The sequence below is a fragment of the Crassostrea angulata genome, chromosome 4, assembly GCF_025612915.1.
Source record: "Crassostrea angulata isolate pt1a10 chromosome 4, ASM2561291v2, whole genome shotgun sequence".
Lineage (NCBI taxonomy): Eukaryota > Metazoa > Mollusca > Bivalvia > Ostreida > Ostreidae > Magallana > Magallana angulata.
The window spans coordinates 46,261,693-46,405,038 of NC_069114.1; the positions used below are offsets into that span (position 1 = coordinate 46,261,693).

At 33.4% G+C, this 143,346-nt stretch overlaps 12 protein-coding genes and 1 pseudogene across 12 annotated transcripts; 8 read left to right on the top strand and 5 right to left on the bottom strand.

The window, feature by feature from the left end:
- Nucleotides 1-1,823: 1,823 nt before the first annotated feature.
- Nucleotides 1,824-6,493, bottom strand: LOC128179340 (protein O-mannose kinase-like). Its single transcript, XM_052846741.1, has 2 exons — nucleotides 6,185-6,493; nucleotides 1,824-2,700 (listed from the first exon to the last, which is right to left on the bottom strand). Exons 1-2 carry the CDS (start codon nucleotides 6,491-6,493, stop codon nucleotides 1,918-1,920), a joined length of 1,092 nt encoding a protein of 363 aa, XP_052702701.1. The 3' UTR covers nucleotides 1,824-1,917.
- A 7,527-nt stretch (nucleotides 6,494-14,020) lies between these two features.
- LOC128181778 (protein O-mannose kinase-like) lies at nucleotides 14,021-19,857 on the bottom strand. The gene is made up of 2 exons (XM_052850299.1): nucleotides 19,475-19,857; nucleotides 14,021-14,897 (listed from the first exon to the last, which is right to left on the bottom strand). Exons 1-2 carry the CDS (start codon nucleotides 19,817-19,819, stop codon nucleotides 14,115-14,117), a joined length of 1,128 nt encoding a protein of 375 aa, XP_052706259.1. The 5' UTR covers nucleotides 19,820-19,857; the 3' UTR covers nucleotides 14,021-14,114.
- Nucleotides 19,858-29,621: 9,764 nt separating this feature from the next.
- On the bottom strand, nucleotides 29,622-51,474 carry LOC128180953 (centromere protein I-like). The gene is made up of 18 exons (XM_052849166.1): nucleotides 51,341-51,474; nucleotides 45,849-45,983; nucleotides 45,506-45,624; nucleotides 44,778-44,885; nucleotides 44,500-44,595; nucleotides 44,189-44,278; nucleotides 43,017-43,169; nucleotides 42,530-42,697; nucleotides 42,176-42,296; nucleotides 41,733-41,821; nucleotides 41,522-41,639; nucleotides 41,219-41,283; nucleotides 37,322-37,416; nucleotides 35,775-35,928; nucleotides 35,275-35,396; nucleotides 31,885-32,155; nucleotides 30,408-30,449; nucleotides 29,622-30,187 (listed from the first exon to the last, which is right to left on the bottom strand). Exons 1-18 carry the CDS (start codon nucleotides 51,396-51,398, stop codon nucleotides 30,065-30,067), a joined length of 2,127 nt encoding a protein of 708 aa, XP_052705126.1. The 5' UTR covers nucleotides 51,399-51,474; the 3' UTR covers nucleotides 29,622-30,064.
- Nucleotides 51,475-55,223: 3,749 nt separating this feature from the next.
- Nucleotides 55,224-58,458, top strand: LOC128181216 (cytochrome P450 2B19-like; annotated as a pseudogene).
- Nucleotides 58,459-59,466: 1,008 nt separating this feature from the next.
- LOC128179352 (cytochrome P450 2C39-like) lies at nucleotides 59,467-62,876 on the top strand. Its single transcript, XM_052846760.1, has 4 exons — nucleotides 59,467-60,029; nucleotides 60,625-61,137; nucleotides 61,738-62,181; nucleotides 62,344-62,876. Exons 1-4 carry the CDS (start codon nucleotides 59,711-59,713, stop codon nucleotides 62,520-62,522), a joined length of 1,455 nt encoding a protein of 484 aa, XP_052702720.1. The 5' UTR covers nucleotides 59,467-59,710; the 3' UTR covers nucleotides 62,523-62,876.
- Nucleotides 62,877-66,142: 3,266 nt separating this feature from the next.
- LOC128179353 (cytochrome P450 2C3-like) lies at nucleotides 66,143-75,935 on the top strand. The gene is made up of 5 exons (XM_052846761.1): nucleotides 66,143-66,909; nucleotides 67,502-68,005; nucleotides 68,241-68,684; nucleotides 68,790-68,818; nucleotides 75,692-75,935. The coding sequence occupies exons 1-5, from the start codon at nucleotides 66,585-66,587 to the stop codon at nucleotides 75,839-75,841; spliced, it is 1,452 nt and encodes a 483-aa protein (XP_052702721.1). The 5' UTR covers nucleotides 66,143-66,584; the 3' UTR covers nucleotides 75,842-75,935.
- A 5,946-nt stretch (nucleotides 75,936-81,881) lies between these two features.
- LOC128179354 (cytochrome P450 2C44-like) lies at nucleotides 81,882-85,333 on the top strand. Its single transcript, XM_052846762.1, has 4 exons — nucleotides 81,882-82,332; nucleotides 82,693-83,196; nucleotides 83,417-83,860; nucleotides 83,985-85,333. Exons 1-4 carry the CDS (start codon nucleotides 82,014-82,016, stop codon nucleotides 84,161-84,163), a joined length of 1,446 nt encoding a protein of 481 aa, XP_052702722.1. The 5' UTR covers nucleotides 81,882-82,013; the 3' UTR covers nucleotides 84,164-85,333.
- Nucleotides 85,334-86,762: 1,429 nt separating this feature from the next.
- On the top strand, nucleotides 86,763-93,933 carry LOC128179355 (cytochrome P450 2C15-like). The gene is made up of 5 exons (XM_052846764.1): nucleotides 86,763-87,206; nucleotides 87,281-87,307; nucleotides 91,194-91,700; nucleotides 91,864-92,307; nucleotides 92,393-93,933. Exons 1-5 carry the CDS (start codon nucleotides 86,891-86,893, stop codon nucleotides 92,569-92,571), a joined length of 1,473 nt encoding a protein of 490 aa, XP_052702724.1. The 5' UTR covers nucleotides 86,763-86,890; the 3' UTR covers nucleotides 92,572-93,933.
- A 7,915-nt stretch (nucleotides 93,934-101,848) lies between these two features.
- LOC128179356 (cytochrome P450 2C14-like) lies at nucleotides 101,849-107,606 on the top strand. The gene is made up of 4 exons (XM_052846765.1): nucleotides 101,849-102,306; nucleotides 105,358-105,864; nucleotides 106,060-106,503; nucleotides 106,598-107,606. The coding sequence occupies exons 1-4, from the start codon at nucleotides 101,988-101,990 to the stop codon at nucleotides 106,774-106,776; spliced, it is 1,449 nt and encodes a 482-aa protein (XP_052702725.1). The 5' UTR covers nucleotides 101,849-101,987; the 3' UTR covers nucleotides 106,777-107,606.
- Nucleotides 107,607-111,408: 3,802 nt separating this feature from the next.
- Nucleotides 111,409-115,896, top strand: LOC128179357 (cytochrome P450 2C50-like). The gene is made up of 4 exons (XM_052846766.1): nucleotides 111,409-111,836; nucleotides 112,295-112,801; nucleotides 114,069-114,512; nucleotides 114,601-115,896. Exons 1-4 carry the CDS (start codon nucleotides 111,518-111,520, stop codon nucleotides 114,777-114,779), a joined length of 1,449 nt encoding a protein of 482 aa, XP_052702726.1. The 5' UTR covers nucleotides 111,409-111,517; the 3' UTR covers nucleotides 114,780-115,896.
- Nucleotides 115,897-117,925: 2,029 nt separating this feature from the next.
- Nucleotides 117,926-123,758, top strand: LOC128179358 (cytochrome P450 2C14-like). Its single transcript, XM_052846767.1, has 4 exons — nucleotides 117,926-118,329; nucleotides 118,686-119,192; nucleotides 122,466-122,906; nucleotides 122,996-123,758. The coding sequence occupies exons 1-4, from the start codon at nucleotides 118,011-118,013 to the stop codon at nucleotides 123,172-123,174; spliced, it is 1,446 nt and encodes a 481-aa protein (XP_052702727.1). The 5' UTR covers nucleotides 117,926-118,010; the 3' UTR covers nucleotides 123,175-123,758.
- Nucleotides 123,759-125,694: 1,936 nt separating this feature from the next.
- LOC128180893 (eukaryotic translation initiation factor 2A-like) lies at nucleotides 125,695-135,049 on the bottom strand. The gene is made up of 17 exons (XM_052849076.1): nucleotides 134,993-135,049; nucleotides 133,674-133,743; nucleotides 133,373-133,447; nucleotides 132,961-133,079; nucleotides 131,329-131,428; nucleotides 130,421-130,503; nucleotides 130,152-130,252; nucleotides 129,445-129,673; nucleotides 129,238-129,306; nucleotides 128,516-128,617; nucleotides 128,232-128,406; nucleotides 127,526-127,698; nucleotides 127,184-127,288; nucleotides 126,952-127,025; nucleotides 126,498-126,605; nucleotides 126,337-126,402; nucleotides 125,695-126,076 (listed from the first exon to the last, which is right to left on the bottom strand). Exons 1-17 carry the CDS (start codon nucleotides 135,009-135,011, stop codon nucleotides 126,014-126,016), a joined length of 1,731 nt encoding a protein of 576 aa, XP_052705036.1. The 5' UTR covers nucleotides 135,012-135,049; the 3' UTR covers nucleotides 125,695-126,013.
- A 2,790-nt stretch (nucleotides 135,050-137,839) lies between these two features.
- Nucleotides 137,840-141,285, bottom strand: LOC128180894 (mitochondrial import inner membrane translocase subunit TIM14-like). The gene is made up of 6 exons (XM_052849077.1): nucleotides 141,128-141,285; nucleotides 139,998-140,049; nucleotides 139,748-139,824; nucleotides 139,564-139,640; nucleotides 139,125-139,195; nucleotides 137,840-138,049 (listed from the first exon to the last, which is right to left on the bottom strand). Exons 1-6 carry the CDS (start codon nucleotides 141,128-141,130, stop codon nucleotides 137,970-137,972), a joined length of 360 nt encoding a protein of 119 aa, XP_052705037.1. The 5' UTR covers nucleotides 141,131-141,285; the 3' UTR covers nucleotides 137,840-137,969.
- Nucleotides 141,286-143,346: the final 2,061 nt, after the last annotated feature.

The following is a 143,346-nucleotide window of genomic DNA, read 5'->3' on the forward strand; positions in this document are numbered from 1 at the left end:
TTAGAGTTGCTACAGAGAGAGAGAGAGAGAGAGAGAGAGAGAGAGAGAGAGAGAGAGAGAGAGAGAGAGAGAGAGAGTTATTTGCATCCAAATCCATTATTCAATTTTTGGGGGAAAATATCCCAAAAAGCAAGTAAACCAGTAAGAACTTATATCCGACTTTGAATTTCAATTGCTATGGAAAACAATTCAATCGTTAAATTATATTAACTTTAATTGTTCGTCATATTTTATACAACATACATGGTTAATCTCTTTAATGAATTCAATTTATCAAAAATATTAAACAGAAATTAGTATCGATACATTCTGATTATATCTACATTGTGACTGCTTTCGAGATGGGATGGATGTATGGTTGATTGATAAAAAAAATATTAACATTTTCGTGTCTTTGCTTGTAATAACACTACGTATCGACTTCGTACTATATAATCCATAACTTCAAATGACGCCAAATTGAGGCGCCAGCGGGGTTCGTTTATTCATATTTAATTATTTAATCGTACGATGGCTTTAACTATACACATGTAAATATAAGTAATAAGAAATCATTCTTTAAATATTATGAGGTGATATTTTCGGTCGGGGCGTGATCAAATCTATTATAGAGCCCTTCGGGCTTTATTGGATTTGATCATGCCCCGACCAAAATTATCACCTCATAGTACTAAAAAAAATGATTCCTTATTCCTCAAAAAAAATGAAAACGATTGCCAGATACAAAAAAAAAATACTGTTTGATAAAAATTGAGGAGGAAGGGAAAGCTTGTCTTTACCACAATGCATTGAATAACAGGTACAATATATTTAAATGATTTCGAGTTCTGCGCCAAATTTTACAAAAATATATAAAAATATGATGCTTTTATTATTAATGTTCATTCAAAAATATTTACATTTTCCAGTGTCTTCGTAAGTGATAACACTACGAGCCAAATTTGTACCTTATTCCTGAATTTAATTCGGGCAGTACAATTAACATTGATATTTACAATTACAAAATAAAGGTCTAAAAAGTCTAGAGCGGGCAGTTAAACCCATGCATGATCTAGTGTTCAGTAGTTCATTGTAGAAAGATATGCAATCAAATTAAAATTAGATGTTAGATCCGCTCGCTTACTCGCTGTGTTTTAATTAGATTGAAAGATACGTTCCCTGTAATAATTTCAATTTAGTTATAAATATTACTGGGTCTTTTGATTAATTGTTTATAGCACATGAACTTTAATATTAATTTTATCTTACTGGCCTTTGGGATACCTATCACAAGTTTATTTTCTACTTACTAAATGTATTATCAAAATATCAGTGTGACAGGGTGTTTTTAACAAAATGATAGATTACTAAGTACATACATACGTAATTACATAAACAGGCTTATCTTTCTAAGATTGCCGTAATGCGACTGAATAAGTAATTTTCATATCGATAAATCAACTGAATCACCCTCCCTTCCACCCCCACCCCCAAACAACAAAATGAAAATCTTGACTGTTCATCTTGCACAGTCAAGTTAAAAACTAATTGATTTGCAAGCAAAGCGTATTTAGTTTATACTTTGACGATTTTGCATTTATTTTTGAATTATTTATTATGGCAGTTGCAACACTACAAAGGCAGTTATAAATCAGGTGGGATCCAAATTTAGATTATTGATTTAGATCGACCTCATATATTTGAATACGTGTTACATTGAGCAATACACTCCCACATTAGAACTAGGAAAGATTAGTCAGCTAAAATGTATATCAAATATACATAACAGTATTACTAATGTTGAAACATCAGAACTTGAAACATTTATATCTAGTATTAACTTGAAGAATTATGAAGACTGTCTTATTGTTTTGAAGAAAATGTGTACAAAATGCAAATAACCGTTTATCATGTAACATTAATAGTTTCTATACAATTTTACACTGTTTCCTTGAAGCCAGAGAAGTTACTTTTAATCGTATCTTTATAAATTGTCAGGTATGTCTTGTACACTTGTTCAGCGGTTGGTCGTTTCCTTGGGTTGCGGTTCTTGCACTGTTTGTGGATGTCCTTAAGAGAACGTTTAAGTTGACGTGTAGAAACATCATCACCTAGAAAGTACAGACACATGTCTGGAATCTTCCAGATCTCGATTTTTTCGTCGTATAGCGGCAATATGGAAGCATCGTATCCCCCTTTGTAAGGCCACAATTCTTCGGGGGCAGGAAATCTTCCTGTAACTTCACCCCAGACAGTGCATTTAATTAACCTCTTATTCGTCCCGTTCACCAAAATGGTTTCCATGGAGTCGACGTCACTAAGAACCAATCGGAAATCTTCAGTAAAAAGAAATTGTCCCGCTAATTTTTGGATATGGTTTGCGTCACACTGGACGTATATTTTTCCATCGTGTCCAGAATGCAGGGTTCTTAGTATATCTACATAGCTCACACATAACTGCATCCTGGTTTGTAAAGTGTTATAGAGGGGATATTCCTTAAATCGAATCTCCAAATCCCTTGCATCAAGCAGTCTGTGAACCTCTGTGACAATGGTATCATTGCAATGGCCCACAAGCTGTAGTAGGACAGAGGGCCTATAGAAGTTTTTCATCAGATTTATTCCCTGGAGATAACCAGGGCCTGCAATTTTTCCCGCCCAATCAAATTTCCTTAATTTCTTTACTACAACCGGAAACTTCTGCCAATAAGAATGCCACACCTTAAAACAGGATGAAAGATATTGTTTGAACAATTCATTATAAAAAAAAAACTTTTAAAAAAAATATATACATAATTTTTTTAATCAAAAGATAAACTTGTAGGTAGGAAAAATATTTATTTGTCTTTGCTACCAACATGCCTACTTAAGGTGGACTGACGCCAATCATGCGTGACCTCTTTGAGTGATTGTGTAATTGGTGATAATTTGACCTTAACCTAAATCAAAAACCCTCAGTGAGAGTTACGATAAGTTCGCGGGGTTGTGGAATACGGATAGCATAGGATCCGGAAAGGGCCATGTAGTTCATTATCGCATCATTGCACCATCGACGTAGTGCGATAAATCAATAATGATATAACGATTGTGTGATGACGATGAAGGGTTGGTGCATTTGCGCGATAAAGATGATGCGATGGCGCGACAATGCAAGGGCGATATAGTGCGATAGCGATAAAGTGATGTTCTATCGTGTCTTCGCTACTTCACTATCGCGTCAATGCTTCATCGCACCATCGTTCTATCGACTGTTTTGCGCATGTGCCATTAAAGAAATCGTTTCAGGAATGGATTTCATACAAGAAATTGACCTTACTTGGTTGATAAACTTAACTCTCTAATAATAATTAGGTGTTATACAAATTAGACATGTCCTTCTTACTTGACATAAACATATTTAAAAGGGCTAAATTATAGTTATATAAACGAAGATTATTGGTTTTTAAACGTTGTCGTGCGATTGCATCATCGTCCTCCCGCTATCGTACCATCGCACTATCTACGTAAACGTTGATGGTGTGCTGGTGCGATTGTGAACTACATGGCCCTGTCAGGGTTCCATAGCTTGATGACGAAACGATGCTAAAATATTTCTTGAATGGATACGATAATAACTAAATTGTAAAAATGTTATTATAGATAAGATTTGATTGTCTAATGAAGAAAAACTTATTTTATTATTTTCAGTAATAATCAATGCGATAGTGAACTACATGGCCCTGTCAGGGTTCCATAGCTTAATGACAAAAAGATGCTTAAATATTTCTTGAATAGATACGATATTAAAATGTTATTATAGATAAGATTTGATTGTCTAATGATGAAAAACTTATTTTATTATTTTCAGTAATAATCAATGCGATAGTGAACTACATGGCCCTGTCAGGGTTCCATAGCTTAATGACAAAAAGATGCTTAAATATTTCTTGAATAGATACGATATTAAAATGTTATTATAGATAAGATTTGATTGTCCATTGAAGAAAAACTCATTTCATGTATAATCAGTAATAATCATACTTAGGAAACAGGCGGTAGGTTAGAAAAAGACTTTGTGACAGGTTTTACTTGTATTCACAATAAATAGCGTCCGTTAAGGGTTCGTACAGTGAATAAGTAAATCTATTACGGACAAAGTGATGCACATATGTACGTGCTTTGGGACATTTATACATGATCCCTGCTAATATATCATAAGCAAAAACAGTATGTTATTATCTTGTACGTATTATCCATCTAAATTGAACAAGTATAATTTTATAGCAACATCTTAATTAACAATTACCTGCATTATGTACATAAATCATTTAAAAAGAAACAATACTTAATATAATTACAGTGAATAAAGAATACATACTTCTAACTTCATCGCCATATAAATAAGTACTGGTTTATATCATATCAGACACATTATTTATCAAAAAAGTAGTTCATCGTCCTACGAGAATAAGCTAGCTTTTCCTTTACTCAATTTTCCTTTACTCAATATATGAAGCATTATATATTTTCTTAAAAGTGAATCATGCCCTTCCAAGTATAAAAATCACAACTCGATCATGCGGTTTTCTTTCATTGTATTGTTATCTTTATACATTAAACTATGGTTTAGCTCTTCTAAATCTGTCTGGCAAGAAGGACTAATATGTAATACCTTATTGATCAAGAGAGTAAAGTCGATTTCTTATATAAAAGCGTTCATTTATTCACTGTCTGACGCCATTTCTTTTTCAATGACGCATGTGCAAAACAGTCGATAGTGCAATGTTGCGATAAAGCAATGACGATGGAGCGATAGAGAAAAATGATACGACAGAGCATCGCAACATCTCTGTCGCATTATCGCATCATCGCTATCGTTCTATCGCGTCATCGCGCTATCGGTTCTTTTTGCCATCGCACCATCGTCATTACATTGTCGCGCCATCGCATCATAATTTCATCGTCATCGCTTCATTGTTATCGTTATGTGATATGGCCCTATTCGGATTCCATACGGGATCATTTCGTGAATCAATTTGCATTATGTTTCTTCTTTAAGAGACTGAGTCCAAATAAAAACAAAAGGAATGACAGAAAAACTTGATAATATACTCCGAAACTCTGCTTTGTTAAGGTGTGTTATACAAAGCAATGTGATTAGACCAAAGCATGTTTTTATTGATGAAGATTTATTTTCGGTCTGACCTTTTGAAAAATATATGATGATCTTATATAATGAATTTTACATTTCCACACGTCCATTGTTATAAGAACAATAAATAAAACTCGTCATCATCAGTAAAATTTTCTTTAAAATCCTCAGAAGCTTTACAAAAGATGTAGCTCTAAAGCTCCTAATTTTTAATGGAGGCGCTTTCTTTCATTTTAATCTTGTGAGGAGAGTGGAATGTTTGCTGGTGATTTTGGCGGCTTTCATTGAGTGTTTGTTTCTTTGTCTGATATCCTATTAAATGAATATAATCTTTTCGCATTTATCGAAAGATTAAAAACCATCCAAAAGAAAGACATCTACATTTCAATTCATTCAAAAAGAAATCATGTTTTAAAAAGTTTATTGTTCTTGTCTGTTTGTTATGGGTTTGATTATTCTTAATTGGATTGGATTATAGATGGTATAATTTGCGACAACAGAAATACAGTAGACTATGGTTCGGCAAAAAATGACTTAGTTTCGTAAAACCCATTTATAACCTAAGAGTTAGGGTTAAGTTAACAAATTTTCCAAATGATTGTAATGGTATCAAATACTTAAGTATAATCCCTATAAAAATAATTATTTTAACAGTTATATAATTTATTACAATTTGCAATGATGGTTTAAGGTCAAGGGTGTAATTTAAAAAAATTGCACTATCAGTTCACACTTTTTGCAACCACCATTTAACGTGATTTGGAATTCATATGTAATACACAGGTTTTATAATGGACCTCTGAAAATGAACCTCATAGCTTCGCGATAGTTCAAACAACTTTTGAATTGAGACATTTTTTTCTCACAAAACATTTTATTTTCTTTTTCTTTCGGGAAAACGAAGTTACGACTGCTGGTTAAATCCAATGTAATCACAAATATTATATATAATACAATACGTACCAACATGGTTTCAATCTATCGGAATAGTGTGTTCTTTTATTTACATACTACTAAACAAAATGAAGTTATAATACTAAATTATTTATTGTATGTATACAGTTTAATTCTTGCCTCTTTCACATATCCTGAGTTTCCTATGTTCCCTTCTAATTTGAGTTGTTCAATATCCTCACAAGTGAGGAAGGGGTGACATTTTTCCATTCCGTAAAGTGCAAAGAAGCCATGATTACACACCGGTTTACATATCTCGCGGTTTTCCACGACACTCCAGATGCAAGTGAAGTTTTGTTCAGGAGAAATAGTGTGCTTTTTCTGTGTCCCAAATATATTTTCTGGTAAGAGATGATCTCTTAATATACATAACAAGGAGAGATACATAAATATGCAAACGAGTAGACTTCGCCTCCATTTTGATTTCATGTTATTTCTCTTTTTTGGCCACTGGATTAACACATCCCTAACTTTTAATGACACGCACCATGACGAGAAAAATATATCGTACAACTAGAAATGAAATTATATAGATTACAATCTTTGTTTTGATTTTTTGCATTAAATGCATATTTGTTCCTAATGGTACATTCAGATTTTTTTAACAAGACAGATTGCATCTATTGCTCTGTCGATTTTAAATACATGCATTATCGATCCGTTCACTCAAATATTTAATGTCTGTTCGGAGAGAAGTTATTCTTCTGAAAAAGCAAAGTTTCAGTCATGAGTTGCAGTTACTTAAACAATTAAATGCTTTCTTTGGTGATTCATGCGGGATATGCAGTTAGCGATATTGCAGAAATAATACTTTGTCCGCATTATCGCGTTATCGGGTTTTGTAATTTTTTTCTGCAATGATTGCTACCTTTATTACCCACAAGAACCAACAAAGAAAGCATTTAATTGTTCATATTATTACATCTTTTTTAAAAAAAATGATTGTTAAAAGTAAATGAAATTAACTAAATTACTGTTAAGGTACATCAGTAGAGCTAAAAGAAACAGCCAAATAATCTCCTATGGAAATCTGAGTATGACATCATCATATTTTTTTAAGCTTTCTCAGGTAGTGCAGATTTAAAGTTGTGAAAATCATGACCCCGGGGACAGGGTAAGGACACAGTTTACATAGAGGGAGAGGGTGGGGCCATAATCGGGGTCGAATTTACATTAGAATACTTAGAGAAAAATCTTTTAAAATCTTCCTCTGAAAAACCAATTCGCCAGAAAACCTCGTGTGGAAGAATCCTTAGATAGTGTAGATTCAAGTTTGTACAAATCATGATCCCCGGGGGTTGGCTCTAACGCAAGAACCAAAGGTTTAACTTTCCTTCAGAGCGTGTATCTCCTGTCTATTTAATTTATTTATAAACAGAACATATGCTTTTATTAAAATTGGAATCACGTTAAGGGTACCCTGTTCTGTCAATTCCAGAACATTTTCTGGTGATTTCTATCCATCGAATCAAAGAATGCCTCGTATCACTATTCGCATGTCCAGTCTTTTTATTCATTCGAGACAAAAGGCATTACGTAGATATCCGAAATGAATGGTAACGTTTCCTACTTTTTTTAAAACAGTTAGAAAAAGTCTATATTGTTTCAAAATATTGTGTTGTTTGGGTTTTATTCAAATTTTGAAGCATGTAATTTTTACATAAATAGACGTAAATTCATGACTCGGCGATATATATCATGGTATGAACATCAATATCTTGTTATATTAAAAGGATTTTATCGACGACTACAAGTAACTTACTTCATAGACGAGTGGATAAAGCGTTGGGCTTGTGATCCGTACATCCCGAGTTCAAATCCCTCAGGGGCTGTTGTTGCTACTTACTGCATTGAATTTTTAGATATTCATTTTTTAACCCCAAACTGCAAATTTTTCGCTTGTTTGACATATGTACAGTTTATTTATCATGATATATTTCATAATCAAATAATTTTCTGTTGATTTGAGTGACTTTTTCCAGGTGTGTTCAACCGTAAATTAAAATTTAGCTAAGGAAAATTTTGATGTATCATTTTATACAATACAGCGCCAATGTAAAACGCGGTGCATAGTGTGACATTACTTTTGGATCAACAATTGTACATGGTTTTACTAAAATGCAAGCATCTTGATATATCATTGATTTACAATTGCTTAGAACCTGGACAATTTTTGTGGCCCACCAGAGGCTCAAAGTTTGACGTATGGTTTTATAGACATTTTCTTAAGATCTTCTTGAAAACAGTAATACACATTATGTGATATGATTTTGAAATCATCCTGTTCAAAATTGGCTCAATGTTCAACATAATAATATCTGAAGAAAAATTTGAAAGTCTTTTTATATCTTTATTCTACTACTTTGTCCAGATATTTGTATATATGACTCCATAAATCTGACATCATTACATGGCTCAAAGTCACACTTACTATTTAGTCGCTAAATGGTGACCAAAATTTATTTCTGATGACCATTTCAAAAATTTTGGTCTCCATCACGAGGAATGAACTCGTGTATACCTTCTGTATTTATATCATTATTATGAAGAAAGACCTTATCATGTTTTGCTTGGTGATCAGAAATTGTCTCGCACTATGACAAACCCTTAATCTTCTTGTGCATTATGACAATTTCATGTTCGTGAGAAGTACATCAAGTTGTAGCAAAACCCCACATGTTTACCAAAGATGCAAGTGGATAATACAAAAACCTCATAAAGTAAAAAAAAAATGGTCTCCTCTATGTAGGTTAACTACAAAATTCCTAATGCCATATAAATACTGGGGGTCTGTATTTATTCAAATAAATGACTTTTCTTACTCTTCTCTTTTATCTTTTTTAGTGCTGTCAACAGTATCTCCTTTCTTCGTCTATCCAAATTGCAATAAATTAAGTTTTCCTCTTTCCGCCACGCTGTCACTGTTCAATCTAAATCCTAATGACTACTACCTGAGTAAATTTTTTCAAATGTTACGTTAACCGAGATTTTGGTAAAAAATTTGGCAAATAGCCGTTTTAGTCGCAACTTGGAGCACTGCATTATTGCTATTGTTGCTCAGGTGAGCGATGTGACCCATGGGACTCCTGTTTTAGGTAATCGGGGCATGTAGATTTCAGTTATGTCAGTTTCTATGGGGCTATGAATTTCCAATAACTGTCCGTAAGAAATGGAAGGAATCATACTCAATTGATGTAAATATAGTATTTTAACAAATGTTTTGAACATCCGTGTATATGTGTTTAAAGAACATGAGCGAAGAGTAGGCGGGGTAATTGCTGTTAGAAGGACACTTAGCTAGGTAACTGAAAAAATAAATATAAAAAAAACTATCAACTATGTATATTTATCAATATAATTATTCATTTGTTGTCTTGTAAAACGTTTAAAACATGCCGATGTTGAAATGAATCCTCAAATTAGCGCAGCTAACTTAAAGGGGCATGGTCACGATTTTGGTCAAAAATTATTTGTCCGATTTTAATGTTTACAATGCTTCAGTAAGACATTTTTAACAGGCAACTAAAATTTGAGTACCATCCGTTTATTTATAATCGAGTTACAGGGCTTAGAACTCTTTGCTATGTAAACAAACGTTTTGATAACATTTTGAATGTTGAAATGAAAATTCAAGTTTAGACCTAGAATGATTGTGTTAAACGTTAGGAACTGTTTAATTATGCTTAAAATGGAAAAGAAGATAGGCAAATCAGCTTGAAAAAGATTTTTGACTGGTTTATTGAACCTACGTAAACAAAAACAGGGCATGAGCCTTGTTTACGTGACAACGAATTGCGAGTCTTGGATCTGGCTCAAAACTCTACGCCTGACTCTCATTTCACATGATTATTAGAAATAGATTCCTAAAGCATTGTAAATAATAAAAACAGTAAAATTGAATTTGACCAAAATCATGTCCATGCCCCTTTAAATGCTCCATGTGTTTTCAATGTTATCATATTAAGTAATTAAAAACAGCTATTAAATTGAATCAACAAAAGTTTGAAGCGAATCCGATTATCCACGTTATTGAGAGAGAGAAAGAGAGAGAGAGAGAGAAAGAGAGAGAGAGAGAGTATGCATACCTGATCGCACGGGTTTCCGTGTAAAGAAGATCTTTTACGTTCATGGCTTCATGCCATAATGCGATGTAATATGCTGCGTATCTCAATTCAGGAAGAACCTGGGTAGCCTAAGGGTAAAATCTTACATCTAACTATTGGCAAATATGATTTGCCGTATAAAGCAAACTTATATGTCTGAATATCGGTTAATCGGTTACTTGATTAATATTTGAGTAACTATAAATTATTAACATTTTACATTGCTATTTATATTTTATTTCATTTAAATTTTCCAGTGCTTTTGCCTATGCAATAAAACTTCGTCAAGTTTTGATTTTGATTTTTCAATCATTTCATCAATGTCTTAAATAGGCAATGCAGTTGCTTTGCATTGCATTGTTAACACTGTGTAGCGGCACACAGTGGGTTTGCACGATCACAATATAGTGTCAAAATATCAGTAATTCTAATAATTGTACAACCAATATATAATTTTGAAATGATGCAAATATAAGCAACTCTCGTGTGGTTTGAAAACTCACTCAGCGAATGGTTCGTAAATCATCGACGGAATCACCCAAAGATAGGGTTTTTTATATTTTTGGAAGTTTAAACGTTAGTTCGTGAACCCCGTGCATTTATGACGTCATTAAAACTACAGTTTCGACCGATCACGTAATAGAAATAATTTTTGCACAGAAAGCAGAACTATGTAACATAGCATAACATAACTTAGTGTTAATATTCGAAAAAAATGTTGTTACTTTTTGAACCAAACATAAAAAATGTTGTGATAAATTTTATTGCCTTTTTTGGTATATTTTCATATTTTCCATAAAAAATGTCTTTTATGTCCGTTTATTGGCAAAAAATTGGCTAGAAACGTGTAATGAAAGATGGGTATACGTATGGAGTATATTTTGAAACACACACACAAAGACCCCAAGTACATAAAACATGACTTTTTGAATTTTTTAATTACATTAAGTGTCAAACCTATAATTTAAAGCTTTACACGCTATAATTTACGTCAATTTTGAATGACAGTGAAAACACATTTGTTCGTCTACTTATAAAAGTTATCCTTAATCTGTATATTACAATGATGAATTCCATCTCGTTACAAAGATACAGATTTTTAATTGTTTATTTTCCTGCCTGGAAAATATACCTTTTCATGAATATTGATGAAGGAAGAGCAAACCGACCTCATTGCGCATGTCCGCGGAGAACTAGGTGGTCGTTATTGTTTGCCTAATTAAATATCCACTTGATTTTTAATATGCTTAACAGTTGTTAATTTGAAATACATACATGTATAATGAGTAAAATACGTTTTTCATTCACGATACCCTTACTTCTGTATTAATACTTATAGGATCTATAAATAGCACATAGGTGAAAAACACAGGTCTACGTCATTTTTTTAAAGGAAGTATTCATATCTACTTACAGGCTTGTATTTTTTCTTTTGTTGTACTCGTATATCGGACAAATTTATCCTTTACTGAAAATATCCTTTCCTTTGTGAAACTATCACAATTGTGAAGATGTTGACCCTTCACCAGTTTTGGTATGATAGACTAAATTTAGCTGTCGATATCACGTGATAGATTGATATTCACGAGGAGGCATTACTTTCCTGGCAGGAAAATAAATATTTTTTATTGTTTAATATTTGATATATTTGTTACGTGATCGAATTGAGCATTATAATTAATAGCATAAAGGTAACTTTTATTAGTAATCAAACACATACATTTTCCCCTTTATTCAAAATTGACGCAAATTATAGCGTGTATAGCTTTAAATCAAAAAAAATATTTAAATCAAACATTTGCTGAGAAGGGACTTATCTTGATAGATCTTGATTCAGCTTTGTCTGTAGAAAATGAAAACAACCAGAATGTTAATGGGAAAAGGAAGATGTGAAAAATTGACAAATCGTTACTATCAGTGCGTGATTTATTTAGGTAAGAGATACTTTCTTATAAGTTAATTTGCAAAGAATGTTTGGCGACAGCAAAATGATTGATTCGAATAAAAAAAACAATTTTTAGAGTTGCTACAGAGAGAGAGAGAGAGAGAGAGAGAGAGAGAGAGAGAGAGAGAGAGAGAGAGAGAGAGAGAGAGAGAGAGAGTGAGTTATTTGCATCCAAATCCATTATTCAATTTTTGGGGGAAAATATCCCAAAAAGCAAGTAAACCAGTAAGAACTTATATCCGACTTTGAATTTCAATTGCTATGGAAAACAATTCAATCGTTAAATTATATTAACTTTAATTGTTCGTCATATTTTATACAACATACATGGTTAATCTCTTTAATGAATTCAATTTATCAAAAATATTAAACAGAAATTAGTATCGATACATTCTGATTATATCTACATTGTGACTGCTTTCGAGATGGGATGGATGTATGGTTGATTGATAAAAAAAATATTAACATTTTCGTGTCTTTGCTTGTAATAACACTACGTATCGACTTCGTACTATATAATCCATAACTTCAAATGACGCCAAATTGAGGCGCCAGCGGGGTTCGTTTATTCATATTTAATTATTTAATCGTACGATGGCTTTAACTATACACATGTAAATATAAGTAATAAGAAATCATTCTTTAAATATTATGAGGTGATATTTTCGGTCGGGGCGTGATCAAATCTATTATAAAGCCCTTCGGGCTTTATTGGATTTGATCATGCCCCGACCAAAATTATCACCTCATAGTACTCAAAAAAATGATTCCTTATTCCTCAAAAAAAATGAAAACGATTGCCAGATACAAAAAAAAAAATACTGTTTGATAAAAATTGAGGAGGAAGGGAAAGCTTGTCTTTATCACAATGCATTGAATAACAGGTACAATATATTTAAATGATTTCGAGTTCTGCGCCAAATTTTACAAAAATATATAAAAATATGATGCTTTTATTATTAATGTTCATTCAAAAATATTTACATTTTCCAGTGTCTTCGTAAGTGATAACACTACGAGCCAAATTTGTACCTTATTCCTGAATTTAATTCGGGCAGTACAATTAACATTGATATTTACAATTACAAAATAAAGGTCTAAAAAGTCTAGAGCGGGCAGTTAAACCCATGCATGATCTAGTGTTCAGTAGTTCATTGTAGAAAGATATGCAATCAAATTAAAATTAGATGTTAGATCCGCTCGCTTACTCGCTGTGTTTTAATTAGATTGAAAGATACGTTCCCTGTAATAATTTCAATTTAGTTATAAATATTACTGGGTCTTTTGATTAATTGTTTATAGCACATGAACTTTAATATTAATTTTATCTTACTGGCCTTTGGGATACCTATCACAAGTTTATTTTCTACTTACTAAATGTATTATCAAAATATCAGTGTGACAGGGTGTTTTTAACAAAATGATAGATTACTAAGTACATACATACGTAATTACATAAACAGGCTTATCTTTCTAAGATTGCCGTAATGCGACTGAATAAGTAATTTTCATATCGATAAATCAACTGAATCACCCTCCCTTCCACCCCCACCCCCAAACAACAAAATGAAAATCTTGACTGTTCATCTTGCACAGTCAAGTTAAAAACTAATTGATTTGCAAGCAAAGCGTATTTAGTTTATAATTTGACGATTTTGCATTTATTTTTGAATTATTTATTGTGGCAGTTGCAACACTACAAAGGCAGTTATAAATCAGGTGGGATCCAGATTTAGATTATTGATTTAGATCGACTTCATATATTTGAATACGTGTTACATTGAGCAATACACTCCCACATTAGAACTAGGAAAGATTAGTCAGCTAAAATGTATATCAAATATACATAACAGTATTACTAATGTTGAAACATCAGAACTTGAAACATTTATATCTAGTATTAACTTGAAGAATTATGAAGACTGTCTTATTGTTTTGAAGAAAATGTGTACAAAATGCAAATAACCGTTTATCATGTAACATTAATAGTTTCTATACAATTTTACACTGTTTCCTTGAAGCCAGAGAAGTTACTTTTAATCGTATCTTTATAAATTGTCAGGTATGTCTTGTACACTTGTTCAGCGGTTGGTCGTTTCCTTGGGTTGCGGTTCTTGCACTGTTTGTGGATGTCCTTAAGAGAACGTTTAAGTTGACGTGTAGAAACATCATCACCTAGAAAGTACAGACACATGTCTGGAATCTTCCAGATCTCGATTTTTTCGTCGTATAGCGGCAATATGGAAGCATCGTATCCCCCTTTGTAAGGCCACAATTCTTCGGGGGCAGGAAATCTTCCTGTAACTTCACCCCAGACAGTGCATTTAATTAACCTCTTATTCGTCCCGTTCACCAAAATGGTTTCCATGGAGTCGACGTCACTAAGAACCAATCGGAAATCTTCAGTAAAAAGAAATTGTCCCGCTAATTTTTGGATATGGTTTGCGTCACACTGGACGTATATTTTTCCATCGTGTCCAGAATGCAGGGTTCTTAGTATATCTACATAGCTCACACATAACTGCATCCTGGTTTGTAAAGTGTTATAGAGGGGATATTCCTTAAATCGAATCTCCAAATCCCTTGCATCAAGCAGTCTGTGAACCTCTGTGACAATGGTATCATTGCAATGGCCCACTAGCTGTAGTAGGACAGAGGGCCTATAGAAGTTTTTCATCAGATTTATTCCCTGGAGATAACCAGGGCCTGCAATTTTTCCCGCCCAATCAAATTTCCTTAATTTCTTTACTACAACCGGAAACTTCTGCCAATAAGAATGCCACACCTTAAAACAGGATGAAAGATATTGTTTGAACAATTCATTATAAAAAAAACTTTAAAAAAAAATATATACATAATTTTTTTAATCAAAAGATAAACTTGTAGGTAGGAAAAATATTTATTTATTTGTCTTTGCTACCAACATGGCTACTTAAGGTGGACTGACGCCAATCATGCGTGACCTCTTTGAGTGATTGTGTAATTGGTGATAATTTGACCTTGACCTAAATCAAAAACCCTCAGTCAGAGTTACGATAAGTTCGCGGGGTTGTGGAATACGGATAGCATAGGATCCGGAAAGGGCCATGTAGTTCATTATCGCATCATTGCACCATCGACGTAGTGCGATAAATCAATAATGATATAACGATTGTGTGATGACGATGAAGGGTTGGTGCATTTGCGCGATAAAGATGATGCGATGGTGCGACAATGCAAGGGCGATATAGTGCGATAGCGATAAAGTGATGTTCTATCGTGTCTTCGCTACTTCACTATCGCGTCAATGCTTCATCGCACCATCGTTCTATCGACTGTTTTGCGCATGTGCCATTAAAGAAATCGTTTCAGGAATAGATTTCATACAAGAAATTGACCTTACTTGGTTGATAAACTTAACTCTCTAATAATAATTAGGTGTTATACAAATTAGACATGTCCTTCTTACTTGACATAAACATATTTAAAAGGGCTAAATTATAGTTTTATAAACGAAGATTATTGGTTTTTAAACGTTGTCGTGCGATTGCATCATCGTCCTCCCGCTATCGTACCATCGCACTATCTACGCAAACGTTGATGGTGTGCTGGTGCGATTGTGAACCACATGGCCCTGTCAGGGTTGCATAGCTTGATGACGAAACGATGCTAAAATATTTCTTGAATGGATACGATAATAACTAAATTGTAAAAATGTTATTATAGATAAGATTTGATTGTCTAATGAAGAAAAATTTATTTTATTATTTTCAGTAATAATCAATGCGATAGTGAACTACATGGCCCTGTCAGGGTTCCATAGCTTAATGACAAAAAGATGCTTAAATATTTCTTGAAAAGATACGATATTAAAATGTTATTATAGATAAGATTTGATTGTCCAATGAAGAAACACTCATTTCATGTCAGTAATAATCATACTTAGGAAACAGGCGGAAGGTTAGAAAAAGACTTTGTGACAGGTTTTACTTGTATTCACAATAAATAGCGTCCGTTAAGGGTTCGTACAGTGAATAAGTAAATCTATTACGGACAAAGTGATGCACATATGTACGTGCTTTGGGACATTTATACATGATCCCTGCTAATATATCATAAGCAAAAACAGTATGTTATTATCTTGTACGTAATATCCATCTAAATTGAACTTAAGTATAATTTTATAGCAACATCTTAATTAACAATTACCTGTATTATGTACATAAATCATTTAAAAAGAAACAATACTTAATATAATTACAGTGAATAAAGAATACATATAAATAAGTACTGGTTTATATCATATCAGACACATTATTTATCAAAAAAGTAGTTCATCGTCCTACGAGAATAAGCTAGCTTTTCCTTTACTCAATTTTCCTTTACTCAATATATGAAGCATTATATATTTTCTTAAAAGTGAATCATGCCCTTCCACGTATAAATATCACAACTCGATCATGCAGTTTTCTTTCATTGTATTGTTATCTTTATACATTAAACTATGGTTTAGCTCTTCTAAATCTGTCTGGCAAGAAGGACTAATATGTAATAGCGAGCGCAGCGAGGCGGCGCGAAGCGCCGCTCGCGTAGCGAGCTCCATAGACAACGTGTACGAACTGAGAAAATTCGAGTTGAAATCTGCACATTGTTCAAAGAAATTTTAATGAGGCCACGTGAAAACGTTCTACTATCCCAGTGATCCTTTGCGGTGCATAGCAACATGGTGGAACAGGAAGCGTTTCTAAGGAAAATTCTTACCTGTAAATCGCATACATCATTTGCATTTAACAATAAAAAATCCTTTTAAAAACATTAAAGTAAACAACACATATGCTTACGTAAAAAACTGTACCTATGACGTCATTTCCTTCCCCGAATTATTCCGCAAATTTACGAAAACTGTCGAGCGCAAAAAGTTAAGTATGACGTCACAGTGATCTCGCGTTTTATATTCCCGCGATACATTTAGGTGGATCAAGCATCTGTACTGAATGTAACGTGTAGGAAGTACTCAGTAGGGAGTCACCAATACTGATACTTCTCTCGCTATTAACGGTGACTCTTTGGCTGATTAGTTTTGTTTTGATGATTTTTTTTTCTCAGTAAATACACATGCAAGTTCCATGCTAAATTTATTGTCATATTGATCCAATCATTGTATACGTTAGGTAGGTGACAAAAAATTATTAAAAAAGAAAAGTCTAATCGTTATTAGATCTACATGTAGCCACGTCATTTTGAAATGAATAAATAAAAGAAAAAAAATTAAACTGTTAAAATATCTACATGTATTTGTTATAGTTGCATATGTGGTCAAACCTTTCAATAATATTGGATATCACACACTAAAAAGAGGGGGAGGGCACATATGTCTACAACGCTTATATAGCGTACAAAAATTAAAAAGATTAAAAACAAAATTGATGTCACAGAGGAAATAAATTAAAACACCGGTAACAACAAGGAACAAAATGAGAAATAACACAGACACACAATTTATTGATTTTAATGATCATTATTAAAAGGTAAAGAAAAGATAATTTTTTAAAAAAAAACCGGCTTTGTGTTTATCAAAATATTTTAATAAGTCTGTTTAACATTTTATTAATGCTCAGTGGTAGTTTTTTGTTTAAGTGTATAAGCCTAGGAAGGGACCAATGGAATAAAAGTTTGATATCTTCCGGTTCCTTGCGGTGGTAAAAGTTTTCGAGACAAAGCCAAAGTTTTTTGGTTTGGTTAAGTCCACGGGTTGCATTTAACAATGATGACAGATGTATGGCTCCTTCTGCGCTCGCCCCAACGGTCACACCGTAAAACATATTACCTTATTGATCAAGAGAGTAAAGTCGATTTCTTATATAAAAGCGTTCATTTATTCACTGTCTGACGCCATTTCTTTTTCAATGACGCATGTGCAAAACAGTTGATAGTGCGATGTTGCGATAAAGCAATGACGATGGAGCGATAGAGAAAAATGATACGACAAAGCATCGCAACATCTCTGTCGCATTATCGCATCATCGCTATCGTTCTATCGCGTCATCGCGCTATCGGTTCTATTTGCCATCGGACCATCGTCATTACATTGTCGCGCCATCGCATCATAATTTCATCGTCATCGCTTCATTGTTATCGTTATGTGATATGGCCCTATTCGGATTCCATACGGGATCATTTCGTGAATCAATTTGCATAATGTTTCTTCTTTAAGAGACTGAGTCCAAATAAAAACAAAAGGAATGACAGAAAAACTTGATAATATACTCCGAAACTCTGCTCTGTTAAGGTGTGTTATACAAAGCAATGTGATTAGACCAAAGCATGTTTTTATTGATGAAGATTTATTTTCGGTCTGACCTTTTGAAAAATATATGATGATCTTATATAATGAATTTTACATTTCCACACGTCCATTGTTATAAGAACAATAAATAAAACTCGTCATCATCAGTAAAATTTTCTTTAAAATCCTCAGAAGCTTTACAAAAGATGTAGCTCTAAAGCTCCTAAGATTTTTAATGGAGGCGCTTTCTTTCATTTTAATCTTGTGAGGAGAGTGGAATATTTGCTGGTGATTTTGGCGGCTTTCATTGAGTGTTTGTTTCTTTGTCTGATATCCTATCAAATGAATATAATCTTTTCGCATTTATCGAAAGAATAAAAACCATCCAAAAGTAAGACATCTACATTTCAATTCATTCAAGAAATCATGTTTTAAAAAGTTTATTGTTCTTGTCTGTTTGTTATGGGTTTGATTATTCTTAATTGGATTGGATTATAGATGGAATAATTTGCGACAACAGAAATACAGTAGACTATGGTTCGGCAAAAAATGACTTAGTTTCGTAAAACCGATTTATAACCTAAGAGTTAGGGTTAAGTTAACAAATTTTCCAAATGATTGTAATGGTATCAAATACTTAAGTATAATCCCTATAAAAATAATTATTTTAACAGTTATATAATTTATTACAATTTGCAATGATGGTTTTTAAAGGTCAAGGGTGTAATTTAAAAAAATTACACTATCAGTTCACACTTTTTGCAACCACCATTTAACGTGATTTGGAATTCATATGTAATACACAGGTTTTATAATGGACCTCTGAAAATGAACCTCATAGCTTCACGATAGTTCAAACAACTTTTGAATTGAGACATTTATTTCTCACAAAACATTTTATTTTCTTTTTCTTTCGGGAAAACGAAGTTACGACTGCTGGTTAAATCCAATGTAATCACAAATATTATATATAATACACTACGTACCAACATGGTTTCAATCTATCGGAATAGTGTGTTCTTTTCTTTACATACTACTAAACAAAATGAAGTTATAATACTAAATTATTTATTGTATGTATACAGTTTAATTCTTGCCTCTTTCACATATCCTGAGTTTCCTATGTTCCCTTCTAATTTGAGTTGTTCAATATCCTCACAAGTGAGTAAGGGGTGACATTTTTTCATTCCATAAAGTCCAAAGTAACCGTGGTTACACACTGGTTTACATATTTCTCGGTTCTCCACAACACTCCAGGTGCACGTGAAGTTTTGTGGTGATGAAAAAGCTCGTGGTTTATGTTTCAAAATGGGATTTCCTGGTATAAGATGGTCTTTTAATAAATATAAAGAAGAGAAATACACAAACATGCAACAACAGAGCAAAGTTTGCCTCCAATTTGACTTCATTTGACATAGGTATTGCAAGTTTTTGGGAAACATCGCGGAGTCAGTGCAGTAATAGACTGATGGTAAATGTAGTGTCGTAACAATAACAGAGAAAGACTGTCAGTGGCTGGGATTGGGAAGAGTTTTATATTCAATGCTGTGTAAACATAGATTACTTGGTGAATTTATTTTTCGTATAAATTAATGCTCTCGCTGATGTCAGTCACGTGGGTTCATGAAAACATCTTGCAGTCTATCGCTATCTTTCATGATCAAACCAACAGTCAACCTCTCCTATTGGGTCAATTCTTTTGATGTACAGCCTACGTTGAAATCAATGATGTCCTTGATCTATTTGCTTAATTAAATTATTGGACGGAGACCCGAAAAGATAAATAGAGGTACAGGGGTTCATCCAAAAGTGATGTCACACAGCGCTTTATCATAGAAAATGATATTCCACAGAACAGGAGCGTATAAGGCATTGTAAACCCCCACTCGGACCAACGAAGACGAAACAATTTAAGTTAAAATTTAAGTTTAAAATTTAATAAAAGAAGACTATTTTTTTGTCTGTATGCATTGTTTTTAGTACAAATTTCACGATGGAAGTCAATACTGTGCTGTTATTCTATAAACACGGCAGTTATAGGTTTTCAATTAAGCTGCACATCGTTTTTTGCCTAAATCTTGGGTCATTCACTGTTCTAAATTGCAAAATTTAGGTATGAATGGGTCCTGACTCCATCCTATAAGTACTTTTATTTAAAGAATAAGTTTTTATTGATTTTTATTATTGATTTATTAATATGGAGTATAGACCCATAATGGTCAAATTCGAGATTTTCACCAAAAACGTTTCATTTTATTAATTTTTGTCAAACAGTTAAATTTATTCACTTGTACTTCATTGTGTCAACGTAGTGCACTGTGATAGGCGGGGGCTCGTAGTACTTACTTCTCGTTTGAGAGGGTGTTCGAATCATAAAGACGGCATTTTATTTTAAAATCATTTTCTTTAAAGTAAAACATCTTTTGCTTTTTTTATTGGATTATTATGAAAAAAATAATACCAATTATTATAATGACAACAATTACGTAATGTTTATTTTCTGTACACGCAATGTCGGATAAAAATAGCGCTAGCACAGATATAAGATTACATGTATGATGTAATGTTTAGAAAGTGAATAAAGGAGATAAGTACCAAGTATATGCATTTGTGTATATTATTTATTTGTCAGAAAATGCAGTTCTGTATTATACATTTACATGTACACTTCATGCGTAAAGATTTTTTATATTTGATATGCCGTTTCAAATGTTTCACGGCAAGCCTTGTACGCTCTTGTCCTTTACACAACCATAATTTGGACAACTTGAACATTTTAATTTTTTTTTGGAACAATTTAAATAAATTTAGATAAATATTAAAGGGTATAAATTTACTCACAAATATTTTTAGCAACGCGTGTTCATAATTTAAAATATACCTGGATGCTAGCCAGTTTATATAACATTTATTATTTAGATCTGAACGCACAATAATTTAGACAGTCTAGTTTGTCAGATCCATTTTGATCACGTAAACTTCATCAAGTTTTCGTTAATCTTGAAAATGACCCACGGCATTTAAAAAATATATACCCCACAATCGATTACGTCATAAACAATTTTACATCAAAGTGCTTACCTATAGTCTCGGCATATGCTTTGAGAATCTGCAGCAACATCAAGTGGCAGTCCGTACAACTTCAAACGAGTTGTCATTTTAATTCGGCGCGACGTCTATACGGCATCCCGGATACCATGTAGAGAGTGTCATTCATGGTTGTTCACCTTGGGAACCAGGCAGTATTAGGGCAGCTACTATTTTGAACATTAATGACTATTAAAGAACCAGCAGTACTCACAATGTGGTATATGAAACGTACATTTTTCATATAAAATTGTAACGTAATTTTTATATAAGGAGAGATTAGCAAATCAATTCGATATTTTTTTTAATCATATTTTACTGAATTGAACAAATACACGTCCATTTTAGGTTAATAGTTATTGTAAATAATTTTTTTCAAAACAAATATTAGCTATTGTCCAAGTCTAACGAGATATATACAAATTTTAAGGACACACGAGACGTTCCTAAATTTGATATAATTTTCCTTGATATTTTATTTATTAAAGTAATAAATGTACATGCAATATATCCAAATGTTAAGTAATAAATGTACATGTAATATATCCGAAGCCAATGTTCAGTGAAAATGTTGTTTAATTCAGGTTGTGTTACATAAAGAACTCAAAAGTTTATTACAGCAACAAAAATATGCACCTTTAAAAAACTGATCCGCGAGTGCTTAACACGCCTTATAGAGAGACAATTAACGTTTTAAATATGAGAGAGAGAGAGAGAGAGAGAGAGAGAGAGAGAGAGAGAGAGAGAGAGAGAGAGAGAGAGAGAGAGAGTATCAAAGTGAATCAAACACAAACAAAACGCCGGAAAAGAACAACAATCTTTTCATACACCCACCAGACACCAATATTAATTTTATTTACATATATAAGAAAATATAAAAAATATATGAAAATTTATCTATTTATGATATGGAGAAAATCTAAATGTTGGCATTATTTTTTCTTTAGAACTCCTTTGTTCTGACACAGCGATAAACATACGACACCAACAGCTGGTTCATTGAGATTCATTCAGGACTGCTTTCCGCTCCCGCAAGTGCGTTCCATTATTAATCTATGAATCTCATAATTTTGATAATATATTACAGCTTTTGAGAGTGTACAACAAAAGTTGAATCAAAGTAGGGGTGGTAACCGATTGTCAATCACACAACTCGTTCCGATCGATTCTCCAGTTACTGGTATTAGTGTAAGTAAGTCAAATTGGTGTCATAATATAAACTGGTTTATTTATTTAACATCATGAGTACCACAGAAAGCAAGTTAGGAATGTTCGGAAAATGCGTGAAACAGAATTTAATGTTAATTTTATTTATCAACAGTTAAAAATTATTCAACAAAATAAATAAAACAACGAGCAAACAGTAGTGGAAAAATGACAATACACGCTAACAAGGCATTTATAGGCTCATCTGTATTAGGCGCTGTTTTAGTATTTAGTGTCATTTAGTGATATCACCTATTCGATAGTGTGATATCACCTATTCAGCGGTTAAATTGGAGACATTTCCTATTTGAATCGGTGATAACACCTTTTTTTAATTAGTGATAGCATTCATTCAAAATTGATATCAACAATTCGAAAATATTCAGATTGGTGATATCACCTTTTTGAATTGTGATAACACTCATTCAAATTGAATAAGTGATATCACCAATTTGTAAAGGTGATATTACAAATTCGAATAGGTGATATCACCCATTCCAACTAAATCTGGAAAAATTACTGCTACCTCCAATGATGAGTTGTCACACATTAATATCTATCATCTAGACATTTGAATTGTATATTTACAGTATATTCTTCAACTTGTTAGTTTTTTTTTTTTAATGATTATGGGTTTTTTTTAAATATCTTTTTTGAAATCAATATTACATGGACACACAAAGTTATGTAGCATCATTTATCTGTTACGTGGGTTAGAAGCGAGAAGTTAATGATGGCAGCAAAGTACCTCTTGATTTATTAATGCTGAAATTGCATTGCATTGTACATATAGTGAAGAGAGTTTTTAAACGAATTCAGAGTTCGAAATCTATGTTTCAAACTTTGTAACATTGTCTGGCAATCAACATCATGTCATTACCGAAGCACCGCAAAGATAACTTTTAAAATCGTTCCTTGACTGTTTTTTTAAAAGACATCCTTTGCCTCGGCGGCCGCTATATTTGTTTATAAAGTGGTATGGGACACCTGTCGATATTAATGTGAATAAGAGTACATTATAATCAAAATACTTTTACTGGTTTAAATTTTTTTTATCAATTTTACAATATTTGACCAAAAGATTACATTTTTTGTAAAGGTAAATATTTTAAAAGCCCCAGGAGGATTCGGACACATGACTTGCAGATTCGTAGTTAACGCTCTATACTATTGCGCTACGCAGTAAGGCAACAATATTAGTTATGAAATTATTCTTGATTTTATTGTTTGATTTCAATAGGAAGTACGTCACAATATGGAAGTGTCCCATACCACCTTAATTTTAGATTAAAAGAAATGATATCACTAAATGACAATAAAACCTGAAAATTGCCTCATACATCTGCTTTTCTTTTTACTACTCCAATAGCTATTTTATGGCAAAGTTGATGTTCTGAGTGACTTATCTTCTCGCCAGATGTTTCCTTGTTCGTGTCTGTCGTTATGGTTAAATAAGCCCAAATTTATTCGAAGGCTTTTGTTGCTAAAATCATCGTTATCAATCTAATCTGATGCCATTTATCGTCGTTAACGAGGCTGGGTGGCAAAAACAACCCGCTAGATCTAGCATAAAGTTTAAGGCATTATATAGTTTGTTTTGCTCTAAATTATCATATAGTAAAACATAGATGTGTCGTAACGACAAGAATGCCCCCCCCCCCCCCGCCCAGGCAGTTAAAATTTCAAATGTCATATTTTGTTTTACATTTGATTGCACAGAAGATTATTTCGAAGTTCAAGGGACATAACTCTGTAAAAAAAATCATAGGACCTGAACCAAATTCGAACTGGACCTGCGTATGTGTGAAATTGTTGCCGATGTTCATAAACGGAAAGTTAATGGTAACGGACTGATGGAAGGACGGAACTGGGAAATACTATATATGCCACGGCCATTTTATGGAGAGGCATAACAAAATCTTCATGCTTTTGCTTATAAGTTTACACATTTTCCTTTATCTTTATAAAGGGCTCTCCTTCGCCCTGTTACTTGTCATTGGCAATAAAATATACCCTAGAACTAGTCTTATAACATGTAATCGACAACAAAGTAAACCTATAACTTGTAGTTTACACTAAAGTATACCCTTTACTTGTAGTCTACACAAAAGTATATATACCCTGTAACTTGTAGTAGACACTTAAGTGTACCCTGTAACTTGTTGTCGACAATAAACTATACCCTATAACTTGTAGTCGACAATAAAGTATATCCTATAACATGTAGTCGACAACAAAGTATACGCTATAACTTGTAGTCGACAACAAAGTATATCCTATAACATGTAGTCGACAATAAAGTACACGTTATAACTTGTAGTCGACAATTCAATAAGCCCTATAACTTGTAGTCGACAATAAAGTATACGCTATAACATGAAATCGACAATAAAGTATATCCTATAACATGTAGTCGACAATAAAGTATATTCTATAACTTGTAGTCGACAATAAAGTATATCCTATAACATGAAGTCGACAATAAAGTATATCCTATAACATGTAGTCGACAATAAAGTATACCCGTATAACATGTACTCGACAATAAAGTATACCCTATAACATGAACTCGACAATAAAGTATACCCTATAACATGAACTCGACAACATAGTATACGCTATAACTTGTAGGCGACAATAAACTATACCCTATAACTTGTAGTCGACAATAAAGTATACGCTATAAGTTGTAGTGGACGATAAAGTATACCCTATAACTTGTAGTCGACAATAAAGTATAATCTATTACATGTAGTCGACAAAAAGGTATACCCGTATAACTTGTAGTCGACAAAAAAGTATACCCTTAAACTTGTAATCAGTCATGATCTTTTACATATGTTCGGTCATGTGGCTAAGGTTATCATCAAATTGTAAACTTATATGAATTAACGATTTTGTGTGACAATTTTTTAAATTCATAATCATTTCTTTTATAAAAGACATGACGTTTTCATTTAAATGATTCAAATCTTAAAAAATGCTGTTTACTGTTTATTTTTTCTGCAAATTAATCATTTGAATCCAATATCGATTCATCATTTACTTATCTCCGACTCGAAATAAGTATATATAATATTTACATGAATGACTGCTAAATCTATTTTTGCATGCAATAACAATAGGGACGACATGTTGAGATATTCAGAATGATAAAATGCAAGGATATCTATTGGATTTGATGTAAATAAAAATACTTCTTAAGAGCAAGGAAGACAGCTAATAATTATAAAAAAAACACAAGATGTTAAAACAGATATGTACGCGTATATATATGCTGTTTCTTCCCATGCCCATGCGCAATTTTGTTAGGAACGTCCTATTTTCAAGCAGCTGTGAAAAAAATTTATGTGATTGATAGTTTTGTCAGAAGGCATTTATATACGTGTCCATAATCGTTTTGATGCACATATTCGTATTTGCAATTTTAAAAAAAATCATATAGGTTTCAGTCCAGATACGCAATATGCCTGTATGCTTTAGCATCGGAGAATTTTATATGGTGTTCCGATGGGGCCACTTCGACCTTCGCCGTTAGGTCGAGGTGCGAGATTGCGAAGTTGCGAAGGCGAAAGTGCGAAGGTGCGACGGCGAAGGAGCGAAAGTGCGAAGATGCGACGGCGAAAGTGAGAAGTTGCAAAGGCGGAGAAGTGATACTACCATCGCTCCTTCGCCAACGCAACTTCGCACTCTCGCCTTCGCCTTTTTATCATTGTGAAGCTCTCTATCGTTTAAAGACAATTTAAGTTGTATAAAAGGACATCTGAGGCAGACGATGAACTTTTTAGAATTTATTTTCAACAACCTGCGCAGATCCATACCTTTTTCTAAGGGGGTGGGTCGATGGATAACTATATTTGTTGGGGGGGGGGGGGGGGTCCGAGACATAATTTGGAGATTTTATTATATATAATTAATAAAATTAAATTTTTCGGGGGGTGGGTGGGATCTGGTCCCTCTCTCCCCAATAAAATTTAATTTCATTAATTATATATAATAAAATTTCCAAAATATGTCTCAGAACCCCCCCCCCCCCCGACAAATATAATTATCCATCGACCCCCCCCCCCCCCCCCCCCCCCGCCAAAGAAAAAGTTGTGGATCTGCGCAGGCTGTTGAAAATGAATTCTAAAAAGTTCATTGTCTGCCTCAGATGTCCTTTTATACAGCTATAATTGTCTTTAGATGATAGAGAGCTCCACAATTATAAAAAGGCGAAGGCGAAAGTGCGAAGTTGCGATGGCGAAGGTGCGATTGTAGTATCGCTTCTTCCCCTACGCACTTTCGCTCCATCGCCGTCGCAACTTCGCACCTCGACCTAAAGGCGAAAGTGCGAAGGTCGAAGATGCCCCATCGGAACACCATAATTTTATCCTGTTGCAAGGGATTTTGTCTCTAGGTTACTTGTCATAAACAGGTTTTATTTTCACTTATATAGACAATGCCACAGAGTTTGTGTATGCTGAATGCATTACGATCATCAAGCCTCCTGCATATTTTTGACATACGAAGGCTATCGATATGTATTACATATTGTAGCGCGATAACGCTTTTGTACGATTTGGTGGATGATAATACTCTTGAATAGCTCTACAAGTATTCAATACCGTTCAATAATAATAACTAACCTTCAGCTCCAGATAGTGTTTAAACTTTTAGTCATTTCAGTGGAGCCAGTCGTTGACCACTGTTGTAAAGCTGGTTCGCAAACGGGTTAAGAAATATTTTATTCAAAAATTTACATATAAGTACATAAGATAACCCAGGTAAAATTTGTTATTGGGACTGTAAACATACTTCGACATAAGCGGGGTATTCGAGATAACCGTATTCGAGATATCAGTAGTTTTTTAAATCATATATATAGGGAAAACGGCCGGGACCGGCGGCCGACTTCGACATAATCAGGGTATTCGAGATATCCCATGTTCGAGATACCGATATTTTCCTGTATATATCAGTCAATCTGGATTGAACATCAGGCAAAAATAGTCTATATTAGTTCTCTCCGGGTCGGGTTGAACGTTGAAGTAACTAGAACTGTCCTGATGGGACTAATACCCCCAGAAGGCTAATTTCAAATTGGACAAATGATTGAATTGAATAATAAAGGTTTGGAACACATACAAATAAAAAAATTCTAGAATTGTAAAAAAAAAATTTTAACCAAGAAAAAATTAAAATCAAATTTGTCAGAATTTCACTGTAAATACATATGTGTAACAGTAATACATTTACAAATTTATGCATCTGATGATATTATTTTTTCATTCAATTGTTTTAAATAAAAACCAACAAAATGACACCCCACTTTCTCCTGTGAAACAATGGAACTCCATATCAGAAAATTGATCCCATAGGACTATGATTTTCTTTGATGAGCTTGTTAAATTTAATAAACTCCCAAAACATTACCATAATTACCATACTATGTAAAAATATGTAAAAAAGAAAATTTAATATTTCAAACAATTAAAATTGCCAAAACACTACAATCATATCAGTAATTTTGAATTTAATTTAAATTAATGCCCAATAGGGTCACTTCATCAAATTACTTGACAAATAAATTTAAACAACCTCTAAAAATAGTTTAACTTCTTTATTAATAATTATATTATTTATTTCCTTATTATGATAGACCTTTTGGTTTACATGAAACAGTTTTAAAATAGCCCCAAAACCATCACCCATTTTACAGATTATCAATTTCCCCTAAACACATGCTCCATCTGAACCATGGCTCAGATAATGGCTCCCTTGGGACAAATGAATTCAGCCACACTTGTCTTTGATGTTCTCATTAGCTCCTAAGAATTTATCATTGACAACAAAAACTTTGAATTGTCAGTTGATAGAATACTTATAAAAAATAATTTTTTTTTATTAATTAAGACATAAAGACAAAACACTCCATCTGGATGTATTTATATAAATATATTTTAGAGTGTTTTCTATTAATAAATTAATAAAATCTGTATTACCTCCCTTACTTTTCAACATTAGGTACAATATATAGAATAAGGAAAATGAACACTGTCATAAAATCATTAAATCTTGTCTGATCTTAAAAAAAATTGCAGGTGCACATCTTCAGATGGTGTTCAACATATGTACAAATTTTCAAATTGTTCCATGCAGTAATAAAAAATTCTATAGGGGGACAAAGTTGCGTCTACAGACAGACGGACAGGGTGAAACCAATATACCCCCCCTAAACTTCGTTTGCGGTGGTATAATAATAAAAACACGAAAACAGAATTTGACCAAAATTCGTGACCATGCCCCTTTAACCTTTAATAAGAAAATTCAAAATGCGTGATGATGTTTATATTTGTGCCCATGCGCCGTGAAAAAGGTAAGTGTGTTTACAGGCAGTTGGACGTCACACATTTCCAATGCAAACATAAGGTGAAATATACACTGAATGTAAATATTGAATAGTTGATAGTATCAAACTGGGTTTTCTCACAATTTGTTCTTTATCTTATTTAATTTTCAAAAGTCAGAAAAGTCTAGAAAAAATTACTCAACATAAATGCTACAGCTTGAAATAAAAAAAAATAACAAGCATCTATCACCCCTCATTATTCCATTAAATATTATTTTATTTGAAAAATACAAGTTGTGATATACACAATGATTGTAAATGGAAAATTATGGTTCATTGCAAATTGTACTATAATGTGTGAAACTCAGAACTGTCATTTTAATGTGAATCATAATTTATTTAAGTTATCTTCTCAGCTGTCTCATTAGATACTAACATGCTTGATTCACTTATCAATTAAGAAAAAGTCAACCTTGTGTGTTTTATCACAAAAACCAAATGGGAATACAGAATTTGGCAAATTAAAATCACATAGAAAGCATAATATTCCGTAGATACTTTTAAAAGCAATACTTGAATTGTTCTTAACCCATACAATTGGAGGTGTACGATAGTTTAAAAAAAACCCCAAAAAACGAGTGAAATGGGATTCACTGTACATTTATTAAAATGAGATTCAAAGAATAAATAGGCACATGATCAAAAGCACCTGAAAATTTATATCAATAGTGTTTCTTTCAGGTAGTGTAACAATATGAAAAAAAAGGTAAAACTTGATGTAATACAATGGACAACAAGCATTTGATTTTTGTCTACCCATTACAAGATCAGGTTAGCACAAAGATTTTCTTAGCTTGTGTGGCAACAACAAGGCATTATCATAAACCGACCAACTAAAAAATAAACTAATAAATATTGACTGGAAATATTATGATAATATCTTAATATCTAAACTCTCATTCATCGTTAAGCTATTTGTTCACAATTTTTAAAGAATTGTCCCCAGACGGTTATGATGTTTCCACCTCCAAGAAACGAATTTAGTGATGAATGGTGAGGTTAGCTAGACTTTGTTCTTGGTGTCCGAAGTTGAGTTCCTGTATCGTGTAATTGTGTTTAAAATAAAATCCTTTATTTCACCAATGTTTTCCCTTTGCAAAAACTCCATAAACATGTCCCGAACATTCTATGTAAGAGAAATAAACTTCATTAAAACATTCAGATGTGATTTTAAGATTTTAAGATGTGAAAATTGTGATGATAAGAACTCTGCAATTATTTCATTAATAAACATATATTCTTAACTGAGTGCTGCAATAATATAATTGGCTGCATGCATCTAGATCTTGAAAAGTCTTTAGGAAATTAAAAAAAAAAATAAAGGTACTTTTAATTTAGTCTCTTACTTTGATTCCTTTTGGATGACCAATATCTTCTTTTGGCTGTGTCTGAAATACAAAGGATATGATGAATATTAGATCCACACCTAAACTTACACTGAATCAAATACATCAGACAATAATCACACAATAATTACCATTTAAGAAAAAAACTTCTACAAAATGAATAGTACGTTACCTTATAGGTCATTGAGTGTAACCATGTTAAGACAGTTTACAGTTAATTGTGAAAAAAAATTTAATACATGAAGTTTCAATTCAAGTATAGTAGTACTGTCTAACTCCTCCCCTTTTTTCACAACTGTCTCTAATTTAATTTAGCTTGATACAAAGCTTCTAAGGCTCAATGTCGCTCCCTACACTAAAATTTTTGTTCAGAAAAATTATGACATGAAAAAAAATTATTTAAATAAACATCATATGAGTATGAATTGATATAAATTCTGCTTCTCTTGGAATCAGATGAGAGACCACTGCTTGTTTAACACACATACTGTGTCACAGATGATTTAATTTTCTGGATAAAAAATCTGACGCAACGAATTTTGCCACACACAGATTAATTGATCTTATTTAGGTAAACTTTGTCTTCAATCCAGGAGAACAGACTAATGCTAAATATTTGTTGACTATAGGTCTGTTTAAAATCAATTCTGTCTGAAACATGTGTCATTACTCCTGTTGTGCCAATGAAATGTTAAGAATAGTTTTAAAAATTCTCCAAGTGCTGATGAACCTTGTAGTGATCAATAAAGATGTAAATACACCATGTTCATTCATCTTAGGTGGCAATTTTTTTCTACAAATCATAAATAAATGTTGTTCTTCTTTTAATTGATACCCAGTAACATTAACAATATTCTCATTTTTTTTAAAAAAGAATTTATTATTTTATGCTGTGGATTTATTATTCTAGTAAGTGCACAGGTCCATACCAATTCTGGTGCAAGTGATTGAATAGTGGAGCTGATTTAAAAATCACCTTAGGCCACATAAAATTAATATTTAGATTTTCATCCTGATTTGCAAAAAATATGGGGTGGGTGGGCGGATTTTATTTATTTTCCTAAAGACACCTTTTTCCTAGTTCATGTTCTAGAAACAACAACTGCTCTAAACACCTAAATTGTTATTGCTAATATGAGTACAAAAGCCCATCTTAATTCCATTTTATTTCATCTTAGCTGTTAATGCATAAAGACATTTGTATCCTTATGATAACTAACATGACTGGAATCGATAATCCACATGCTTAGGCAGTCAATAAAATGTTTTGAATTTTTTATATACTAAGCCCGATTTTTTCCCCTCAATTTTTTTCCCCACACAACTTTTTTTCTTCAAAATTTCAAAATAAAATAAAATGCATCGGGGCGGGCAATTTTCAGAGGGGCGGGCGGGGATGAAAATCGAAAATTAATTTCATGTGGCCTTACAAACAGAATACAGATATAAGAGCAACATTACTGGTTAAAGAGCTCACCTCCTTCAGAAATAACAAAGCGAAAGGCAGGAAGGCCTGATGCAGGTACAGAGAGAGTCCATCACTGGCTTCTGTGGCCAGATGCTCCAGGTCAAAGTTCAGATAGGAGTCATTTCTGCCGTGACTGAAGGCCTTCCTTCTCCACAGAGAATCACAGAGGTCCAGGATGAGGATGTTGAGGCTATGAATCGTCTCCTTCTTCTGGTATCCTGGGATTTCTATCTCATTATTGGTCGCGTCATCCTTCAACATCTGACAGTTACTCTTATAGCTAATAAATAGAACATACCCAGTTACAAGGGTTGACCAAATGGAAACAATCACATTTAGTGATATGAGGAAAGCAGAACACCGCCCTCCCTTCTACAGGAAAAACTGTAGAAATGATATAAATGAAAGATAGAATATCCCCTTAAAATTTATATTAATGGTATAATGCATTTCTCTCTTTGGAAAGGTTGTCTTGAAAACATGTTCATTTAAGTAAAAAACAAAATCTCTAACTTGTGACACAAATAAAATTCCATATATCAAAATCAAGCTCAATGCTTGCAAGCACAGTAAAAAAACTGCTATGATGGCAGGGCAGAAGAAGGGAGCACAAGGGAGAAGAGACAGAAAGTGTTAACACTATATCCCCTGCCATCAATAAGGGGGCATTATCTCCACTGACTGAAACAGTCACCCTACCTGTTAATAACTCCACACTGACTGATACAGTCACCCTACCTGTTAATAACTCCACACTGACTGATACAGTCATCCTACTTGTTTATAACTCCACATTGACTGATACAGTCATCCTACCTGTTTATAACTCCACACAGACTGATACAGTCATCCTACCTGTTTATAACTCCACATTGACTAATACAGTCATCCTACCTGTTCATAACTCCTCACTGACTGATACAGTCACCCTATCTGTTAATAACTCCACACAGTCTGATACAGTCATCCTACCTGTTTATAACTCCCAATGACTGATACAGTCACCCTACCTGTTCATAACTCCACACTGACTGATACAGTCACCCTACCTGTTAAAAACTCCACACAGTCTGATACAGTCACCCTACCTGTTAATAACTCCCCACAGACTGATACAGTCACCCTACCTGTTAATAACTCCCCAAAGACTGATACAGTCACCCTACCTGTTTATAACTCCACACAGTCTGATACAGTCACCCTACCTGTTTATAACTCCCCACAGACTGATACAGTCATCCTACCTGTTTATAACTCCACATTGACTGATACAGTCATCCTACCTGTTCATAACTCCACACTGACTGATACAGTCACCCTACCTGTTAAAAACTCCACACAGTCTGATACAGTCACCCTACCTGTTAATAACTCCCCACAGACTGATACAGTCACCCTACCTGTTAATAACTCCCCAAAGACTGATACAGTCACCCTACCTGTTTATAACTCCACACAGTCTGATACAGTCATCCTACCTGTTTATAACTCCCCACAGACTGATACAGTCATCCTACCTGTTTATAACTCCACACTGACTGATACAGTCACCCTACCTGTTAAAAACTCCCCACAGACTGATACAGTCACCCTACCTGTTAATAACTCCCCACAGACTGATACAGTCACCCTACCTGTTAATAACTCCCCAAAGACTGATACAGTCACCCTACCTGTTTATAACTCCACACAGTCTGATACAGTCACCCTACCTGTTTATAACTCCCCACAGACTGATACAGTCATCCTACCTGTTTATAACTCCACATTGACTGATACAGTCATCCTACCTGTTCATAACTCCACACTGACTGATACAGTCACCCTACCTGTTAAAAACTCCACACAGTCTGATACAGTCACCCTACCTGTTAATAACTCCCCACAGACTGATACAGTCACCCTACCTGTTAATAACTCCCCAAAGACTGATACAGTCACCCTACCTGTTTATAACTCCACACAGTCTGATACAGTCATCCTACCTGTTTATAACTCCCCACAGACTGATACAGTCATCCTACCTGTTTATAACTCCACACAGTCTGATACAGTCATCCTACCTGTTTATAACTCCCCACAGACTGATACAGTCATCCTACCTGTTAATAACTCCCCAAAGACTGATACAGTCACCCTACCTGTTTATAACTCCACATTTACTGATACAGTCACCCTACCTGTTAATACCTCCACACAGACTGATACAGTCATCCTACCTGTTTATAACTCCACATTGACTGATACAGTCATCCTACCTGTTCATAACTCCCCACAGACTGATACAGTCATCCTACCTGCTTATAACTCCACATTGACTGATACAGTCTTCCTACCTGTTAATAACTCCACACAGTCTGATTCAGTCACCCTACCTGTTAATAACTCCACAGAGTCTGATACAGTCACCCTACCTGTTAATAACTCCCTACAGACTGATACAGTCATCCTACCTGTTTATAACTCCACACAGACTGATACAGTCACCCTACCTGTTAATAACTCCACACTGACTGATACAGTCACCCTACCTGTTAATAACTCCACACAGTCTGATACAGTCACCCTACTTGTTTATAACTCCACACAGACTGATACAGTCACCCTACCTGTTAATAACTCCACACAGTCTGATACAGTCATCCTACCTGTTTATAACTCCACACAGACTGATACAGTCATCCTACCTGTTAATAACTCCACATTGACTGATACAGTCATCCTACCTGTTAATAACTCCACACAGTCTGATACAGTCACCCTACCTGTTAATAACTCCACACAGTCTGATACAGTCACCCTACCTGTTTATAACTCCACACAGTCTGATACAATCATCCTACCTGTTTATAACTCCACATTGACTGATACAGTCATCCTACCTGTTTATAACTCCACACAGACTGATACTGACTGATACAGTCACCCTACCTGTTAATTACTCCACACAGTCTGATACAGTCAATCTACTTGTTTATAACTCCACACAGACTGATACAGTCACCCTACCTGTTAATAACTCCACACAGTCTGATACAGTCATCCTACCTGTTTATAACTCCACACAGACTGATACAGTCATCCTACCTGTTTATAACTCCACATTGACTGATACAGTCACCCTACCTGTTTATAACTCCACACAGACTGATACAGTCACCCTACCTGTTAACAACTCCACACAGACTGATACAGTCATCCTACCTGTTAACAACTCCACACAGTCTGATACAGTCACCCTACCCGTATATAACTCCACACAGTCTGATACAGTCGGCCTACCTGTTTATAACTCCACACAGACTGATACAGTCATCCTACCTGTTTATAACTCCACACAGACTAATACAGTCATCCTACCTGTTTATAACTCCACATTGACTGATACAGTCATCCTACCTGTTAATAACTCCACACAGTCTAGCAGGACCCGTGGCGTTGTCACACAGAAGAGCTCTGATCATGTGTCGACTGGGCAAATACACAAACGGAAGGCCATATCTGGCATGCAGCGTGGACACCTGGAGTAAAATGTGGCAGTCAAGATTTCAATAAGGCTTATTGTACACTTCATGATAAAAACCATTCAAGATACTCTCCCCCCCCCCCAAAAAAAAAAACAACCAGAAAAAAAAACAAACAAACAACCAACGAAAAAAAAAAAACCAAACCAAAAAACGCATTATTATAGAGATCATGACTTTCACCACAAGTTTGACATGGATCCAAAATACTAAGGCAATTTGCATGATAAAATTATTACAATAAACTTGACAAGCATTGCATGTTTTGTGAGCATGATATCTTAACATGATAAAGACCATGAAAAGATAAGATATGTCTTTACATGGTATAGATAATGACAAAGATAAACAGGTGAGTGCATGAGTGACATTTACCAACTCGTAGAAGCTGAGTGTGAAGTGGAGAAGGATGTTGTGATCGTTTTCCAGCGCCAGTCCCACACTGGCCAGTCTATCCACATAGCCAATCAGCTCTATCACTGAGGTCAGGGGGTCAAACATACCAATGTCGTCCTCAAACACCGAGATTCTGTCAAAATCAAATATAAATCATCATTCCCCCCTTCAGTTAGCTGTCATGTAACTACAATGGAATTAAAAACCCCTATAATACATGGTACTGTCAATTCATTCAACCTAATGGGGATCATTATAATTTTGTAACAAGAGTGTTTGAAACGTACAAGAAAAAATCCCACCATATCTATACAATCACACATATTTTTAAATTCATTTTATTTGGTGTTAATATAACTTAAAGCATGGACTATAATTTTGTAACAAAAATGAGAAAATATCTCACTTTTTATGCTATTAAATTTTTCATCTTCTAGGTCAATGTAATTTACTGCATGGACTATAAACATACTGACAAAATTTTGGAGTTTAACTTGTAAGTAAAGGCAGTCCATGAATAAATTATATACCAGTAGTCTCCATGGATTATGATGCATGTACAGGTTATTGCCTTAGTGTGAAGATAACTTCAACTTCTGGAAACATCATTTTATTGGCATAACATCACTTTTTCATTTTTTTACCCTATTGAATATGTAAATACTTACATTTTTAAAATGTGTGAATGATTATGAATATAAAAGGACAAAGATACAATATGAGCTCAAATTTTATTTAAAATCAATTTTTCCATTTTTGATATCTAGAATAATTATCTTCTTGAATTTTCTTTTTAATAACATTTTGATATGACCCTAAAAACTAATTGTGTTCATTTGTAATATGAATACCACTTTATTCTAAAAGGACCTCAATTGAGAGGAGTACTGAAATATCTGTAGAGCATAATGCATTTGGATACTGAAACATCTGTGAAGCATAAAGCATTTCATTTCAAATGTTTTTTAGTTTATATTGGTTCAAATGCTCTTATTTACAAATGCCTACTTAAGAAATTACCATATGGCTCACACAAAACCTTTGAAGTTTTTAATGTCTTCAAAGTTAATTAGGATCCTTTAAATATGATAATTGCCTGATTTGCATTTCTGTACAGCCAATTTAACTACAAAATGTAAAATTATTAAAACCTTTTGCATGTTGGGAGCACATTATTGTTCCCAATACAGTATATATTTGGTGCGGTTAATGCCTCTATTTATTTTATCACACCAAGATGACACCAGTATTGTCATTAAGTAGATATAAACACAGACTTCTCAAGGGCAATGCATTCTTGTCATTGATTCAAGACTCTAATCTTAAAATGTGTTAATGAATTGAACAGTTCCTGTATACTCAAAACTGTCAGTTATGCTAAAAGCATGGGACTATAATGATTATCTTCTTTAATAGAAATGTCCACACAAACATATGTAAATATTACATAACCACTGATTTATTTGACAGAAATCTTGGGCTTGAATGAAGTGAATATAAAGGGCCATCCTCAGATCAATACTCACCCTGGCTTAGCCTCCGGATATTTCTGATTGTATCTTGGGATTTCCACCATCGCATAGTTCTGTAAAAGCTGGGTCAAACACAGCATCACCTGGCACTTCACAAAAAAAAGGGGGAGTTAATGCAAACAAGAAGCCAACAGGCCTTGATGGTCACCTGAGTACCATAGCCCTTAGACTGATCTGGTAGAGGGTCTCACTTTTGCATTTTTAAAAGCTTCATTTTGGAGTTTAAACCCTAATCCGAATTTGATGTTTAAAAAACATTTATCTATAAAAGAGGGGGCGGGGCAAGAGTCAGAGAAGTCTCAGATTATTTATATTCTAGCTCCAGGTGCCAAAATTCATAAACTTTTAGTAAAAAGGGACCTGCAGGCCTTTAATAATTGGCAATCTTTAATAATATACACTTTTATTAATAATAGCTTTTAATGCACACAACTTGCATACATTTTATTTCTACAAGCATATAATGCACAGAAAATTAAAGTAGACTTCCTTAAATATAGCAGCATAAGGTTACCTTAGTGACTCAAGTGACTTAAAAATTATTACATGTTCACTATATGGCCACATTTGCCCCCCCCCCCAAAAAAAAAAATAAAAAAGCTTCAACTCCTGTGGGCAGTGAATTTCACAATATAAGAACAGTTCACTATGAACATATTAACAATGCATTTAATTTATCCCCAATATTACTATGAAAGTACAGAAGAAGCTATTATAAAATTCAATACCTTTTCATTATATAGCCATGATATTTGCCCTACCCAAGGGTCCTAAACCCCTAACCAACAAGTCACAATTTAGGTAGAGGGTTTCATGAATATCATAACCATGCATTCAGTTTATCTCCCCCTTTTGTGGATGAAGAGAGGAAGATTCTCTAAGATTAAATACGTTTTCATTATATGGCCATATTGGCCCCGCTTAGGGCCTGAACCACAGAAACAAGCCATGATTTCACAATTTTTGTGGAGGGATTCCCCTACTGTGGATAAAGATTAGGAAATTTTCTCCATACTGACCCTGCCCTAGGGCCTGAACTCCTGACCCAGGGGCTATGAATTTCACAATTTTGGTAGAAGGCTTCATGGACATCATAATCATGCATTTATTTAACTTTTCTCAAATATAAATGGGAGTATAGAACATTTTATGTCCCCATTGGCCCCGCTCTGGGGCCTGAACTCTGACTACTTTACAGAAAAAAATAATTGGTAACCTTCAACCAATCTCATTTAGGATTCTTGGATCATATAGGACACTGGCTTTGTGTTTCCAAAGATGAAAGAAAAATAAAAAGTAGATTAGCAGTGACACAGTAAACCCAGTCAGCTTATTTAGTAAATAGATAAATAATCAAGACTGGTAATTTTGTGTAGCTAGACCTGTGGACTGACTTATCTGGAAGTTTCCTAACCTGCTGGCAATGCAACAATTTGTGAAAACCCAACTTTCCACATTCATTCAAAATGAATTTTGTTACTATCCAGGGCTGCATTTTACAAAAGAACTTACGACAAAGTCGTAAATATTTATTGTCTCGTAAGATGATCTTTAGACAATCTGATTAAAATCAGATCCTCGATGCTCCCGTTTTAATGATGTGTCGCCTCGTAGCAACACATCATTAAAACGGGAGCATCGAGGATCTGATTTTAATCAGATTGACCTTTAGAGAACAAAATTGACATAAAACCATTATATTGTCCAACCATAAGAATAAATCATTGATTACTAGGTGACTAATTAGCATTCAGTAATTTGGTCGTAAGTCGTAAGTTCTTCTGTAAAACACAGCCCTGTTCTTTCAAAGGGACAAAGAATGCCTAAGTCTGCCTTGCCAATTTTGAAATAAATAAAAGCAAAAGCATTAAGATTGCTGAAAATTGCTGGAGATAGGCAAGTCCTTCTATTATGCTGAAGGAAAATGCTTTGAAAATTTTAAATGAAATAGTATATCAAATTTCATTCCTAAACATTTATAGTCCTGATAATCTGACATGACAAAAGACATTGTTTCTATTGCAAATCCTGAATATGTACCCTGTAGAAGCATAAACAAAAGTAAATAAAAAAATTTTTAAAGAATGGTACAATTTGTTGCCTCTGGAGTGAATAATAAATTAATTTGGACAATTGATAAAGTGAAAAGAATTCATATCCCATTGATCTCAAGCAAATATAGCAGACTCTGATGTGAGAGAAGGACTTTACATCTGGTGTCACTTTGCCAATTTAACTGTAGTGTATTTCACAAGAATAACACAATTTAGAACAATTTACAAAAACAGTTTTTGCATTATCCATTTTTTGTCCAAAAGTTTTGTAATTTCCTTCAGTACTCGGTGATTTGCTTTTTAGTTAAGTGGGAGAGGCATTGAAACATCTGGTAAGTGTATGAGTGATATCAATGGCTGCAATTAAGGGTTTTATGTATAATAAGACTATCACACACTTGTTAAAATCAGGGTTGTCTCTAAGACCCGGAAGGCGGGGAAATCCCCTGCCTATAATGCCTGAATTACCCGGCTATTTTTGCATTTCAACACAATGTAGCTATAAGCAAGACCCCCAAACCCCCTTCTACTTTTTTATTTCTTCCTTCAACTTCAATTTTTAAAGACAAGCCTGTAAAATGTTACTTTTTATACCTCACGCCAATAAAAGTACAAATATTTCCAAAGCACAAAATAAACAAGGTATGCTATATTTTTGATGTGGGCTGGGCCTGTATAAGGACTATCAAGAAGACCCAATGGTCTTGGCCATCTCTAGGCTATATTGATCTCTATATAAAGATAGCAGAAAATGTTCTAATTTTAAGGCCAAAATATAATTGTACTGTATATGGAATTAACATATAAAAGTTTATAGCTTAAAACATCATTTCTAAAAATTTAAAGTTGATCTGATGGTTAATCCGTTAACCACCCAGCCCCCTTAAAGGGACATGGTCACGATTTTGGTAAAAAAAAATTTTTCTGTTTTTATTATTTACAATGCTTTAGAAATGTATTTTTGATGATCAAATGAACTTTCGGTGCCAGTCAATGAGTTTTAAGCAAGATACAGGGCTCGTAATTCTTCTTCATGTAAACAAGGCTCGTGCTCTGTTTTTGTTTACATAGGTTCAATATACCAGTAAAATTCTTTTTCAAGCTGATTTGTCTATCTTCTTATTCATTTTAAGCATAAATAAACAGTTCCTAATGAATAACGCATGCATTTAAAGTCTAAAACTGGAATTTTTACTTCAACATTCAAAATGTAAACAAAAGCTTTGTTTACACAGCGAAGAAATTTAAGCTCTGTATTTCGTTTATAACTCAACAAATGACACTCAAATTTTGGTTGCTTGTTAAAAATGCCTTACTGAAGCATTGTAAACATTAAAATCGAGAAAATAATTTTTTACCAAAATCGTGACCATGCCCCTTTAAGAACTGAAAGATTCCAAGTTTAGTTATAAAACCCTGCTAACATGTGTGGCAGATAAAACTTAACCATCAGACAATTCATGTTTCAGCAACAGCCAGAAAACAAGTGGACCTGTTCAGTGTAGCTAAGCTTGAATCTCTGTTATATCTGGATGCTTACATAGTTATAACATAAACATTCATACTTTTAAAATGATTTTCCCGTTAAATTTAAATTTATAATTTTTACGTTTCTATTCTTAACATGTAAATTTGGATTATATTGTTCAGCGGTTTGTTATTTAAGACATTCACCATACATTCATTGTTTAATTCTTCATTTCATTTTAAATCCATTTTACCTCAGGATAGGGAACTTTGTGACAAGTTTAGATGACATTTTTTCGATAAACACCTTATTTCTATTCAATTTTAGTTCTATTTCACTGTAATGTGATTTTTTGAAATGTAAACTGACCTTAATGAACACTGATGTTCTGACAAACAGCTTCCTTAGAGGCTCTAAAATGTTCTCATTCAACACTGAAAAATAAGTCATGTATGCAGAATTCAAGGAAAGGGCAGAGTATGTTTGTTTTAGTAAGATTATTGACAAAATTAGTACATGAAGATCTAGAGAAAAAAGTAGAGCTACATATAGTTTTTATAAGTGAAATAGATTAGGAAACCTCTGTACCAATGAATTGAACTAATATTCTCCTACTGAAGTGTGTAATTTAAAATTATCTTCAATGAATACAAATCAAGAAAAGCTACAAACCTGAAAAAGGATAGAGTCTACACCTAGACACAAGTCTGAAGATTTCTTGTCTGAAATCAAGTCCGTTCCAGATCTGAAGATATCGAAACAAGACCTTATCTACCACTGGTATGCCTTCCTGTTAAAAGAAAAAGAAGACAATTGCAAACATTATTTTAGGAATCTCTTGACTGTGTAAAATTACATGTGTGTTTTTGAAATCTACATGTACCTGAATAAATTCAGTGAACTGTATCAATTTCTTCAGTATGGACTCAATTTCTGGGAAGCAGGCTGGAGTTTGAGTGCTATATAGTAATTCTACAAAGAGTCAAAGAGGGATATTTTTAATGGTGTTTGTTACAATTAGTAATAAAAATACACATATTATGCATACATTTTATAAGATAAACAAACATGTTTAAAAACTAAACAAAGACTCATGGGCCAAAATCATCACCTGAGTAGTGATGCATCTTTTAAATAATTTTCTTGGTCCAAAGAATGACTGCACAGAAAATTTTGTATACTTGTACAATGCACATATAAGGTACATTTGTTTGTAATCTGGCATACATGTAGCTATGTCTAGTAAAATTAAATGTCTAAAAAATCAGAATGCAACACATATTGAGAGAGAGAGAGAGAGAGAGAGAGAGAGAGAGAGAGACTTACTCTCACACAGAGTGTCCTGGATCCAGTAAGAGAATCGACTCGTCATGAGAGGGTCAGCATTGTAAGACATGAAGCATTGCAGTAAGGGACTCCGGAGAGCAGCTCCCATCTGACTCGGCAACTAGAAACAGCACAAAGCTCTCATAAAGTCTTATGCATTTGTTAATATTTTTACAAATATCTCGATTAGCACCAGACTTTGTTCCATTTGCCTCTACTGAGTCAAGAAATTTCATCAAGTGTTCATGTAAAGTATTTCTACAAATAGTGTAAAACATAATTCTTCTTAGTATGACAGTCCAGACTGTACATGTTACAACCTTCTGACAAACAAAAAGACTTCCGGCTAGATACCTCTACTCTGTCTGGATTCTTTAACAAGGTTTCAATGTTTTGTATTTGGATGAAGGGCAGCGGTTTCTCCTCCAGCATAGCCATCAGTCGACTGGACAGCTTGACGGTCAGTTTGGAACTGCTTGAGTGCACCACTGGAATTGGATCCACCTTTCTTCTCTTTGCAGGCTGCAAACAATATACAGCTGTTGACTGTGTATACAAGAATCATATAATTACTTGGATTCAGGAACTACCAAAGCAAAAGGGGCATACCCATTTTAAAATCACTAATATAAAAGTTCCTTATTACATTTTAACTCTGTTTCACAAGGAGTTTTATCTAAAAATTCATTATTCATGCAATAAACATACTTTGATAAATCTTACATTTTTTTGTGATGGACTTCTAATAATAATGACCAACTAAGTTACAGTGACAATCAGGAATTGTTACAAACATTACGTAAGTACATGTGTTCTGCTAGTTTTGAACTACTTTCCTGACCGGTATTCCATGAAGCATGGAGAGTTCAGCAGCCTGTAGCTTCTCCGATAATTCCAGGGACGACTTCATGTGAGCTGTGTCGGCAGCTTGGTTCCTTTCCTGTACTTCCTTGATCACAGCGTACCACTGTCGATCTCTGGTCGGAAAAAATTGCTGAAAGGAACAACAAATCTTTAATAATTGTAAAAGAATTTGCTCTGTGAATAGAGTTGTGATAAGGGGAGTAACTCATAATATGAACTGGAGGAAAATAACTGAACATTAGAAATAAACTTCTGTTTCAGTTTCAAATACATAAATCTCAATGACTAGTTTTCAAATCATGTGTGACATGCTTGGTACCTATAAGAGATATATCAGTTACAATCAAAATTCAAAAGTAAAATACCTTTAGTTTCAATAATAATCTGGGCATCTGTTTACATACACCTTTTAAAAATGCAATTTGGAGGATACTTAAGTTTGTGGACAATGTTCTACCACTATACATGTATATTGTTGAATTGTTTCTGAAGATACTTTAAACATTCGGGGAATAATGAAGGTCCTGATCACTACTGGTCCACAGTACCTTTTATTCTCTTAAAATATGTGAAAAGTCTGCTTTGTAGGATTGATAAATTTCTAAAGTGAACAAATTATCAAAATTGTAATTTTCAAGATTATTGTTACTTCATATTTTGTTCTAATTCCTATAGTAAACAAAATATCAAAATTGTAATTTCCAAGATTATTGTTACTTCATATTTTGTTCATAGAGTAATTCTTGACATTGAAAATAACTTACAGAAACTATTAGAATGCAGGATTTTGCTCCTTTTGTTTCTTTTTATTTCTAAAGAGATTATGCATGTTGCTAATGATTTCCCTTTCATACATCAATAGGGTAGTAGAAAATAACAGCAAGAAAATCAGTACATTGTACTAAATCCCTTATGTTTGATTTTGTGGGTCTACTTAAAGCTGAAGCTGAAATACTTTGAACTGTTTAAAGGTCTGTGCCTAATATAGAGGTTGTAGGGACAGCAGTAATGAAAGAGAAATATGCCAGACAGTACCTATTTACGAGAGGTGAGAAGCTTTTAAAAAAAACAAATTCATAAAACAATGCATAACAAAACAATGATGAAACCTTGCTAATGACAGTCAAACACAAATAAAAGTATTCAAACCTTTCTAGTATTAGGAATGACTATAGACACCAAATTTGGAAAGTACAGTTTGTATATTGACAACAAACCAATCAGGTAGGGTTGTGGGCCCTGCAAAAAAAACAACAAATAGCGGAAAATCAGATATGTAAACATTCATTAAAAAAATCAAATTCTCGAAGAATTTACTAATAGTTATAGTAAAAGAAAAATATATTGTTTACATTGGTTGTCATGCTTGTTTGTCAAGCTGATTGAAACATGAAAATAATGAAAGTCTTTTTCATTCATTTGCATTGAAATTGTACTCAGTCAATGATAAGAATTTTTACAAGTTTAGTTTGTAGCTCCAACAGCTTTCGGACCCTATAAAGTCGAACATCTTCTTTCCTTGTTAACAGGTACAGCAGATGACAGACGTATGGTGTCTGAAAAATAGTAAAGATATAACACACAAGAAACTTCTCTGCATATACAGTAAAAGAAACAAAAATGTAAAACAGTTCAAAATTGTGACTCAAAGTACATGAATATTTGCTTACTTTTATGGTATATGCCAGTGACCATTACAACCCTAACACGAACTTCTACAAAAACATTGATAGCTTACCAGGACAGTATTCTCAATGAAATAAAACAACAGGTAGCCTAGTTTTTGGACAGTCTCCTTTTCATCTATGTAGTCATACACTGCTATTAGCAACCTCAGAAGTGTAGCCTACAATATACATCCAATACAAAACACTGATCAAAAATATTTCAAAGAAGAAATTGCTTATAGAACCATTTTAACAAGACCTTGGACTTTCAGTAGGATGTAACTATATATCTTGCATCAAAACAAGTTAAAATGACACTGGTTTCGAGTGAAATAAGCATAGATTGGTAGTCTCGGCTAAAAACCAGACAAATCTTGTTGATTACAAAGAGCCACGACTAAGTGACCAGCAAAGAAGTAGACAGGCCTACGTCACATTGCTGTTTGACACAACTTCCTAAAGTCCAAGCTCTTGTTAAAATGCTATTTAAATGGGCTTTAATGGTCAATTGAAATTTTATTATCAGTGGCCAGGTTTCAGTCAGGATATAATGCTGACATTTTTTTAATAAACAAGGCTCTGACATGTCAGTTATTTTGATTACATATAAATTGCTAAAGAAAATAAATACCATATCTAAAACAAAATGACATGGGACACAAACATCAGAAACTTATCACATGTGGGTTATTGTTAATTAACTTACAAATTAAACGAATATTAATTGTAAAATTTCAGACAGCTCAAATAATGATTATACTTCTTAAAATGTCAATTGGTAAAAGTGTGGTAAACATGCCTGTACTTTGTTGGATGGTTTACTTGTACACATGAAGGACAAAGCCAACTCCACAGCTCGCACAGGAAACTGTGAGGCCGGAACCAGGCATTTAATCAGCTTGCAACTTATAACATCACCTGAAATTTGAACAAGTGTCGTTTATATTAGAAGGAAAGAAGTACATTTAAAAAAAACCAAACATGTATTTTACATTGATAAGGCTTTTAAAATAATGATAACACATATACCAGGTATTCAAACAAGAAAATTGAACATTTTCCAAAGAATGCTTGTTTTCAACAAATTTAACCATTTATATTTTACCCTTTTTAAAATAACTTTTAAGGTTAAAATAGATTACCATGATAACCACTGGCAGCAACCTTGATCAAGCTGATGATGTCCTCAGGAGATAAGCCTTTACTTTTGGAAACATCTTCCAGAGTCTTCAGGGCAAGGGACAGTTCAACATTGCCTCTTTTCTTTATTTTCCCCCCTATCAAAAAAGTTTTATAACTAGAGCAGAGCTCGTGGCAAAGCCCCGAGTAGGTCTTCCGTTGTTGCTGCGAGTTGAAAATATATGTTACGATTATAATGACTATACTTTCAGTTCTGCTTTTGTTATAAAAACGTGTTGTGATTGAAAGTCTGTATATAAAACGTGTTTTGAAAAAAGAAAGGAAGAAAATATTTTAGGAAAACTATTTGTCGAGCAGAGTTTATGTAATCGTTTCAAACATTGTTTAAAAAATGAGATGTTTAATGGCGAGTTAAATTTTCAAAGGGTAGCAAGCATTGTTATAAACATTAAACAGTATATACTCATGATTCATGTCAGGAATTGTATTTCTTTTTTAAACTGAACTCGCCTACAAAACACGTAAACTTTTCTCAAAGATAACTTCTATATTAAAATATTTCTAAATTTTAGAAGACTATGTGCAAGTTTAGAATTGCGTGCTGACAAAATTTACAGACCCTAAAACGTACTTCTACACCAAAAAAGCGTGCGGCCAACGTGCGAGAAACGTTTCGTGTAAACCTTTTAGAGTTTCATGTAAACCGTTTAGCGTTTCGGGCAAAGCGTGTAAATCGTTTCGAGCAAAGCGTGCGAGAACCGTTTGAAACGTTCATCAGATTTCATTCGGAACTCTCTGACAAGTTAATTGTTTCAAAATGGCGCCCGTGTTTTACATTACTTTAACAAAATTGAACGAATTTTTAACAAACAAAAGAAAGGTATATGTATTAAAAGACGACTAGTTACAGAGTACACGTATATTTAACGTTTTCATGCGATGTTTCAGTACTGAAACAATATTAAAATTCGCTATACATAAAAAATATTAAATACAGTTAGCGAAACATGATTTCTATTGGAACAAATTTAAATCAACTTTAACTTGCACGATCATGTTTTGATAAGCATGTATTTTTATTATCTATTTACATCGATAACTCTTACTGAGACCATTCGGCTGTGTACAAGCAGCACACATAACCTCGGACATCGGGCGAGACCTGCACCTGGCTGAACATGTCAATCAAACTCTGTGTATTTGTTTTCATTGGATGGTCAGGCGTCTCTCTTTTGTCAAAAGCCAATGGAAAATTAATGACTTCAAGGTAATCGGAATCAGAATTTGATGAAGCACACAATTTAAATGATAGAAAATTTATTAATTATTTGAACAAAATTAAATGTAAACATTGAAAGGAAATAAAAAAAATAATTATTATGGGAATCTATACGCATGGTACTCAATTCAAATAGATTATATTATGATTTTATTATTTTATGTAGTAAAATCACCCTTCCAACTGTTACTCAATTACATAACCATTGATGACCTGGGGCTATAAATGTTCTGAGCTGTGTGCGCTAAAGCGGCACAAGATTCTCGGTCGCATGCGGCAATTGAATTAACACAGACTGGCCGAATAAACAAAGGGGTGGGAAAGTGAAACAAAATGTTACACATAAGAAGAAACCACCAAAAATGATTTTCGACAGATCTTGCTATCTTTTCTCCAATTAAAAAAAAAACCCAGTGCGAGCACCTGTTAGCGGGGCGGGAGGAGTGGGGGGGGGGGGGCAGCAATGAGTTCGCTTCCACAATGAAACTACAGAAGTGATTAATATGTGACCGATAGAATCTAATCTAAAGTTGTTTTAACTCATGTGAATATTTTCTAAAATAATCATCGAATGCCTCAATTCAGGGCATTCCTTTATCGTGCTAGCACCTACCGCAAACATGTATAATGGAACTTTGATTATAATTTGATTTGATTTTTAAACTACCTTGTACGCTATCGTATAAATCAATGCTTAATCAACTATACAAGTAAAATAACTTTATCTTAAACCAATATAATAGTTGAAAACATAATAAAATAAAGTTGTGTCCGTGCAAAATATGAAACATAAACGCGTCATAAGGTACATGTAGAAGAACACGAACCGACCGCGGATCACTTAACCACTCGCACCGGATCTCCTCAGCCATGTGCGAGGGATGATCATTATTTAAAGGTTTAATATTTGAGGGGGGTGGGGTGGGGGGTGTTGATTTAAAACATTAATTGTACAGTTTTTAAAGTAGTTTACATAAACCAACCAACCATTAGTTTATGTCTAACGATTTTTCCGATTTGGAGTAATATCGTTCATTAATATTCATTTACACTCAAATATTTAATTAAATATATACAAGTAGGACAAACCTTTATAACATAAAATTAAAACAGTTCTTGTATATACGGCTATATTAACTCAAACACGTTCATATGCATGTAAGTGTAAGTCGCGGTGTGCGAATCTTGTGTATTAAATAACCGCTTACCGCTAGGTAATGCAGCCGTGGCTGATCTCCTCGGCCGTGGGCGAAGGATAGATTACGTAAAGGTACAACGCACAGAAACGCACAGCTCAGAACCAAGGAAGATTTGAAAAGTTTGCAGTATAATGACCTTACTCTATCAAATAGAAGTTCTTTATTTTAAACTAAAAACCCACAGTTGATCTATGTCATTATTGCTTTAGAGAATAACATTGCTTTTATTAATTAAATGAACTATTTCTTACTTGACATCCAATCGTTTAATCCACAAAAGATTTTGTGTAATCAAAACTAAAACAATTCTTGAGTTCGCGGCTAAATAAATTCATATATGAGAGACGCAACTCTCGTGTATTAGATAACCACTGACCGCTAGGTAGTCCAGCCGCGACCACGGTGACAGATTTTCTCGGCCGCGGGTGAGGGAGAGCTTACGTAATGGTACACACACAGCTCTGATTCAAGGTAGATTTTAAATGCACGGTGTTTATAACAAAAAGGTAATGCATATATTTTTTCATTCCATATTTTGTGTTTTACTAGAAAAGAAAAAGAATGTTTTGTTATCCAATTTCCGTTTTTAAGGAATGTGCACTAAAAGAATTAAACAACAATGACTTAAACTCCTAAAAAAAAGCATGTATTCTAAAAAGAAAATATTCTTATGAACTCCTGTATAAACCAGCATACTTTCTGCGGTAACTTCATGCCAGTTGTACGCACAAAGTCTTTCGTTAACTTGTCAAATAAAAACAGGTACATGCTAACATGTAAAGCTTTTTACACTCATACTACACAAATCACTTACAAAATAACATTGAAACGACCTTCATGAGATCCCAACAAACAACTTTTCCAGCGACAGCCATATCAAAATCCTAACCGTTTTTGAGTTATTAAGCAAATTTTTTTAGGGGCCATTGGCCCTTAATTTAAGGGGCCAGCCCCTTTTTATTGGTGTCAAATGAAAGCCCTTGCTATTTTGCACAACTTTTATTCTACATGTTTTAACAAAATGTTTTTTGTTTAAAAGATATAAAGGAAAACATGTCTAAATTTTTGCACTTTTTTGAATCCTGTTTTTTGACCCCCTACCTTTTCCTAAATAAAAAACGTAATCTAAAAACAAAAACAGATGTGCACAACTACAATGTCTCTGTTATTCAAATTCGTTGGATTCCCATTCCCTGCTATCATAGTCTCGGAGCCTTTGTCTGGAAACAAAAGGCCCTAAAAAAATTTAAAAGGGGAATAACTCTTTAACGGAAAGGGAATTCTACATTTTATGAATTGCTTAAGATAGTGTTTTGTAAAGTACATTAGCCCTGAAAATTTGAGCAAAAACCGTTCAGAAATGAGCAAGATATGAAGCCTCAAATTTCGCGTCTAGGAAACAAAAAAAAAAAAAAAGAAAAATAAGAATAATCTTAATTTTTTTCCCGCACAATAATAGAAAGGTCTTCCGTTGGAAACGGAAGACCTTAACAAGTACTGATGCACTTTATTTTAAGATGTATTTTTCAAGTTTAAAGGTATTAAGTGAACTTGTCCCCAGGAAATCTTGTACTCAGTCAATTTAACTTAAGGTACCGTAAGTGAATTGGTTGTTGGTTGTAAAATAATTATATACCATGCAGAATCCATTATATTTTTTTAAATTCTCTCCATATTTTACAAAATACTTCTTTCTAATCTTATTGGCTACAGTGATGGTAACACAAAACTGTATTGCACAACAAAAGTGTAGAAAACTAAAAGGTTATCCACAAGCAAGCATATATAGCTCATAGACATTGTTTACTTTGTAGAACTTCCAACTCCGCTTGTATCAATTGAATTTATTTTTTTTAAAGATAAATACAGTATATATCAGGTTTGGACTGTAATAGAAGAGGTGGAATAACAACAACTAGGCTCGAACTCTGGACCCTTTAAAAATCAACACTTTACCAACTGAGTTATACTCTGTCCCAAGATATCCTGGATTCACATTTTGCCTAATTACATGATTTTTATAAATACCTCAGGGTTCAAACGATGTTCATTCTAAAGTATAAATTTTTTTTCAAGATTTCTCAGTCAAAATGCCCCTGTTAGCTTATCAGGTTTCAATACAATGCTAAAAATTGTGATGTCTATGGGGATTTTGTATTGCAGCAAGCCCAGATGATAACGTTGTAAAATTGTACGATGTATTCCGAGTATATTCCAAATGGAGAAAAGATGTAAACATTCCCTATTATAAATCTCCGAAAGGAATCTTTTTTCGTTCCTGTCAATTTTTCCAAGTGAAAGATGATAATGTGTCAATGAAATTATCTTCGAAATTATCCCTTCCAACAATTTCAATTGTACTTCTTTCACAAGTATGTGTATTTTTATTAAAAATCGTCCAAATGTGCTGCATATATATCTTGGGACAGATTATAGCTAGTGCTAGTAGGAGCATGGCAGTACAGCATGAGCCTATTATAATCTATATACCTAAATACAATATAATTATAACTTGCCATATCTACTAAATAGTAAATACACACTATCATTGGACCATTTGGCCAAAGGGGTTAGCTCATTTGGGATATCCCAAACAGGATATAAGATTTTGTGTATTTTTTTTTTCAAAATATAACGCAGACTGTTTTCGGTAAACAAGTTTTTTCTGCAAGTTTGGGAGATTAATCGCTCTTTAGATCCAAAAATTTTCGGGGACCGTGCATTGAAAAGGAAAATATGAACGTTTTGGTATCTAATCTGCTAGGCTTGATCGTGTTGATGTTTGAAGTGACTCCTTCGGTGAGGTACCGACGCCTACCGAGATACTGTTATTTTAATTAACAGCAAAAGCACAGGGGCTCGTCACGAAGTTTTTTCAATCTTTTATATATACCACCTCTATACTATGAAATAAAAGATTGAAAAAACTTCGTGACGAGCCCCTGTGAGCAAAAGCGACATATATCGATCAAATAACAAAACCGAAATCTTATTATTGTTGATTATCAAAACTTACCGTTAACAAAATACTCTAAAGTATCTTGAAAGATATTACTTTCGTCTAAAGAGGGCATTTTTGCCTGAAATTCTTACTGACATCTTTACATTTTGGGATTTAATTTGGCCGCCAAAAGTAAACATTAACGGTATTCCAAACCCGACCTCTTAACTTGAGATTGGGCTTTACTTTACAACTATACTACTGAGTAACGTTAGCAGCTTTTGTCTGGCACGTAGCATCTTTTTCTCCCAGCAAATATTTTTCTTAAATTTATATACTGAAAGTTAAATTATCATAGAGTTGCCCCCATATATTTCTCACAGTAGCCTTTGTAATTTAGAGGGTTGTAACTTCGTCATTTTACCTTAGGAATTCATTTCCCTGTGAATTTTGATTGGCCCAAGTTGGGACAACCCACACATCGAAGGAATAAATTAAATTCCAAGAGATTTCTTCACAGGATGTCCAAATATTTGGTTGCATAAAGAAGGGAAAAGTTGTTTTTCCCTTTTGACCTTTGGATTGACCCCGCAAAGGGGAACAACTTTTGCAAAGTGTGGATTGGACTAAATTGAAGTTATACCCTGCTTTTCACGGATTGAGATTTTCATGATTTGCGAATTTACTCTTTTTCTTTTGACAAGAATTTTTTGGGTGAGATGTGCCTGTTTGTCAAAGGCTAAATGATAATATTGATATGACTAGTCACTACACAAAATTATCGGAACGGGGGGGGGGGGGCTATTTTTTTTTTATTTTTTTTTTTTTTTGCTTTTCAAGACTTCTGACAAGTCTAGCCCAGCCCCCCCCCCCCCCCGCTCACTTAATTTTCAATTTACTTCCGACACCGCTGCTACATAATAAAAATTACATTAAAAAGAATAATAGATTCATCCATAGGGGCTCGGTTGTCGGATAGTCGAGTTCTTTATGATTTGTTCAAAAAGACAAAAATGATTAAAATTGATAATCTAATGTGTATTTCTGTGAACTGCAATAAAACAATCACCGAAAACCCTCGGTTTAGTCATGTTAAAAAGTGTGTTCACCATGTTCACTGTGCATTACTTTTTAATGAACACTGAATGCACACTTTTAACATGATTGAAAACTGGAGTTTCAGTGAATGTTTTTATTGCAATACACAGAAATACAATATAGATTGCTAATTTTTTTCAGTTTTGTCTTCGGGAACAAATAATAAAGAATTCCATTATCCGACAACCGAGCCCCTTTGGATTCATCAAAATTATTTGACCTGAGGAGGATATAGCCGATATCATTATTTTCTCTCACTATTACAATAGATATAGGCTTTACGTTTAACGGCTCCCGTGCGGCTAGCTGGTTTAGCAGAAATCGTCGTTTTAGGGAATAAAATATTAAAGGCCTATATTTTTATTTCTTAAGGTAGTCCTATACTTGTACATACTTTACATATTGGTATTAAATGCACAGAGTGATGGGAAGCTTTTTTTTAAATGTATACATACAATGTAAGAAAAAATAACTTAATTCGAGCACGCACAGTTTGATAAAATCACGATCGAAGTAATATATTTAGTCATTTAGAAGAACCAGGCGTATACGTAGCATTAGTGCATACGTCCCTGGAAAAAACGTATCAAAGAAATATATAGAAATACGCATGCCAAATTTAAACATGAAACTTAAAATCTATTAATTACTTTTTCGTTTCAATTATCTAGTGAAACGTGCTGCATGTTTTAAAAAGTAGATACCACAACACCAGGATATCTTGGCTGTTAAGGACGTGTGTCACGGTGTGAAATTCAATCTTTCGGACTATTTTTAATTATTGTGTAAATTATGTTTTTCGGACTTCGTGTTAATTGTTACAAAAACTTTTCATCTATTTCGACAACTGTTTTATAAACGTTATAAATTCCGCGCAGCATTAATCACACCTGAGGCACAATCAGTGATGGACAGCTAATCTTTTAATTGACTTCTGTTTATGTTTATTGAAACTTAAGCTTCTTTCATCTTATTAATCCTTTTATGTACATGCTGCTAAAATGTCCCGAGTCACTCAATAGCTGTTTGATAATTGATTTACTTACATCTGTACTTCTTATGTTAATCCTTCATTGTGTTGTTCCATTGTTCATTATATATTATTCTGAATTGTAAATTATAGTCAGTTGGAATCAGACCTTCGGTGCTGATGCATACCAAACTCATGTAAAAGTATATTTCATGTAAAGTCTATATAAAGGTCTAAAAACTAAAACGCGTCTTGGCTTGTTGGAGGTTTTATGAGGCTGGGTCCAACAACAAGAGAATAAGCTCACGGTTGGCCCAGTATTAGTACTGTACGGGAGAGAGAGTCCCGTAATACGTGTTGTGCGTAGTCGATCATAACAAAACCTAGATTAAAACAGCCTGGATTCTGGACAAAGTTAATTAATACGAACATATATAAAAGTAGAACCACCATCGAAAGTGACACAAATATAATGTACTGGTTACATCAGACAGTGCACCTTAAAGAGGTATCTGCCGATAATTACGTGTACACTAGAAATGGTGGTTCCGTGGCGGGTCTTGAGAGTGGTTACAGGGGTGATGTAATATGATCTGAGCATATTTTAATTTTTTGCTGGTGTGAAAAAAAGATTGAGCCCAGGTTATTAACCTTTCCTACATAATAAATAAGAACCCAAAGTAATGGTTAATATACTGAACACAAAAGTATCAAAGGCCAGCAGATACATGCACACATTATATTAATGGTTTAAATTATGGCAGTAGATATGCAGGCAAATAAATCAAAAGACAAAGTGTGTATAGCTTAATAAAGACAATAGATATTAGCCAGTCAAAAACTTACAAGGTAGCACTCCGCCTCCCCTTTGAATTTCTGAATGAGAGAGAGAGAGAGAGAGAGAGAGAGAGAGAGAGAGAGAGAGAGTTTGTATTTTTCCGGATACAAAGTGATATAACAATGTATTTTTGACCCTTACACCCTTATGTTGGTCATTTGAAAAAAATTAATAGGCCTTATACTGGTAGATAGTTTTTCTACTATATATACCTTCGAGCAAAATAGTTTTTCAAACAGTGCCATTGTAAATTCACCGTTGATAAAACAATCACAACTTTAATGAATTTGTTTTTGTAGTCCGTAGTTTACACACTGATCAAAAGAAGAAAACAACTAGTATTAAGACGATCCAAAAAACTAAAATATATAAATTAAAAAAAATTGAAGGGAATATACTATGCAGTTCTATAATTTTCATGTTCACTCATTGTGTCTTTGCTTCCACAAGTCAAAAATGGTAAAAAAAAAAAAAAAAAAAAAAAGAAGAAGAAAAGTTTAGATGAAACCAGGTCCAGTTGATTAAGAACCTGGTCACTCAATGTAATTACTAGTTTATGTACGTGTGTGTATACATATAAATGTGTAAGGTCAATGTACATTTATTTTAAAGAGTCATACGGATGTTTTGCACACAGTATATAGCACATATGTATCTAACCGTTGATTTATGAAAAATAACGTCAAACACACTAAAGTTTTACTTTGTTTAAGGGTTTTTATCAGCGGGAGGGATGAGCTAAAACTCTGCTCAATCATCATATCTGAAGCAAATCCAAAGAAGCAATACAAATATCGTCTATCAGAAATTAGTTTTGTTTAATGAATAATAAAATGTTTTCGTTAAGTCTAAACCCTGTATATACTTAAGTACATAAAAAAGTAAATTCATTTTATAAACAGTGTAAAATCTGTTGCCTCTGGAGAGAAATATAAGTTGCTTTGGACAATGGATGAGTTCAAATGAATTCAATTCCCTTCGATTACAATAGAAATGACCAGCGGGGAACAATCAATTGGAGACTTATATTGGCCAGTAGAGGGCGACCAACGGACGACAGGTGCCCGTGGGACAGACCATGCAGTGATTAACATCGCTGCTGTCCAAAACAAAGTTGAGGAAATGTAACGATTCTGTCAAAACATAGAGGGTCAGTATATGGAATGGAACATGTCTATGTATCTGACCATTTCAATGATGACGTTGTGACATACTTGTATGTGTCGTAAGACAGTGGTATATATAGAGTGAGTCCGTATATACCACGGCGCTTATTTGCTGGACAGTTCCTTAGTAACAGTTGTATACTAAAAGACAGTTTTTAGTTGACATTCACAGTCATCCTACTTCATACATGTAACTATGTGGGTGACGGTAGCCATTGTGGTTGTAATGGTTGCTTTGGTTTGGAGGTTGACTGGACGCCCCAAAGGATTGCCTTCAGGACCGACATGTTACCCCATCATTGGGAATGTCGGACTTTTCAAACCACCAGAAGCTACACAGGCGCACAGAAAACTCAGAAAACAATATGGAGATTTCTACACATTGATGATCTTCAACAAACCCGTCATCTTCATCAGCGGGTTTCAGCATATCCGGGAACTTCTGGTCAAGCACGGAGATGTATTCTCAGAGAGACCGCGTGTGTATACATCGGAAATCATCGCAAAAAGAAAAGGTTAGAATTGTTCTAATGTTCCGCCTATCATATAGTTTGGTACCACTGCTGTAATACTATTATTCAGGCACGTAGCATCAGGCGGGGGGGGGGGGGGGCTGCCCCCCCCCCCCCACTTTTTCTCGCAGCAACAAATTTTTTAAAATTTACATATAAAAAATTGAATTATCATGGAGTCAGCCCCCCCCCCCCACTTTTTTGGGAGTATGTAAAACAATTGATATGAAAATAAGGAAATGAGTAGTGAACCAACCCACCCCCCCCCCCCCCCCCCCCCATTAGGATTTTGAAGATTTTGGAAAAGTTGAAATTTCCCTTTTTTTTCTTTTTTTTTCTTTTTTTTTTTTTTTTGCTTGTCAAGATATTTTGGATGAGTCTGGCCCCCCACTTTCAAAAACGATGCTACGTGCCTGTTATTGATTGATTGTATTGGTATTAATAATAAATTAAAATGTGTCCCCTCTGTATGCTTAATTATCAACGGAGTTTAAATTTCGGAGATACTGAATTAAAATAATTAAAGGCATATGAATAAATGAAATAATGGATGGCAAGCAAATTCCTTTAATTATTGTTGCATCTTTTGTTTTGATTATTTATAAAGATACCTGTTTTTTTAGTTAGTTTATATATTCGACAGTAATCGCATGAACATTAAGTATATAAATATCAGGTATTTTGATATAATTTAAGAATTTAATGTACATGTACATGCGTTTCTAAAAGAGGACATAACTACACGTAATCACCGTTCCATTGCATAATGTGTTGTTTAATGTACATAGCATGTATATACAGCGAATTACATCCATTTCCAGGTCTGGCTTGGTCATCTGGATCCTGGTGGAAAGAACAAAGAACGTTTGCACTGACGACCATGAGGAAATTCGGGTTCGGAAGACGCTGTTTGCAAAATCAAATCATGGAGGAAGTAGACTGTCTGATGGACGAATTCGAAAAGTATGACGGGAAGGCATTTAACGTTCACAGCCAGCTGAAAACGAGCGTTTCAAACGTCATCTGTTCCCTCATATTCGGCAAAAGGTTTGAGTACAAGGACGCAAAGTTCAAACAGTTGATGGACCTGCTGAACAAATTACTCGCGGTCCTCAACTTTTCCTCGCCAGCGTTCATCTTTCCCGAGATCAGTCAGTTTAAAATCTTCCATTTTGAAGACGCTAACCCGACTCTGAAAGCATTGGCAGAGTTCATTGGAGAGATGATAGAAGAACATAGACGAGATTTTGACGAGAACGACATCAAGGACTATATTGACGCCTATCTCTTGGAACAGAAGAATCGCACTGGCGAGATTAACACTACTTTCACAGGTGAGCTATAGACTTACTGCATGCTTAAAATCTCTAATAAAAGATAAAGTTTGATTTCCATCTTCAGATTTACTATGTAAACCTCTTCATTACTAATGACCGTTTTACATATTAACCTTACAATTATATTATTGAAGATGAACAACTGGCTGGTACCGTTCGAGATTTCTTCGCTGCTGGAACTGAGACCACCTCTTTAACACTGAGATGGGCTCTCCTGTATTTGATGCATTATCCTGAGATCAAACAAAAACTTCAGAAGGACGTGGACTGTGTTTTAGGCCAGGGTCTGCCGACTATGGACCACAAGACCAGCTACCAATGGTAGAAGCCTTCTTGCTCGAGGTTCAACGCATGGCCAACATTCTACCCCTGAATCTTCCGCACACAACGAAAGAGGATTTCTGGTACAAGGGTCATCGGTTTTCAAAGGGTTCAGTTATGTTTTTCATGATTGACTCTGTACTGACAGATCCCGAGATATTCCCTAAGCCGTCGAAATTCAACCCCGAAAGATTCATAGACGCAAATGGTAAATGCTCAGGCGAGCAGAAAGAAAAAATGATTGCTTTTTCAACAGGTAAATTGTGCAATTCAATCTGAATCCATTGTCTGGCAATTTCGTTTTTCTCTATATGTTAGGACTTTTTAAACTTTGAAATGATTTTTTATTTTCAGGACGAAGAATGTGTTTGGGAGAACCTCTCGCCAAAATGGAACTCTTCCTGTTTTTGACAAGAGTTCTGCAGCGATTTGAAGTGGAACCCGAAGATCTGAAATGTTTACCATCTCTAGAGGGTACACTAGCTGTCACCAACACTCCAGAGGCCTTCAACGTGAGACTGATCAAACGTCAATGACATCACTTTGATGATCCAAAATGTCCGACACTGAAGCTGTAAATAAGAATGGAAAGTTGTCAATGTCAAACATCAACAAAAAATTAATGTGCTCTTTCCCTAGTCGATCAATTCCACAATAAATCAATGGCAATGGGGAAAATATTATTCCCGAGGGGTGATAAGATTCACAGAAAATCCAAACTCTGAACTATTTTAAATAAAGGATTTTAAGGCCATGGTTGCGCAAGTATTCATAACAGTTATAAAACCTACTGTTTTACATTATACGTTCATTGCAAATGTACAGTTAAAGTTTGGAACGTAAATCTATGTCGTTGATATTTGTACGCATCATGTGTGTGTGTGTGTGTGTGTGTACATTGTGCGCGCGTGCTGTTTCGTTGTCAATTTAATTAACAATAAAATATTAGAAAACCCATGTAGCTGTGATTTTTTCTTTTTTAAAAATAAATAAATCCATGCTCCTAAATCTCATGATTTTATCTTACCGTATAACAAACAGTATTTACCACTTACTGTGTTTTCACGATTGCCCATTTGGTTCAGTCGTAAAACACAACTAAAATTATTTCAAATTTAATTTTTTCAAATTAGATCTATTTGATAATGTTATAAATCAAGTTTGCAAAAGCACATTTTCTTAATAAATATTTACTTTTGAGTATGTTAACGAGTTGGTGAGTACTTATAATGTAGAAAAACTAAACACATTGTCAAAATTTATTAAGATAATTTTCAAAGTCTTAAAAAACCCTTCTCTATTGTACTATTCATATTTTCTATCTTGATTACTACTACTGTACTTGTGACCCATTCCTGTTGGACCTCATATACCAGTGTACTTGAGGTCTTGAGTGATTAAAGAATTGAACTGAAATCAGAATGGTAATTGATCAATGTTGATATATCATTTTTGAATTAAAGTAAGTGGTGCCAATTATATGTGGCATGCTTTTTTTGTGGCTTTTCATTACGACCAACTGAGCCAGGAAAGGGAGAGCACTTTAAGATGGAATTAGTACAGTACAGACAGTCAAGGACGAAGCCCGAAATAAAACGTGTTCAAAAGAAGCCTGTAATCGATCGGCACCGTATTCCGCTGAAAGACATGTCACGAAGTGTTACCTTACAAATCGAGTTGAATACATGTAATGAAATCTGAACTTCAACTTACTAGTAGGTCAACACCGTCTTAACTTTCACATCGCATAAAATAAGCTGGTCTTTTATCTTTTATAAATTATATACGAAGTTTACTTGAATACACCATAAGGTGAATGACACTTTTTATGTCCAATATCGGTGCTATGTACTTTTCTTATTTCTCTATGTATTAAGTCCATTTAATGAATCAAAATATTTGGTTGTTGTAATAAGCTGTGTACGAGGAGTTCTTGAGGTCAAATGAAATCAGCCAGCCACGAAGGACGAATGCTTAGCTTAACAATAACCACTAGACGAGTTGAAGAAATGTAACGGAAAATTATAAAGAATCTCTATCTTAGAGGCGGCCGTCTTTGAAGTTATTGCAAAAGAGATGTTATCATGTTATAGAAAAAGGAGTAATTGTTATCTAGTTCAGTGATCTCCACAAAATATCAGGCCGTCGGCTCAGTGCATAAATACAGCTGCATTCGGTAACGAAGGTTACTCTGTACTGTAGTATGTGGGTGACGGTGGCCATTGTTGTTGTGTTGCTTTGTCTGATTTGGGCCCTGACAGGACGGCCCAAGGGACTGCCCGCCGGTCCGACATGTTTCCCCATCATCGGGAACATCGGACTCTTCAGGCCGTCGGAGGCCACACAAGCGCACAGGAAATTCCGAAAGATTTACGGCGATTTCTACTCGTTGATGATTTTCAACAGACCTGTCATTTTCATCAGTGGCTTTGACAATATACGCCAGCTTCTGGTCAAGCATGGGGACATGTTCTCCGAGAGACCAAGAGTGTATCCATCCGAAGTCATCGCTAAGAGAAAAGGTACAAATTTTCAATGAAATTGCATGCACATTTTTTGTATCATGGTTTTTTAAAAAATTTTATATCTTATTTAATATTGCAAAAAAAAAGAAGAAGAAAACTATTCCGAGCTCTTCTGATTCCCTAGAATTGTTGCATGTTCATAACTAGGATCTCACTGCAAAATACATATGTAAACAAATGATTTATTACAGTGCGTGCATAAAGTTGAATCTTCTCCGCAGTTTTGGAGGGGGCGGGGTAAATGAAGCGTCATTTTTAAATTAGACATTCATTTTTTACTTAAATTAACAACTACATATATAATACTATTAGATAACAGGAAACATGTGATTTATTTACGAAATTGACATGTCTTGTGTGATATATTAAAACATCTCTTATACAGATGTATCGAAATATCATGTTTAAAAATTTTACAATATTTGAAATAGCCAAAAGGCCAAGTGCAGGGAACTTACAAAAATAAACATTAAATTCAATACCCCCCCCCCTAAAAAAAGAAACCCCAATAACAAAGCTCCCAATGCAAAACAAACCAAATACTATTGAACAGTTTTATGACTGTTTTTAACGACAAGTCTCACACCTACAGGTTTGGCTTGGGCGTCCGGGGCCTGGTGGAAGGAACAGAGGACGTTCGCTTTGACGACTTTAAGGAAATTTGGGTTTGGAAAGCGCTGCCTACAGAGCCAAGTCATAGAGGAAGTGGATTGTCTAATGGATGAATTTGAGAAATACGAAGGAAAGCCATTCAACATCCACTACCAGCTCAAAATCAGTGTGTCCAACGTCATTTGTTCTCTGCTGTTTGGAAAACGATTCGAATACGAGGACGCCAAATTCCATCGTCTGATGAAGCTACTGAACACTCTGCTGACTGTCGTCAATTTCTCTTCGCTGGCGTTCATCTTCCCAAGCTTGAGTCGATTCAGTATCTTTAATTTCACTAAGGCAAAACCCACAATAAAAGCCCTGGCTGAGTTTGTGGATGAGAGAGCCGAGGAGCACAGGGAAACGTTCGATGAGAACAATATCAGAGACTACATCGATGCATATCTCCTAGAACAAAAGCAAAGGACGACCGAGGTCAACACGACGTTCACAGGTAAGATTGCCATTTCATTCAGGGTACTCCGACCCTTAATCCTTTGTATTATCATTGTAAATTAGTTATTTTTCATTCAAATTAAATAAAAAGAAATTGTACCGTGGTATCCACGCTTATGACAAAGTTATGGCTTATTTGCCCAGCTGAAATATAATTGAAAATGTATAAAAGTTGAAAATTTGTACAAATCCCTCTACTAGTGCTTCGGAGACTGAAACCCACAATAATCATAAATTATAATCATGATGTGGTCTATGTAATAACACCGAGCTAAAGACTTAAATGTGAACTTAATAATGTAAACCATTTAAAATTAATTGATCTTTTCAAACTTAAAAAAAAGTTGGGTATGAACAACTACATGTACCTCCTGATATTATAGAGTTATCGAACATTGCTGAGAATCAGATACATGTTTATAAACCCTCACCATAAGAATTGTAGGAAACCCAACTGGCCATGATTTCATTATGTAAAATTATATATACTAGATGATACGATAAATTTCACCGTTTTAAATTTAAACCTACATATGTTAAATGATGTAAAGTTGGTACACGTAAAATCTTCTCAAAAAAACCCGATTCTATTTTGTAGACGAACAACTAGCCGGATCAGTCAGAGATTTCTTCGCTGCTGGAACTGAGACCACCTCTTTAACACTGAGATGGGCTCTCCTGTATTTGATGCATCATCCAGAGATTAAACAAAAACTCCAGACGGAAATTGATACTGTTCTAGGTGGAGACAAGCCCACCATGGAGATTAAGGAGAGGCTACCAATGGTGGACGCCTTTTTACTGGAGGTCCAACGTTTGGGCAACATTCTTCCTCTGAATCTCCCGCACACAACAAAGGAAGACTTTTGGTACCAGGGTTACCTCTTCCCGAAGAACGCCATCATGTTTTTCATGATTGACTCAGTATTATCTGATCCTGCAATTTTCCCCGAGCCGCTGAAATTCAACCCAGAAAGATTCATTGACGCAGATGGTCAATTTGGGGGAGAGCAGAAGGACAAAATGATTCCCTTTTCAACAGGTACATGAATTGCTTTTTGTGTTAACTTTTTTCAGGTAATGTTTTAACAAAAACATGAATAAATTGAAAAAATGTTGACAATAATTGCCAACAAGTTAACAAGAACTGACAATAAAGACAAAAAACACAAAAACACGAGTAATGTTTTTTTTTCTTAAATAGGACGAAGAATGTGTCCCGGGGAACCATTGGCAAAAATGGAACTCTATCTGTTTTTGACCAGACTTCTGCAACGGTTTGACGTGGAGCCAGAGAACCCAAAGCGCCTTCCATCACTGGAAGGGACCCTGGGCATTACAAATATGCCGGAAACGTTCAACGTGAGGTTGATCAAACGCTAAATGATCTGTACAAATCTTCTGGTTGTTGGAATCAATGGGATATTTCTCTGTATAGAAACTACGTGTGTTCCAAACATGAAACATTGCATACTAGTAGTTAGGAATGTAAACTATAAATGAGTACTTTGCTTTATTATTTTTAAAATATATGAACAAAATGTGATATTTATGTAGAAGGCTGGTAATGCTCGGGCATTTATTCCGCAAATACTTTGCCTTGTTGTATAGTCTCATAGGTGAAACGTTTAAGTACGCATCAAACTTGTTGACATTTATATTTTCTCATTTCTTTTTTTCCAATGATTTGTATAAACATGTAATATATCTAATAAAATATATATGCTTTTAAAAATATCATCCTTGCAACAAATAATTTGTTATTGGAGGGAGATGTCTGACCCCAGGAATTGTAGGCAGCTGTATTAACATCGTATATTTAAAGGGGTCACGGTTTTGGTCAAATTTTATTTTTCTGTTTTCACTAGCTGATACCACGCGCATGCGCGGGAATTAACACTTTACATATTATTATCTAATTAAACTGAACTTTATTTATTTTAATTTACAACGATTGATAAGCAAGTTCTACAACTTATATTAACATCTCTTGCTGGCACGGGTGTTAGCGCGAGGGGGTCATTTGTGTGGGAAAAAGCTGGAGTACCCGGAGAGAACCCATGTGTCCAAGTGGGCGACCGCCATACCCTATCACATACAGCCACTGTCGATCACGGGGATCGAACTCTAGCCGCAGCGTTGACATGCGACAACTATTATCCTTATAATGCTTAATATGTTGAACCATATTTTTGTTGGTTTTTTTGTATATACATGTATTAAGTCCGATTTTTTTCTTATTTTATTCTTTAAAATTGAAATAAAAAACAAACTGCATTGTTGGCTACTTCGAGGAGCGGGCAGGGATGAAAAACTAAACTGAAATGGATAATACATATACATGTACATGGCCTTAATCCTGTTTGTTGCAGCTGACTGTAAAAATAATAAAATTTTATTGTATTTATTTCAAATCAGTGAATCGGTATTTAGTGTATCTCTCTTTAAATTTGGTTTTTTTGGGTCAGTTTTAAATATAATTTGTATTACTCTTCCACATAAGAATTGCAGATAAAATTGTTTTGAAAAAGAATCTGGAGGGTGGATCCCCATTAAACTTATATACGAACGTAAAATACAATAATCTGTTCATTAATGTTTACAAATTATTGTCTAAGGTTTACAACCAATCTAACGTGGTATAAAAAGTATGAAATTAAAGCACGCTAGATTATGCATTATTATACATTTGTGTGCATATTATAAACGAAAGTTGTTAGATTCAAAGTATCTTGTCGATGATGAATACGCCCTACACTTTCCGCCATGATGTCAATTAGTCAACCCGTTTCTGGGCACTCCGTTCTGGAAAGTTCTTTTCATTATTCACTCTATACGTAATCATTCAATATTATTTCAATGTACATGTAAGTATATATTTTGATTGAGACTATCCCCGACTTGGATCCGCCAAATCGTGTCCACCTCCTTACTCTTATTTTTGCTATTTCGGGCTTGTTTGTCGAGAATGAAAGTAGGTTTTTGATTAATTTCACAAAAATAACTTATTAGTTATAATTCAGTTAGACCTTACTGACAACATCTCACATGTGTTGAAATACCTAAGGAGTAAGCAAGTACTCTGGTGCAGGCATTTTGTAGTTTAGTTGCAAAATGCCTTAATTTATAAATATAGATTATTAACAGTGCTTTAGGAAAGCATTCTAATCATCAAATGAAATTTTAGAGTCAGTTGTAAAGTTATTAGCAAGATACAGGGCTCACAATTCTTTGTCATGTAAACAAGGCTCGTGCCCTGTTTTTGTTTACATAGGTTCAATATACCAGCAAATAAATCTTTTCCAAGCTGATTTGCCTATTTTCTTATTCATTTTAACCATAAATAAACAGTTCCTAACGTTTAACACATTCATTTTATGTCTAAAATTGGAATTTTCACTTCAACATTCAAAATGTAAACAAAAGCTTCGTTTACATAGCAAAGAATTGCAAGCTCTGTAACATGCTTATAACTCAACGAATGACACTCAAAATTTGGTTGCCTATTAAAAATGCCTTTCTGAAGCATTGTAAATATTAAAATTGGAAAAATAATTTTTGATCAAAATTGATTTCTGACACATTGAATTTTCTTTAGAGAATTGATTCAGAAACAGGTTTTATTTAAAAAGAAAGTTTGGCTTTTTCCACAGTTTGCCTACTCAGACAATGCACATAATGTACTTGAGGAAAAGTATTGCAAAAACTCAAAGAACTGTCAATTTGTAAAATATAGATAAAATTTGAGACACGCATTTACCACTGAAGGTTCTTTTAATATTCGTATTCTTCAATGCGATTGGAAATTGAATTTTGATACTTTTATAGATCTTGTTTCAAACAATATCATTTCGAAAAAAAAAATCAGAAAATTTCATCATCAGATATCTCTTTTCATCACTTGGATATAAACATTCAGAGAAAATGGCAAAGATGGTATCGGTTGTCTTTATATAGGAGAAAATTAATGGTCATTCAAGCTTTTTGAAATAAAGTTTAAATCAGCTGTATCTTGGGGGGGGGGGGGTTCAGGAGGAGTAACGGCATGAGACATTAAATTTTTTTTTCACACAGAAATAGTACCTTATGGAAATGTACATTAGAAGGATTATTTTAACGAATTTTGCACCTGTATGAACCCTGAAATTCTCAATAACATACTTATTGATACTTCTGTCGCTTGTTAGCAATGTGTTTTGTTATAAAAACGATTTAAACCTGTTCTTTGATCAGTCGACGATATAGCAAAGCATTACAAACGATGTTTTTCGATATCAGGTCTGAAAAAAAGATTCTTAATTGATTTTCTTTATTTCGGTAAAAATGAACGCGTGAAAGCTAAATGCACACATGAACCACAATTTTGACAAATTCATACGAAACAAATTGAATTTCAGTTATCGCTATAGCTCCTCATAAGACTAACTAGATTTTTTATGCATTGTCTATTTTTGTCAATTCTAATATGTTTACTATTTTTCCCTCCATTTTTCAGAGGACAACCTTCTTCCATCACACATTAATAAACTCTGAGGTTTTTTTCTTCTTAGATATGACACTATCTAAAACTATTCAGCAAATATATTACATTATATGTATTATACGCTCAGTATTCTGATTTAAACCTTTATATTATTTCGTATACTTTTAAGTATCCTGTATGATTTATGCTTATTAAAGTTTTTCACAGTGCGCACAAGAAAAATATTTTTACGATTGATAGTTTTATTTCTTGTACAGGTTTCAAATCAATAACTTTAATTCTCTTCGTTCATATCTTCAGCACTACTAAGGCATTTACTGTGTTTGCAAGCTACCTTTTGATGATTTAATTCCACCCACGCGTGATTCTCAAAAATCTTTCTTAAAAGTATTTTGTATCGGAATTAAGGCCATAAACAGCATTTCATTTATACGGGGTTATCTGCCAACACGAGCAGGGACAGTGGTGCCTTTCCAAATAGGTAAACTAGTTAACACAAAAAAACCACGTTATCATTTTCTAAGATCAGTGTAAATCTTCTAAGCTCAAATGTATAGGTTAAGGTTAATTATTAAGTATCAAAAGACAAAACCAGCATACATAAATATGTTACTCTTTTAATGGTTTTTTGCACGACACGTGTGATCTTTTCATTGTATTTCTTGTTGCAATTGAAGAGCATGTAGAGAGGTCATCAAGAAAATCAGCGCGATCATATTTACAGACAACTCAGCTATGCGTCATTAGTGTTGGTATTGATCTACCTTATTCATTGCCATTTATAGCCAGCTCAAACATTGTAAGAAAATTTATTCAAGCAGGTTTTCTAAGCCAAACGATTGGTTAAAAACAACATAGGTATAATATATTACTCGTGTTCTTTATACCCCTTGTATAAATCAAGTGTACCTCTAACAAGAAAAGTAGTAGATCTTTTCGTGAAAGAATAACGGTAATAAAATATGTGGAAAAAAGTTACCACTGTAGCTATATGCTGTATACTAGGAATAATTTGGAGATTTACAGGGCGACCCAAGGGATTGCCTCCAGGACCAACATGTTATCCCATTATTGGGAATGTCGGACTCTTCAAACCATCAGAAGCTGTAAAAGCCAACAGGAGACTCAGAAAGCAATATGGCGATATATACACCATAATGTTCTTTCACAAACCGATCATTACAGTCCATGGGTATGAAAATATTCGAGAGCTAATGGTTAAAAATGTAGACATGTTTTTAGACCGACCAATAACTATAATAAATGGAGTTTTCAACAAAGGGAAAGGTATGCAAAAATTAGCCACATTTATTCTCTCTCTCTCTTTATTGAAGTTAGTTTTTCTATTCATTGTAATCTGAAATTGTACAGCAATTGAAAAATTCTGTCTTATTAAAAATTAACGTCAACATATTTTTTTCTCACGAGTTAACAAACGACTTCCTGGATATTAGAAAAATAGAAACTGAAACCGAAAGTTTAGTTCAGAGACGGTAAATTGTGTCCATAGAATGCACGTCTTCCGCTTAAAATTTTACTTTTGATTTTTTTTTTTAAAATTAAGATCTACTTTAATTAATGTTTTTCATCCTTTTCTATCTTTTATCACTCAAATTTCACTATGCCCATTAATATGCTTAAATTCTATTTTCATTTATTTTAGAGAATCATAAACTGTGCTGAATATGAAAAACCTATCTATAAGTTCAAATCTTATTTGCATTTTTTTAGAAGTCACTCTTAAACTTAACCACAGGTCATACTACATTCAAAATGAAATTTTTCCAATCATTGCTGTTTAGAAGTGTCACATCAAACATGGGAGAAAAATGTTTAAATACTGTAAAGACTGATTTTGACGTACATACTATTGCTTCAGGTTTGATGTGGTCATCAGGTTCACTATGGGAAGAGCAAAGAAAGTTTGCTTTGGCAACACTAAGTAAGATGGGATTTGGAAAACGCTGTTTACAGGGTCAAATCATGGAAGAAGTAGATTGTCTTATGGACGAAGTAGAAAAATTTGAAAACCAACCATTTGATATTCATCACACTTTGAACACCGCCGTTTCTAATGTTATCTGTTCCCTGTTGTTTGGCAAGAGGTTTGACCACGAGGATGCCAAATTCAAGAATTTGATTAAACTGCTAGATAAAATGTTTGCTACTACCAATCCATCTTCGCCAGCATTCGTTTTTCCATTGCTTCGCTTTTTACCAGGGTCAGGTTTTCACAATATGGAGAAAATATTTGGAGATATAGATGAATTCACTGAAGAAATAATTAAAGAGCACAAGAAAAAATTTGAGGAAAACCAAATGAATAATTTTGTTGATGGCTTTTTAACTAAGCAAACCCACGATGGGAATTCAACCTTTACAGGTAATTCTATGATAACTAATCTAATATAGACGTTATGAAAGCGAAAGGAAGAAGTACGCTTCTTTCCATTCTCTTAAGAGTGATTTAAACACGAAAAAAAAATTCACTGATTTTTAAAAATCAAACGGGAAAAGGCGTTGATCGTTTCATAAAAATGTATTGTGTCAACGTTTACCTTTTTATTGTTGTTTATAATTTTTGGGGGAGTTTTCACATCTTAAATGCATTTCTACAGACAAACAACTCATAATCATTGTACGAGAATTCTTCGGCGCAGGAACCGAAACCACTTCTACTACTTTACGATGGGCGCTTTTATTCTTGATTCATCATCGAGAATGGCAGAAAGATCTCAGGGGAGATGTAGAAACTTTGATCGGCAAGAATCAACCCACAATGGAAAACAAAGAAAATTTGCCAAGGATTGAGGCCTTTATTTTGGAAGTCCAACGCCATGCAAACCTCGCACCGTTTGGTATTCCACATACTCCCAGAGAAGATTTTATTTATAATGGATACCTTCTTCCAAAAGGAACATGCATTAATTTTGCTTTAGATTCTGTTATGATGGATTCAGAAATATTTCCAGATCCTTTCGTATTTAAACCAGAACGATTTTTGGACGAAAACGGAAAATGCCAGGGGGAGCAAAAAGATAAGCTTATACCTTTTTCAATAGGTAATTATATAACTATCTGTTCAGTGACTGAAATGTTTTCTTTTTCAGACTGATAAGTATAGAAGATAAGATGTTGAAAGATTTCTGGTTGATTTATCTTCATAGGGAAAAGATCATGTTTAGGGGAATCCCTGGCCAAAATGGGCAATCGGTTTTTAGAACGCAGTTCGCAGTTCGCAGTTCGCAATTGAATAGTGAACTGCGTTCTATAGAACGCAGTTCGCAATTCAAAATTTAGTGCGATTGAATAGTGAACTGCGTTCTATAGAACGCAGTTCGCAATTCAAAATTTAGTGCGATTGAATAGTGAACTGCGTTCTATAGAACGCAGTTCGCAATTCAAAATTTAGAATTCATATTTGGGGCCCGCTTGCCTTATATCCAATTGAATAGTGAACTGCGTTCTACAGAACGCAGTTCGCAATTCAAAATTTAGAATTCATACTTGGGGCCCGCTTGCCTTATATGCAATTGAATAGTGAACTGCGTTCTATAGAACGCAGTTCGCAATTCAAAATTTAGAATTCATACTTGGGGCCCGCTTGCCTTATATGCAATTGAATAGTGAACTGCGTTCTATAGAACGCAGTTCGCAATTCAAAATTTAGAATTCATACTTGGGGCCCGCTTGCCTTATATGCAATTGAATAGTGAACTGCGTTCTATAGAACGCAGTTCGCAATTCAAAATTTAGAATTCATACTTGGGGCCCGCTTGCCTTATATGCAATTGAATAGTGAACTGCGTTCTATAGAACGCAGTTCGCAATTCAAAATTTAGAATTCATATTTGGGGCCCGCTTGCCTTATATCCAATTGAATAGTGAACTGCGTTCTATAGAACGCAGTTCGCAATTCAAAATTTAGAATTCATACTTGGGGCCCGCTTGCCTTATATGCAATTGAATAGTGAACTGCGTTCTATAGAACGCAGTTCGCAATTCAAAATTTAGAATTCATACTTGGGGCCCGCTTGCCTTATATCCAATTGAATAGTGAACTGCGTTCTATAGAACGCAGTTCGCAATTCAAAATTTAGAATTCATATTTGGGGCCCGCTTGCCTTATATGCAATTGAATAGTGAACTGCGTTCTATAGAACGCAGTTCGCAATTCAAAATTTAGAATTCATATTTGGGGCCCGCTTGCCTTATATGCAATTGAATAGTGAACTGCGTTCGATAGAACGCAGTTCGCAATTCAAAATTTAGAATTCATACTTGGGGCCCGCTTGCCTTATATGCAATTGAATAGTGAACTGCGTTCTATAGAACGCAGTTCGCAATTCAAAATTTAGAATTCATACTTGGGGCCCGCTTGCCTTATATCCAATTGAATAGTGAACTGCGTTCTATAGAACGCAGTTCGCAATTCAAAATTTAGAATTCATATTTGGGGCCCGATTGCCTTATATGCAATTGAATAGTGAACTGCGTTCTATAGAACGCAGTTCGCAATTCAAAATTTAGAATTCATATTTGTTCTATCTAGAACGCAGTTCGCAATTCAAATTGTTGAATAGTGAACTGCGTTCTATCTAGAACGCAGTTCGCAATTCAAAATTTAGAATTCATACTTGGGGCCCGCTTGCCTTATATGCAATTGAATAGTGAACTGCGTTCTATCTAGAACGCAGTTCGCAATTCAAAATTTAGAATTCATACTTGGGGCCCGCTTGCCTTATATGCAATTGAAGAGTGAACTGCGTTCTATCTAGAACGCAGTTCGCAATTCAAAATCTAGAATTCATATTTGGTGCCCGATTGCCTTATATGCAATTGAATAGTGAACTACGTTCTATCTAGAATGCAGTTCGCGATTCAAAATTTAGAATTTATATTTGGGGCCCGCTTGCCTTATATGCAATTGAATAGTGAACTGCGTTCTAGAACGCAGTTCGCAATTCATTTTTGGGGCCCGAAATTTTCAGGGGCATCTACTAGTGGTATTTCACTACCACTGTGAAAATTGGTGATGCAGTAATCTATAGTTTTTGAGATCTGTATGGTGTCCGGATAGGGCCATTTGCATTAGCGCGACATCGCGTTCAGATAAACGAGACATTGCGCTAACACATGTACACAACACACCGTCGCGCTAACGCAACTTTGCACAACACGCCGTCGCGCTAACACAACTTTGCACAACACGCCGTCGCGCTAACACAACTTTGCTTAACACGCCGTCGCGCTAACGCAACTTTGCAAGTTTCACAGTCTAGTAGGAAGTCGTGTCCGGAAATATTAGACTGCGCATGCTGAAATATGCATGCACACAAGCATGGATAAAAAATAAATAAAATGTACTTTGAAATATATATATTATTTTCATTTATTATCAGTGCATATGAATAAAAATATAGTTACTAGTGTGTCACTAGATAAGGATATGAATTTCGTGGATCATTGTTTAGTTGATCCACGAAATTAAATATTCATTGAAGTGCAATTTTAATTAACATTTTGTATTGATAGGTTCATTGGCCACTAATTTACGTATACTTGATATTGTGATTTTCACTTTATCCACGAAAATTGATGCCCTTGAATATCAATGAAACTACAGTATTCAATTGCATATAAGCCCGATTCTCAGAAACTATAGATAACTGCATCACCATATTTTCACAGTGGTAGTGAAATACCACTAGTAGATGCCCCTGAAAAATTCAGGTCCCGAATATGAATTCTAAATTTTGATTTGCGAATTGCTTTCTAGATAGAACGCAGTTCACTATTCAATTGCATATAAGCCCGATTCTTAAACATAGGTAATAACAGATTACAAAGCTCACCGAGACGAGGGATCACCTTTTTGAGGAATCACCTTTATGAGACCACCTTTATCATATTATTTGAAAATCATAGTTAATGATCTTGGATATACATGGATACTGTTTTGACAAAATATCGTATAACAATATCATATAATAAATGTTGTAAAATAATCATATGTTCATTTCATAGGGTATTATATGATACAATGTTTATCAATACGATAATATAAAATACTATATTGCATCCTATGATACCAGTACGATATATATCATATATTACAATAAAATACTGCAATAAATAATGATGAAATATGATATTGTAACATATGATATGACATTGTATCTTGTTATACATTATTGTATTTGATCACATAATACAATATCATAATATATTATGATATTGATATGATATGATACATTATAATAATATATGATACAAAATCATATCACATAATGCATCACAATATTATACTGTATAATATTATAGCATGATATTGCATTGTATGATATTGTATCATATTTAATACAATGTAGGATATTGTATCATATGATACAATAAAATTAGCTACAACATTGTATCATATTAATTGATACAATATCATGTGATATAGTACTATATTATATCATACAATATCATAGTTTACTTTATTGTATTATATGATACAATATCACATTATACAATATTATATAATACATTTTCATATATTGATATAATAATATATTATATAAACCAATCTCATTTTATACAATATCGTATCATATGATATGATATATATTATACAATATCATATCATATGATACTATATTATGTTGCAATATCATATGAAATAGCGTGTGATAAAATATAATATATGTGATATTATACAATATCATATTATACAATATTGTATCATAATAAACAATACTATACATAACAATATCACAATACAATATCATATCATAATGTACAAAAAAAATTGATACAATATCATATCGTATCATATAACTTTTTACAATATAATATATGATATAATATTGTTTCATATAAAACAATAGTGTATCATATCATACAATACTATATCATAGGAATCATATTATATCATTTAACAACGAACACATCTATCAAGCAGGTTTTAGATAGGATAATTTTTTTTTAGCAACTTTGATAATGGAGATCTGCATCTGAAGCTACCTCTGCAGTTCATTAATATTATAGTTAAATCAACTATGCAAGCTATTATCTATAAAATTTGTGACCTGTTCCAAAAAAACAAATCTCATCCAGCATCCGAAACATACGCCTCAGATTCAGCATTCAAGCCTGCCAGGTGCATCAGTATCATAAGACGTATCATCCATGCAAGTTTTATGAAGTTAAGACCAGTAATAACTAAGATATAATCATCAGAGGGCACCTGCTCCAAAAACTTTAACAAACTCTTAAAACTTTAACCTCCTTCAGCATCCGAAACCTATGGCTCAGATTCAGCATTCATGCCTGTCAGGTGCATCAGTATTATAAGACGCACCATCCATATAAGTTTGGTGAAGTTAAGACCAGTGATAACTAAGTTATAATCATCAAAGGGCACCTGCTCCAAAACTTTAACCAGCTCTAAAAACCTTAACCTCATCCAGCATCCGAAACTTATGGCTCAGATTCGGCATTCCTTCCTGTCAGAGGCATCAGTATCATACGACACACCATCTATGCAAGTTTGGTGAAGTTAGGACCAGTAATAACTAAGATATAATCATCAAAGGGCACCTGCTCCAAAAACTTTAACCAGCTCTTAAAACCTTAACCTCATCCAGCATCTGAAACCTATGGCTCAGATTCAGCATTCAAGCCTGCCAGGTATATCAGTATCATAAGACGCACCCTCTATGCAAATTTAGTGAAGTTAGGACCAGTAATAACTAAGATATAATCATCAAAGGGCACCTGCTCCAAAAACGTTAACCAGCTCTAAAAACCTTAACCTTATCCAGCATCTGAAACCTATGGCTCAGATTCAGCATTCAAGCCTGCCAGGTATATCAGTATCATAAGACGCACCATCTATGCAAATTTAGTGAAGTTAGGACCAGTAATAACTAAGATATAATCATCAAAGGGCACCTGCTCCAAAAACGTTAACCAGCTCTAAAAACCTTAACCTCATCCAGCATCTGAAACCTAAGGCTCAGATTCAGCATTAAAGCATGTCTGATGCATCAGTATCATAAGATGCACCATCCATGCAAGTTTGGTAAAGTTAGGACCAGTAGTAACCTAATGATTGCTATCAAAGGGCACCAGCACCAAAAACTCTAACTTGCTCCAAAAACCTTAACCTCCTCCAGCATCTGAAACTCATGGCCCTGATTCAGCATTCAGGTCTTTCAAGTCCATGAGTAGGTCAAGATGCATCATCCATGCAAGTTTGGTGAAGATAGGACAAGTAATAACTTAGATACAGGACCTGCAACAAAAACTTTAACCAGGTTCGGACGCCGACGCCGACGCCGAGGGTATAGCATAAGCTCCCTCCGACTTCGTTTCGGTGAGCTAAAAACTACCCAAATATGAATTCTAAATTTGAATTGCAAACTGCGTTCTAGATAGAACGCAGTTCACTATTCAATTGCATATAAGGCAAGCGGGCCTCAAATATGAATTCTAAATTTTGAATTGCGAACTGCGTTCTATAGAACGCAGTTCACTATTCAATTGCATATAAGGCAAGCGGGTCCCAAATATGAATTCTAAATTTTGAATTGCGAACTGCGTTCTATAGAATGCAGTTCACTATTCAATTGCATATAAGGCAAGCGGGCCCCAAGTATGAATTCTAAATTTTGAATTGTTCTAGATAGAACGCAGTTCACTATTCAATTGCATATAAGGCAAGCGGGCCTCAAATATGAATTCTAAATTTTGAATTGCGAACTGCGTTCTATAGAACGCAGTTCACTATTCAATTGCATATAAGGGAAGCGGGTCCCAAATAGGAATTCTAAAATTTGAATTGCGAACTGCGTTCTAAAGAACGCAGTTCACTATTCAATTGCATATAAGGCAAGCGGGCCCCAAATATGAATTCTAAATTTTGAATTGCGAACTGCGTTCTATAGAACGCAGTTCACTATTCAATTGCATATAAGGCAAGCGGGTCCCAAATAGGAATTCTAAATTTTGAATTGCGAACTGCGTTCTATAGAACGCAGTTCACTATTCCATTGCATATAAGGCAAGCGGGCCCCAAATATGAATTCTAAATTTTGAATTGCGAACTGCGTTCTATAGAATGCGGTTCACTATTCAATTGCATATAAGGCAAGCGGGCCCCAAGTATGAATTCTAAATTTTGAATTGTTCTAGATAGAACGCAGTTCACTATTCAATTGCATATAAGGCAAGCGGGCCCCAAATATGAATTCTAAATTTTGAATTGCGAACTGCGTTCTATAGAACGCAGTTCACTATTCAATTGCATATAAGGCAAGCGGGTCCCAAATAGGAATCTAAAATTTGAATCGCGAACTGCGTTCTAAAGAACGCAGTTCACTATTCAATTGCATATAAGGCAAGCGGGTCCCAAATAGGAATTCTAAAATTTGAATTGCGAACTGCGTTCTATAGAACGCAGTTCACTATTCAATTGCATATAAGGCAAGCGGGTCCCAAATAGGAATTCTAAAATTTGAATTGCGAACTGCGTTCTATAGAACGCAGTTCACTATTCAATTGCATATAAGGCAAGCGGGCCCCAAGTATGAATTCTAAATTTTGAATTGTTCTAGATAGAACGCAGTTCACTATTCAATTGCATATAAGGCAAGCGGGCCCCAAATATGAATTCTAAATTTTGAATTGCGAACTGCGTTCTATAGAACGCAGTTCACTATTCAATTGCATATAAGGCAAGCGGGTCCCAAATAGGAATTCTAAAATTTGAATCGCGAACTGCGTTCTAAAGAACGCAGTTCACTATTCAATTGCATATAAGGCAAACGGGTCCCAAATAGGAATTCTAAAATTTGAATTGCGAACTGCGTTCTATAGAACGCAGTTCACTATTCAATTGCATATAAGGCAAGCGGGCCCCAAGTATGAATTCTAAATTTTGAATTGCGAACTGCGTTCTATAGAACGCAGTTCACTATTCAATCGCACTAAATTTTGAATTGCGAACTGCGTTCTATAGAACGCAGTTCACTATTCAATTGCGAACTGCGAACTGCGAACTGCGTTCTAAAAACCGATTGCCGCCAAAATGGAACTCTTTCTTTTCCTGACCAGATTTTTACAGAGGTTTGAGATAAAACCAGAGAACCCAGAACGATTACCTACGCTTGAACCAATATTGGGATTAACCAATATGCCAAAAGATTTTAAAATTGATTTTGTTAAACGATAGTATTTTATAAAAAGTGAATCCTGTTATTTTATTTTTTTAAATTGTATTTGATTAATATTTTCTTATCGGTTTTTATTAAAATCACATATCTTTATTCTAGTAATTTTTTTATCAATTTAATTTTGTTTAAACATTTAATGCTTTCAAACAGGAAATTCACAGTTATTTGCCAGCGCTACATATATACGAATACTCTTTTTTACATTACAAAAAGGCCGATGAAAATATCTAGCAAGTTTATCTTCTATTTCTATTTATGTTAGTCATATTGTATGCGGGACGGCCTGTTTTGGTTTAGCTGATGTTTGTTCACGATCTCATAGACAAAGCTTTTGCACAAACTGATTTGAAAAAGGTTTGAATAGAAGGTAATTAATTTAACCTTCTAGACTCTTTAGTTTTTTTTTTAAAAATTGAGTGCTGACTTCGTTATGGTGTTTCGTGTCACCCTAAATGTGAAAGTCATTTGTAATCTTGGAAAAGAAATTTATCAATAAACTGTTTTCTCAATTATTTTTTTTTGAAAAGATTCTTTATATTCAGCCAATTAAGCATGTTATTAAATTTCATATTTTTTCTGAATACATTCCCCCCCCCCCCACTTAAGTCATTCTTACAACTGAAAGTAAAGTACGTTTGCTTATTAATGGTCATATAATGTCGGGATTTGGAAGAGAAAAATTGATGTTTTCGAAGGGTTCAAAGTTTTTTGATAAATTTCTGAAAAAAAAATATTAGCCAAACTCCAAAGTCATCTTAAGTTCAAACTGTTATTGTAAATATACATAATCCAAAGTAAAATATTTTTTGTTTTGGCAAAATTTGAACCGTTATGGATTGTCAGCGTGATTTTGTAACCTTTTATGGGATCTTTTAAAAATTTGATTCAATTTTCTCAAATCATTTTATGAGTTACAAACATTTAGATTTCTAACGAAAGATTATGAATGTTTTTTATTTTAAAACAGAACTTGACTCATTTTACAAAGATTGACAAACAAGTTATTTTACATAAATATCTTAATATTACTATATTACTATTACTAGTTTGCTCAGATATAAGCGCGGGGGTAGGGGTAATTAATGTAAGAGAGAGAGAGAAAGAGAGAGAGAGTACCCCAAAAAGACCCACATTTACAAACGGGCTATTGGCATGTTAATTAATTTGCAGAGATGGGGATGATAATTCAACAACTAATACTCAGAGTGTTGAACATTAACATTAGGGACGACAGCAAAATTTAAGCAAGACTTTTGACGCAGAAAAACTAATTAGCTGTAGTTCATTTAATGAATCGGAGGACATCTATGAACAATAATGTAGGGTTCTGCAGGGGTCAAAACAGTAAGGTAAATTCTTCTTCTTGTTTGACAAGGGCACGATAATATCTGAGACAGAACGGTATTCTTGTAATGTTTTTATGCGATGTATATTTTTTTTTATATCATCTTATCACCTTTACAAAGTAAATCTTTGTTCATCATAATTTAAAATCCACGACCCAGTATCCACTACCTTTTAAGTTGAATGGGTGTCAAAAGTTCAAAAATCTTCCTTTATTACCACATTTTATAGGTTGAAAAGTTTGGCAAAGTTTCGAACACTTGTATTCATATGGTTGGCATACGACCGCTCTGAAATGCCTTATTGACCTGCGTTGATACCTGCTGGGTCAGCATCTCTACGTCTATTAGTTTATTAAGTGATTACTAACCAGGTATCCAAGGAAATCATTTATCTCTTAAACAACCAACTCTTATTTTTTTTAACACCAAAATAATGCAAAATAGGCTTCCGGTTTTATTTCATACACTGTTGTTTTAAAATTCTCTGGCTATATTTATCTATTCACATTAATCCATTCGATATTGATTATATAAATAACTTTTGCCTGCTCATTTCCTTGAAAGGACAGCTTGAAAAAAAATGACCGAAAAAAAGCTAAAACTACTCTGAAAAGGCGTGTGAAGAAAATGAGGCTAACCTCCGTGTTATGTGCCATTAAAGACTAAAATTTGAAATTATTTACGTATTTTGTGTGTTTCTCTATTTATGTGCTTATTTATATGAGTTTTTCTTTCCTGGATTTTTTGCTTGATTCTTAGACATACTTTATACATTACAACCTACACGGGCAAGATTAAAGATACATATTTTCGGATAACCTTAGTTATTATACATGCATAGAAACTGTTCAGAAAAAATCTTTAAAGAATGCACCTTAAATTCTGTTTTATTCTATAAATTATGATCGGACCTATTATGTTTGCTTCCAGTTCGATATTGTGATGAAATTTCGGTGGTCTAGTCAGCAGAGGATGCTTACTCCTCAATGGCACCTGATCATGCCTTTAATTTTTTTATAGGTCCATGTTTGCTCTGCTCCTGATTTCTGTGTTTTTCCTTTGGACTTTTGATTTAGAACATTGTTCGTTATCACCACATTTCAGTGTGTTGGCATGTAGTCTAAAATTCTTTGTATGACCAAAATAACATGCAAAGAGATCTTTGATGTGGACGTCTTTGTATGCTTATTTGTTCCTTTAAATATTGGTTGACTTAAATGTTAATAGGTTGAATACTGTAAACTTCGCCCTTTATTGATTACCATAAACTTAAAGGGACATGGTCATGATTTTAGTCAAAAAAAAATTCCCGATTTTAATATTTACAATGCTTCAATAAAGCATTCTTAATAGGCAACCGAAATTTGAGTAATTCGTTGAACTATAAGCAAGTTAGAGCTTGAAATTCTTTGCTATGTAAAGAAAGCGTTTGTTTACAGTGAAAATTCAAATTTTAGACAAAAATGAATGTGTTAAGAATTAGAAACTCTTTGCTTATAATAAATAAAAAGATCAACAAATCATGATCAGGTTTAAAAATATTTTACTGGCATGTTGATCGTATGTAAATAAAAACAGGGCACGAGCCTTGTTTACATGACAAAGAATTGTCAGCCATGTATCTTGCTTTTAACTCCACGAATGACTCTCAAATTTCATTTGATAATTAGAAATGCATTTCTAAAGCATTTTCAATAATAAAAATAGAAAAAACAGAATTTGACCAAAATCGTGACCATGCCCCTTTAAGACCTTGCTTACCATTGAATCATTTGCATATAACATCTGACTCATGAGAAAAGGAAATCATATTGTTTGTATTAATCTAATTTAGACTTACTTATTGTATCATTCTATTATGTTGATAACTAAGGGTAATAATAAAGTATAGCAAGTTGATCAGTTTCCCACACTTTGTATAAAGGTAAGACATATACTTTGTTTACACACCTGTCTTCTGATTGTAAATGCTCGTTTAGAATTGTAATTCAAAGCCAAGTTGCAAACAAAACTTACAAAATTACTTCAATAGTAAATAAATATAGAAATGAACGAAATGCATAAATATTCATTCACCTGGCATTGTATCTTGTTTCTATACATAAGGGATTGCAAGCATTTATTACTTTGTTGTATTTTTATATATTCGGTAAATTGCATAGCATGTTCAATTGTTTATTTTACAACATTACTGTGGGATTTTTCGAGTTAGACTGCACAAATAAAAAGCAACTGGGCAAGAAATGTGAAAATATTCTTCAAAGTTTGCTGCAATTGATCGTTTAAAAATCCTTTGAAATAAGGTTTCATTTTTTTGAATACAGATAAACAGTCTTGAGTATTTTATATGAATCGTTTTGTAATTTTGTTGATAAAATAGACAAAATTGTTTTGGCTGTAAATTAGACACTCATAAGAGTAGTTAATTTACAGCTAACTTAATAAATATTAATATATCATAAAATATATCCGTATAGAATTGGTAATAAGCAACATTTCTTATACTTTTTTTTCCACTTGCAATAGGTACCCTTTAAATTACATTTACAAAATTACCATTCAAATTTTGTCATGATGGATTGAATAAACAACCTATATCACACAAAGATAATACCGTTTTCAAACATGCAATACCCCATTTATATAAATCAGTATAAATAGAAGAATGCATTTGGTAATGACATTGTCGACAACATTAAAGAACTCTGTATTCATATCCAATATTAGTATGACACACTTGAAATTTAAAAGTGAAAGAAAGAACATCAACCCAATTTACAATGCCCTTGATCAGAAGCATTTATCTTCCTTAAGCAAATTAAACCATACATTGAAATAATTTCGTGCACTCTAAAAGGAATTGGAGAAATTAAAGGTGGTTTAATTGTAACTTTATGTTATTAAAATCAGTGAAACTTATATAGGCAATATACATATGCTATTTAAAAAGATTTTAGTTTAATAAACTCAGTTGGTTTCGATAAAACCAATTAAGCTAGCAGTGATATGGTAATTGATAAAGGAAATCAATGATTACGAATTCACCATGCAAAATCCATCTTCGCTAGCCAAGGGTTTTCGGTCCACTTTGCTCCCCATAAACCCTTGGCGGATTTCATTGCGAAAACTCGGTGACGAGCTCCGTTTTATGATTGGCTGCAGCTGCGAGTAGCTGATCCAATCGCAGTGCTTGTAAATATAAACTTTAAAAGAAAACACATGTGTGATCTTTGGTAAATCATCCGGTGCTTTTAACAAATTGAGACACAAGTTCTCGAGTACAGTGCCTCGCCAACAATGGTCTAACCAGATTGCTTTAAAAATAGTTTTACAAACTTTTCAAGGCTCGCGTGATAGCATGGGAAGTAAACATGGCGAATGTAGAAGCTGCCCATCCCGTTAGTATATACGTTCCTGCTTATGGTTATTGCTTTTAAAGGTTTAATGAGATTTATTTTATTTAATTTCTTTGGTTCACAATACTTACGACAACGATACCTGGTTTTATGACATGAAAGCTTTGATATAAATCGCGACTTTTTCACTCCTGGTACAGGTCCTTACAAAACACTATGAATAAAACATTCCATGCTTTCCCTAGTTTATAACTTAATTCGTATTTAATAGCATCGTTAATAATGTTCCGATATTCGGTAGTCAACATGTTTTCAAGTTGTATTAATGCCGTAGTGTGTATATAACCCGTTGTTTAATGCGATTAAAATGTAAATATGCAAGGGGCGCAACTCAAGTTGCTCGCTAGATAGCGCCACCACATCACCGAGTTTTCGCAATGAAATCCGCCAAGGGTTTATGGGGAGCAAAGTGGACCGAAAACCCTTGGCTAGCGAAGATGTGCAAAATCATTAGACAAAAATAAGCCTACCCGAGTTACCTACTTTTATATTTACAGTTTTAGATGAACGTGGATATATATCCACGTTCATCTAAAACTGTAAACACACCTTACAAAAAATCATAATAACATTATCCCGACAATTTTTTAAGGGTAAGTTCTTCCTATTTTTCATCAAATTATGAAATTTAACGCCCTTGATCTAAAATCTTTTATCCAGCGGTTGATAATTTCATTTCCACATTAAAAATTTGAAATATTTCTTCTCCTTCTCAAAACGTTCGATTGAAAAACCCGAAAGAATACTTCTCTATTTTTTGATTAAAAAAACCTTAAAACCTTTTTTATATTTTTTTTTTTTTGGGGGGGGGGGGTTGCTGGGTGTTGAATTGAATAACGGTTTTTTAAAAAATGTTTTGAAATTAAAGTGCGGTATTCATGAATTACTTTAACAATGAGGATCAACCAACACAGCATTTTTGGTTCAGGTATATATCTACAAATAAATATAAGAAAGAGAACCCTATTCAAAATAGGAAAAATGATGGAGATGATAAAACAAAGATGAACATTTACCGATATTATGATACCGTTAGTTAGAGCTGTTTTATTGTATGTTCTTTATTTGTATTTAATATATATATGAAAGGAAATACTAAATATATCAGAATGATAGCTAAGGAACGTCAAAGAATTAGAATATGCATGTCAAATAAAAAAGGTAAAGGAGAGAATGTAGATGATTTTTATATTAATTATATCTATTTATTTTAAAACTTTAATTTAAGTATGCCGAATTTTAAACTGCGTAATATTATAACACATGACCTAGTTTCTTTTGATCAGGAAACGGGCATACTTCAAGCATAAAGGAATTTGTTATCAAGGCACAACATCGGCCAGACAGGAAGACTGTAAACATTTACATTTAGTTGTGCATAGAAAGTTTTCTCTTTACGAACTGTTCAAATGTGGGTGACGGTAGCCATTGTAGTGGTACTGATCGCTCTGATTTGGAGATATACGGGACGACCCAAGGGATTGCCTCCAGGCCCGACATGTTACCCCTTCATCGGGAATGTTGGACTATTCAAACCTTCAGATGCGGTACAAGCCAACCGGAAACTCAGAAAGCAATATGGTGACATCTACACTGTAATGTTCTTCCACAAACCGATGATAACAGTTCATGGATACGACAATATTCGGGAATTACTGGTAAAAAATGTAGACATGTTTTTGGAGCGACCCATTACAATTATAAATGGAGTTTTTAACAAAGGGAAAGGTATAACTATCATTTCAAATTTTATTTGCTTTACTAAACACCTGAGTTTGTATTTCTGATATCTTCTTAATACTAGTATTTTCTTTCAACTGATGATGCATGTCATTCCTCTTCTTTTTTTAATAAATCAGTATGCATGTGCTATCCCTACCTTTAGAATAACTCGTGTATATAGTTTTGCAAAGTCATTTACATCTGTGTGTACACGAAGGCCTTGTAAGTTTTAAATACCACTTGAAATATCAAATTATCATTCATTTTTTTGTTGTTGTAAAAACTTCTTTGTTCACACATAATGAAATAAGAATTTTAAAAAATCGACTTTATTGAAAGCCTTTAACCCTTATGCTACTGTTTTAGGTTTGATGTGGTCTTCTGGTCCAGTTTGGGAAGAGCATAGAGCGTTTGCTCTGACAACAATGAAAAAACTCGGATTTGGGAAACACTCTTTGCAAGGTCAAATCATGGAAGAAGTAGATTGTCTTATGGACGAAGTAGACAAATTTGAAAACAAACCATTTGACATTCATCACGCTTTAAACACCGCCGTTTCTAATGTTATTTGTTCCCTATTGTTTGGCAAGAGGTTTGACCACGATGATACCAAATTCAAGAACTTGATTAAACTGCTAAATAAAATGTTTGCTTCTACCAATCCATCTTCACCAGCTTTCGTTTTTCCATTGCTTCGCTTTCTGCCGGGGTCAGGTTTTCACAACATGGAGAAAAGTTTCCGAGATATTGATGCATTCACAAAAGAAATAATCGAAGAGCACAGGCGACATTTTGACGAAAACAATATTAATGATTATGTAGATGGTTTTCTATTTGAACAGACACAGAAAAAGAATTCAACATTTACAGGTAACCCATAGCAAGTTAAGCAGACGTGTTTAATTAGCAAAGTGTGTAGCGATATACTACTTTTTTATTATCTCAATAGAAACACGTGAATCCAATTGTGTATCTGGCTCCTTATCAGAGATATGTCAGAATTGTATAGTTTAAACATAGGTATATTTTAGCTTCATTTCCCCTGGGTTTTATTTTTATCTTTTTCAGTTTACATTTTTCCATTTTACAGATGAACAGCTCATAATCAGCGTGCGAGAATTCTTTGGCGCAGGAACTGAAACTACGGCGACAACCTTAAGATGGGCAGTGTTGTTCTTAATTCATCATCCCGAATGGCAGAGAAAACTCAGAGAAGATATCGATGCGCTTCTCGCTCAGAGTCATCCAAAAATGGAACACAAAGAGCAATTACCGAGGGTTGAAGCTTTCATTTTAGAAGTTCAACGCCATGCAAATATTGCACCCTTTGCAATTCCGCGTGCTCCAAAAAAAGATTTCTGTTACAATGGATATAATTTTCCAAAAGGAATTTGCGTCTGCTTTGCATTAGATTCTGTGTTGATGGATCAAGATATCTTTCCAGAGCCTTCAAAGTTCAAACCAGAGCGGTTTTTGGATAAAGATGGAAAATGCACTGGGGAGCCGAAGGAAAAGCTCATTCCTTTCTCAACAGGTGAAAAATATCAATTCTTTATCATTGTAATATATGTCGACAGCATAGCATTTCATTAGATGATATTTTTTTCGAAAATACAGAAATATTAAACATGTATTATTATTGTTTATTATATTAACAGGCCAAAGGTCATGTGTAGGGGAATACCTCGCTAAAATGGAACTATTCCTTTTCGTGACAAGATTTCTTCAAAAGTTTGAGTTAAAACCAGAGAACTCAAATTGTCTGCCTTCACTTGAACCAGTTCTTGGCTTAACAAACCAGCCTAAGCCTTTCAACGTTATCCTTGTCAAACGCTAGTTTTCTGAACAAATGGCTAATTTTCAGAATGTCTCAAGTTCGGAAAATTTACAAACTGCGGCCATCTTATCAAACACGTTTTTAAAATATACCTGAACTTCAATGTGTATTTATTTAACACAAACAAAAAAAATTCTATATCAACTTGGTATAGAAATACAAAAAATATACTGTCTACAAGTACTAATAAAAACACTTTACATAAAGTTATAAATGAATAACACCAGTTTCCAAATTAAACAATCAATCAAAAACATTAACCGGAGAACTTCATTAATGCACTTCGATCGAAAGAATTGTAATTAAATTCATTTCTTATCATTAAATAAAACCTTTTCAAATATTAAAACGTAAAGTTTTATTCATAAAAATGTATATAATGTAATGGAAGCAGGAATCCACAACAATAACATCATCAACATTAAAATAGACGTGCATTTAGCTTATACTGAGTTATCGGACTGAATTTAATCGATAAACATTGAATGAAAGTTGTTATCTTAATCGCATGAATGGATAAAGAAAGGAAAAACATAAGATTGCTTTTAATAACCTTCACTGTGCAGCGAAATTTGTTATTAACTGGATATGGTGAGTTGGAATCGTGGAATACGAAATTGGGCATAAAGTGACGCAAGGGTACCGGGGATAAAAAAAAATCGTAGAAGTATATATTTGCAACCTTTGTAAATGCCGAGGTAATTTGTTACATAAAAAGTTTAAAATCAAAGATTTTTAAACTTATCTTTAACAAGATTGTTATAGATAAGTTTAAAAATCTTTGATTTTAAACTTTTTATGTAACAAATTTAATAGCTAATGTGATTCAGTAGTGGTACATCTGCCTTATCTGCATATTGGAACGCTGAATTAAGGAGAGGGGAGGAAAACCTGTTACGACGCTTTTTATTAAAAGTATTAATTCTGATGGTGGCTATAGTCTAAATTTCCTCATCGTTATCAAATTGAACGACATTGTTACCGTTATACTGTTTAACTAGGTCAGACGCAAATTTTGAGTGTATCCTCAAGCGGATGAAATCGTGGGAAGACACTTAATTTTCTGTTTCGTTAATTAATTCATGTATATTGTTTATCTTTTATGGTTATACTTTTATATCTATATGATTGAATTTTGGGGTTCTTAATCAATAAATGATAATAACTTTGTTTTTTGTTTTGTTTTTTTTTTTTTTTGTTTTTTTTTTTTTTGGGGGGGGGGGGGGGTCCCGTTATGGTTCTACAGATAATGCTAACAGTTGATCAAAAAAGTTAATGAGGCAAAAATTATTTTTAATTGCATTATCTTATATATTTCATTTTGTTAATAAAGCAATTTAGTAAGGAAAGTAGATGTATACTTTATCGAGATTTCGCCTATAAAAAAACTTTGATTATCAAAAGTGATTTTTTTTCTCCGGGAAACTCATCGCCCCTATTGATCAGCTACTTTGTTATTTGCAATCGTTCCTTTCAATTTCTTAATACAATTTTCTGATATTTGGTTTGTTCACGTCTATAGATTTTGTTTTTCTCCACAGAATACCAAGTCGTTTATAAGGCAGTGTTTTAAACAAATGTGGGTATAGATGAATTGTTAATTCTCTCTGACTTTCGAGTACTTTTTTTTTTATATTTCACAGTTTTATTCGTGTACTTGAATACAAAAATCATGCTTTTGTTATTCCATCGTTACTTTATATGTAGAGTTTCTTAGTTTTATAAGTTGCTGTCTTTCTGTCTTTTGTTTTCAGTATTATTTGTGTGTGGTTTTTTTATGTATACATTGGATTAATTGCATATGAAGAATATCTATATAACACTTATCAGCTTCCATAAAGACACTGAGGTGAATATGTGTAACGAAAATCATGGAAACAGTGAATTCAGGGACAACTACGGATAATATTTCTATTTCTCTTTCGCAGTTTATTCGTGTACTTGTATACAAAAATCGTGATTTTGTTATCCCATCGTTACTTTATATAAATAATTTTTAATTGCATAAATTGCCGCCTTTTTGTCTTTTGTATTTGATATAGGTATCAAATCGGTAATCGACCAATGAAAATGAATTTAGTCAATTGTAGTTCCATATATTTATAAGGAATATTTTTTTCTTTTGCCCGCATTTTGCATATTCGATTTTAATAAAATTAATATCTTTGATTAGGGAAATTTCTGTACTTTGTATATTTGATTTTACTTTTAACGGGAACTATTTCTTAAAAGGCATATTGGCCGACTTCCTGGGGTGCGCGCAGTCTGTTTACAAACAGCTTGAAAACACGTGGTTTTGGGGGTATGCATGTTCGCAGCTAGAAAACTTGAGAAACTGCCGTATTGCATGCCCATTTTTGGATGTTAGATAATGAGTAAGGCATCACAGAACACTGCTATGTATTTTTTTTCTCACGAGAAAAATATTTCGATTTTTTACGATTTTTTTTCTTACATAAAATTATATAACGAAAACAATTACTGGTGTGATACCTTGAATAATATTTGTCGGGTTTTTTTCTGCATACATTGCATTAATTGCATATAAATAATACAATACATATAGCACTTATCAGCTTCCATAGAACACATCCAGGTGAATATGTGTAACGAAGGCTACGGAAAGCATACTTTATAAACTAAATTTAGGGACAACTGATGTCATGTTTGCCAAGTTTGAATTCAAAACTCAACTTTAAATAACAACAGCTGTTCTATTGTATAACGATGTGGGTGACGGTAGCCATTGTGGTTGTACTGATCGCTCTGATTTGGAGATATACGGGACGACCCAAGGGATTGCCACAAGGGCCGACATGTTACCCCATCATCGGAAATGTTGGACTTGGACTCGTCAAGCCGCCAGAAGCTGTAAAAGCTCACAGAAAACTCAGAAAGAAATATGGTGACATCTATACGATAATGACCTTCCACAAACCGATGATTGCAGTCCATGGCTATGACAATATTCGAGAATTACTTGTCAAACATGGAGACATATTTTCAGACCGACCTCTAACGATACATCCTCACAATGTCAGGGGTCCTGAGTCCACTCGTGTCCCACGGACACGAGTGGACTCAGGACCCCTGACATTGTGAGGATGCTAACGATAGTGAATGGAGTTTTCAACAAAGGGAAATGTACAGATAGTTTGCATTCTTTCATTTAACAGGTGGTGAACAATTCCCCTATAGCGAGACAGTCTCGCTAAATCGAGATCATCCCTCTTTACAGTAATAAAAACATTTCCGTAAATGCAAGATTTTGACACATTTTTGCGTTGTTATATAATTATTATTTTCTTTAAGCAGAAGAATATGCGGTCGAATATTTTCACATTTTAATAATAATAAGGGCTTAATTACTACACGTTTGTTTCAAACTTTGATATTTACAGCTGCTTTTAACTGAAATCCAGTTATAAACTATCTATTCAGCAGATTTCTTACGGAAGCCTCTTACGGTATTAAATATGGGATCATCTTGTTATTATGTTAAGGCGTACCAAGAATTATTCGTTCAAAATTCGATTCATTTTGTATAAAAATCTAGTTCTGACATCAAATCCTTCTCATCATTTTTTTTTATTTTGCATTGAATTTTATATTTCAAAAATATCTTTTTTTTCCCGAAAATATTTGTTTACCATAGGTGTAAAAATTTTGGTACAACCTTCCGTAGTTTTCATGGTCGTGCCGAGAGCCCAAGATCAAAATTTAAAAGCAAAAGCAAGCAGGAATTGGACTTGCGATCAATGTAAGAATACTCACGATTTCCTCGATATGAAATCCATCCTAATTTTTTTTTTACAGCAATGGAGCACTGATATTTTAGGCCACAAAGTAAAATGGCTTTAGATTGCTTTTCTTACCCGATTTTTTTTATTTTTTGAAAATCTCGCATTTACTGGAATGTTTTTATACCCCCGCAAACGAAGTTTAGGGGGGTATATTGGTTTCACCCTGTCCGTCCGTCCGTCTGTCTGTCCGTCCGTCTGTCCGTCTGTCTGTAGACGCAACTTTGTCCCCCCTATAGAATTTTTTATTACTGCATGGAACAGTTTGAAAATTTGTACATATGTTGAACACCATCTGAAAATGCGCACCTGCAATTTTTATTAAGATCAGACAAGATTTAATGATTTTATGACAGTTTTCATTTTCCTTATTCTATATATTGTACACTAATGTTGAAAAGTAAGGGAGGTAATCCTTACAGATTTTATTAATTTATTAATAGAAAACACTCTAAAATATATTTATATATTTACATTTTCCAGTGTCTTTGCCTGTGATAACACTACGTATCGATTTTGTACTATATAACCCATAATTCAAATGACGCCAAATTGAGGCGCCAGCGGGGTTTGCTTATTTATATTTAAATATTAAATCGTACAATGGCTTAAAATTATATAAATATAAGTAATAAGGAATCATTCTTTGAATATTATGAGGTAATAATTTCGGTCGGGGCGTGATCAAATCTATCATAAAGCCCTTCGGGCTTTATTGGATTTAATCACGCCCCGACCAAAATTATCACCTCATAATACTCAAAGAATGACTCCTTATTCCTTATATAAATACATCCAGATGGAGTTTTTTTTTTACTTTATGTCTTAATTAATAAAAAAAATATTTTTTATAAGTATTCTATCAACTGACAATGCAAAGTTTTTGTTTGTCAATGATAATTTCTTAGGAGCTAATAAGAACATCAAAGACAAGTGTGGCTGAATTCATTTGTCCCAAGGGAGCCATTATCTGAGCCATGGTTCAGATGGAGCATGTGTTTAGGGGAAATTGATAATCTGTAAAATGGGTGATGGTTTTGGGGCTATTTTAAAACTGTTTCATGTAAACCAAAAGTTCTATCATTATAAGGAAATAATAATATCATTATTGATATAGAAGTTCAACTATTTTTAGAGGTTGTTTAAATTTATTTGCCAAGTAAATTGATGAAGTGACCCTATTGGGCATTAATTTAAATGAAATTCAAAATTACTGATATGATTGTAGTGTTTTGGCAATTTTAAAATTGTTTGTAATACATGTATTAAATTTTCATTTTTACATAGTATGGTAATCATGGTAATGTTTTGGGAGTTTATTAAATTTAACAAGCTCATCAAAGAAAATCATAGTCCTATGGGATCAATTTTCTGATATGGAGTTCCATTGTGCCATAGGAAAAAGTGAGGAAAATTTGAAACAACTAATTGCATCTGTCAAGACTCTTATTAGAAAGATATTGAGAGTTTTATCAACAGAAGAGCATTGCTTGGCTACCGGTATTTCCATTTACTGCAAAGGGAGGGGTTATTGTCATTTTGTTGGTATTTCTTTAAATCAATTAAATCAAAAAATATATATATCATTAGATACATACATTTGTAAATGTATTACTGTTATAGATATGTATTTACAGTGAAATTCTGACAATTTTTATTTTAATTTTTCTTTGTTAACAAATTCTTTTTTTTTTTACAATTCTAGAATTTTTTTTTTGCATGTGTTCCAAACCTTTATTATTCAATTATTTGTCTCATTTGAAATTAGCCTTGCGGGGGTATTAGTCCCATTAGGACAGTTCTAGTTATTACTGTAAAGAGGGATGACCTCGCTTTATATGTATTCATAAAAAAATATTTAATAACCATACAAGTTCACATCTTCGGTTGAAATGGTTTACTTTCAATCTGTGTAGTTTATTTATAGAAAAGACAAACTACAGAAAACTTTTTCAATATTAAAATATGTTATAAGAACTTATAAGTTCATATTTAGTTAGGACAATCGTTACATAAATCCCACAGAAACGCATGTACAAACTCAAAACTCGAATCAACACAGACCCGCGGAATTGCGCGGCTTGTATAAATATGGAAACTACAATTAATAAAAGATAAAATCAGGGACGTATATACTAGTATATACGTCCCTGATAAAATAGAGTTTATTTTTTTAAATAATTTCCAAGTTATTTGTATTATCTTGCACATTCTAATATACAAATTGAGCTAGTATACTTTGCGCGCACATCGAATACGTGTGTCCTTCATACAGAGTGCATAACCTCTACTACATTATATTGTAGACACCGGCTGCACTTCATCGACATAGTAAATAAATAACAGTAAATCCAAGAAAGTAACAACGTTACATCGTTTTTATCAGTATCTACAAAAACACTCCGTTTTCTGAAGTTCATGCTGTCACTGAACGATCTGCGACAGCGTGAGGTTTCGGATGTGCGACGGTGTAACAGTATCATAACAGTCAAATCATTCCGTTTAATGAAACGTGTTCGGATGGATGAAATACATGAATGCCGTGAAGCATGACTAGTCCTCTCGGCCTTTGAAAGGGGATGTGTAGCGATGAACATAGCAATAGAAATCAATAATATGGCGGTAGTTAGAGATAAAAGGAAATTAATTCGTATATGTAAAATCATGTCAGCTTTAAGGGTAGTATTACTCAAATGTAATGTCATGTACTTTTAAATATTAATTCTACTTGGCAATTTTGCTAACTTTTCAAAGCAAGTAGCAGAAAATGTTAAACAGATTACAATTATTGTTTTGATATTCAAAATTTAGTAGACAAAATAACTAAAATGGTCAATTAAAGCAGGGACCTTGATCATTTCTTCTTTGCTGATCTTCTTTACTCATTCACAATCTTGTGGCCATCCCAATACTTTATCTTTAGACTCTTCCTTTGGTGTTCTTACATACTGTATCACTGATGCATCTGATCTTGTGGGATTTTGTTCCACCTCTCTAAATGAAGTTTTTGTCAAATACAGACTATCGATAACGAGATAAAAGTATAAATTATTAATTAAACGTAAAGTTACACAATGTATGCATGAGACTTTGTGTTGTATACGTATGTATAATTATAGGCAAATTGTATTTTTTAGACAAAATTGTTGGACCTGTTTTTGAGATCTGAATTTTCACCAACCAAATATTGAACATTGTTTTCACTAAACATGGCGAGTTTGCCGTTACAGGTTTGGTGTGGTCATCTGGTCCACTGTGGAAAGAACAGAGAACTTTTGCGCTGACAACAATGAGGAAATTCGGATTCGGAAAGCGCTCTCTCCAAGGTCAAATCATGGAGGAGGTGGATTGTCTTATGGATGAACTAGAGAAATATGGAAACAAACCTTTTGATATTCAAAACATTTTAAATACATCCGTGTCTAACGTCATTTGTTCCCTGTTGTTTGGAAACAGGTTTGAATATGATGATACAAAATTTAAACGTTTAATCGATTTGCTGAACAAATTGTTTACAACTGGAAGTGGGTCCTCGCCTGAATTTGTTTTTCCTATCCTTCGTCATTTACCAATGTCAAGATTCGCTAAAGTGCAAAAGTTATTTGCTGATATAGATGGATTCACAAGTGAAATAATTGAAGAGCATAGGAGAAATTTTAACGGAAACAACATAAATGATTTTATAGATGGTTTTCTATTACAACAAAATGAGACAGAAGAAAATTCAACATTTACAGGTATTTCATTTGCTAAAAAGAAATTATATCATAAGAAAGAATCCTAAGTGCTTGTTGATTTAACACTTGTAAGAATAAATAATGCATAAGAAATTCAGAAATTTTGTTAAATGTAAAGTATTATTATTGATTGATTGTTTTATGAGTATTTCTATTTTCATAGATGAACAGCTCAAAATAAGCGTAAGAGAATTCTTTGCCGCTGGAACCGAGACAACATCTACAACATTAAGATGGTCCCTCCTTTTCCTTATTCATCATCCTGAGTGGCAACAAAAACTCCGAGATGATATCGATGCCGTTATCGGTCAGAGTCAACCTACGATGGAACACAAAGAACAACTGCCATTGGTTGAAGCATTCATTTTGGAAGTTCAACGTCATGCAAATCTTTTTCCCCTTGGCCTTCCCCATGCCCCGAAGGAAGACTTTAATTATAAAGGATACCACCTTCCCAAGGGATCATTCATGTTCTTTGTATTAGATTCTGTAATGACGGATCCTGAAATCTTTCCAGAACCTACCAAATTCAAACCAGAGCGATTTTTGGACAATGGGGGAACATGTAATGGAGAGCAGAAAGAAAAACTTATTCCTTTTTCAACAGGTAACCTTTTTATAACACATATTTATAATGTCGACAAGTTTTTTAATGTCTTGAAATAACGTCATACAATTTTTTACCTGAAAAGGACGAAGATTATGCCTTGGAGATTCTCTCGCCAAAATGGAACTCTTTCTATTCTTGACCAGATTTCTACAAAAGTTTAAGATAAAACCAGAGAACCCAGAATGTATGCCGTCATTGGAGGGGAAGATGGGGATAACCACCATGCCAACATCCTTTAACATTGTGTTGATAAAACGTTGAACCTTTGAAAACCCGTATCCCACATGTTCTAAAAATTCGTAGATATTATAAGATCTTATCTAGTAAAGGACTTAGAACTATTGATAAAAGTAGAAATAGCATAACTTCCAACGTCAAGCTCCGATCAAAATGTAAAAGGAAAATGATTTGTTACTATATTTTTATTGGTTAAAAGTATAAATAGCATAACTTCGAACGTCAACCTCCGATCAAATATGGAAAAGGAAGCTGGTTTGTTACTACATTTTTATTGGTTTTGATATTGTAGTATCATAACATGTTAGCCTTCTCTAGTGAAAGAAGTACGTTTAACAAGTATGTTTTTGTTTCCCAAGGATTGTAACAAAATCAGTGAAGTAGTTTGACTTAGATTGAAAATAACGATGACTGCTGCACATTCTATATTTTAATATATGTTTTGCAATATATGTTACTATGAAATGGTGTTAGTTTGAAATACCTTTTAAAAATATACAATGGGTAATTGGTATAAACTAAAAACAACTTAACTTTATGTAGCACTGTCTAGTAATGATTCAAATATGGAACGGATTGGACCTCAATTATTTAAATATAGAAAGATTAAACGAATTAAAAGCTCTTGTATCTTCTGTATAGTACCTTTTGATAGGTTCATTGTAATTGTTATATATGTGGTTATAATTTTAATATTCAAACAAAATATAGTATATCTATTAATAGGCTGTAAGAACGATAGTAAGTTTATTGTCCCCAGAGACAGCAACTATTTCACTAGGCAAAGTCGAGTGAAATTGTTGTTATCGAAGGGGACAATTAACTTGCTATCGTCCACTAAATAGGCATTTTACTATATCGAGGGATGTTCTTTCCGGTAAACAAATTAGATTTATCGGACTTCGACACTCGGATACAGTGTTCCGAGTTTGAAAACGAGGGAAATCGAATGCCACTGAAAAATTTTCGTAAAATATTTCATTTGCATAATCGTAGTGTAGGTTTCAAACAATTATTGAACACGTTTTAATCTTGAATTATCTATTATTTCGTAACACAAAACTACTGTGAAAAAGGGTAACGAATAACCTTACACTTGTCAATTATATTGAGTATATGTACCTGTTTCCTAAATCAACTGTTTTCAAGATAATACCAGAGACATGCCAAGTCATCTACCATGTACTTACTTTTCAAAAATTTTTAGAACCATTTCCTCGTATCGTAAACACAAGGGTTCCATAGGGGTGTACGTTGTACATTTTGAAGAGACATCCGTAGTTGTACATGTGTTGAATCATTTTGCTTTGGGCTTCAAAAATAATGGTCTGCATTTTTAATGTAAATTCATTTTTCATGCGTTGAGATTAAATGTTTCCAAATTCATTTGCCAAATATTTGGCGAAGGCAATCTTCATTTTCTTGTTCTATGATACCAGTCGCTGATATGCTTGCTGAATTGCTAATCTTAAAATTGTTAAGAATATCAACAGGTCCAGTCTTCTTTATTCTTTTCTCTTTTTTCAACATCTTCATATTCACACGTTTCATTCGATTCTTCAATCGATGCCATTGTACTGTAATTCTAAAAATATATAACACATGATTTTACTTCAGATTCCAAAAAAACCGCAAAAAGACTGGATGCGTATTGCTAATTCTTTTAATGAAAAAAAGGACTTTCCCCATTGCATTGGAGCTAAAGACGGGAAACATGTTTTAATCAAGTGTCCAACAGACAGTGGTTCTACCTATCTACCCTTTAGTTTTAGTAGACGCTGGTTACAAATTTTTGTTAGTTGATTTTAGGACAAATGCAGAGCAAATAAAAGTGGCAATTTGCAAATATTAGAAAGGAGCAAATTGAATTTGCCACCTCCCAATCCACTTCCTGATTGTCATTTGGAATTACAATTTGTTATTGTGGGCGGCGATGATGCATTCCCTCTAATACTGTATTCAATGAAATCCTGCCCAAAGAGACAATTAGACTTTGAAAAGCGGATATACAGTTATAACTAGATTTTGACCCGTGCGTGGATTGACATTGCATATCGGACATGTACGAAATGAATACATCGACACACCGTATTGTTGACATTTACATAACAAAGCTATAAGCCTACAATAATGCTACCGTAAATCTGGAAATTTTTACGTCGATTTATTTTTGCGAATTCGAGTCATAAAGCTATAGATTAATTTTTACGTTTTAAATTTTTGCGAATTGTCATCGGCGCGAAAAATAAAAAGCACTCAAATATTAAATGTCAACATACTGACATGCACAGTGTTAGCTAACCTTCGGACATCGTATATTACCGCCGCCTCTAATTTTCTCACGAATCGTATATATGTTTACCAACTTCATAAAGTATCATGTGAGAGTTGATGTCTGCAATTTATATCTTGTTCAAATTACCGCTATATACAATAACAGCAGCAAATGCAACAAAACTACCTAAAGGGGTATCTTGATACGGATTTATAGCGAGATAATTATCCCAATTAGCAGTTCACACCTTCACATGCGACGGTTTGTGTACACCACACAAGTATCGGAGGGTCACGTGTCAAACACAGGTGATGATGTTTTCCTGTGTCAAGCGAGCGAGAATGAGAAGAAAATGGCGGCATTCAGCAAGAATTTCAAAATACTGTACAAATTTTCGTATTCCGTGAATTTTGGTGTCCCGCCAGTACACTGTGAATGGGGTAAAAAAAATAACGCTACATTCTGCGTAACGCCGGTACATATCATATCTATGAATAAATCACGCATGCATGCAGTGTCATCAGTATACATGTACACTTAAGATAGACATGAGGCTACCAGATACGATTTTGAGTGAAGTCCCTCTCCACACGCTGATTATAGCTTGGGGGTATAATTACCTGGTTATATAAACAGTTTTTTTTTTAAAATGACCACTACTTACGGACACCTGTTCATATAGTAAGGAGAAAAGACCAGCCTTCGGCAATATTTTTATTACTTTTTTTTGTTGTTGATTAATTTTTAGGAAAAAAAATTTTTGCAAATGCAGAGCACGCGCAGATTAGCTAAAAATTTATCTACTGTAAAAATTTCCAGATTTACGGAATTAATTTCACAACACTTTCCTTGGCTAAAACAATGTAACTGTGTCTCGGGAAAGGCCCTCGCCACAGTTAGAATGCCTCCCATATACTCGTAATGTAACAGAAAATTGAAGTTGCATTGAAAATAACAGTCAAATCAATTATAATAAACCTTTTTGAGACTGTAAATACCTTTCATCTGAAATTTCAATCCATGTAATGAAAGAGTTCAACACTTTTTCACCAACGTACACGTACTTTCTTTTCTGCTAGAGACAATACACGGAACGCATTCTATCGTACAACCAGGTCCATAGGACATTTATTATTTCAACGATTAAACATTCTATCTTACTCTCCTAAGAAATATAATGTGAATTTTTGCATGGAATCAAATAATTTTTTTTTTGACATCACGAAGACAAAATTAAGTAAGTACTAAGTTGATATGTATAATTGTTATTTTATATTTTCTCTCTTATATATGAACAGAATATAAAGCAAATTTCCAATGAAAATGTACACGTATTTGTTTTTTGTTTTTTTTGTTTCTTAGTTTATTCATGGAAATATGATATTGTGGAAACAAAAATTAAAGATCCCATTAGCGTGAATGTATTGCGCACACGCAAGATTATAAAATCCGAAAAATCCAGATGATTTCCGGGATTTCTTGAGGAATTTTCGTTGATTTTTAATTAGCGAAGCCTAATTGAAAAAAAAAAATAAAACAAATTGGTAATCTTCAAATACCAATGATGTTAAAAATGTATAAAACAAAAGACAGTACTCTTCCGATTTATCGGTATTAAAGCTAAAAAATTCGAGTCTATTATTTTAATATAGTAGTATAGATAAATGGATTGTAGAAAATGCTTTTGGAATTCTGTCAAGTCGCTTAGGCATTTTCCAACAGCTAATGCCTTTTAACTGGAAAAAGTAATGGTATTTGTGTTTGCCTCTTGTGCTTTAAACAATTATCAAGTTCAAAGTCTTCGGCAAGACAAATGTATACCCAGGACGACACCTCATATCTATCTGAATGCTGAAAATATAACCAATTAAGAAATATTACAGTAACTATGCACGGTGGCAACAGATTCAATTAGGATGCAAAACATTTGAGAAATGAATATTGTGGCTATCTAAATACCAATGGTATAGTCGATTGGTAATCGAAACTGTCATACATTTACCAAATTACTCACAGATTTTCTTGGTGTTATCTGCTGTCTCAGAAACTTCCCTGGCTTAATTCGAAAACGCATATATTTACAGATAACTAAGAAACTAAATTTTAGCAATGAGCTAAATGTTATCTGCTAAAATTATTGTTATGTCATCAAATAGAAGTGTAGTTTATCAACTTTGATTAATGATTCATTCTTTGCAGAAAATACAAAATTTGTTTTGAAGATAAAAAATAAAATATAATATTGTGGTCGGAAAGAATGAGGCGTGCCCCCCCTCCCCGACATATACACACCTAACCATTTTATAACCATGAGACATGTGCATGTAACATTATAATTCTTGAAAAAATAAGAATACATGTAAATATATGTACATGTCTATATCATAATATGTACGCTTTGTCATAATATTTTATGTTTTTACATTCATACTCGTAAATTTTCCATACATCCATTTGCTACCTCTTTTCAACGCTCTTTTTAGAATCAATTGGAATACTTATGTCCCAGTTTGGTATAGGATTATCAAATCTTTATTTCATCCTTGCTCTTACCACGTACACGCCATAATTACCTCGTGGATATGTACACGTATAAAAATGTTGATGTGGTCAATGAATCACAGATAGATAACCTAAAACCCAGGCCTCTGATTAGCTAAGATAAGAAAGTATACATACAACTTATTGTAGAGAATAGAAACCCGTTCTATTCGTACGCGTGAAATATCTGCCTCTGGAGAGGTTCAAATTTCATGTAATAGCGCTGTACACATGGTAGCATTTTGCTGTATACGACAAGGTGTATACAACTTGCGGTCAATTTATTTATAGATATCAACTTCTTCCATTTTGTGTGAGTCGTTGCTCTATTACAAAGATTACTGGACGAACAAAGGAACTACTCTCCGGTCCGGCATGTTATTCCATCATAGGGGACATCGGACTCTTCAAACGTTCATATGCAGTGAATTCACACGGAAATCTCCGAAAGATACCTGCAAAAAACTGCAGAAAACAATACACGGCAAAAAAATTTATCTAAATTTATACTTCACATGAGTTTTACAAACTGTGTTATATAATTCCTAGATAAATTCTCAGTTGAACTATATTTCCTCTAAAACTTTTTCCTCTTGTGTTCTTTTGTGTGCATATTTCAATTTTTTAATACCGATTTTTTGTTTGTTTTCAGACACGATTATAGATTTCGATATTAAATTATAAGATATTGATAAAATCGGGGCGTTGTTTGGACAGTATTTGGTCTTTAAAGCTGACATGAATTCATAAATACGCATTATTTCCCTTTTATCTCCGATACCGCCATATTAGTTGTCGATTTCTATTGTTCTGCTCATCGCTACACACCCCTATATAAGGCTGAGAACACTATTCATGCTTCACCGCATTCAGGAATTTTATACTTCAGAACACGTTACCTTGGACAAAAAGACTTCACCCCTGCGAATGTTATTGTCATTCAAATTTTAGACCACGTGGTTTTATTTGACCCGTTCAGTTTCGCAGTAAAAATCGTACCTCGTGTATAAAGGCTATTTCACAGTATCTAGGTTCTTACAGTCAAATATAAAATCTAGAGGTTTATTGATTTTAAACTTTATCTTCATTAATTGGTGAATAAAATGTGTTCTAGAAATAAATGTGACTATACAAAAATTAGTTTTTGTTTGCTGTTGCAACAACTAACATGCTTAAAAGAGATCCCTTCTGAGGATTAATTTTCGATCCGCGCCTGACCTAGTAATAACATCAATAGTGAAACAGACTATACCATTTTATGCAGAATGTTCCTTGAAAATGGCTCGATATACTAAGTTTTAATGCAAAGCAGACACCCATTATTTTTTTAAAAACATGGTATTGCACACCACAAGCATCAAACATGGCTATGATTTTATTAAGCAACCCAATGTTTATATTTTCAACCACTCTACACGTGTTTGAACACGAACGATAACTCTGTTCTGAATATTATCGTTTAATATAAATAACTGCTAGATGGTTAAATAAGACATACATCTTGAAAGCTTTTCCCGTTTTAACATAAATCAAAGTAGGATATGATATGAAAAACGACCAGTACTTACGTATTATGAGAATATTATCCGAACACTTATACTTCCGCTCGAAATTTCACAGGAACTGAACAAATATCGGTGAAGTCTTGTGAACTTTCATTCGAGCACCTCTGGATTTATTACTTACTTAGCAACGATAAAGGAAACATTCCGAACACATTCGCAGGGGTGGACTTGTAGAAACGCGTTTTGAAGAAAAATAAAATGACAACCACTGCACTGGCAAGATATATCCAAAACACGACGAACACAAGACAGACTGAAATCCAGGCGCAGATACTTATAAAATTCCTCGATAATTGTGGACCGTTTTCCTTTGTATGTTATAACATCGCACATACGCAAACAACACACTGTGGCAGATCGAGCAATGTCAATGATCGCATAGATTTTAGAAACGGTGCGTTTTTGTAGGAACGGATGGAAACGATATTACGTTGACACTTTCTTGGATTTACTATCATTTATCTACTGTATTCGATGTGGTGCCGCCGGGGTTTTCAGAAAGACGCAGACGTTATTCACTCTGTATGAACGACACACGTGTTCGATGTGAATGCGTAGTGAGACTGCACTGTATTTTCAAAATAATAAAGATATCTGGGAAATCCTTTCACAGAATGAATATATTTTGTATTTCATTGATTGTTGTTTCCTTTATTCTTTACTACAAACATTTTACTACAATATGTAGTTCATGCATTTAGAAGTCCGTGTAACCTGAATGCCTCGATCGGAAAGCAACCGACCGTAGCTTTCTCAACCGTTATATATACCCCAGTGGCAGTAGAGGAGCGATTGAAACTAATATGGCGACCAAATACTTTTATGAATTCATGTCAGCTTTAATATCAACTGTACGGAAGCCCGTAAGTGCCACATGATATATATAAAGAAAACTACATATATATATAAAGAAAATCGTATATTTATATATATAAAGAAAATGATATATATATATAATGAATACGATATATATATAAAGAAAACTGAATATATATAAAGAAAATCGTGTATATATATATATAACCACTGATATATATATAAAGAAAATCGCGATATATAAGCAAGAGTGATATTTATATAAAGCCAAAAAATTCCACTACGTGACCTTCACCGATTGCAGCCTAATGCTGCATATAATTAACAAACTCCGCCTACAGAGGAGAGAGGCCACAAATGCAATTATCGCTCCATGGTCAGCCGATCAAAAGAGAGGTAAAGAATTTATTTGTACTATAGACAATGTGTTAAAAGAAATTGCATGTAACTCTATTGTAACAAAAATATGTTTTACTGTTTAATATTTATATCCTTATAACCATCGCCTTAAAATTATTTATAAACTGTTTAAATTACTAATAGATTGATAGGAGTGTCTGGCTACCCAAAGCACAAAAGTTTATTCCAACAAAAATTGTGGATGCCTGCGTGGAATAAGTGGAGGGGTCATAAAGTTACGGGTATTTTGGAAAATTCAACCTATTTTAAAAATTTGCTACAGAAAAATAGGTTATGAACACACCCAGTCCCCCCCCCCCCCATAATTTTCTCTACCGCCTCCCTCTTTGGAAGTTCTTGGTTAAGATGGGTCTAAATATTTTGAGCGAAATAAATCTGAAGGGATTTATTCACATTACAGATGATTAATTAATTCTGATCGAGTGAAATATTGAATGCCTTTCATGCTTTGCACCAGTCCCGCCCAGTTTGTAAAACATTACCTGGTATTGAATAATTGTTTTTTAAAGTAAACGTGATTTTATTAATCACAGTATTATCTTTTTTACAGATGACAGCCGAATTATGGATATACGTTTTGCTCTCTTATCAGTGCATAGATATTATACATGCAAAAATTTATATAGATTTATAAGTTAGAGGACATTTTACAAAATGTGGAAAACTGTAAAACGAAATTAAAGTGACACCTCTAGCTGACATACTAGTATTCGATGAACTTATATAATTAAAGGAGGTTTTTGAGTTTAAAACCAAATTATTTGAAAAAAAGGATGTGTAATTGCTTATGTTTTTGATGTTATTCTGCAAGATGTTTAAGATTCTTCAAATCATTTTGAATTTTCCAAAATACCCGTAACCTTATGACCCCTCCACTTATTCCACGCAGGTATGCACAATTTTTGTTGGAATAAACTTTTGTGCTTTGGGTAGCCAGACACTCCTATCAATCTATTAGTAATTTAAACAGTTTATAAACAATTTTAAGGCGATGGTTATAATGATATAAATATTAAACAGTAAAACATATTTTCGTTACAATAGAGTTACATGCAATTTCTTTTAACACATTGTCTATAGTACAAATAAATTCTTTACCTCTCTTTTGATCGGCTGACCATGGAGCGATAATTGCATGTGTGGCCTCTCTCCTCTGTAGGCGGAGTTTGTTAATTATATGCAGCATTAGGCTGCAATCGGTGAAGGTCACGTAGTGGAATTTTTTGGCTTTATATAAATATCACTCTTGCTTATATATCGCGATTTTCTTTATATATATATCAGTGGTTATATATATATATACACGATTTTCTTTATATATATTCAGTTTTCTTTATATATATATCGTATTCATTATATATATATATATATCATTTTCTTTATATATATATAAATATACGATTTTCTTTATATATATATGTAGTTTTCTTTATATATATCATGTGGCACTTACGGGCTTCCGTACAACTGTTTATTTTCTTTGAAAAACTATTTTTTTTTTTAAATTTCTAGTTTTATACTGAATTTGTATTTTAAAAAAGTATAGATTTTTAAAAATCATTGTTACTCTATGTACAGGGTTTCTTCATTGTTGAAACCCCCGTCTTTTTATCTTTGGTTTGTTTGGGTTTTCTGTTTACAGTATACTAGTATTCATGATATATTTAGCATTTATCGGCTTCCATAGAATATTGACACTGAGGTGAATATATGGACTTATGGCCGCTAAAAACAAATACACACATTCAGTGAACTTGGGGACAACGGCCAGATAAGAGATAAGACTCCATTTTTAAAGTATACAGATTTACATTTGCAAAACGATGTGGGTGACGGTAGCCATTGTGGTTCTACTGATCGCTCTGATATTAAGATATACGGGACGACCCAAAGGATTGCCTCCAGGGCCGACATGTTACCCCATCATTGGGAATGTAGGACTCGTCAAGCCGTCAGAAGCTGTACAAGCTCACAGAAATCTCAGAAAGAAATATGGTGACATCTATACGATAATGACCTTCCACAAACCGATGATTGCAGTTCATGGTTATGACAATATTCGAGAATTACTTGTCAAACATGGAGACACATTTTCAGACAGACCATTAACGATAATAAATGGAGTTTTCAACAAAGGCAAAGGTATATGTTCTTATGAAATTCATTTTTTTTTAAAGTTTGCTTCCAATCAGTTAAACTCAAAACTTGTTACCATTCCAAGTAAATATTTTGTAAATCAATTTTACAATGTCTATAAACATTTAATATCCCCATTAAAGAAATGGGGATCTCTTGAAAAAAAAAATCTGAAGCAGTACAATCAATTAGTAGTCTAGTTTAAGCGTAGTATTTTTTCAAATGTTATGCCCTATAACTTTAAACTTGCATTCTACTTGGCAATTTTGTTGATTTTCCTACACCAGTGGCATATTCAAAATACATTAAACAAACAAAATAAATTCCACTTATCCTATGAGCAAGCAAAAACGAACGAAATACTGTTTAAACAATTTGAATGGATAATACGAAATAAATCAATGCGATGGAAGATGTTCTTGAATTCTGGATCATATTTGCATCTCATTTGTGTTCTTTTCCGTTAATCTAAACTTAAAGATTTAGACATTTTGCTTATAAACTTAGAAATGCCTGAGTAACTGCTTATGTAACGTACAAGATGGTCACTGTCTATGTTCCCCTGCGGGCCGTGATAAAATCGGCAGGCAACAGATAAGCGCGTGCGCAACTGGACAAGTTCCTCATTAACGCAAGCACGGATATCCTCACATTTGTGCACACAAACCAAACGCAAACCGGGAGTGTAGCACACCAGCTAGAGAGGCCAGAGCACCAGTAGGGATAACCACACACTACTGTTCTGCCGAAATCACCAATACTTGACAGTAAACTAAGCACGGATGACACTCGGTGTCGTATGTTAGAGCCCACAGAAAAGAGGAAAAGACAGAGAAGAGATTTCCATCAACTTAATCGCGCCGTTGATCTTTACAACGCATCTTCACTAGATAAGGGTTTACGATCTTTTTCGCTCCTCTACAACAGAGGAGCGGAGTAGATCTTAACCACATGGATAGAGAAGCTGTCTCTAGCGTAAATGACACTTTCCATATATATATATATATATATATATATATATATATATATATATATATATATATATATATATATGTGTGTGTGTGTGTGTGTGTGTGTGTAACATTTTTGAAAAAGTTTTCTCGTTATGTCACAAATGAGATAATTTTATTACCTTGCCTTGTAAATTGCTGAATCACATCGGAAATAGTTATATTGCCCTACCAGAAAAAGTTATATTTCACAGGAAATGGTTATATCGCCCTCCCGAAACTGTTATATCACCCTCGCGTGCAATATTCTGCATATTAATTACGTCCGGTTCGAAATTTAGCTAATCAAACGTAAACAGTTCCTCAAAAGTAAAAATGTCACGACAGTGTCTGCTATTCAGGGAAACTTCCTTTAATTGTTTAATTTGAAAAAAAGATCTTCTTTTTGAAAGCATCGATCGGTATTTTGCAAGAAAATTGATTTGTAAGATATGAGGGTGCATTAATAATTAAAATACACCTGTTAATGAGGTAAAACAAATTCATAAACAGTTTTCTATTTTTAAAAATGTTATAAAACATATCTTACATGTCTAGTCGGGCGACAATACCAGAATATTTGTCCCTCGGTGACAGGAAAGCCCTAGAGTGCTATGTCACTGTCACTGGAGATATTCTGACACATGTAGGAATTCAGTTACATTGCGCGTCCGTTTTTTACTTGCCTTTACTGACCGTCTATTATGACGTCACCTTGTTTTAAAGTCGCGAAGATTGATTTGCGTCTCCGTTGACGAATCATTGAATCAGTGGCGATTAATTGAAATAAAGAAAATATTCTGTAAATAATATTCTTAGCCAGCCAATATAAAAAAAATATTGACTGATCATTATTTTTCGGACGAGCTAATTTTACAATTATTGATGACTTGTCTATATAGAGTTATAATGTGAGAATATTCTACTGAATACTGTTCGCTCCTCTAAATATGAAGCCATACAGCTGGGTTTTTTAATTTTAATTTTAAAGAATATGTTAAAAAGTAACTCTGAAAGAAAAATTTCGGACAAAATATATAAATTTAAGAACATAAAATAGTGTTCAACATATAAAGCATTGTGTCATATTAATGTATAAAGTTTTAACTACTTCGCTTTCGCGGAATATCACCTAGTTCTTCTTTAAAATAAGTCATTGTTAAGTCGTTATATATACAGCATCGATATTTTATCAATGACTCCTCTCTTTTAACGAAACAGAATATTTAATTATTCATTAAAGCTGCTTGGTCCGATTTTTTTGTAATTACAGTCTGAAATTTGTTTCCATACAAATCATTTATCTTAGAAAGTTATGGACTTTCTCCTATTTACACCAGCAGAATCAGTCTCCTTTCAAAGTTAGAAATATTCAAAGTAAATAAAAATAATTTCTCTTTGGGCAAAAGAAAAAACAAACCAAAATGCATCACGGGAATGTTTAGAAAAGGAAACCGCTTGGTTTCGTCCCCCGAATGATTGGGGTTATTCAACCCACATGCTATGCATCGATTGTAAAGAAAGCAGACTTTGGAAATATTAGCGAACAAAACGTACACATGCTTATTTGTAATTTGTCTGATCAGTTCGACCTTTATTTAAAGCGATGTCAAAGTCGTAATACAACCATACCCGTCTCATCGTCAGGGGTGAAATTTAACATGAGGCGAAATAACGCGATACATTTTAATGTCGTTTGTTTTGTTAGCAAATATTGTACGTAATTTTCTTCATTGAAATTTGGCATAATCGATGGGTAAAACTACTGCAATGTCTATTAATATACATACACTAAGCATAGCCATCGTTTAAAAGAGTGCATAAAATTTGATATAAAATCGGACCAAGCAGCTTTAAATGGGTAGTAAATATGTATACATGAGAATTTATGTTGTATATACTGCATAATATAAATGCAGACATTATATTTGTGTGAGAGAATTGACTTACTTTTTGGATCTCGTTTTGATATCTATGTTTCCACCACCAGATATTGAATATTGTTCTCCTCACTCAAGTTTATATCCTAAACAATTTTAATTTTTATGTTTGGTGTTTGGTGTTTCAGGTTTGGTGTGGTCATCTGGTCCACTTTGGAAAGAACAGAGAACTTTTGCACTTACAACAATGAGAAAATTCGGATTTGGAAAACGCTGTCTTCAAGATCAAATCATGGAGGAGGTAGATTGTTTCATGGAAGAACTAGAGAAATATGAAAACAAACCTTTTGATATACAAAACATTTTAAAAACATCTGTGTCTAACGTCATTTGTTCCCTGTTGTTTGGAAAAAGGTTTGAATATGAGGATACAAAATTTAAACGTTTAGTTGTTTTGCTGAACAAACTGTTTGCCACTGGAAATGCGTCTTCACCTGCGTTTATTTTTCCTGTCCTTCGTCATTTACCGATGTCAAGATATACCACAGTGCAGAATATATTTGCTGATATAGATGGATTCACAAGTGAAATAATTGCAGAGCATAGAAGAAATTTTGACGGAAACAACATAAATGATTTTATAGATGGTTTTCTTTTAGAACAAAATGAGGCAGGAGAAAATTCAACATTTACAGGTATTTCTTATAGCTATTGCAAGAAACAAATCATATAAAAAAGACTGTAATACACTTGTTTATTTTTCATTTGGTCAGAATAAATCACGAGTAGACAATTCACCAATTTTGTTTTATTTTTGGCAATCTGATTGATTGTACGTTTTATATGTATTTCTTTTTTGTATTTTTCTTCTTTTTTTCATTAAAAAAAAGATGAGCAGCTCAAAATCAGTGTACGAGAATTCTTTGCCGCTGGAACCGAAACCACATCAACAACAATAAGATGGTCTCTCCTTTTCTTACTTCATCATCCTGAGTGGCAACAAAAACTCCGAGATATTATTGATGCCGGTATCGGTCAGAGTCAACCTAAGATGGAACACAAAGAACAACTACCACTGGTTGAAGCATTCATTTTGGAAGTCCAACGTCATGCAAATCTTGTGCCACTTGGCCTTCCCCATGCTCCAAAGGAAGACTTTCATTATAAAGGATACCACCTTCCAAAAGGAACCTTTATGTTCTTTGCATTAGATTCCGTGATGACAGATCCTGAAATCTTTCCAGAGCCTACCAAATTCAAACCAGAGCGATTTTTGGACAACGATGGAAAATGCAATGGGGAGCAGAAAGAAAGGCTTATTCCTTTTTCAACAGGTAACCTTATATTAACACATATCTATAATGTCTACAAGTTTTAATGTCTTGAAATATCGTCTTATTATGTTCTTATTTTTTTTTACTTTAACAGGACGAAGATTATGTTTAGGAGATTCGCTCGCCAAAATGGAACTTTTTCTATTCTTGACCAGATTGCTACAAAAGTTTGAGATAAAACCAGAGAAATCCGAATGTCTGCCATCATTAGAGGGGAAGTTGGGGATAACCAACATGCCAGCACCCTTTGACATTGTATTGATAAAACGTTGAAAATAAAAAAAAACACCATGAATTACACACGTGTTTTGTAGAAATAGCATATTAATCTTCTGCGCCAACCTCCGATCAAATATGAAAAAGATTGATGATTTATTACTATATATTTTTTATTGGTTTTGATATTGTTATATCCAAATCTGTTAACCTTTTCTACTGAAAAAAGAACAGGTGTCTTGTCCAAAGGATGGTATCAGAAATTATTGAAGCTGTTCAACTTAAGTATAATGATATATAATCTATGCTTTGATATTCTTGCATCATTTGTCTTTCATTGATTGTATATTATGATGTCTTGTTATTTCAAAGTACGACATGTAATTAACTTTTCTTAGTTTACAACTTTCTAGCTAAAATTCAAGCATCGAATGAATTTGACTACTTTTATTAACTTATTTATCATCTTTAGAAAGATTAAACGAATTTACCAGTCTTATGTCTTATGTAAAATTATAATATAGGTCTAAAGAATTATCAAACACTTTATATTAAACGTTAAAAAAAAAGATTTATGCCACCATGGTCTCATTTGTGTTAACATCGGTCTTCATTACTTGGCTTATTTTTCAATTATCGACTGATTTCTCAATTAAATGAAATTGTTGCTTACAATGATTATCAAAGATCTTTAAGCCTCTGGGAGGTTTTATTATTGATGATGACTGCAATGTGCACCTTTGATTTTGTGTAATATGCTTGTAATGAAAAATAAAACTTTGTAAACAATTTATGGAAACCGGATGATACAAAATGAACGAATCTACCTTTAAATCTCAGATATTGATTTTGTTCCCATATATATCAGTAAGATTCCTAATACTTTGGTGTAGATTTTGAATGGTTTTTATTAGTTTTATATAAAATCGCTTATTGTAAAGTAAAATAAAAATATTGTTTAAGAATAGCTATGACCACAGAACCCAACTTATACAAAGATAAATTAATATTAACAAAACAAAATGTTTCTTTCTGTCACATTTTCCATCAATATAACAATTGGACTATATGAGTCACTTTGAAAAAAAAAGATAAACTTAATTTTATGTGTGGGAATTTTGAGTTAGTGGGATTTTTAATTTTTTTGGTCCGTAGAATATCATTCCTGACCAGTAAGATGACAATCTCTCTCACTCTGAGAAACGCCCCCATTGAAATCGATCTCCTTTTTATATATACATTGCCAAGGTGTAAAAGCGAGACAAGGAGTGGGGGCTAATGCTTATGGAAAGCACAAGAAGAACCACTTATCTCCCTTGGTTTCCATTTTTGTACGATTTTATGGAAAAAAATTTTTATTGCAAACTTTTGATTGAAACGGTTAAATTTTTAACACAGACAAGATGTCATTTTCATGACCCATTTTAAGGTAATTCAATGATAATTTTTTTTTTATGAAAATGGATAAAGAATGTAGGGGGGGGGGGGGTAAGCCGAGGCATAAAAACAATTAAGTCCATTTGAAAATCGCACAATTTTTTTTCTTACAAATATCACTTTTGTTACACTTATTAAACATATTTAATCATCTGCATTCAGTATTACCAAAACCTTCAAAAATTGACTTCAAATTTATCGATATTGGGACATCAAAATATGTTTATGCTAATTAAGACTTTAATTTTTTTTTACAGAATGGGTAACATACCATTTTTGAAATAAGTATACTATAAAACATCTAATGTCTATCTTTTTTAAATTTTCAAAAAATGGCACCAAGACCAAACCTATGGCAAAAAGTAATTTTTCTTCCTTCAATTTTCAAAATGATAATTGAATGGCCAAGACCAAATTATGTTTGTACAATACTAATAAAATTAAGTTTTTTTATTTAAATGAATTCGAACATGTGATTCCGTGTTGTAGCAGTTAGGTAGGAGTTTTTGGAACATAATAATAAGTATACTATTTAGAATTTCTCTCTCTAAGAGCATCGTGAAATGTTTTCTATAAAATTCGAATAAGTTATCTGTTGAAGTATGTCTTAACTCAAGTTTTTTTTTCATTTGATTCTTTCGTGCATTATTATTATGCACACTGGTATTTTATTTGGTGACCAACAAAGTAATCCCGACAATGTTATATATTATTGACTCTTTATTCTTTATAAATTCACTCGGCAAGCTTTAGATACTAATTTAACGAAAAAAATTGGCAGAAGTTACTAAACGCATGCTTTGCATTATTTGAGGATAACTTTTAGTTTAATTGAATTTACAGCGTTTTAATCAATACAAGACATTGGTAAAGACAATCCTGCTTTTTTACACCATCTTTTTGTTTAAAGGTCATATGAAACGATTTTCTTTCATGAATATAAAGCTTGGTATAAACAAATGTTAAAATACATGATGTAAGATTTTTTTGCCTTTGCATTACTGAGAAATAACCGTGAAAACTGAGCACCTGAAAAAATTCTTGCCCGCTTATCGTTCTTGATTTTGTGGATTTATGACGTCACAAAGACCCACCGATGTAAACAATGCATTAAAACTAGTGTAATTTTACAGTAGTTTATCGATTAAATTTTAGTAATATTTGCATATTTGAACGTGTCTTTCTTTTCAAATGAGATCATTTGATTTCGTAGTAGCCTACAGATGACTTAGTTTTAATTGGTCGTTAATGAATAAATCTAATATCAGCTTCTCACAAAAGTAAAATCATGATGAAGATCCCGTACCGGAGTGGAAATTTAACGAAAGAAATGCTCCAACATTTACAGCTGATTAATGAATTATCCTTATCCTTTTGAAATAGAAACATCATTTTCTTCTTCGGTACGTATAATGATTGAGCTACATTTAAAGGGAATTAAAGCATTTAAATTGATTTGATTTATTTTGTCACATAAAAAAGTATATAAGGCAGGCCAATGAAAATGTTTGAGGCATTGTGTACATAGGTTGTATTTAAGAGCTGCTATAAAATGCCGCAAAATTATTCTTAAATTTTATCTCGAAATAATATAAATTTCTGACTTATTGATATATACATGTAGCAATATGTTTAGAAAATACTTTGTGTACACGTGTATTAACGTTTTATTAAATTAGATCGCGGAAATATGGCATTTACGGATTTAGAAATGTATCGGTAAAATAAATCGGTTGTTTGATAAAAATAGTTGTGAACGAATGTGAAGATAATCAACAGATTTTATCAAGAACAAGCATCAATAATGATAAAAAAAACGAAAGAAAACATTGCGGAAGAAAGTGAGATAAAAGGGATCTGTGAGTAAACACCGCACATACACGTTTTAAAATCAAAACACCGCACATTCAAGTACACGTTTCAAAAACAAAACATTTGAAGAAATTTCTCTTAGACTAAAAATAATTAAATGGTAACATATTTGTGAATTTGAAAGTGAAACAAACAATATAATCGTGAAGCGAATGAGGCACAATGAGGCCTACAAGTTGTTTAGAAAAAAAATCTTAATGAATTGCATGAACGTGCAAATGGTAAAAAACGATCAGACTTATTTTTGAATTTGTCAATTTCATTAAAAAGATCAAAATAAGACATATAAATATGCTTATATTAAAATTATATTATACTTGCATGTGGATCTATGAAGAAAATCATTTATTCTCCCTGCAGTTTCGAAACTGAATATCATTATGTACACGCTATTACATGTAAATAAAAACGCACACGATTTCATTTCTTGAGAGAAAAAAATACTGACGTGGTTGATTATTGTATAATTATACAAGTTTTTATATAAAATAGTATTTTTTTTTCTTTTAAAATGCTGCAAAATGACATGGATATTTGTATTCACAAATAAGGCGATTGGGTCTTACTGACGTCATAAGCAAGGGAGGTAAGCCGCGTAAGTCAATGTTCCTTTTCCCGATTAAGTAATTTTGATCGACTGTGGCGCTCACATTTTGCATAAAATATCCAAAAAACAATGTCAGTCTTATTAAATAGGCACTTATGAACTCATTCCCGTATATAACTCAATATGGTCAGGATATCGTTTCATATGACCTTTAAATGATAAAGATTTCCTCGTATATTAAAGAGCATATCAGTTTTGTCATTAGGTTTAAAATATAACGTATTCCAATTTTTTCTGCACACAGTGCGCTTCACGTATATTCTGTGGTTTGTCAATATATGTAAAATAACACGATTTGAGATTTCGTAGTCCACGAAATTAAGTGCTCCTCTATAATTATGTTGTTTCTAATGAGTAAGTAATACATAATAACGATTTTGTCAGCAAATACAATCTTCCATTGGTCGCATGCTGACTGACGTTTTTTATACATGTACTAATTGTTAGACCATTATTAACCACCTAATTGTGTACGGACTATTCCGGGTTTTTTTTCTCGATTACGACAAAGAGCACATGGTGGGTGTGACCGGTCAGCAGAGGATGCGAACTGTGTTGTCTGTTTTGAATTTGTATTTCGTTCTATCGAATTTTAAGTATGTTGACAGTTTGTTATTGTCATTTTTCATTAAAAGGGTCAGTATCTCGAATTTATAACTTATTTAAATTGATTTGATCAAATAAACGAATATCTAAGCCCACGAATATTGATGAAACCACGGTAGAAAATAACGCTTATCGGCTTCCATAGAGCTTTTACTCTCCGGGTGAATTTGTGTAACGAAGTATTGCTATTTAAAGTAAACTATAGGACAATTTGTGTCAAATTAGCTCAGTACCTTTCGAGAGCGATTTCAGCGTAAAAGATCATATTTAACAACGATGTTGTTGACGGTAGCCATTGTGGTGGTACTGATCGCTCTGATTTGGAGATATACTGGACGACCCAAAGGATTGCCTCCAGGGCCGACATGTTACCCCATCATTGGGAATATTGGACTCGTCAAGCCGTCAGAAGCTATACAAGCTCACAGAAATCTCAGAAAGAAATATGGTGACATCTACACGATAATGACCTTCCACAAACCAATGATTGCAGTTCATGGTTATGACAATATTCGAGAATTACTTGTCAAACATGGAGACATATTTTCAGACCGACCTCTTACGATAGTTAATGGAGTTTTAAACAAAGGAAAAGGTATAGATATTCTACAGTCTTTCACTTAAAATGTTTATGTTTTAATTGAGATAATATGAATCACTTATTTAATTATTTTGATGATTTTTAGTTTTAAAACCCTAAATGTTTATAATAGATACTAATAAGATCATAATTAGGACCTGGTGGAGAAAAACTGATTATTTCCGATGTTTTTATGTACTCACATGACAAGAGTTTATTGGAAAACGTTTTGCACTTTATCTATAAGCATTAAATAGAGTTTCTTTCGTTAAACATTTCGCCGCTACCAAATAAAAAACTGACTGGATTCTTCCCAACTAAATGCAGTAAACTTAATGATAATAAAGCTTTTTGCTTTTATATCCACGTACAATATTTGCAAGGCAGTAGGATATGTTCAAATGAAAAAGGATATATATTTCATGAATTAAAACATATAATTAAAGTTGTCAGTCGGCTTCATTTTGTTTCAGGTTTGTTATGGTCATCTGGTTCAATGTGGAAGGAGCAGAGGACATTTGCACTGACAACAATGAGAAAATTAGGATTTGGAAAACGCTGCTTGCAAGGTCAAATCATGGAAGAAGTTGATTGTCTAATGGAAGAACTAGAGAAATACGGAAACAAACCATTTGACATCCAAAACATTTTAAATACATCTGTATCAAATGTTATATGTTCTCTCTTGTTTGGCAAAAGGTTTGAATATGAAGATGCAAAATTCAAACACCTGATCATTTTGCTAAACAAACTGCTTAGCACGAGTAGTTCGTCGTCACCTGCGTTCATATTTCCTATCCTTCGCCATTTAACGAAATCAAGATTTATCAAGGTGCAAAATATATTTGCTGATATAGATGAATTTACAAGTGAAATAATTGTAGAGCATAAAAGAAATTTTGACGGAAATAACGTACGTGATTTTATAGATGGTTTTCTACTGGAACAAAAACAGGCAGAAGAAAATACAACATTTACAGGTAATTTTTAAGCTAGAAAATGACTTTTATCGGAACAAAAAGAAAGGGCTTGAAGTTGTTTTTTTATTTTGGGAAGGGCAACTCCTTTGTACAAAATTCAGTAATGTTTTATTTAATTATTAGAGAGGTTTAGCAAACCAACGTGTACGCGTACGTGTACGTGTAGAACGGAAAATATGTGCATTACGTCATCAGTTTGTGTAATGACGAATTTCTACACGTATGTACCCGAATGAACATAGTACGTATAAATTGCAAAGTACCCGTAAGGTCGAACTTGTAGCCTCTGTTTCCCTGTTGTCTATTAATTTTAATAAATATGTTAACTTTTCTTAAGCCTGAATATTCAATGCGAATGCTGATATCTACCAACATAAATTTTCATTAGCGTTTAATATGTTATTGGAGTTTTATTTCACGCATCTCTTCCTCCAAAACATGCAATGGCTCTGTTATCTTATTAATTTGCGATAAATAAAAATGTGCATATATAATAAATTATGTTTAATAAAATTAACACATGCAGAATTAATTCCTACTTTTCGTTTATAACCAACATTTTCAGCTTAGTAGGAGAGGATATCCATAATAATTATTACATTAAAACATTTACACGTACAAGTACACGTTACAACTGCCAAACAAGAAAAGTAATTGAGCTGGTACGCGTAGTTCTAACTTGTAACCTACACGTACAAGTACACGTACACGTTGGTCTGCTAAACCTCTCTATTAACTAGATAAGTTAAAATAAATATAGGATCTATTGTGTTTTCTATCCCCTCGTAAAGGCTCGGGGATAGAAAACACACAACTCGTTGGATAAAAATCATAAACCATCGCAAATCATAAGATATCCTTTTTATCACATGTTTAACCACGTCTTTTGTTAAACCTTAATCTTTTCTGTTAAATTATAATCATGAGCCGCACAACACATTTACTGCAAAACGTCAAAAACTTTACGCATGTAAAAAGTTCCTCGGACATTTAACAAAGAAACGTTAAAATTTCATTTTCGAACATATCAATTAGTGTAAAAAAATTTATATATTGACATTAAATGCCGCTTAATGTACAACTACACACTTTTAAACTAATAATATTATTTTTGTACTTTTTCATTCTACATGGCGTAAGAACACACAGTGGAATGTCAAAATTTATCCCATGATTGATATCCATTGGGGTAAATATGTGATAAAAAGGTTTATTGCACGTTTTCTTTGCATTTTGTTCTTATTCTTTTTTATAAACGTTTTTACAGATGACCAGCTTAAAATCAGCGTAAGAGAATTCTTTGCAGCGGGAACTGAAACCACGTCTACAACACTAAGATGGGCACTCCTCTTCTTAATTCACTTTCCGGATTGGCAGAAGAAACTACGAGATAATATTGATGCCGTAATCGGACAAAGTCAACCAAAGATGGAACACAAAGAACAACTACCACTGGTTGAAGCGTTCATTTTGGAAGTACAACGTCATGCAAATCTTGTGCCCCTTGCAATTCCGCACGCGCCAAAGGAAGACTTTAACTATAAAGGATACTACCTTCCAAAAGGAACCTTCATGTTTTTTGTGTTAGATTCAGTAATGTCGGATCCTGAAATCTTTCCAGAGCCTACCAAATTCCAACCTGGGCGATTTTTGGACAACAGAGGAAAATGTAACGGGGAACAGAAAGAAAAGCTTATTCCTTTTTCAACAGGTATCCTTTTTAAACGTATTTTTATAATGTCAACATGTTATAATGTCTTGAAATAAGGTCTAATTACTTTTTTTTTTTACCTAAACAGGGCGAAGATTGTGCTTAGGAGATTCGCTCGCCAAAATGGAACTATTTCTTTTCTTGGTCCGATTTCTTCAAAAGTTTGAGATAAAACCGGAAAATCCTGAAAATCTTCCCCCATTGGAGGGCAATTTAGGGTTAACCAACATGCCTAAATCCTTCAACATCGTATTGATAAAGCGTTAACATTTTGAAGAAAAAAAAACAATATATACCATAAAGGTGTCCACAACGATTTTCTTATCTGTGTTAATCCAAAATCGGATTTGTAATAATAGAAAATTGTAATGGGAATTATCATTAGAAATATTAGTTTGTTTGACTTCTGTAGCAAAAATTATTGGTATACAACTAGATTTGGAAAGCGATAACAAACATGCGTGGAATATATTTCAAATACATGTAGTTATCAAATCTCTGTAACTCTAAGAGAGTTATTGTATAAAGGAAAGTTTTCGCCCCCGTTTTATTTCCGCCAATTTCGCCCGCGTTGTCGGTGGGTGAATATAGGACTTGGTATATTCCAATCTCTATTAAAACACAAAATTCTGGGCGAATTCAAGGCATGGCGAAACAAGTGATGAAAGGCTAAAATTACATGGGGCGGAAAAACCCTGTTTACAGAACTTTCGACTGATTATTCTGTTAGCATATCCCTCGCTGATTAAATAATCATGTAAAAATGTTTATCTTGTAGAATTATTTTCATAGTATTTAAAATTGTAAATTTTAAACCTTATCTATGTCTAAGTGGAAGCCATTGAAATTATGTAAAATTATGGAATAATATTTACATTCTTAGTCTAGTAAGATGTAAGGGACATAGTCACGATTTTTGTCAAATTCTAGTTTTCTGTTTTTATTATTTACAATGCTTTAAAATGCATTTCTAATGATCAAATGAAATTTGAGATTCAGTCGTTGAGTTATTAGCAAGATATAGCGCTTGCAATTCTTTGTCATGTAAACAAGGTTCGTGCCCTGTTTTTGTTTACATAGGTTTAATATACCAATAAAAATCTTTTTCGGGCTAATTTGACTATGTTTTTATTCATTTCAAGTATAAATAAACAGTTTCTAACTTTTAGCACATTCATTTTAGGTCTAAGTCTGGAGTTTTCACTTCAAAATTAATTGGTTGCCTATTAAAACTGCCCTACTGAACCATTGTAAACATTAAAACCGGAAAAATAATTTTTGACCAAAATCGTGACCATGCCCCTTTAAGTCGTATGTTCAGATGTCAAATTCTTATATATACAATAAAGAATAGCAAAGCTTCGTCCATTTATTATCTTATTGTTTCTGTGTGTTGGTGATTTTAATGCTGATATAATTTTTTATTTAACCTTTCATTTTGAACAAACTACCATATTCTTAAATATTGAAAAAAATTCTTTCACTTAAAGAGACTTAGACACGATTTGAGCTCAAATTTTTCGAAATTTATTTTTTCATTTTTTTTTTTACTCTAATAGGTAATATGGATATTTTTTTACCTTGTCAAACTTTGAAAGTCATATATAGAGTTACAAGCAAGTTTCAGAGGTTAAAATTCTTTTTTTTATAAACAAAGCTTGAATCTTGTTATTGTTTACATATACATTGTATTCATTTGGTATAAGTTTCACTCTAATGTTGCTACCCCAAGGGTACGGTGGGGCCACAATGGGGGTCGAACTACATAGGAATATACAGAGAAAATCTTTCAAAATCTTCTTCTCAGAAACTACTAAGGAAAGCTGAAATTTGTTCGGAAGCATCCTCAAGTAGTGTAGATTCAAAGTTGTGAAAATCATTACCCCTAAAGGTAGAATGGGTTCACAAAATTGGGAGGGGGGCAAAATTTACATAGCAATATAAAGAGAAAAATCTATAAAAACCATTTGCCTAAAAAAGCTGTACCCTACTGAAAGCAACCTAAGATAATGCAGATTCAAATTCTTTAAAATCAAAATCTTGAGGAGTAGGGTGGGCCACATTGGGGGTCCAATTTTACAAAGAAAAATATTCTAATTAATCCCAAAAACTGAAATGTTATCATATATGATTTTACTGATATTCAAGCATTTTGACATATTGCTGATTCTTTAAAATAGTTTAGACTTTAGCCCCTGGACAAATTTTGGCCTTCACAAAGGGTTCAAATTTGATGTAGGTTTATATTCCATATACCGGTATAAATAATTGTTTAGGATCTTTTTGAGTACTGTAATGCTCAACAGGTGATACGACTATAGAATCATCCTCTTTGGACAGGGACTTGAATAGAAACATAAGAATACCCAGAGCGAAAAAATGGGGTTTTGTTTATACAGGATCTACATGTATTATACTACATTGTTCATATAGTCCATTAAGCAGCTTTTATCAGATCAATTGTTCCTCAGGTGAACGACGTGACCCATGCGCCTTTTGTTTGATTTGTGATTTTAGTTTGTATACTTGCATTTATTTGATTTATTTGTTTAACACACGAACAAGTTTCCATACACTCTTCATTTGAATAAATGCCAAGGTGAAAAAGTGTAACACGTCGTAGAAATTTTGGGGTCATCGTTTTTGTGCTTATTTGATTACATACATGTAGAATATATTTAACATTGTGAGTATTTGTAGCTATTGTTAGAGGGGGCTGATTGCATTGCGTTCAACTTGGTTTAAAAGTTTACTGAACGACCTAAGGATTGGGCCCAGAGTGGGCATACATGTATTTACCTATAACAGCTGTAAACTACGAAGGCCGGAGTTTTAAAACGTTAGAGGCCCTGCGAACACATGGAAATATCAGCTAACGTAGTTTTTGCGAAATCCCTATGTTCATAAACTACATAAACCATAGGTATTAACATTTGTAATTATGAAATTATTTAAGGTTCTTTCCAAGCAGTGCTTGTATTTTTGTGTTTTACTTTCGTTAAATTAATATTTAATTTGTTTTCCAACAAGTTAAAACATGATGTTGATTAACAGTTTTTTTGCAATTCTCTATGGTTTCACAAGGTGTGATTTAAATTAAACATTTAACTGACAATTGGTAAAGGTTACTCAATACAGTTTTGGCTTAAATTTAGATGACTTTAGGTTTAATATATCGCAGTTCTATCCAAGTGATGGTATACACAATCATGCTTTTGTATACCCTTTTGTATTTACTCTGATAATGCCTTACTCTGTAAATCTGATAATGCCTTCTTTATATATTTTTTTTTGGGGGGGGGGGGTTAACATTACACATAATTGAGTTTGTTTTCACACTTTTCAGACTCCAAAGAACTTTTTTGATAACACCGAGGTGAATATGTGGAACGAATGCCTCGGGGAAGCTATATAACGTGAACTATTTGCTTCAATTTTGCAATTTGTTAGGAGAGAGATTTCTGTCTAAATGGTATACAATTATCCCGACTTATAACGATGTGGGTAACGGTAGCCATTGTTGTGGTACTGATCGCTCTGATTTGGAGATATACTGGACGACCCAAAGGATTGCCTCCAGGGCCGACATGTTACCCCATCATTGGGAATGTGGGACTCTTCAAACCTTCGGAAGCTATACAAGCCCACAGAAAACTCAGAAAGAAATATGGTGATATCTATACGATAATGACCTTCCACAAACCGATGATTGCAGTTCATGGTTATGAAAATATTCGAGAATTACTTGTCAAACATGGAGACTTATTTTCAGACCGACCTCTAACGATAATGAATGGAGTTTTCAACAAAGGGAAAGGTATGGATATTAATACAGTCTTTTGCGCTAAAATCTATGTTTTAAGGATTTGATGGAAAACGTTGTGTACATAATTGGTACTATCATTCTGTGATTTTGTTCGTTTCTTGAACGATTTATTTATAACAGATCATGACATAGACTGTGGGGATTTTTTCATGTCAAATAAAGTTGAATTAAATTCATTGGGGACAACCATTAACTAAATAAGGTTTTTTAAAGAGAGTATACATGTAGTGTCGATACACATTTACATCTATGATGCAAGGACTTATGCCAAATTGAGAGTAAATAAGATAATTTTCAACCATCAATTAAAAGGGAAACTATCTTCAATCATCTTTATTTTGTTTCAGGTTTGATATGGTCATCTGGACCACTATGGAAAGAGCAGAGAACATTTGCTCTGACAACAATGAGAAAATTTGGATTCGGAAAACGCTGTCTGCAAAACCAAATCATGGAGGAGGTTGATTGTCTAATGGAAGAACTAGAAAAATACGGAAACAAACCATTTGATATTCAAAACACTCTTAATATATCTGTCTCTAATGTTATTTGTTCCATGTTGTTTGGCAATAGGTTTGATTATGAAGATGCCCGATTCAAACATTTAATCGTTTTGTTGAACAAATTGTTTGCCACTTCTAGTCCATCTTCACCTGCGGTAATTTTTCCTATTCTTCGTCATTTACCGATGTCAAGAGTTGACACGATGCAAAACGTATTTGCTGAGATCGATGGGTTCGCAAATGAAGTAATCGAAGAGCACAGAAAAAATTTTGACGGAAACAACGTGAATGATTTCATAGATGCCTTCTTATTGGAACAAAAAGTGGCAGGAGAAAATACTTCATTTACAGGTATTTCTTTGGGTAGATATTGAATTCGTCTGGTACGAACGGACTTGACAAGTGTGGTTTTTTTAGCTCACCTGAGCTGAAAGCTCAAGTGAGCTTTTCTGATCACATTTTGTCTGTCGTCCGTCTGTCCGTAAACTTTTCACATTTTCATCATTTTCTCAAGATCTACTGGGCCAATTTCAACCAAACTTGACCCAAATCATCCTTAGGCTAAGGTTATTCAAAGTTATGAAAATTAAGGGCCACACCCTTTTTAAAGGGGGAGATAATTAAAAATTAATGAAAAATTTTGAGACATCTTCAAAAATCTTCTTCTCAAGAACCATTAAGCCAGGAAAGCTGAAACTTGTGTGGAAGCATCCTCAGGTAGTGTAGATTCAAAGTTGTGAAAATCATGATTCTGGGGGTAGGGTGGGGCCACAATGGGGGTCAAGTTTTACATAGGAATATATAAAGTAAATCTTTAAAAATCTTCCTCTCAAAAACTAATCAGCCAGGAAAACTGAAACTTGTGTGGAAGCATCCTCAGGTAGTGTAGATTCAAAGTTGTGAAAATCATGACCCCCCGGGGGTAAGGTGGGGCCACAATGAAGGGGTTGACGTTTTACATAGGAATATATAGAGTAAATCTTTAAAAATCTTCTTCTCAAAAACTAGTCAGCCAGGAAAGCTGAAACTTGTGTGGAAGCATCCTCAGGTAGTGTATATTCAAAGTTGTGAAAATCAAGATCCCCAGGGGTAGGGTGGGGCCTTACTGGGGGGGTGTCAAAGTTTAACATAGGAATATATTGATTAAATCTTTAAAAATCTTCTTCTCAAAAATTAATCAGCCAGAAAAGCTGAAACTTGTTTGGAAGCATCCTCAGGTAATGTAGATTCAAATTTGTGAAAATCATGACCCTCTTGGAGTAGAGTTGACCACAATGGAGGGGGGGGGGGGTCATAGTTTTATATAGGAATATGTAGAGTAAATCTTTAAAAATCTTCTTCTCAGAAACTAATCAGCCAGATGATTCTCTATAATTAGGGCCCCGCAAGGATTTGCGTGTGCCCTATAGTAATCACTCTGTCCGTCCGTCCTTTTGTCTGTCCGTCTGTCGCTCTTCCGTCCACAAATTTTCTGTTTTTTTCTAATAACTTTTTTTATGGTTGCCCAATCAAGTTCAAATTTGGTATGGTAGTTCAGTAGGCAGAAATACATATTTTGATGCTAAGTTTGGTTCTCTATGTTTTCTGGTTGGAGCTGGGGTGGTGGGGTAGATTCCTTAACTATGCATAAGAATGAATGGGCAAAGAGAGATAACTGCTGAGAATGTTACCATCCCTGTATACTTGGAGGGCTGTGCAATATTTGTCCTTTGGGATTAATTAACCTTCCACAGGAAGAAAATCCTAAGCTTTATCTTTATCTGTCACATTGAGATTAATTACTGCACTGCCTGTGTCTGCAAATGAACTTTGTTTTGAAGTTAAGGTCAATTTTGAATGATGTGTAGTATTGTGTACATTCTTTGAAATATGGATTTAAAATATAATATTCATACTTTATTTTAAAAGGATGAGAGAGCAGAACAATTAATCCCCTGGGATTATTAATCTTGCCTGCTGCAGAAAATTTAGAGGCTTATCTCTATCTGTCATATGAAGATTAATGAACACCTTTGTCTGCAACTGATGTTTGTTTTGAAGTTGAGGTCAACCCTGGGTGATACAATGTATTTGCATTCACTGAAGGCTTGCATTTTATAAAACACCTGTTTAAATCTTTTTTAAATACACATTTAATTTAGTTTTTTATAAGACATGAGGTTATCCCTGTTTTATGCAGATACAAGGTTACTATTTAGAGTTTTTGGACATTCAGGAATTATCTTGAAATTTTAAAAATACAGTTATTACTTATAATTTTCATATTTGTTTTCACCACCTTATATACATGTATATTGCAGTTCTTTACATCTTATGCTGGGCATTTATTTTTCATCATTGTTAATATAAAGAGGATGGAATTCAAAGTTTTTTTTCACTTCTATATATTAATTGTCATAGCGGGGCCCTTCCTGGCTGGTCAGTTTTCTAGTTGTTAAGACTTTGGCCCCAGGACAATTTTTCGGCCTCACAAGAGGTTCAGAGTTTGATGAAGGTTTATATCCCATATATAATTGTTCAGGATCTTTTTAAGAACTGCAATACTCAAGATGTGATAGGACTATAAAATCATCCTGTTAGAAAATGGACTAATGATTATAAACATAGGAATATCCAGGGGGGAAATGGATTTTATTTATACAGGATCTACATGTATTATTGTACATTGTCCAGATAGTTCGTATTATGACTTCATTAAGCTGATTTTATCATACCTATTGTTCCTCAGGTGAGCGATGTGGCCCATGGACCTCTTGTTCTATTAGGAAAAGCAATTCACATATCTGTTGTCATCCGTCCGGTAAATTTTTTCCACATTTACCTCCTCTTTAGAACCACAGTGTGAAAACTCACCAAACTTTGTACCGAGTATTCGCCTAGGAAAAGGGTCTCTTAGTTTTTTAAAGAACTAAACCCTTTTTAATTGGGAGATAAACATAAAACAATAAAAGTAGTGTTTATCTAAAAGAAATATTCTTATCATGAGCTGATGCACTAAAAATAACAAAATTTACATCAAAGTTTCTCTAAATTGTAAACATTCTAAATTGTTGAGATTCTGACCACCGTCATAGTTCATCAAACAAATATACAGGAAAGAGCTTCTCAAGAACTGCTACATAATATAATAGTATTATGCATATGCAAGAATCCTGAGATAGTGGAGATTCTAAATTATTCAAACCATAACCAAATACGAGGCCATCAAAAAGGAATGAAATTTCAATATAGAATCTAATATTGAAAACAATTTTAAAAGTCTTCTCAAGATTGCTATATTTTGTGATGTTACCATTGAACCATTCTCAGAGAATGTGGATTCTGTTATGTCATTTTTTTAAAAATTAATATTACATTTATTTCATATGTTTTATTTTTATTATTTTATTTTATTCAAACCGGCTATGACAATAAGATCAATTAGTTCATGCATCTCATATCTTTTAACAAAAGTGGGTATTAATGACTTCTTTTACTAAAGTATTGTCAAATCTTACAATATACAAGAAAATTCTAATTTTACATTATTTTAGAACAGTTTCATAAAACTAAGCAAGAGTACAAGTATTGTTGTTCATGCGAGCGATGTGGTTCATTGGCCTTTTGTCATACATATTTTAACAGATGAGCAGCTCAAAATCAGCGTAAGAGAATTCTTTGGGGCGGGAACTGAAACCACATCTACAACACTAAGATGGGCACTCCTCTTCTTAATTCATTTTCCGGATTGGCAGAAGAAACTACGAGATGATATTGATGCCGTAATCGGACAAAGTCAACCAAAGATGGAACACAAAGAACAACTACCACTGGTTGAAGCATTCATTTTGGAAGTACAACGCCATGCAAATATTTTTCCCCTTACACCGCATGCTCCAAAGGAAGACTTCACTTATAAAGGATACTACCTTCCAAAGGGTACTTTCGTATTCTTTGCATTGGATTCTGTTTTGACTGATCCAGATATCTTTCCAGAGCCTTCCAAATTTAAACCAGAGCGATTTTTGGACAACGAAGGAAAATGTAACGGGGAACAGAAAGAAAAGCTTATTCCTTTTTCAACAGGTAACATTTTATTAATTAAAAGCATTTCCAAAATTCGACAAATTATTTTGTCTTGAAATAATATTAGTTGTCTCTTTTAACCTTAACAGGACGAAGAGTGTGTTTAGGAGAATCGCTCGCCAAAATGGAACTCTTTCTATTCTTGACCAGATTGCTACAAAAGTTTGAAGTGAAACCAGAGAATTCCGAATGCTTGCCCCCATTGCAGGGCGATTTGGGGATAACCAACATCCTCAAATCTTTTAACATGGTATTGATAAAACGTTAAACTTACGAGGAAAAAACACAACCCATATACTATAAGTATCCACAACAATATTCTAATGTGTGATATAAATTCGGATGTGTTCTACTAGAAAACTGTAAATGGGACTTGTCGTAAGGAATTTATGTTAATGTATATATGTCTTATTTTTGTTGCATAAACAATGGTTGGTTTACAAATATATTTGGTTAGCGAATATTATACACTTCCACAGTTTTAAAACCACTTCAAATATTATGATAATAAATACTAAAAATTGTGTAACTTTGTTACTCGAAAAGAGTAATGTTCGATTGATTATTCTGATAGCATATTATCCGCTGTTTACTTCTGTAAAAAAGTTAGCTTGTAGAATCAGATTTGTCACTTTATATTTTTATTGTTTTTGAAATTGTTATTTTGAAACCTACTTGTACTAGTCTTTTCTATTTAAAGAAGCAATATAATTTTTGTGACCCAGGCATCGCATTAGAAATATGAGAGGTGGCTTTTTGTAAAAAAGTGGAATAATATTTCCCTTTGGACTTTTGATTTTTGTACACTCTTCGTTATCACCACAAGTCATTTAAAACCTTGATGTACATGAATATTTCGATTGTTATTTATACGTATCAAAACAAGAATGATATCTACATGATACAGTGAAACACGTCAACGTACGACAAAACACATTATGTAACTCTCAAATACTGCTATGAAGTGCATTGTGTAGCTAATTTGATGTCAACTTTAATTTAAGTAGGTATAATAAACCATAATCTGGTCATAACTGGGGCTCATGCCTAATAGCGTGAATTATTTCTAAGTCGATCTAAACTAATGCTACATGGAAAACAAAAGGTCAACCTCTGACTTCAGACTTACGGGTAGTTGTAGTTTTTTCACAAAATCGCATTTTTTCTCCGTTATCAATATTCAAAATTAGAAATATGAATTGAGTCTAAATTTTGTTTGGTGTATTTCAGTAAGTTCAGTGTAACTAGACCGGTTTCATTAGTTTCTTCTCCATCTATTTTGTAATTGTACATTTTCATTTTTCAAATAGCTAAATCTCTTGGAGATGTATGATTACTGAAGAAGGTGATGACTTTTTTTCGATATTGTTAGGCTGAGATGAAACCGATCAATAATAATTTGTAAAATTCTAATTTCCCAAACATTTTATACTTTGGTTTACTAACATCATGGGCGTCAATTTTTGTGGAATTAGTTAAAACTACAATTTCAAAAATGCATTATTTCCTGGCCGATGATTCTGTCAAAGATTTAACGCTTCAAAGAACATTTGATTTTGAGGATGCTCAACAACAAAATCTACAAACATCGGTAATCAATGAATACTGATCAAATCACAGTATCTAAACACAACGAAGGATGAATGTTCTACACGTTAAAAATACACGTACACTGTATTTCATAAACAGATGTGTCAGAAATGATCATAAATTTAAATTAACAGTTAAAATACATGGAGAAAAAACCAATGGGTAATTGTGACCGTGAAAACATGCAGTAAAATATAATTGAAAACGCAAAGTATTTGAGTATTTTAGTTTATGTAAGTTTAAAAAAGTATCTTATTTCATTCAAAGTGCGATAAAAACAAGAGAAAAAATAAGAAATATATGTTTAGAAAAGAAGTTTTAAAAAAGGGGTTGAATTTGGAATATTTTTGTATGACGAAACACATTATTGAGATGGATTTGATATGAAACTTCATGAATCCCATTCACGCAATTTACTATGGTAACCTATGCAAACCTATCATTCACCAATGATTATTCATGATATCATTTTAAAAACAAAAACATCTATAAAGTACCGAAACATTTCTGCGGTATATTACAAAGTCAGCGTATTTTAAAATAACCCTCGTACTTCGAAATGTTACAACAGATGACCTAGTTAATTTTGAGCCATAAACATGTTTACGTCTACCAATAAGAAAAGTGTATAGAGGATATAGAATCAACCTGACAGGGAGGCAATCACTATTTCAAAAGGTAAACACATCGTACCGACACCTTCTTCGGTACTGAGTCTCCTAAAACAGTGTTCCGTCCCCAAAGCAGTGTCCCGATGTGGGTGACAGTAGCCATTGTAGTTGTATTGATCGCTCTGATTTGGAGATATACGGGACGACCCAAGGGATTGCCACCAGGGCCGACATGTTACCCCATCATTGGGAATGTGGGACTTGTCAAGCCGTCAGAAGCTGTGCAAGCTCACAGAAATCTCAGAAAGAAATACGGTGACATCTATACTACAATGACCTTCCACAAACCAATGATTTGCAGTTCATGGTTATGACAATATTCGAGAATTACTTGTCAAACATGGAGACTTATTTTCAGACCGACCTCTTAGATAATTAATTTTTAAAAGGTACTAGTATATCGATTAATCTTGGGTTTCAACAAACTTAAACAAAACCCATCAACTTGTATAAATCTGATACCTTTCACTAACCTAAATAGAAAAAATTAGAAAATTTGTAAGAAAGTGAAAAAAAGAAAGTACACCTGTACAAATAACGTCCCTTTATTTCATAACAATGTTTCCTTATTGTATGTTTATAACACAACTTTCTTCAAACAAAGCACTGGATCACAAAATAATACAAAACAAAAATATCCTAATTAAATATTAAAACAAATTCATTACACAAACTGTGTGTAAGAAAAATCGAATTGAGAAAATTAAAGAAAAAATGAAATATCACAGAGACCTGGTGTATTTCAATCTCACTGATCAGTGATCACAACGTTATCATCCTGTTCAAAAAATCTTTGAGTACACACCAATCTTGCTCTGTCTTCAAACAACTAGTACACAAATTGTATCAGCTGATCTCAAGGGCAGCTAACTCTTGCAGTAATGAACCTTCAGTTTTTAATTTCTCAATCTGAAAGAATAATAGCAACCAATTTTAAAACATCCATAAATCTACAAGAAAACAATGTATTTTAAATCATAATTGATATAATTAAAAATCAAACTTAAAATTTTCAACAACAAAGATACTTTTGATCTAAATTCATTGTTTTGGTTTGAGATATATGGCTAACAAGAGCATAAGCCATTGTCATCTTGAAATATTTAAAACATTCAAAGTATACTGTTATATAATCTTTCTGTAATTGATAGATATAAATTCTGCCTTACCTGATTCAATTCAAGCTGTTTTCCTGATTTCTGCTGTTCTTTTAATTTTTCTATCTGTTGAATTTTCTAGGAACAAACACACAAAATTTTAGTCACCTAAAATTCCAATTGGTTAAATGATAATGTGATGTGAAATCATCTGTTTTAAAATAATATGTCACCTTTCTGAGATTTTTGATTTTCTTGTCCTTCTCTGGGTCTCCTGATGATGTAAACGCCGCTGGTTCTGATGCGTTGTAACCTGATGATGGTGCTGGTTCAGCTTTCGCCTAAAAACAATTCACAGGTATACAGGGTGCTACAACTTAAAATTATTATTTTCCTACAAGATGATGCACATATTACCAAACCAACTAATTAGCGACAGTTTTATTTTGTCTATTACCAGTGATCATTTCACAGAGACTATTTTTCAAGACCTAAAATAAAATACACATTGTATACAAAATAACAAAGAAAAATTCAAAGAGAATTTCTCAAACCTCTCTGAATTTTTTTGCACATGAATAAAAGTTGGTAGATATATATACAGTATATGTCCTGAAATGAAACATTTTTGTGTTTTTTTTTAAATACAGCGATTTAGCTGATAAGGGTGAGTAACTCTTACTATACCTGTCCTTCCTGCGGCCCTTTAGCTTTCTTTGCTTCCCTCTTTTTTTGATTTTTTGTAAGTGGTTTATTAGGATCTGTGGATAAACAAAATGTACATCAAAACTGCAACATAATTCCTTATGATTTAATCTTATTTCTTGAAAGTAAATGTAGTAGGAATTTTACATTCACTTAAAAGGTACATGTAATATAAACTTGTATTTCAATGAGTTGAGGAGAAAATGAATTTTACCTTGTGAGACTTTCTTGTTTGGATCGGAGGGGCCTTCATACTCGTGAAGTTTTATAGATGCTGATGTTCCTCTTGCTTGTGGAGGACGATATGCTTGAGCTTTTTCTGAAAAGTAAACGTAAAATATACATGTACACATTCAATAGTGGTTTGGTTATAATGCTGGAACTCATGTAAACAAACTCATTTTCAAAATCTTAATTAAAACTAACTTCAGATTTCATTTCAACAAAACAGGAAAACTGCATTTGCAAACATGTACTTGTTTGTTGTTCATCAAATGTTAATCAAACAGGTCTCAATAGTTTTACAGATTTAATGCTGATTTCTCTGTCAACTTACGTTCTGGCTGTGGCTGGGCTGCCGCTGCTACTGCTGTTACGCTGCTGGCCGTAATGACGGGGGTAGGGTACACCCCTTCTGCTGCAGGCTGCCACACCGCTTCCCATAATTCCTTTTCTTTGTCCACCATTACTTGTTGCAACATATTCCCAGAGCAATGCCAGATTCGATACCTATACACAAACACACAGAAAAGAGAATCATAAACTACATTCCTAAGGACCAAGATAAATCATATACCAGATATATTGGTTTATACAGAATGAAATATACGTACAGAACAAAAAGATGTCTTCAGTCTAAAAGACGTACATTGTATTATCTAATGCATACTGTGGTTTCATCAATATTCACTGAATGCTGATTTTTGTTCAGTTTATACATTCATTGAAGTGTAATATCTTGAAACTGTAATTTCTAATGAATCTATTAAAGCCCATGAATGTCAATGAAACTACAAAATATATATTTTCCCACATATCCACGATTATTGATGGAACTACAATTATAGATATTCTCCAACACATTCCCGATCATTGACGGAAATACAATTATAGATATTCTCCTAATATCCCTGATTATTGAAGGAACTACTATTATAAATATTCTCCTACATATCATCAATTATTGACGGAACTACAAAAGATATTCTCTTACGCATCTCAATTATTGATGCAACTACAATTATAGTTATTCTCCTACAAACCCGTTAGCTACACGTAGCCTAGGAGCAGTGGTTGCGGTGAGGATGTGCTGCCCGTCTGGACACCACTCAAAACTGGTTGTGTCTGGTGACTGAGTTTGTGCTGTTAACTTCTTGGTCCTCATATCCCAGAATTCCAAGTTTCCACGCAGATTCCCAAAACCAGCCAAACACAAAAGTAACCCATATTAAGGTAAACAAGGGTTGAAAATTAGTATTTAGTCTTCCTAAATAAAACATAAATGTATATAAACATGCACTAAATTTTCTTGAAACATAAAGGATATTATTTCCATGTGGATTGAAGTAAGCAAGATTCCTGGGGCCAGTTCCAAAGTCAAAGATGGGTTCTGCTTTCATGTTGAATAAACTCACTTTGGCAGGCATAACTAATATATTTTTAAGGAAAAACAAAAATGGGAAGAAAAATGGAGCAATTATTGAGAACTTGTAAAAGATATTTACTATTCAATCTTATCAATGTATACATTTAGTCATTTACCTATAAAATGTCCTACTATATATTAACCCATTGTATAAATACATGTAGGTCAATGTTATAATGCATTAAGTTTAGCCATAAGAATTAATTTTGAAAAAAAGAACACTTTTTATTTCATTAATATTCAAGGGTATCAATTTTCGTGGATAAAGTGAAAATCACAGTTTCAAGGATACGTAAATTTGTGGCCAATGACCATATCAATACAAAAGAAAGTAGAAATTGCACTTCAATGAACATTTAATTTCATGGATCAACTTAATAACGAAATCCACGAAAATTGGTATTCATCGAATATTGATGAAACCACAGTAAGCAACATTAGTTTTATCATATTATTGACTGTAACATTTGGTATAAAAAATAAAGGTATGTTTGTTTTTACAGCTTTAAAATACAGGTGAATGTACCTAAAGAGTTTTAGTTCAATGGAAGAAGGGGATATTGTTCACTAAGACTATAAATTATAACATGGCTAATTGCTAGAATTGACTTATCAAAGGATACATCCATAAACTACAACGAATTCTGTGGCACGGGGACTCCATTCTATGTGGTATATAGGACCATTCTTTGCTGCTCAGAAAAAGAAACCTACATGCATTCATACTGACTTACAAATGTAAAGTAGTAAATTGCAGTTTCGATCTAAAAAGAAATTTTCAGTTTTTTTATTTTAAATCACCTAGCAATGTTATTATCAAATGAGCATACAGAGATTCACCAGGCTGCATTCTCCATTGATCGCCATAAAGTGAAGGCCTTGGTCGCCATAGTAACTCTTATCAGAGGACTCGGTGGAGGTCAGGACAAGCAAGGCGGTTCCTGTTTTGTTCCACTTCATCTGGACATCATCAGCCTTGAAGAAGCTCTTGTTAGCCAGGGCTGCCTGGGGACCTCCAAAGTTTGGGTATTTGTAAATTCTTACAAAAGATGGCTGGCCCTTTAAAAATAAGGTTGGCACATACCGGTATATCAATACTTTTTTCTGTGATTTACCTGTTGACACATACTAGATATGTTCATTTTTTGTGAAAAATTGGAGATGGAAAAATAAGTTTGAATTTTAAAATAATCACTTCTATTGTAAGTTAACCAGTCATTAATGTAATAGCCCGTCAGAAAACTATAGAAAAACCTCTGGTGAAAGAGAACAGTTGATACCTTCACTATAAATTACTGTTAATTTGTTTAGGCTACCCAGAGTATGTACTTTATCTCATGATCTGACCAATGCAGGTTCACAGTTGCATGTGATAAAGAGCCTTATTCAGTAAAAATAAACAAATACAAGAAATATAACATGACTTATTTACTGCAAAAATAAATAATGAACACAAGGTTCTTTTGAATCTCATGAAATTTGCTCACTAGGAAAATTAATACAAATGTATGTGAGATAGCTTGTATATGCGTCTTACCTTTGACCCTGGTACATAACCAGCGATATGATAAGGGGGTCCACTACTTGCGAGGGCAAAGGTGGAAATTTTCTGCATGTGCAACTTTGTTTTAATTGTGTCTGGAAAAGATAACAATAGTACTACAGTGACGATTATTCACATAAATAAATAGCTGTAACACTGATTGACCAAAACTACAAGAATTCAATCAGATGTTTGGTTTTTTTTCCCCCATTTACATGTGTAATTTATTACATCATTCGATACATGTACAATATAGTACATACCAAATTCATTTCCCTCAAAGAAATGTAGTTCGTTATTGACATTTCTACAGCAGATCCCCTCATCATCTGTCCACTTGGGGTCCCTGAAGTGGAAAATAGTCAAATGTTGATTTGAACATAATTTTATTGTACAAAAATACAACTGGGATTAGGCACAAGTTCCATAACTTAGACTGCCCTCTCCCAGTATGCAAAACCTTGTCATGCACACTAATTAAATCCTCTATGAGAAACGATTTTGTTACATGTTTACTTTTACATGTATAGTAAAACACGGTTACAGCAAACACAATTTTACATGAATTCATGCTTACACCAAGGTAAGTTACATCATCATGAATTAAAACCTTATGGGATACCAAAAATTATGTTTAAAACAAATTTAAATTATTTGTTCTTGAGGCTTTGCTATCTATAATAATGTTTTACTGTTCATATTATTATTGCTGAAAAAGTTCATGTGCATAATTATAATTAAATGCAAGAAATGCAGCAAATAAAATTAGCTTAAAATTTTCAACCATCACAAAAAATACAATAAGGTACATGTGTTTTAAGGTGGCTCACTGCACCGTGAAATATTTTCTCAGATCAGCAGAAAATTACTTGATTATGATAGATATCATAATGGATAAGAAGTATTTAAGTCTAATAGGCAAAAAATGTGCAACTTTAGATGAAAAATTACATTTTCAAAAATTTAATTCAGTTAACAAACAAAACTCCAGGTGGATTCGAACTCATGATCTGTGGTTTAGAAGCCCAATACTTTAACCACTGAGCTACGATGATATACAACCAAATCGAATGATATAAACAGAAAATATCTTTTATTTAACATGTTAAATGGAACTGTTGTAGTAACTTTAATTTTCCACGACTCAGTAGATAGAGAACTCAGTGCTTACCAATTACTCTGTTTTTTCTGGATGAGACTTTTGATGATTTCTCCGCTCTGTACAGAAAATAGATGGAGATTTGGGTTTCCTTGATTTGTTTCTCTGTCCACTGCAATGTAAAATATTTTTAAAACTAAAAGATCAACCACAGCATACTTGCCAACCTCCAACATGTAAAAATCTGGTCATGACCAGATTTGGAAAGTAAAAAATCTGGTCATAGCGAGTAACGACATTCACGACATATTTACTATGCATTTCAAAGGTGTATACAACAAAAATGTGTTCAAATATGTGTGTAATATTTTATTGCAAAGAAGCATTGTATTACTAACAGTTGCTGATTTTGAATTGTTTAATACTTCCAATGTTGGTATGTACTCAAAGCAATCAACAGACCGGGTAAATTTACAAGACAGTAGGGTTCCGAGCGAAAAGTGTGATTTTTTAACAATGCTAAAAGCTCTTTCTGAATCAGTATTACTGTTTGGCAGCACATGAAAGAGTCTTTACTAAGGCAGGTTTGTCAAATTTTTGCTTCTGAGTGCTATTTTTTTTTTTATCATTTATCATTGTCTCTAAAAGTACATGAGTTTCTAAGATCACACTTCCTCTAAATGTTATTTTTCAAAAAGCTTTGGATTACTTTGTGTATGGAAAAAAAGTCGTTTTTGGTTTTGATTCCGCTGGCCCCGATAAAGTTCTCTTGCTTTTGGAAGCCATCGCACTTAATGATTTAAACCCTCGGTTTATCAAAACAACTCAAGATAATAATTAAGCCTAACAATTACTTAGCTGTAATAGCCATCGGCATTGTTTACGTAAGCTCAGCTTGAGTTCATAACTGAATGTCCAATGCGCTACATAATTTATGAACCAAATCCGGAAATCGGGAGTTTTTCGGGTTGTTCGACAAAAATCGGGTGAAAAGCTTGACCCGCCGGGTCATAAAAAAATAATCGGGTGGAGGGTTGAAAAATCGGGTGTGACCCGACGAAATCGGGTCAGTTGGCAAGTATGAACCACAGATATTGGAAAACAATATAACATGGCATTAATCCATGGTATAATTTTAGGGATTAATCTATTGTATATTTTTTTCATATGATATAAATGTCCTGTTGTCAATGAAAGAGAGTGAAGTTTATCATTATTATTTGCACTGATATAAGTCACTAATAATCTATTCTTAGTCGCTAAGGAAAAAACTTTGCCATTTATTGAAAGCAACACCCAGTATTGGCAAAATTCACAAATACATCATATACCTTATTTCTCATAAACAGACACTGAGTTACTGAATTTGATAGGAAACAACTAATGTTCCTATTCTAGGACAGAAAAGGATTTTTATTGTGCAGTCCTTAATAGTAAGTTAATGAACTCATCCCCAACAGGTTTTGTCATCATTGCTGATGCAGGTTATTTTTTTTTCTGCAATGCCACCTAACTTTATACCTACATATACAAACTAAGAAAGCAGTATATTGTTTAAATATGAATGTACACATTTTAAGTTCTTATCTCACTGAATGTTCATTGTGCATGTAAATACTGTAAATAATTAAAATGTTAAAATGAAAAAAAAGTAAAAAAGAAAAAACAAGTTGAAACAGACATTCAGTGAAGGCAGATGATTACCTGTGTAGTTTTCCCAGAGTGCTAGTATTGTTCCTTTAGGGGAGAACTTCAGACAGTTGACCTTGCCTTTGTCAATTTGAGCAACTTGTTTGTAATCAGATGTCCTTACAATTAATGTTCTGCAAAAATTGGCAAGGATTTTAACACAATACACTTACTAAAAAAAATAATAAAAATTAAACGATTTATTCAGTAAATGTGATATCATTTTAAATCAGTTTTTCAAGATAAAACATGCTGATGTAATATTCATAATTGACATCAAATTGCAAAATATTCAATTACAATGTATTTCTCCAATTGATATTTAATATCATCAAATTTTACTTTGTTAAATGATAATAACAAAAAGGGACTTTATAAAATTATCCATAAATGGTATACTTATCGATAAGAATTAAGACTGACTTACTTTTCTCCATTGCACCAGCTGATCAGAGAACCATCTGAACTGAATGCTATCACCTTGCACCATTTACTTTTATCCCTGTTAAGTGAATGCAGTTGGTATGCTTTCAGTAGTTATTTTCAAAATAAAACAGAAATGAAATATTACATCATATGACATATTATTAAAGAACATTTGCGAGTAAACTAAAAAAAAACCTCTTATTTATACCACATGATCCCTGCATGCAATTATCCATGTCTTTCATGAGTATATAATCAAATTAAACTAAACAGGTTCAGTCGTAAATAAGAAAATATCTTACTCTGGAAAATTAGGTCTAGTTCCCAGATCTGGAGGACCATTCACCATCCAAACACCATCAGAACCTCTAACTGAGTAGAAAAAAAAATAACAAATTTTTGTGTACAGTAATAAGTAACTGAGTTGTGACCATTCAATAACTAGGCATTGCTATATTTGATATATAATAGTTGAGAATCAAAACAAAATTAGATTGGTTTCTTGAAAACTGATGAGTAATATTACACAATTGGTGATGACTGGAATGAATGAGTGATGAGAGCATGGATTTTGGTTGTCATTCTAATATCCTAAGCTGCTGTACAACTTAAGTTCATTATAATTGGAGCTTTATAATGTGTCTGATGTTGTTCAAAATGTTTATACATGTTTAAATTTCTGCCCCTACCATATAATGTCAAATATTCCCATCATTTGTAAATTTGTTAAACTTTAAAATTTTGTAAATTAAATTTTAATTATTTTTGTCAATTTCTCTTTTCTTTCAATTTTGGGAGGTAAAAAGAGGAGAGATTTCATGGAATTTTTGTCTTATAGTAAGTACGGCTCATCAAGTAAAGAACGCTTAATGGATTAATGTGTGAAGAATTAAGAACATGCTACTACATTCTTCAAAAATTCTTCTCTCCCAGAAGATTAAGAATAAGACATCACAGTCAATTTGCCATATTTTCAGCATTAAAATGTACAAGAGAAACGAGCATCAGCAACATATCACCTCTCACATCAGTGTTCACAACGTAGCTTCAATAATGTAACCCTCTATGATTTTTTTATCTGTGGGTTTTCTAGAGAGAGCCCTCAATAAAGGGAGAGGGCCAGAGGGATACATTATTACAGCTACATGTATTCCCAAGGATATTTATGAGTCTTGCAGACTTGCAGTACATCATCATGGTGATCATGTTGATTGGTCTTACCAGAGACATCAATAAATAAAAAAGTTATTTTATTATGTTTCTGGTCTTACTTTATTAATCAGTTCATGGAGTGCAAGACAAATGACCCAAATTTCACAAGTTTGAATGAAGAGGGGACTTTGTCTGCAAATAAAATGAAATCTCTTTCTTTTTTTATTCAAACTGTAATATTTTTCTGACACTTATATGTTCATTGATTGCACAGTATCACATACAGATGCCCAATACATATTCCGTCTCATAATCTGGTTACAAAAAAAGTTTCCTATCAAGGTTTGTTGAAGACCCATTAATGCTCATAAATTCTGCAATCCCAGATGAAACCTTTTGTAAATTAACAGTACTAATTGTAAATAGAAATGATACATTTTATGCATTTTTTCTAAAAGTCGGTTCTCACATGCTATGGGGGGCGCCATTATTCTCTTCGGATATTTAACTTCTACATAAAGATAGAGGATTTCCGAAAATAGGTTATGACCCGACACTGACACGTTTTACCGGGTCATTTAATAAATAGTCCGTATTCGTGCGCTGAAATAAAAAGTAGGTGATTTTATTCTTTTTGTAATATTTAGATCTGTAAATTGTGAAAGTGATTAAAATATACATATTTGATATAGTTTTGTGAAAAGTATTATGATATTCGTGTGATTTTTTTCGATCAATGAGTATGATCTATATTTTAAAAAGATTTAGAAACCGCTTTACTGCTTCCTTTTCGAAAAGGCTAAAACACTGACGTGTGTCAGAAAATTGTAGAGATTCTTGAAAGTTGGTAATCTCATTCTTACAGAAATGGCTGCTAAACAGAGAATGAGGTTAGCTAATGAGAAACATAGCAAGAATATTACAACGAGGGGCAATGTGCCGAAATCACTGGTAAGATATTTTTTTTCGGTGTTTGATTCAGATACAGGTAGACGCTTTCCATATGTCATTATCTCTTGTTTGCGATTACAGCGCAGTTACTTTTACTAAGTCACATATGTATCACATTTTTTCTATGATTTACATATTTTAAGCAATGTTCTGTTTAGTTCAGCATTATGAATTGGAAACCGGCTGAATTTGAAAAAAAATCATTTGATTTTTACTGGCATGATCAGAGTCATATATTCATTGCATAGCTTGTGATTATTTTGTCTACAGATGGGCAAATTAATAGACAATCAATAGATTATATAATATTAAACTGCATCTTAATTTCTTCTGCGTAAACTTTCCTAAAAGAACATGAATTATTTTGGCTATAATTAATTAAATTACAGAAACCAGCAGAAGAGAAATATGCTGTTGGACCCTGGTTATTAGGTCTTTTCATCTTTGTTGTCTGTGGATCAGGTAAATTATATTTGCATTTTGTATCATTCATGTTTTTATTTCAATTATTCTGAATAATTTTACATTCATATGTTTTTAAATTTCAAAATATTTTCAACAAAAGTTAAAATCAAAATTTTTTCTAACTTTTAAAAATTCTTTTATTTACAGCTGTGTTCCAGATCATACAAAGTATTCGCATGGCGTAATGACAGATAGACATTTAGATCTCATGGACACATATTATGGACTTGCAGATATTGGACCAGGACTAAAACAAATTGATGGATTCTTTAACTCATTCCTCTTGACAGTTTCTATTGTATATATTGTTTCTAAACTGTAACATTTTTTTACATTTTGTTGTTGTCAGGAGCCATTTTAATGCCATGTCACTTTATAAGTGAGTCATCTGTCATATTTTAGAGCTGTTTACATAAAACATAGTACACAGCATTACAGAAGATGTCATGCAATATTTAAGACTTATTTAATGAGATATTAAATGTTTTAAAAAATTGTGCTCTTTCTGGGTTGTATTTTGTTCATATACAATTAATTTGTTTTATAATATTGTGGAATCATTAGAATTCATATTGGCTAAATTTCTGAGGGTCCTATTTGAAAATTTCTTAACCGTACAAGTAAATTTAAGATACAACATCCCCCTAAACTTTGAGAATACAGGAAAATTGAGCTTCACTAGTTTAAATGATTCCAAAGTATCTTAAGGTACCAGTACCTCACTACAGGTAGTCTTATACTTTTTAAAACACTGTCACAAGATGGCAATTTATGTGTTTTGTTTAAAAATTGTTTGTATCAATCGATTTAATTGAGTATGACTTTGCCTAGTGATTAAAGTATCGGGCGTGTAAACTACAGATCAGGAGTTTGAATCCACCTGGGGCTTTTTTTTTGAAAAATAAAATTGTCTATCCAAAATTGCACATTTTTTCGCCCATGTGACTTACATACTTCTTATCCATCATGCTATCTAACATAATGAAGTAATTTTCTTCTGATTTGAGAAACTATCAGTGTGTAGTGGGCCTTCTAGAGAGGACTGTCTAAAGTTTCCTTGGTAGATAAAATGTTATGATAGTTTCTTACAAGTATAAATTTAATACGAATATGCCTCAGTATATGATGATATTCATTTTTTCCATTTGGTAAGGTATGGCAATGTGATAGAAAACAGCAGGTGGAGAAAAATCATATCCTCATATCATGGATGAATGTTCATTTCTTTTAATTGTTTTCTTTTGTTTACTTTAAGGTGCATTGGGTACCAGACTGGCAGTGTAATTTCTATATTGCAATGTGTCATTTTTTTTCTATTACATGTCAAAAAAGAAATAAAATTGAAGGATGTCTATCTCATTCTGTGAACTAGCTATGTTCCCCTTCTCGTGAGCACTGGCCAAAATTCCTTGTCTGTCCAGTGAGAATGTTTGTGAGCAAGCACTCTACTCAATAGGAATTTTGATGTATGCTCAAAATGGAGGCAGAAGGTATCTCCAAATGCAAAACTGTAGTTTAATATGCAGGTGGCCTTTAAAGTTGGGTTACCATTTATGTTACCGAAATGTATGTACCCAAGTAGACTTTCATTAATAACAAATGCCTCCCCTTACATTTGAATGGTTTTGTACTTTAGAAAACAAGTTGGTCTTTGTGTGAAAGTTAAAAAACTTGTTTTCGTTCCAGTAAATTCTTTATTCTAATTTGAACAATGTGATTACCCCATATAAATTTGAAAAACTATGCTGCAGTGAAATGTTTTGCAGTTCATTTTACAAAGTTTGTTTATCGAGTAAACAAGTGCATCTAAAATCAAATTTTATCTAGATTGCTTCTAATATCGGCATTTTACAGTAACTTAGAACTGAAACAATTGATCATGAAAGAAAAGTACAGAATATTAGAGGCTCTGATGAATAATTTATTGGCAATGAATGACAATAAAAATACATAAATATCTTCAATGGAGTTCACACAAGTACATTTTTTTCATTGTGAATTCAATACATGTAAATGTTTTTAAAAGTGGTTTATTTTCCCTGTTTCTTTCCAGTGCTATCTAACAAGTCCTTGGCTTCATTAATCTTGGCGGCCAAATATGGGGAACCACCTGAAATGAAATAAGAGAATACATGTAGGTTAGAGTAATCTTTCTTGCTTTAACATCAGTGTCAAGGTGAGAAAGTAACCATATAAATCTTTTATACATATACCGGTAGTACCCAGGTCAATAAATTATATATCATTTAAAGTTTTGTTTGTGGTGACATCAAATTTCAAAGAATGCCTGCGAAACCTTAGTTCCTCCTTTCTTACTCAATGTACTTTGTGCTTTGTTATTTTGGTTTCATGTTATTTTTGGAGAAATATGAGATTAAACTTGTTAAGATCAGCAAAATTCTTAATATAGCTTTGTTGTCATAGGAAACTTTAAGTAATGATATTTTTCTACACCAATTTCAACAGAGCTGAAATGCTCTTTTGAAATACAATGTACTGGTATACATTCTGGAATCCCCTTCCCAAATTGATGCAATCATTGAATTTTAATTGGATCAACCCTGCAGCTTTGCAATAATCAAACATATTTCCAGTTCTTAACAGCCAATACAGCAACAATCATTTTCCCTAGAGAGAAAACATTTCCTGGTCCTTAATCAATGCTAAACTGGTGCTTGAGGCATACTTGGTCTCCGGGGCAAGGAAGAAGATTACGTAAGCTTGATACTCTTTAATTCCATAATTTTGACATTACGTCATAAATCTTTAATTACATTGATATCAAAGGGTGTGTAAATTAATCACATCAACCCATACTGTATATGAAAAGTTGATGCAATTCTGATCAGAAAGAAAGAAAATCAAGATGAAATTCTGATAAAAAAAGAAAAAGAAATCAAATACCAGTGTTTACCAGCAGGCATATTTTCAATTGAAGATTATTTCTATTTCAACAAAGAACACAAATTCTATATTTCTGGTTCCAAGACATATTGATCCTGTCACTGATTTTAAAATGTTCCATTTTCAAATTTTCTGTGTAATACTGTTTTTTTGTTTTGTAAAAATTTTAATGTAAGGGTTAGCGTATATCCGCCGATATGTATTAAATCATTTCAATGCTACAATAATAGTCAAGGGATTTGATATAGATGTACAGAGTGTCTACCTGAGTGTCCACTTACCTTTATCTGGGTGATTTAAGATCATTATCCTTTTGTGGGCCTCCTTTAGTCTATTTTTGTTTGCAGATGGACTATATAAACAAAAACAGAAATACATGTTCAAGAAAGCACATATCTAGCTCCTTTCAATGTTTCACAGTTAAAATTGAATAAACCGAGTACATGTATGTTTTATTCAAAAGTATATCGATACACATTACCGGTACTATCATATAATAAATAATCACTATAGTAAAGGAAATTCTACCATAATGCATAGTCAAACACTATTTTCAACAAGAATTTTCTTTTTTTTTTGTTTTAACAGCAACATGTACATGTAGTCAGTTGGCTAGTATATTTTGAAGACATTACTGTTCATTTGAATTAATTCTTGTATAAAATTAATACATGTATCAAATAAAAATACTAGATAATCATGCATCAAATGTGTTGTTACCTCACTCCAAGAATTAAGCCTGCTTCTCTCTTTGACATTTTGGCTTCAAAACCACCTTTGTAGTACTTACTGAAAGCCTGGAAAACAGTACATGCATCTCAGAACTACATTATACACATTCTTTCCCAATAATTTTACTCCATTGTCTTTTGGTTTTAAAGAAAAAATAATTCCGGCAACTTACCCCAGAATTAAGACTAGCATCCATAGACCTTTTCACAGTGGCACCAACAGCAGGGGCATGCTTAGCCAAGTACCTGCCTACAGACAAAGACAAATAAAATACAGTGTCTGATCTTGTTTATAAGAGCAAATGTTTTTTTTTTTTTTAGCTTAACACTTCATAAAAATTTCAAAGAGCAAATGTCTTTTTGTTTTAGCTTAACACTTCATAAAAATTTCAAAGCTGTAAAAATGACTGTCACATTCCTTACCTCCAAATCCAATGGCAGCCATGCCAATGCCTGCTAAAACAAGCATAGAACTCTGAAAAATAAACACAAATAGCAAAATATTGAGACTCAGATGTACCATTCAGTTGATGATGACCATTGATCAAGAAAGTAAATGGTTTCACATATAAAGCATGTCTGCATCTACATTATAACACAAGTATTCAATACAGGATGGGGTAAGGATAATCCATGGCAATGTATGATGTACTACATGTATTTACCATTGAAATGGATTCAATTGATACACAAGGAAAATTTATGTGGTGTTGATGTTGCTCATTTTGTATATAATCCAAATTCTCATTGACCAGATCGAGAGAAGTCACTTTTTTAAAAAGTACACCAATTCTGTTTGATCTAACTGTTGAATATTGTACACATAGGTTTGGCTCATTATGGAAAAGTACCTTATTTAAAGGTAAATACACATGTATAATCTTGGCAAGATTTTGTTTGGTTCAAATAATTGGAATTTCTCATGTGAAGATTTGATGAAGGTGTACGTTCAAACATCCTACTTACCAAGGCAATAACCAAAATGAGCAAGGTCAACTAATAAGTTAGAAAGAGTTAAATGATATGGTTCTCTTGCTTGAAATTCTTATTATTGTGTAACATATCTAGGGCTTATCAATCTATCGTTACAGACAAATTGGTGTAATTCATACTACATGTACCGGTATATATTTTGGGAGAGGCGAGTCAATATGTTACTTTGAGCTGGGATTCCCTGTATAGGCCCAGTGGCCCCTGAGGCTGGAGTGAAGATAATCTCAGTGAGATTCGTCGAGACTGAACATTTATGACGGACGTCCGTCAAAATTTTGCAGTCTCGACGGATCTCGCTAAATTAAGAGTTGGGAGTTTTTCACTGTCATGTTTTTTTCAAAGTTCAAAATGGTGTAAATAGACTCAATTTAATTAGAGGAAAGATTGAATGTCAAGTTTTATCTTAATTTATTTATATGGTAATGGTACACACATTGTAACATAATATACGCATTAAGCAAAGAGGACATTCGGGTTAAGTAATTTCAGACCACGTTTTCTTTCTAAAAAATTTTTTACAATTAAACTAATATTAGCAATTTTATCCAAGAAGTTCTTACCATTTTTGTATCCAAAATTAGAATTTTATCCTTTTAAAATCATCATACAACATAGGTTTTACATCAAAAACAACAAATTATTCCCGAAAGTTCACATTGTCGGCTTACGAAATATGCTAATTACATCATGCCGATCCCGACCGTAAATATTTAGGGACCAGTTGCGTATTTCATTTTCTAGTTTTATTTTCTCGCTTTGAATGCGTTTACACAAAAAATATTAAATATTCAAGGAGGTAGTGATTAGGTTTGTTTGTGTGTGTGTTTGGGGGGGGGGGAGGAGGGGGGGGGGGGGGTTATATTCGGAAATGCATCCGTCAGAGGACGGCCCTGAGTAAACCCAGGACCCCTGTCGTCGGAAATCAGTTCAAACTCAAGTATCTTTAACAAAAAAACCAAAATTAATCTTCAAGTCAAGCAAAACTTAACATTCAAGTCAAACAAAACTTAAGAACTTAAATTCAAATTAGTTTTATTTTTCAATAATATTATGGGACAGTCTAAATATTGTCGCATAAGACAGAGAGTCGCTTTATACAAAGAGTTGCTAAGGCAGTCTAGACTGTACAAGCAATTTTGCACAAGCACAACTTCATACTGTAGTCTGTACTAATATTTTAACAAACACGCAAAGAAAAAAAAATAATTGCCTCAAGATTGATGCATGGTATCGAACCCTTAACCCAAAAGCCCTTTACGATACGGTTATATACATGTACATGTATGACCATGAACACTTATCACTGAGCCATGCATTTTAGTCAAATCAAAACTGGTGATTTAATTAGCAATATGAGCTGCATTTCCATGCTGAATTTATTTTTTTACGAAAATGTTATTTTTCACTATTACATGACAAAAATATTATGGTTTTAAAATTTCTGTTCGCCATATTTTTGTGGGGAAAGCCTTTGAAAACTACCAAGTATTATTTCCTCTATATCTTAAGAAACTTAGAGTTAATTCATAGCTCAATGGAAGCAGCCAGGCATACTGAAATCTACACGCCCCGTTTATCAATTGGTCGAAATCTACAACGGCTGAAACTGACAAGAGTGTGACAGGACTGAAATTGACACGCCCTGTTTATCGATTAGTCGAAGCCAACAACGACCTAAGAAAAATCACGGACTACACGAAATAATCATGAAAGTCTCACAAGAGACGATTTGGCTGTTTCTTTTAGCTAACGTACTTATGTACATTAATCATGTTAATAGTAAATTTAGTGAATTTTACTAATTTTTCATGATCAATTTATTAATTAGTTAAAAGAAAGATGTTAATATAAATAATAAAATGCTTTCTTTGATGATTCATACGGGTTATGAATTCGAAGGTAGCGATCATTGCCAAAAAAAAATTACATAACCCGTCAACGCGGGTTATGTATTTTTTCTGCAGTGTCGCTACCTTCATATCCCAAATGAATCCCCAAAGAAAGCATTTTATTGTTTAAATATTTCTAATGTAAAGCGGGTCACCACTGCAATTTTTTGTTGATTGAAACTGGTTTGTTTATCTATGAAACCGATAATGACAAAGATATGGAGCACCGTCCAATTTTATTAAAAAAAAAGGCATCGAGGTTTTAAAATTTATTTTATTTAAAGATTTAGGTATGCAAACACCTGTTCAAATCAATACATGTATATTTTAAGTAATGAACCTATTTAATTGTTACAAGTCGATGGGTTTTTTTTTAAATATATATACATGTCTGTTGATATTTTTATTTCCCAGTATCTTATCCATAGTATAGTAAAAATATAAAGAAAATGGATGCTAATGTAAAGAATGGTCATATAGTTATTCATTTCATAATTCCTGGTAAGGAGAAACGCGCTACGACGTTAAAGGTGTGTCGTTTTAATTTAATTCCAGATCGATTTGACTCCCTTCCTTTAACATGTACATTGTCGATAAATGAATTGATTTATTAAGATTTATTATGAAATGCTTTCCTTCGCGTTTGCTTTCTTTGCTGTTCATAGGTTTATGACGGTTACAGAACAACGCTCGGGTTACGTACTTTTTCACTGGCAATATCAATCAAGATTACAATTAGAAGGTTACACATGCAGATGGCAGACTGATTGCAGACACGTATCATCGGGGGAGGTGGTGAAACAAGGGGGCCTGCACCCTCGCACTTTTTCCTCAAAGCAGACACTTTTCTACATATAGAATATAGAAAATTGAATTTTAAAAGAACTGCC

Excerpts from the sequence above, each read along its gene's own strand:
- LOC128179353 (XM_052846761.1), top strand. The coding sequence starts at position 66,585 with ATGTGGAAAAAAGTTACCACTGTAGCTATATGCTGTATACTAGGAATA. Across the intron at positions 68,006-68,240 it reads TGGGAATTCAACCTTTACAG|ACAAACAACTCATAATCATT; the intron begins GTAATTCTATGA and ends GCATTTCTACAG. Across the intron at positions 68,819-75,691 it reads CATGTTTAGGGGAATCCCTG|GCCAAAATGGAACTCTTTCT; the intron begins GCCAAAATGGGC and ends AAACCGATTGCC.
- LOC128179358 (XM_052846767.1), top strand. The coding sequence starts at position 118,011 with ATGTGGGTAACGGTAGCCATTGTTGTGGTACTGATCGCTCTGATTTGG. Across the intron at positions 119,193-122,465 it reads AGAAAATACTTCATTTACAG|ATGAGCAGCTCAAAATCAGC; the intron begins GTATTTCTTTGG and ends ATATTTTAACAG. Across the intron at positions 122,907-122,995 it reads GCTTATTCCTTTTTCAACAG|GACGAAGAGTGTGTTTAGGA; the intron begins GTAACATTTTAT and ends TAACCTTAACAG.
- LOC128180893 (XM_052849076.1), bottom strand. Across the intron at positions 129,307-129,444 it reads ATGCAGCCTGGTGAATCTCT|CAAAGAATGGTCCTATATAC; the intron begins GTATGCTCATTT and ends TTTTCTGAGCAG. Across the intron at positions 127,289-127,525 it reads AGCCCAGCCACAGCCAGAAC|AAAAAGCTCAAGCATATCGT; the intron begins GTAAGTTGACAG and ends TTTACTTTTCAG.
- LOC128180953 (XM_052849166.1), bottom strand. The coding sequence starts at position 51,398 with ATGCCCTCTTTAGACGAAAGTAATATCTTTCAAGATACTTTAGAGTAT. Across the intron at positions 45,625-45,848 it reads TGCTGCCAGTGGTTATCATG|GTGATGTTATAAGTTGCAAG; the intron begins GTAATCTATTTT and ends TTCAAATTTCAG. Across the intron at positions 35,397-35,774 it reads CACTCAGCTTCTACGAGTTG|GTGTCCACGCTGCATGCCAG; the intron begins GTAAATGTCACT and ends ATTTTACTCCAG.
- LOC128179340 (XM_052846741.1), bottom strand. The coding sequence starts at position 6,493 with ATGAAATCAAAATGGAGGCGAAGTCTACTCGTTTGCATATTTATGTAT. Across the intron at positions 2,701-6,184 it reads ACTCAGGATATGTGAAAGAG|GTGTGGCATTCTTATTGGCA; the intron begins GCAAGAATTAAA and ends TCCTGTTTTAAG.
- LOC128179357 (XM_052846766.1), top strand. The coding sequence starts at position 111,518 with ATGTTGTTGACGGTAGCCATTGTGGTGGTACTGATCGCTCTGATTTGG. Across the intron at positions 111,837-112,294 it reads AGTTTTAAACAAAGGAAAAG|GTTTGTTATGGTCATCTGGT; the intron begins GTATAGATATTC and ends ATTTTGTTTCAG. Across the intron at positions 112,802-114,068 it reads AGAAAATACAACATTTACAG|ATGACCAGCTTAAAATCAGC; the intron begins GTAATTTTTAAG and ends ACGTTTTTACAG.
- LOC128181778 (XM_052850299.1), bottom strand. The coding sequence starts at position 19,819 with ATGTTTCCCAAAAACTTGCAATACCTATGTCAAATGAAGTCAAATTGG. Across the intron at positions 14,898-19,474 it reads ACTCAGGATATGTGAAAGAG|GTGTGGCATTCTTATTGGCA; the intron begins GCAAGAATTAAA and ends TCCTGTTTTAAG.
- LOC128179356 (XM_052846765.1), top strand. The coding sequence starts at position 101,988 with ATGTGGGTGACGGTAGCCATTGTGGTTCTACTGATCGCTCTGATATTA. Across the intron at positions 105,865-106,059 it reads AGAAAATTCAACATTTACAG|ATGAGCAGCTCAAAATCAGT; the intron begins GTATTTCTTATA and ends ATTAAAAAAAAG. Across the intron at positions 106,504-106,597 it reads GCTTATTCCTTTTTCAACAG|GACGAAGATTATGTTTAGGA; the intron begins GTAACCTTATAT and ends TTACTTTAACAG.
- LOC128180894 (XM_052849077.1), bottom strand. Across the intron at positions 139,641-139,747 it reads ATGCTAGTCTTAATTCTGGG|GCTTTCAGTAAGTACTACAA; the intron begins GTAAGTTGCCGG and ends ACTGTTTTCCAG. Across the intron at positions 139,196-139,563 it reads GGCTTAATTCTTGGAGTGAG|TCCATCTGCAAACAAAAATA; the intron begins GTAACAACACAT and ends TTGTTTATATAG.
- LOC128179354 (XM_052846762.1), top strand. The coding sequence starts at position 82,014 with ATGTGGGTGACGGTAGCCATTGTAGTGGTACTGATCGCTCTGATTTGG. Across the intron at positions 82,333-82,692 it reads AGTTTTTAACAAAGGGAAAG|GTTTGATGTGGTCTTCTGGT; the intron begins GTATAACTATCA and ends CTACTGTTTTAG. Across the intron at positions 83,197-83,416 it reads AAAGAATTCAACATTTACAG|ATGAACAGCTCATAATCAGC; the intron begins GTAACCCATAGC and ends TCCATTTTACAG.
- LOC128179355 (XM_052846764.1), top strand. The coding sequence starts at position 86,891 with ATGTGGGTGACGGTAGCCATTGTGGTTGTACTGATCGCTCTGATTTGG. Across the intron at positions 87,207-87,280 it reads ACATCCTCACAATGTCAGGG|TGAATGGAGTTTTCAACAAA; the intron begins GTCCTGAGTCCA and ends TGCTAACGATAG. Across the intron at positions 87,308-91,193 it reads AGTTTTCAACAAAGGGAAAT|GTTTGGTGTGGTCATCTGGT; the intron begins GTACAGATAGTT and ends TTGCCGTTACAG.
- LOC128179352 (XM_052846760.1), top strand. The coding sequence starts at position 59,711 with ATGTGGGTGACGGTGGCCATTGTTGTTGTGTTGCTTTGTCTGATTTGG. Across the intron at positions 61,138-61,737 it reads GGTCAACACGACGTTCACAG|ACGAACAACTAGCCGGATCA; the intron begins GTAAGATTGCCA and ends TCTATTTTGTAG. Across the intron at positions 62,182-62,343 it reads AATGATTCCCTTTTCAACAG|GACGAAGAATGTGTCCCGGG; the intron begins GTACATGAATTG and ends TTTCTTAAATAG.